The following is a 144,179-nucleotide window of genomic DNA, read 5'->3' as shown; positions in this document are numbered from 1 at the left end:
CGTTTCGAAGACATGATGAGTCTGGATATTTTGGACACAGTACTCAACGAAATAAGATGAAGTCATTTCTTTGCACCACAGTTAGATGAATCGACATATGTTGCAGCTTGTTCCTGGTTGCCAGTCTACATTCGATGCGTAAAAGATGACGGCCTCAAAGAAGAATATCTGTTCTCAAAATTAATACATGCGGTGAAGATTTTTCGGGTTAGTGAAGAATTTCGTTGAGCAAAAGAAATCCATAGGTCGAAGTTGGTTGTGTATATACAGATGGCCTACCTTCCATGTTGCGTGTTCGCATTATTCTCTTGCAACATAATTGGGTTGGGTTGTTTGGAGGTGGAGACTAGACAGCAAGGTCATCGGTCTCATTGGATTTGGCAAGGACGGGGAAGGAAGTCGGCCGTGCCCTTTCAAAGGAACCATCCCAGCATTTGCCAGGAGCGATTTAGGGAAATCACAGAAAATGTAAATCAGGATTGCCGTACGCGGGTGCAGCATAATGCCTGCCCACATGTTGCCGAGAAGTTTCGACTACGGGTCAGAAGTTTCACTTGAAATCCCTCATACATCTTCCATACAGTTCCAGTCTTCCCGCATGCGATTTAGATATTTTTGGAGCCTTGGTGAAAGGCTTTCGCGGCCGTCGATTTACTTCAGACGAAGAGACGCGCGTCACGATACAATCATGGTTCCATAATCAACCACAAACATTTTTTCGTGAAGGGAATGGCCGTTTTGCTTCACAGTGGGATAAAAGTATTAAAAGTTTTGCCGATTACTCTTCAAATAATAAACAGTTTATGTACTTTTGAAATGAGGTAACATGGGCAATGTTCGTATTTGCTGCGAGAGTGTAGATTAACAACCACGCAAACCCTTAGGTATCAGTGCTCATTCTGCAAACTATTATAATAATAAACACCTAATTCTGACCAACAATCTATATCTTGGTATCCATTCCAAAATAATCTGTCACGGGTTGAGGGTGCTGATGACTGTTTCTCGCATCCCACCGATACTAACATGCTGTGTGTGAACTATAGTGCTGTATTCCAGAAGGTCAATAAGAAGTCGGCCGTTACAGACCGAGGAAAATCATCATGGCTTTCCCAGAGATGATGTAACTCCTGCTTGCAGAAGTTTCACTGGGAAATCCTTACACATCTCATCATTCAGTCCCGATTTCTCCTCATGTGATTCCATATTCTTGACCCTTGAAGAAAGACATTCACAGCCTGCGAGTTGCTTAGGACGTATGGGTGCGCGCTTGGGTTCAATCATAGTTCCATTGGCAACCCGAAACATTTTTCCAATACAGGCATTGACCATCTTGTCTCACAGTGGGATAAATGTATTAATAATATGGCCTATTACTTTTGAAATGATAAACTGTTTACTAATTTTTTTCAACTGTCTCCTTTTCATTTGCCTGACCCTTTAGTTACACAGGATCTAAAACTAACGGACAAATAAATAAATGGTTTGGCATGGAAATACGCTGCGAACATTAAATGCTGTGAATGGATAAAAATCGCGTACCAAAACCAGCTCTGCGCTACTGTTCCTTTTAAAAATGTAGTATGGGATGTCCCTGGAGAAGGTGGTTTGTTAAACTGGAACAGGTCAGATAGCGTAGACTGTAACGTAAAGGATGCTATGAATTAGAGTGTCTCTCCGTTGAATAAAATTCCTGGTAAATGCTGAAATTCTGTGTTTAAGATCCGTTCTACAAGTTGATCAATTTGGGCGACATACATAAATATTGATTCTCGAAATCCCTATATGAGCGCTTCTGTGTTTTTATTTACATCTCCAATCAACTGTATTTTTCTTTCTTTAGATGTCATCAATGCTGGTAAGGCAAATAATTAAACTACTTTTTTCAGAAAATGATAACTCAGCGAAACCTACAGAGCCTCTGCTATTCTTGGGGAGTTTGAGTAGTGCATATGGTCTGATTCTTCGCTGAGTGCAGCTTGTGTGTTATATTCAAGGACAGGGTCCCTGTGGTTGCCTAAGAATGTGCCTGCACAGGTGATGTGAATTGCGCGCCTGTTTTGATACATATTGTGCGAGGTTTTCTCTCTTTCACTTCCTTGTGTGACGCCCCATTACAGGTAACGACAGAACAAACTTTGTCTCGTCATAAATATCTGTTTTACTTGCAAACCTACAGGTGAAAGCGAGCTACTTGCCTCTTACGGATTGCAGATTCCCCAAAAATGAATTCATCGTTCCCTTTGTCCCCTACTACAAACAATCGATGGTCGTTTACGGTATATTGATAATTCTTACTTTTTGGACCGTCTGAATGCAACTGAATCAAACACAATTTCCGTGCCACACGCGTTTCGCCTTTATTCGCTGTAAAGCATCTTCGGTGGCAATGAATATATACGTATTGTCACTATTTAGTTTACATTTTTGGGCACTGTACCGTAATATTACACCCAACTGAGGAAGACAGGACTTCAAAAGTTGAACAATCGATGGTCATTTTCATAGAACGTTTGTTGTGCTTATAAGCAGCGATTACCAACAGCAGCGAAACATAAACCGATATGTTATTGAAAAAAGATATTGCCGGATAGTCTTGTCAGGTAGTATCACTAGCAATACCGATAAAGCTCGTATGGATAGGAAACTGAAGCTAAACCACCAAATTGTCAAGGGTTTCCAAAAGATGACGTCCATCTCAACAACAGTGGAGGAAAATCTCATTTTACCTCTCTGAAAAAAAGTCAGAAAACCACAGCAATTAGACCAAATGTGATATATTTGGCATAAATGACGATAAAAATCAATGTAAAAGTCCCGTCGGGTAGACTGTTCGCCGGCTGCAAGTCTTTCGATTTGACGCCACTTCGGCGACTTGCACGTCGATGGGGATGAAATGGTGATGATTAGGACAATACAACACTCAGACCCTAAGCGGAGAAAATCTCCGACCAGCCGGGAATCGAACCCTGGCCCTTAGGATTGACATTCTGTCGCGCTGACCACTTTCTTTAAAAAAAATTGAACAATAATAAAATGTTTCCTGAAATTACATTGCGGTTAATTTCCTGTTCAAATAAAAAACGCAAAAGATTGAAACAAAAATTTGGCATTCAATGTGTAATTCTGATTTATAGAAGCCTGCAATTCCTTCCAATCAATTCCTTGCGGAATTTTTTTGATTAATTACAAATTAAAACATTTGAAAAATAAAAGGAAACCAAAGTAGCATAGAAGGATCTCGAACAAGGGTCACCCGGACGGGAGTCTCGCTCGCTCGCCACTTTTTTTTTTCCTTTGTTAAACAATTATATAAGCACATACGCACAAAAACAAAATAATGAAGTACTGGAACTGTTTCAAAACAAATTGTTTCCTACCATAGACTGACTAACAGTGCCATTTTTAATCTTACAAAACACAACAAAAATTTTAAACTGACAATACCACCTCCAGTCCAGAGACATAGAACCAAAACACAATCATATTAAAGATAATTACAAAATATACATATAAACGATTGTCTTAACTATAATTGCAGTTCATTTGATCCACAACCGTCCAAACTCTTCACAGAAAGTCATTTGGAGCATACAAACGAATAACAAAGACATGCACAGGCAACATAAATTAAACGTCAAATGAAGTTAATAACACCGTTGAGAAGTCGGTAGCAGTCCTGAGAACAGGTGTAACCCCTTATTCGTTGTGTATTTGGTCCGCTACATCGTCGTGCATGTGATTTGTGTTCTTACCGGCGTCAACAATTACCCTACGCCTTGTTTTTCAAAAATTACGTCTAACATGTTACCAAACATCGGCCTGAAGTTTGGGTAAGGTTTCATCTTCCAACGTGCCGTTCTCATATAAGACTCGAAACTAATGATAGTATCTTCACTATTGTGGATGATGGTATGTGTCACACACTGTCCTAACAGCCACATCGTGGTGTTGTTCTTGGTTGCAGGAAGATGTTATCGTGTCCGGCCAGAGCAGGATGTCGGTGCAGTGGCTGTCTGGGGTGCTGCGGGTAATCAGGCCCAGCCTGTACTGCACCCATTTCCAGTTAATGAGATGACCACCACAAGTGAAGCGATGCGTAATGTGTCGACCAGACCACAGCGGACGCATTTGTCACTGTCACATAAGCCGATTCTATGCAACCTTTCATTAGTGGGTATAACATCATTTACCACTTTATACCATGTGGACGCCACCTCAGCAGTGTGGACGGTTAAACTTACGTTGTCCCAAACTGCCTTCCAATGAACACTTGGGTGTTTAAATTCAATGGGATTCCGGACTATTGGAGATGTCCTTCTTTTTAATAACAGGTGTGTCGTCGGTAAATCCTGCGTGAGATAGTTTCCATCTGTATAGCTTACTTCAAGAAAAAACTGTTTGACATGTCGTAGTTTGTAATGCATTTTACCTACATCAATGGGTGGGGGCATATCAGTGGGTTGTATGGTTCGGAAGAGTCAACTGGTTACGCTGAGAGTTTCCCTGTCCAATAACTGGGTGATTCGTTTAATATATAACGCAGTACACTTTCTGTTGATATCAGGCATATTGAGTCCGCCGCCCTGTCTGGAAGACGTCAGCGTGGTGAATTTCACTTTAAACATGCCCTTGCAGATAAATCTATTAGAGAGTTTCATCACGTGTTTGGCCTGCGTCTTGGGGACTGGAAATATTTGGGCTGTATAGTACGCTTTACTGAATATACAACTGCTGAGCAATCGTATGCGTTGGAAAATGTCAACAGGCCGCCAATTGTTTTCATAGATGGCACTTTGCATTTTGTTGGTGATCTGCTTCCAATTTTTTGCATTCATTTTTGGCGGGCATTTGTCGATAATCATCCCCAGAGTGGTGTGGGCTTCGACACGCTTCACCCAAGGTACAATAACGGCGTTGAATCCTCAAATATTGACAAAGGTGCATTTATCGGCGTTGATTTTAGCACCGGCAGCACGACAGTACTCGTCTACCGCGGTATGGAGGGTTGATGAGAGCGGCTCGAGTGATAAAACAAACCATGGAGAGAGGGCTCCCCTGCGGCACTCCTCTTTGGACCTCGATGGTCTGAGTAAGTTGTCCATTTACGCTGACTATGGTTGCAACGCCGGTGACGAAATGTTGATCAAAACCACACCACTGCAGTAGCTGTAGGAGGTACTCGTGGTGGACGCGATCAAATGCCTCGCAAAAGTCGAAAAACACCAATTCGAGATTCACGTTAGTGACTGACGCTATGGCTATTACATCTCTATATTCCAAAAGGGGAGTCATAATAGTGCGACCAGGGAAACATGATTGATGGTTGTGAATCACTTGCTTCATTAATGGAGACAATCTGCTGTTGAGTGCTCTGTCAAAGGTTTTGTGATCAAAATTGAGTAAAGTAATCGGTCGGAAGTTATCTAAGGTTTTTCGGTTATTTCCTTCAGGTATCAATATAATTCGACCTTCCTTAATTTCGGCCGGTACGTCACTCCTTCCCATCACTTCATTGAGAACATCTGTAAGAGCGTGTCCGATTTTGGGCCAAAAACGCACATAAAATTCCCGTGGCAGACCATCATGGCCAGGGGATTTATCCGATGGCGAGCCAGAAATCAGTTCAAGGACTTCGTCTGGAGCAAAGTCGTGTACGACCGCCGAGTTCTCCGCAGGCGTGACCACGGTGGGCAGAGGACGCACGATATCGCCGCCGTCATCACCATATGTATCGCATTGCGAGTACAGATCCGTGAAGTACCGGTAATCTGCAGTAAGAATATCACTCTGTCGGGTCAAACGGAGTCCATCATCTGTGTCCAGCTCCCCGATAAAAGCTCACTTGCGATGGGCACGATGTTTTATGAGATGATACAGCGATGCAAGTTCGTCCTCTTGAAGCGATTTTGCTTTAGATCTGATCTTCAGGCCTTCAAGCTGCGTTCGATTTATGCCTATAAGCTTCGCCTTTATTTATTTGATGGTCGTCAGCTGCGTGTTGATTGGTGACGTAGTCGCATGCAAATCTCGCAGCACTGTCTGGTAAAAATCAATCGTGCGTTTGACATCTTGCGCACGTTGCCAACTGTAGTTTTTTTAAGGCTAATCGCATTTTCCGTTTGACCACAACATTCCACCAGGCTATGTTGCTCGGATATATGCAACATTGCCTGAGGCAATCCGCCTATGTCGTGGAGATGACATCTTGTAGCGCGGCTTCGGCGAGAATAGAAACATTTAGGCTCCAAGGAATCCTATGCCATTTAGTATGCTGTTTGGCCAAATTTATCGTGACACAGAGGTCGCAGTGATCGGAGAAACTAGCCGGAATGACATCGGCGTCCAGAACATGTTAGCAAATGTTCTCAGAGATATACAAACGGTCTAGACGGCTACATGTGGTGGAGGTCAGGTACGCGTACTTTACCAGGGTAGGAAATTTTAGTTCACACGCATCCTTCAGTTGCAGGTGACGCACCAGATCATGTAGTTCCCCTACAGTATTTAAAGTTTGGTGATTAATCTTTCCTGTGGATCACAAAGTTAAAATCATCACTAATTATCAACTAGGTGGCGTTGTGGCGTAACAAGTAGATGATATCTTGTTTAAAGAAGGTCGGCCTTTCTGATTTTAGAGTCATTCCAGATGGAGCATAGATATTGACGAGGGTGACGTCCAAAATTTCGCAAGCTATGCCTCTACCGGAGTCGAAAATTTCGATATTGCTCACTGGGATTCCGTCTCGTGATAGAATGACCGTACCTGTACACCCGTCCGCGACGGTGTTTACAATTGTTGCAAATCCTGATACATGAAAACTTAAGATAGACACTTCCTGTAACAGAACTGTATCAGCTTCGGACTCATAGATAAACTGCCGTAGCATTGCTACTTTCAGATCTGTCCTAACTTTATTCATGTTCAGGGTCATAAACTTATAAGCTCGACTCATGATCATCAGAGACGTGTGGGTGTTGGGAAGCGTAGGAAGCCCAGTCCATCTCACCGTCGGACTTCGAGCCTACATCCGCAGGTTTCGTAGCATGTTGTGTGCTGACTTTACTCTTTGACTTACTTCCAGCAACGGAGTTATTTGGTTCCAATTTATTCTGCTGTTGCACAGTCGTCCGAAGTGTCATAGAAGACGGCGCAGTCGGAGAGTCATAGCTGTAAGCACTATGTGAAAGTCCTTGCTTCGGAACGGGTGACGGCAAGACCGAAGACGCGGCTTCATTCGGCTCACTGTGTTTCTTTTGAGCCGCACTGGCTGTTTGTATACAGCTTTCAGGTTCCTCGCGTTGTTTGGTAGCAGTTCCGAGGTGGCGAGTGTTAATGTTATGCTCTACACCGAGTGGATCATCCTCTGTGTATACGATGTGCAGTTGCCTGGTTCATGGTGTGGGTTCCTGTAGTCATGTCCTAGTTCATGAACCACGGGCAACGTATGAGTGGCCACGTAAGTGGTCCCGACAGTCGGGATACCAGTTACTTTGGATTAAGGCTGGGCATCTCGGACATAATCTGAGTCGTGGTCGCCTTTGTGCTCATACGGCAAAGACTACCAAATCCACCGGTTAGTCCCTCAACCGTTAGGGGTAAAACTCAATGGGACTCGGGGCAAGTAAGGCTAGCAACCTGCTTCCCTGGTACTTTAAATATGATGCTGGCAACAATCAGAGCAAAATGCCTCGGACCTTTGGAGGTGACGGAGTCCCACCTCTAACTGACAAACCAGGGACTCCTAAGATACGACTTGGCAAACAAATGGTAATGAGATGGGAAGCTATTAATATCGATGGGGGCTACTCTGGGAAGAAGGTAGAGCTGGCAGAGGCTGCAAGTAAGATGGGGCTGGACGTTTTAGCTGTTAGTGACATTCGGGTAAGGGGTGAGAAAGAAGAGGAAGTGGGAGAATACAAGGTCTACCTGTCAGGAGTCAAAGCAGGAATAGCGCAATGGGGTGTAGGGCTTTACATCAGGAAAGAAATGGAACCCAGCCTAATTGCAATAAGGTATGTAAACGAACGACTGATGTGGATAGATTTGACAGTGTCTAGCAAGAAACTTAGGATTGTGTCAGTATATTCTCATTGTGAAGGGACAGATCAAGATAAGATGGATAGTTTTTATGAAGCACTCAGTGATGTAGTTGTTAGAGTAAAGGACAAGGACAGTGTTCTGCTCATGGGTGATTTTATTGCCAGGATTGGAAATCGAACAGAAGGGTATGAAAAGGTTATTGGTAAATATGGAGAGGATATGGAGACCAACAGGAACGGGAAACAACTCTTGGATTTCTGTGCCAGTATGGGCATAGTAATCACAAACTCCTTTTTTAAACATAAGAACATTCACCGGTGTGCTTGGGAAGGCTGGGGAATCAGATCTGTCATTGACTATATAATAACAGATAAGGAATTCAGGAAGGCTGTGAGGGACACACGTGTATTCAGGGGATTCTTTGATGACACTGATCATTATTTAATCTGCAGTGATATTGGTATTGTGAGGCCGAAAGTGCAGGAGGTCAGGTCCATATGTAGGAGGATAAGAGTGGAGAAAATTCAGGATAAAGAAATCAGGCACAAGTACATAACAGTGATCTCAGAAAGGTACCAGTTAGTTGAATGTGGTCATTTACAGTCATTGGAAAAGGAATGGACAAGGTACAGGGACACAGTACTAGAAGTGGCTAAAGAATGTCTTGGAACAGTAGTGTGTAGAGGTAGGATGAAGCAAACAGCTTGGTGGAATGACACAGTCAAGGCAGCCTGTAAAAGGAAAAAGAAGGCGTATCAAAAATGGCTACATGCTAGAACTCAGGTAGACAGAGAAAGTTATGTTGAAGAAAGATACAAAGCCAAACAGATAATTGCAGCATCCAAGAAGTAATCTTGGGAAGACTTTGGAAACAGGTTGCAGACTTTGGGTCAAGCTGCTGGAAAACCATTCTGGAGTGTAATTAGCAGTCGTCGAAAGGGAGGTAAGAAGGAAATGACAAGTATTTTGGACAGGTCAGGAAAACTGCTGGTGAATCCTGTGGGTTCCTTGGGCAGATGGAGGGAATATTTTGAAGAGTTGCTCAATGTAGGTAAAAATACGATCAGTAATGTTTCAGATTTCGATGTACAATGAGATAGGAATGATGATGGAAATAGGATCACATTTGAGGAAGTGGAGAAAATGGTCAATAGATTGCAGTGCAATAAAGCAGCTGGGGTGGATGAAATTAAGTCGGAACTCATCAAATACAGTGGAATGTCAGGTCTTAAATGGCTACACAGGATAATTGAAATGGCCTGGGAGTCGGGACAGGTTCCATCTGACTGGACAAAAGCATTAATCACACCAATCTTTAAACATGGAAACAGAAAAGATTGTAATAACTACAGAGGTATCTCTTTAATCAGCGTTGTGGGTAAAATCTTCTCAGGTATTGTTGAAAGGAAAGTGCGAGTATTAGTTGAGGACCAATTGGATGAAAATCAGTGTGGGTTTAGTCCTCTTAGAGGTTGTCAGGACCAGATCTTTAGCTTACGGCAAATAATGGAGAAGTGTTATGAGTGGAACAGTTAATTGTATTTATGCTTTATAGATCTAGAAAAGGCATATGACCGGGTTCCTAGGAGGATGTTATTGTCTGTTCTACGAGATTATGGAATAGGAGGCAAACTTTTGCAAGCAATTAAAGGTCTTTACATGGATAGTCAGGCAGCAGTTAGAGTTGACCGTAAATTGAGTTCATGGTTTAGAGTAGTGTCAGGGGTGAGACAAGGCTGCAACCTGTCTCCACTGTTGTTCATATTATTTATGGATCATATGTTGAAAACAATAGACTGGCTGGGTGAGATTAAGATGTGTGAACACAAAATAAGCAGTCTTGCATATGCGGATGACTTAGTTGGGATGGCAGATTCGATTGAAAGTTTGCAAAGTAATATTTCAAAGCTCGATCAGAAATGTAAGGACTATGGTATGAAGATTAGCATCTCCATAACGAAAGTAATGTCAGTGGAAAAGAGATATAAACGGATTGAGTGCCAAATAGGAGGAACAAAGTTAGAACAGGTGGACAGTTTCAAGTACTTAGGATGCATATTCTCACAGGATGACAACATAGTGAAAGAACTGGAAGCGAGGTGTAGCAAAGCTAATGCAGTGAGTGCTCAGATACGAACTACTCTCTTCTGCAAGAAGGAAGTCAGTACCAAGACTAAGTTATCTGTGCACCGTTCAATCTTTCGACCAACTTTGTTGTATGGGAGTGAAAGCTGGGTGGATTCAGGTTACCTTATCAATAAGGTTACGGATATGAAAGTAGCTAGGATGATTGCAGGTACTAGCAGATGGAAACAATGGCAGGAGGGTGTCCACAATGAGGAAATCAAAGGAAAACTGGGAATGAACTCTATAGATGTAGCAGTCAGGTCGAACAGGCTTAGATAGTGGGGTCATGTTACACGCATGAGAGAAGCAAGGTTATCCAAGAGACTCATGGGTTCAGCAGTAGAGGGTAGGAGGAGTCGGGGCAGACCAAGGAGAAGGTACCTGGATTCGGTTAAGAACGATTTTGAAGTAATAGGCTTAACATCAGAAGAGGCACCAATGTTAGCACTGAATAGGGGATCATGGAGGAATTTTATAAGGGGGACTATGCTCCAGACTGAACGCTGAAAGGCATAATCAGTCTTAAATGATAATGATGATGATGATGAGTTGACTGACTTCCGCCTCTTGTGTGTTGACCACCTGTGGCGAGTCGAGAAGCGGCATCGGAACGGATTGCTGTAAACACTCGACTGCACTCGTATTGACAGTTTCTGCGTCGGGAGCTTCAATGTGAAGTTGGCAGATTGTAACTGAGCCATCCGACATATGCGTGTCCTGTGTGGAGGCCCGTGACTCCGCGTCATCGGTTTGATTTTTTACGACGTGGTTACCGGAGCCACTACCGTCACTAGTACGGCGTCGTTTGTTGCCGACAGATAATGCAACACCGGCGGCTAAGGGATGGATGGCCACAGGTTTCTGAGGTAGGGGTGGGAAGGTGCCGTTACCGAGGTCGTTGTCCTCTGACACAGATGAACTGGGTTGGGAGTCAATCACAGAAGGCGTCTAATTTTCAGTTAGAACATCAGCCAATGTTAATCTCTGTCGTTGTTGCAAATTGTTTCGATGTAAGACAACGCGCCGTGGGCAATCATCTCGTAAATGGCAACTAGTGTTACAGATAAAACAAGTGCCTACTTGTCCATCGTAAATGACATTAGCCTTATAACCACAAACCATTATATAGGATAGGATATTGACTTTAACGGCCATGCCAACTGAACGAACCCCACTATAACATGGGAGTTTGTGACGGCTCGAACATTTTTCGTTTCTAATCTGTCAGATGTCACCGTATTTTGCGAGGACATCTCTAAGAAAACAATTCTCAACCTTAGGTGGCAAATTGAACTCTCACACTTGTTTGTATTCTATGTCAGCGTTAGTAATTGAAACTGAACTCACCGACTGATCACGATGTCGGAACTCTGCATTCCCACCAGTATTCACCAAATTTTTCTCCAGTTGTATCTGATCTAAAAACTTCACAAAGAAACAGTATTTCGCTTTGTCATATGCTGTGTGGACCTGGTCGGACGTGATTCCAATAATATCTACTATCCAGTCATGGATTTCTAGAGAACTCGGTTGCACATTCCTGGAAGATTTCTCAAATGCAAAACACAGGGTATTCTTACGAGGTACACTGGGAGCCATAACTGCACTATACGAGCAGCCGAGACCGCTGTGAGTTAACTAAGAAGCGTGTGTACGACAGTAGTGAAGAAGCGCAGAGAATATCACAGGTCACAATCCAAGAATTTCTATAAACACGGCTAGCGACGCTACGACCACGCGGAAGTACCGGCACGTCCGGTCGCTGTCGCGTCCCAAGCGGAACTGCAGCTACCGGGGGTGGACATAAATGACGATTGATATGTAAGTTCTTCATTTTCCCAGACATTACAACTGCTACTGGCAACAATCTCAGTATATAATATCTGAATCCCTTTACTATAAGAAATCAAACAAATAGAGTTATTGCAAGCTAGCCTACGGTGTCGGCAGTTCTCCGTCTGCCAAACGACTAAAAAGTTAAGGCACTGCAGTCATGGACTGCGCGGCTGATCCCGGCGGAGGTTCGAGACCTCCCTCCGGCATGGGTGTGTGTGTTTGTCCTTAGGATAATTTAGGTTAAGTAGTGTGTAAGCTTAGGGACTGATGACCTTAGCAGTTAAGTCCCATAAGATTTCACACACATTTCAACATTTTTTTGACTAAAAAGTCGTAGCCACCATACCCAAGAGGTGCCATATTTAACAATAGCTCAAGGAAATCTGACATTAAATAGTGACCCCTGTGTGGATTACCCTGAGTTGGCTAACTAGACATAAAATTTATTTAATTACTTTAAACTCACAACAAAATAAATTACATCGTAGAGAAGGAGAATGTGTGTCGTTGAAAAATTAATAACAAGTACCTATGGTATCACAAAAAAGATTTATTAAGTAGTATCAGGGTCAAGAGAGAACAAACACATAAACAGAAACTTCAGCTGTGTAACATTTCTTTGAAAAACAGTTCTGATTGGTTGGCAATAAGCTTGGGGAAGCTAACTGGAATTTACGTGTAAATGAGACTAGCTACTGTATCGATCGTTCCACTGATTTGTCTCTCTCACCAAGATACAATTTAGCGTGCAATGGACACTCCGAGTGACTACTGCAAGCACAAGGCAACCATGAAGAAAGATGGTCGTGAAAACGACTGATATGTTTCTGAATTTGCCGAAGCTACGCTACGTCACTAATATAGCTGGTAAAAGACGAGATGCTGTCGTCTGCGAGCAGGCACTGCCGAAGTGTCGTTCTGGGGGAGATGATACCACGTCTGCCGGTGATCGTCTCATGTCTGCACAAATATAAAGTTTCGCCCGGGTGTCTGGACGTCTTTACAATTAACTGCTCTCCTTAGAAACAGAAGAGCTCTCACGACTGTACTCCGCGACGGTCGAGAAGCAAGTCCTCCCCTCTCCCCTTTGCTCAAAACTTTCAGAAAAACAGCCATTTCCCCCAATGTTCTAGAATAAACCTATCATGGCCCAGTACGTGGTTACTGTGCCAATCCTGTTTTCTAGCAAGGAGATCCGATCTTCCTCTACCAATCACTGTAGTGCTGTACACATTCTGTTCTCCGAAAAAACAGCACACAATGCCTGGAGGTTCTGCAGCCAAACCACCGGAGCATTTCACAATATGAGGGAAGCTTCCAAGCTGTCTCGCCCATAAAACGATTTAGTGGGTGCCGTTTTGACGGGGCGCTGCGGCATCTAAGAAAAGCGACATCCGGAGAAATCCATCATCCCGTCTCGCAGGGTACGCTGTTCTTGAAATAAACACATTAGCCGGGCGCCAGCCTGATGCCGCTTTACCTGGACCCGCACACAGGATAAGAGACCAGGCTCCCAAATCACGTCCACTCACTAATATAGCAGTTAGGCCGGCACCAGGATGCCCGACGCGGCCAGTTTCTAAAGAAGTGACATTTCGCATTCAGCCACGGCGTTCCAACCCTCTTGCTTGACCACTAGTGGAACAAGGCCGGCTGCCAGAATGGCGGCCCATAAACTCCTAGCCTACCAGGCCAACAACCAATTTCGGTGACTCCAAACGAATCTACAAACTGGCTTGCTACTCGGGGAAAGTGCTAAAGTTGCCTCTCACACAATGGTCACCTCCAGCGTCCAAAAATCTATCTCTATAGCCGAGTTTAATTTTACTACTCCTACTCAAGTCATGCAGGTACTGTGAGGTCAGTCAGTGGTTTACACTAACCCTAATAGTCCATCAGATTAATATCAGTCAGGGAAAATTTCGGTACACCAAATATGAATGAAATTGTATCATAATCATCGAAACAAAATGAAAGGGGAGCTGCCTGCTGGGAATTACCACGGTAGTGGCCTGCCCGCAAGACACTGCCATCGTTCATTGTTACAGGTTGTCGTTTAGTTATGTACGTATCAATGTCTTGTAACAGAGTATTAGTACAGTCATACTGGTATCACCGTTGTTACATTAGTCTAACAAGATAGCCGGCCGGTGTGCCGAGCGGTTCTAGGCGCATCAGTCTGGAACAGTGCGACCGCTATGGTCACAGGTTCGAATCCTGCCTCGGGCATGGATGCGTATGATGTCCTTAGGTTAGTTAGGTTTAAGTAGTTCTAAATTCTAGGGGACTGATGACCTCAGATGTTAACTCCCATAGTGCTCAGAGCCATTTGAACCATTTCTAACAAGATAGACCAGAACCTTGGTAATGTTGTTCATAGAAAGGTAGCGTTAACTAATTTATAACATCGATTTTGTCAGTTTGTTAACCTACTTAGATAAGGTGTTCATGTTTGTTACGTAACACGTTTGTGGCTAAAATCAGTCATAGTTCCAGAAATAATAATGCAAAAATCACAGTCAAATGTAATATATAATTTGTTAAATGTTATGTTGCAATTAATACTGTTTATGCATTGATTGAAGGTAAATTCACTACGTGTGTGTAAGAAAAAGTTAATGTAATAACCTTGTCCACCCTGAATCTAACAGCGCCCTTTACAAAGAAGTGACAAATGAAGAAAGATACAATTGGTCGTTTACTTCAGCCATTATGCAAATAGTCCATACACATCCATATCTCTGATGCACTGAGGTTTAAAACCCACAAAGCCATTACACGCTAAGTGATATGAACTTAAGAATTACATATTTCTCATTTATAGTTGATTTTACCAACTGAGCGTCTTATTCTGTTGATATCACACCTACAGTACTACAATTAATATAATTGCTCTGGAACTTCTAAAAGTTGTCACTTTAACAATAGGCCACGCGGAAGTGAGGCAAACGAAGTTTAAAATTTTCAGTCCTTAGTGAGCATACTATTAAAATATGCCGGAATTACATTTTCTACAGTGGATCCCCCACTTTCTACAACACTGGGTAGTATTCAGATTTCTCTTCTACATTTTTATGGGAATGGAAGGGACAAATTGAGTTTTGCAAGAAGAATTTAGTTTTCAGACGATTTCTCAAAATTAAACGTGAAATATTTATGGGATCATAAAAAAAGGCATCCAACTTTATCACACATGTCTAGTGGCTATGAAGTTTATTAAATCCACTACAGATATTGAAACCATGTAAGGATATTTGATTTCATTCACAATGAATATGAGGTTATGGTTGTTAAAACCAATGTTCAGACCTATTTACAATGCGAGAAACACTCATCTTTACTCGTTTCGAAGGTCAAGTCTTCATGATCAAAACTGTTATACAAGAACGTCTGAAACAGTTCGAGATGAAATATAAATAACAACGGTAAAATGAGATGGCTATTTACAATAAAACCGTGTCCTCTTAAAATGTGCATTCTCATCACCATCAGCTGATGAAACAGACTGTAATGAATGACGTACATGTCCTGCATATTGGAAGCATCATAGAAACAGGTATTCGTATGTACATCAGAAAGAGAATCACAAATGTAATGTGAGTGAGCACTTAGTGATTGAAAACACGAGTTCAAAGACATATAAAAAAAGCAAAGGTGACACATAAGCCGCATTTACAACCAACACGCTACAGTTTAAATTAAGAAATTCACTGGAAAACGATGTTGACAAATATGGTAGAGCTGATATCTATATATTCCTGTGTAGCACTTGCATCGTCACTTCATCCACCAGAGACAAGTCATTAAAGTTGAGGTAAAAGGAATAAAGGGATGCTTTCGAATTGATAATTTCGAAGAGTAGCATTGTACATTAATGAAAATTGGCACTCTATATTGGGAATTGATGAGGATCTCACAATTATGCATATACAACTGAAACGTAGGAAACTTAATCTACTACAATAATTGGAGGGTGCAAAAAATCAGAAGTACATTAAATGAACCACTTATACATGACACAAACAACTTCTGCAAAAGGTTTGTACAGCCATTTTAATATTCTCCTGATAAGGAGGCCCTGAAGATCCCTAAATTATCATCGATAAAACAATTTGGAGAATGACTCGCTCCACTGATCCTGAATATGGGTATTCATCAGTCGTTATCTTCCTGTTGTAAGTAGGCTGTTTATGTTCTCTTATTGGCAACGTTACGTATGTTTTCTTATTGGCAACGGTACGTAGCGCACTGTATGAAAATCACTGGCTGTGCTGTGTGCAGTCTGTGGCTAGTTTGCATTGTTGTCTGCCATTGTAGTGTGGGGCAGCGGCAGCTGGATGTGAACAGGGCGTAGCGTTGCGCAGTTGGAGGTGAACCGCCAGCAGTGGTGGATGTGGGGAGAGAGATGGCGGAGTTTGGAAATTTGTAAGACTGGATGTCATGATCTGTTATGTATATTATGATTTTTCAACACTATTAAGGTAAATACATCGTCTGTTCTCTACTAAAATCTTTCATTTCCTAACTATTGCCTATCAGTAGTTAGTGCCTTCCATAGTTTGAATCTTTTATTTAGCTGGCAGTAGTGACGCTCGCTGTTTTGCAGTAGTTCGAGTAACGAAGATTTTTGGTGAGGTAAGTGATTTGTGAAAGGTATAGGTTAATGTTAGTCAGGGCCATTATTTTGCACGGATTTTTGAAAGTCAGATTGCGTTGCGCTAAAAATATTGTATGTCAGGTTAAGCACAGTCATGTATAATTTTTCTAAGGGGACGTTTCATATGTCGACCCTTAGCCGAGGATACCTCACTGGAATCTTCTGATTTTTTTCTTGTAGTTTGTGCAATTAGTGCAGCCTTTGTTTATTGCTAGCGCGTAATTGTAGAGAGAATTTCCTTTGTAGTTATAGTTTTTCGTTCTTGTACAGTAAAACAGTTGTGGCATGAATGCAGATTTGCACCAAGTATTTCGCAGCTGCGCTTGCATTAACGAGATATTATTTTCAGTGCAATGTTAATGTGTTCTCTTATTTTTGCTCTTCAAATTGTGCTTTTCTTTGTTATCGTGTGAAATATTGTGATAATAATGGCGTGTGAAAAACGTAACACTAGGCTCCAAAGTAAACTGAGAAATAATAGTGGCGACGAGCGTAGCTTATCAGCACCACTGCGTAATGAAGTAATAGACATTCAACGTAGTAATTTGGTAATAGTGCATAGAGAAATGGAGCGGGCGGCAAACAATGGTGTAGCCAGTGAAACAATTAGTGAACGGGAAAGCATTATCGATCGATCGCTCGGCAACCGCTCGCCTCAGGAATCCGAAACAAATGGGACAAAATCTTCAAAAGTTAGACACAATGGAACAACACCAGAGACAAACACAGCAACAGTTAGACACAATAGAACAAAATCTTTAAAAATTAGACACAGTGAAACAAAATCTTAAAAAGTTAGACACAGTGGAACAAAATCTTAAAAAGTTAGACACAATGGAACAAAATCTTCAAAAGTTAGACACCACGCTTGAACAAACACGTGAAGATTTAACTACTGAGTTACATACCATCGAATCGAAATGTCAAAAAGTCTGTAATGACGTAAAAACACAAAGTTGTGAGCATTTCCAACCTATTTTTTCGCGTCATGAAAATGCATTACAGAATCACGAAGCAGCCATAAAAGAACTACAAACTATTGCTCATGAAAATCACGACACCTTGCAAGCTAAAATTGACTCAGTTGCATCTACCGATTCGGTTACGCAACTTGCTAAAACTCAAGAAAACTTAAAGGACACAGTAGATACGATTTCAACACAAATTGACACTCTGAAACTTGGTTCAGAAAAACACACTGAGGAAATAAGTACACTATTGGAGAAAGTAGCCGAACTTTCGGATCAGTTCACTAACTTATCTGCAAAGGTAGATGATGATCTGAATGACACAAGACCTGTAGCCATCACTGACACAGAAGAGTGTGAACAAATTAAGAAATTCAAACAAAATCAGAATCAAATTAAAACGCAATACAAAAGAGAAATCCGGGAAGTACAAGATCAGTTGGCACAAGTAATACAAAAATTTCATATTTCAGAGGACACTTGCGCTCCAACACGGGAAGAGGAACTTAGAAATACGGAAAAGCCACAAAATAATAACACAGGGCATTTCGGAAATTATGAAAGAAATTGTCAAGGTGCACCGAATTTTGAGATGGAACCGCCGACACGACGTAACAATGACCGATATGCTACTCGCCGACACGATGATTTTCACTATAAGCTGTTCATTACTACACGTAAATTCAAAACGTTTAAGAATTCTGCCAACGACATTCATCCACAAGCGTGTCTCTTCAATTCTCTCATTGTTTTCCTCCCAACTGGTCATTGGAGCACAGGTTAGAATTTATGTGTGGCTACTTGGAGAATGAACCAGCTGTAAGAATGCGATCGGTCATTCACGATTGTCACAGTGAAGGAGATTTTTATCATGCCTTCCTCTCAGCATATTAGTCTCAAGCTACACAAGACCGAGTAAAACATAGCGTCATAATGATGAAACATTTCGAACAATCTGAATTTTCCAGTCTTGTGAAATATTTTGAAGACATGTTGCACAAGAATCAGTACCTGTCAAACCCATGCAGCCCCTCAGAACTCATCCGCATTTGCTTAATCAAACTGCCTGAACATTTACGACATATTATTTTAGCAGGACGTTGCAAAGAAGACATTGAAGCTTTTCAGGGACTGTTACAAGAACTGTAAATTGACACTGACAATCGGGGAACGCGAAAACAGGAGCACAACAATTACAGATCACATCCGTCACAATTCCGCGATGACAGAAATAATTATTATCAAGGGAGACAGAATAACTTCAGATGCAATGGTCCAGCGCGCAGTTACGATTCAGGGAGAAATTCTCCACCATGTGACCGACAAGAAAGAAACTATGGAATCTACCGACATGACGACAGACGATATGATCGTAATGACAGACCTGAATTGCATCAGAACTGGTGAGATTCAAACAGAGCAGAGCCCTCTCGACAAGGTGAATTTGTAGAAGTTAGGTCTCCAAATCCCAATAACGACGCGCGCCAACAAAGACACAATAGACAATGACTCATACCGCTGGCAGCCACAAAACGTACTTATGAAACGTCCCCTTAGAAAAATTATATGTGACTGTGCTTAACCTGACATACAATATTTTTAGCGCAACGCAATCTGACTTTCAAAAATCCGTGCAAAATAATGGCCCTGACTAACATTAACCTATACCTTTCACAAATCACTTACCTCACCAAAAATCTTCGTTACTCGAACTACTGCAAAACAGCGAGCGTCACTACTGCCAGCTAAATAAAAGATTCAAACTATGGAAGGCACTAACTACTGATAGGCAATAGTTAGGAAATGAAAGATTTTAGTAGAGAACAGACAATGTATTTACCTTAATAGTGTTGAAAAATCATAATATACATAACAGATCATGACATCTAGTCTTACAAATTTCCAAACTCCGCCATCTCTCTCCCCACATCCACCACTGCTGGCAGTTCACCTCCAACTGCGCAACGCTACGCGCTGTTCACATCCAGCTGCCGCTGCCCCACACTACAATGGCAGACAACAATGCAAACTAGCCACAGACTGCACACAGCACAGCCAGTGATTTTCATACAGTGCGCTACGTAACGTTGCCAATAAGAAAACATACGTAATGTTGCCAATAAGAATCCATAAACAGCCTATTTACATAAACACCTGAGGGTATAATTACATTAATCCTCAGGTGGGTACACACTTGCTTTGTGTATCATGTGTTTGGCAAGCACAAGGAGCCCTAGCTAATATGGTATTTGCTTACACAACTTTACACATCAGTACCATATTTCTCTAACACATAATTACACAGCTATCTGACCATTTAACTGAGAGAGACAAACTTTTTTACTACGGCAGTGACAGATGTTTACGTAATTACACCGCTGGATAACTTCACACTTACGAAATTGTATTTTGTCTGTACTTTGTGAACTGTTCATATTTTTTTGGACCCATTGTGATATTATGAGAGCTTTGAATGATATATTTGGTATGGGATCACGATTTTTAAAGGATGTTTGACGCAGATGACACTTTTGACATGAGCAGAGAATTTTTTATAGGTTTTGAAATTATTGGAGGAAGCTACGACGATTTTCAGAGTTGACTGAGGTGTTATGATGTTATTATTACGATGACTATGTGTATTATGCTGTTGCGGTCTGTTTATGATCAATAAGCTGATGTTATATGAGTTATTTGATTATGCTACATGTGTTATGATGAAATATTGAAGAAGTGTCGACGAATAAGGTAAGGAATAATGAGTAGTGGTTAGAGACTCTGGTTTGTGAAAAAGGCTGTTGGAAACCAAGAATCGTACTTTAAGAGTTATGAAATGTATGTAAATGCGTGAATGTATTACAATGCCGCCGAAAATTTTTTGGACACTGTTATATCAATAGGATTTTGTTTCTACAGATTTGTAACCCAAATTCTTGACCTGTGAAATATTTTTATATGAGACTGTCACTGTAGCGGAAACTGCTGTCGTAAATATTTCAGCAAGAAAGGTAACTGACCTTGGCGTGATGCGTTTTGGGCTCCCAGCTGAGAGGTAGACGTCTGACAAAAGAAAGCCATTAGGTGCAAAAAAAAAAAAGAAAGAGGCCATTATCCTCGCTATTGACATTCCTTTGTAGAAAGCATCGCAAATAGACATGCTCGAACTTGAAAACATATGATTACACTGTGGAGCTCTTAATTTATGATATTTACTAAAATGCCTAATGAAATGATGAGAAACATTTTACATCCATTGTCTTTCTAGTTGAGAGATTGCTCATTTTGTCTAATATCTAGTTTCTAGCGGCACTGCAACATTGGTTAAAATAAAATTTTATAGATGTACTAATATTAATATTTTCTGTCTACAGATCGAGTAAATAATAATTTTTTTCAAAAAAATGAGGGAGCACAAAAAGACATTTACCTTCACAGGAACTGCATTCATAATTTTCTTTTCAACTACTTGCTAATATTTTTCGTAGAATAAGTTGTGGTGCACCACTTTAATGACATAGATATTAAGATGTGAATATACATTTCCCTTAGCTGCGCTGTTGTCTTTAGTGTACTATTTTTTCTGCTTGAGCTATGTCATGTTTAGATATAAGTTATTGCATTTACTGCTGCTGTTTGCCAGGCATAGTGCTACTGTATTTGACTTTGTATTACTCTGTCAAGCCAGTTTTACTACGGATCTATTTTTCTTATTTGCTGCACATTGCCTTATATTAGTTGTAATGTTGCATTTGCTAATTTATGCTGCTTGCTTTGCCATTTGTATTTTTTGTCATTGCTGTTTGTGTTAATTGTTTTGTGCTGCTGCATTGCCTCGTCCCTTAGTTTAGCATCTGAGCTCAGTAGATTTAAGTTAGACTATTGTTGCTGTTGTGGTCTTCAGTCCTGAGACTGGTTTGATGCAGCTCTCCATGCTACTCTATCCTGTGCAAGCTTCTTCATCTCCCAGTAGTTATACTATAGTTAGACTATATAGTTATAGTCTATAGTATATAGACTATATAGCTATAGTTAGACTATATAGTTATACTATAGTTAGACTATATAAGAACCTAACTATGGAGAATAGGGAAAGAATGCATTGAGAAGTTATATGAAAACGATTTGGGCCAACATGAGTATTGTACAATGAGCCATAATTATTTTGAAAGAAATATGGTTAGAATACAGAAAAGAGGTATAGATAGGACTTTTTGGGAATAATGATGAACGAAGGGACATCTCGAAGAACAAAAAAGGTTTTGTTCACAAAATACTGCAGTACCAAATGTTACACTGAAAACTATCCCTGTCCTTTCCATTGTGTTATCCCCCTATGTGTTTGTGTACCCTTGCGTATTTGTTTTCTTCCTGTCTCTGTGTACTGTTTCATAGAATTTTTTTCTCTTCTAATACTAAGCTACATTTTATCCTCAAATATAATTGGCATTAATAATATGTTATTTACTTTGTAAAGATGTTTAGACATTATTTATTCTGTTTTGTTTTAATGCTCATGTGTGAAGTTGATGTTTCAAAAGTTATTCGGATCTTTTATGTATGTACTTATGTCATTATTTTTGTAACACTGATGTATATATTTTTATTCTTTTGTAAAGCCTGTATTACTACAAATGTTATCTGTATTGTTATGTTCTTTAATGATGTATTTTGTACCTTTGTTATTGTATTCTCATGTTATAATATTGTAATTGACACCAGTTCTTCATATTAAGCATCATTTCACTGCACACATCTCTGTTGGTCATAGTATATGGACAATATGTGAGAAGTAGGGACTGTTAGTGTTTGCACGTGTGTTAATCATTCAGCAAGGGACTGGATAACAGCATTGCTGGTTCTAAGGACAATTAGAAAAAAACTTTGTGAGTGCACTAGTGGTGGTTTATGGACTTGCTATATTCTCTGCAAGACTCTTCGATGGTGATTGTGCACCTGCACAGTCGCAACGGATGGCTGCTAGCCGTCTCTACAAGGACTACATTGGGGCTGCATCTTTGATGGCCCAACAATACCATTATCTCTACAAGGACTACAGTGGGTCTGCACCTCTGGTGGCCCACCAATACCGTAATCTCTACCAGGACTGCAATGGGTCTGCTCTGTGACGACCTACCTACCAATATTCTTCAAAACTTTGCCGGCCGCGGTGGTCTCGCGGTTCTAGGCGCGCAGTCCGGAACCGTGCGACTGCTACGGTCGCAGGTTCGAATCCTGCCTCGGGCATGGCTGTGTGTGATGTCCTTAGGTTAGTTAGGTTTAAGTAGTTCTAAGTTCTAGGGGACTAATGACCACAGCAGTTGAGTCCCATAGTGCTCAGAGCCATTTGAACCATTTTTCAAAACTTCGACTGACTCTGTGGTGGGTTTGCTCTGTTGCGGACCATTACCTGTCTGCATGACAAGAGTCAGCACTGTCTTTCCGTTGGAAGGGCAACAATACTTCTTCAAGACTGCATGGAAATCCACTACTTCCGTGTGCATTTTCTTTCACTGCTCAGAATTTGAGAAAAAAAAACTGCAATTTTACTGTGATGAATGATCAGGACAGTCTTTATGGACTGTGAGAAAATTTTAGCTTTTGACCAACATTGTATCAATGAGAGTGTGTATTTGATATATTTGTTATTGTAATTATGAAAAATTTTATCAAATCGTTATTGGCCACTGCCCAAAACAATTTGTAAAATTTTTTGTGGGGAGCATGGGGGCTATGTCAGTAGGCTGTTTATGTTTCCTTATTGGCAACGTTATGTATGTTTTCTTATTGGCAACGGTATGTAGCGCACTGTATGAAAATCACTGGCTGTGCTGTGTGCAGTCTGTGGCTAGTTTGCATTGTTGTCTGCCATTGTAGTGTTGAGCAGTGGCAGCTGGATGTGAACAGCGCATAGCGTTGCGCAGTTGGAGGTGAACCGCCAGCAGTGGTGGATGTGGGGAGAGAGATGGCGGAGTTTGGAAATTTGTAAGACTGGATGTCATGATCTGTTATGTATATTATGATTTTCAACACTATTAAGGTAAATACATTGATTGTCCTCTACTAAAATCTTTCATTTCCTAACTATTGCCTATCAGTAGTTAGTGCCTTCCGTAGTTTGAATCTTTTATTTAGCTGGCAGTAGTGGCGCTCGCTGTTTTGCAGTAGTTCAAGTAACGAAGATTTCTGGTGAGGTAAGTGATTTGTGAAAGGTATAGGTTAATGTTAGTCAGGGCCATTATTTTGCAGGGATTTTTGAAAGTAAGATTGCGTTGCGCTAAAAATATTGTGTGTCAGGTTAAGCACAGTCATGTATAATTTTTCTAAGGGGACGTTTCACTGTTCATGGGATGGTTTTAAATATCCCATGCTACCACAACCTCCAAGCACACCGGATTTGTTAAAACTTTGATTGAAACAGGAACATCTCAGATCATTATACTACCTTTCCAAACTGAGAGGAAGGGAAACTCCGTAAACGTTTCTACCATACTCAACAATTGTAATTTAAGTAATGCAAAAGTCTATCTTAATTCAAATTTTTATCCAGTGTATGCTACACTGGAATGAGAAGGTGTACAGTCTACCGTACAATATGTCTGCAAGGTTTCACTATTCATCCCTCGGAAATTTTGCGTCAAACATCGTGATAGATTGCTCAAAATAGAACGAAATAACTGAAGCAGGACAGACAGATGTTCACTTAGAATACGAATCTTCAAGGAATTCCTTATCTGGCACCGTAGCTTATGCTTTAGTACTGCATCGCCATGTAATTAACTGTTCACCGTTCACAAGAACTACGCAGAAAGTTGTATGAACGAACAAGTGCTGCGTACACCTAAGCATTTCATGATGACACCTCAACGTGCAAAAGTTCTTATAGGTGCTAGAATGAGATTTTCACTCTGCAGCGGAGTGTGTGCTGATATGAACTTCCTGGCAGATTAAAACTGTGTGCCCAAAAGGCAAAGGTCCCGAGTTCGAGTCTCGGTCGGGCACACAATTTTAATCTGCCAGGAAGTTTCTTATAGGTGCTTGATGACTTCTGCAACGAATGTAGGCAAACTGTATATAAGTATACCACATTTATTGCATTCGCAAACAGTTGACATGTAATAATGACATTCTTCACAAATGTCACTTCACCAAAGCCTTTCAGCGATGTGAAGTGTCTCAAAACACGACGAACCGCATTACAGTTAACACAAGTTCACGATTCAATATGATAGAAGAAACCAGGCACACCTTACAAAGATATGGCGACATCACTTCGAATATTTTATCAGACAAAGTTGATTGTCTACACCAAATGTGGCAAGAAGACCGCATGGATGTACAGTATCTACATGAATCGTGTAAGTGTCCTTCCCTCTGGCAACTGAAGAAGAACTGTGGAGAAGAAGAAAATCGTTTTATGTGTGCTTCAGAAATCGTAAAATTTCTTTTGACTGGAAAACAAATGATTTCCTAATGAAAATAACATTTGTTATTATTTGTTCAGTTCATTCTCCTCCTCGTCCCGACAGGATTGAACAAGCTGCTCTACATGTACAGGTACGATTTTAAGGTAAGAAATTTTGTACTCGTTGCATGTATACTACTATGTCCAGATACGCCGCCATTCAGGTTCTTAACATTCAGGTGACAGAATTATACTCATTTCACTGATGCACCTTTAGAATCAGCAGGAGTCACATGGCACCTCCTCCCGAGATACAACACTTGGCAGCGTGATGTGCAAAAACCCCATGGTTTGAATCGAATCCTATTCTATCTTAAACCGTAGCTCTTTGTGCTTCTTCTCTGCACACACGTTCATGACTGCTGCAAAAGCAGCGTAGTTGTTTCATAACGATCGTGGGAACTTGCATCACTAAGCAAATGCGAAAAATACATGTGAACATAGCCTGGAGACTGACGTGGGTGGCAGATAGATAGAGAGAGAGATGATGCCTACTGGTTCTAATATATCCAAAATATACACCTGCACAACCTGTCTACGTCGGTATGTGTATATCGGACATACCTAAACTGATACTAAAATGTAGACTTTCACGGCCGGAAATATCATGTCCATTATAATTATCCGGGCTGATAAGCCGTGGTCGGTTGATGAATTCTGTGTCGAACCTAAACTCCATCCTTACCAGTTTCATTATGAGGTTGCAAAAGCTCCTTTCGCAGGTCTAAAGTTAGTTCATATTGATACGGACAGCTTCATCTTTTGGGTGTAGGGTTGTGATCCAGATGAAGCAATAAGGTGCCTCCCCGACAGGTTCAACGTATCTGATTATGTGGCTGGTAATCATTATAGCATAACACGAGGGGTGTCCAGAAAGTAGGTTCCGATCGGTTGCAAAATGAAAACCACAGTGAAAATCCAATCAAGATTTGCACAGATGTGTTGGCCAGTGTCTCCAGTATGCTCGTCGATCAAATCACGTTGCTCTTTGCAGTTCTGAGTGCACAGTGAGTACATAAAGATACATAGAAAACAGTGTCTTCCGTCAAGTATGGGTGCCTGCAGAGAGATTTCGCCTGATTTCACGCAGCCCTGCAATATATAAGTGTCATGCATTTCCATCTTTACGAAAATTCTCGGTCCCACAGTGCAGGGGCAATCAAGAAGCTCTTGCAGCGTTTTCGATGGGAAGTGTTTAATCGCCCACCATACACCCCAGAGGTGGTACCCTATAACACTATTCATCTCTGTTCACATGTGCTGCTGGATACAGGGATAATATTTTGGCACACAACGAGCTGCAGAGCAGCATAGAGAATCGACAGCAAGCTGGTAAGTACATGCAGCTGCCTAATATGACGAGGGTATTTCAATTTTGGAATAACACTACTAGAAGTGTCTAAGTCGGAGCAATAACTATGTAGGGATGAAGCTGGAAGGTGGTACTAACTGTTGCAAATAAACCATTTCTGATTTCCGAAAAAAAATGGTTCAAATGGCTCTGAGCGCTATGGGACTTCACATCTGAGGTCATCAGTCCCCTAGAACTTAGAACTACTTAAACCTAACTAACCTAAGAACGTTACACACATCCATGCCCGAAGCAGGATTCGAACCTGCGACTGTAGCAGTCGCGCGGTTCCGAACTGAAGCGCCTAGAACCGCTTGACCACCGCCGCCGGCTCTGATTTCCACTGTGGTTTCCATTTCACGCCCAATCTAAATTTCTGAACAACACTAATAACTGCAAACAACTAGGTTATTAGCCTAATGAAACATGAGGCGAATGTGTCAGAGATTGTGGAATTTGTAAGCCTCATATCAAAAATTCAAAATGAAGACCCGAAACGTTATGACTACTGCCGACTGCGATGTTATATGCTGCTCGGTGGCGCTGTGTGCATGTGGCCCAGTAAGGGAACTATATTGGCGGAGAAGAGACGAAGGGAGCATCATTGTAGCGATATCAAATGGCGCAAAAGCGCAAATCCGCCTAAGCTCAGATTGTTGTGGCTCAGTTCCTGGAAGCGAGCATCTCGCAAATGATGAAGCTGGTTGGGTGTTCCCTTGGTATTGTCGTGAGTACCTGTGGAAAGTGGTTCAAGAAAGGTGAAACGACGACTAGGCGACAAGAATTCGGATGTCAATACCTCATTACAGAACATGGGGATGGGAAGCTTGCCCGCTCTCTAAAGCAGAACAGGCCGTGATCTGTGGCAAATCTGACGACAGGGTACAGTGCTGACGCAGGCACGAGTATTTCAGGGAACACCATTCAGTTTACAGTGTTGAACAAGGTGTTCAGCAGCAGAGGAACCCTATGTGTTCCCATCTTGAGCTACAAACATTGTCAATTACGGTTACAGTGGGCTTTGGATCATTTTGATTGGATCGCAGATCCATGGAATTATGTCGTATGTTGGAATGCATCCAGTTTCTTGTTTAACCATTTCGATTGTCGTGACTAGATTCGCCGTCATCAGGGCGAACGGCTGCTCAAAAGAAGCAGCGAGACACATACGGCAGCTGTAGGGAGCAGTATTATGGTAAGAGGGCCATCCATCAGTTCTTCCACGGGACCTGCGGTAATAATTGTAAGCACCATGACATCTATGGACTACGTGAACATTATTAAGGAGCACCTGTAGCCCCTTATGCTTGATTTGTCCTCAACAGCGATGTCATCTTCCATCACGATGACTGTCACTGTCACAAGGCCAGGATCGTGCTGCAATGGTTCGAGAAGCATGATAGTGACTCACGTTGATATCTTGACCACCAAATACGTCTTATCTACATATCATGAAACCCAGTTGGGACGCTATCTGGCGACAGTTGCGCGCCCACGAAGAAACCGCATGTAACTTATGTGAAGTGTGTGATCTGTGCTTGGGCATATGGTGTCACAAACCTCTGGAAACATCTCAAATACTTGTCGAATCCATAGCACGCAAAACCACTGCTTAATTGCATTCCAGCGGTGGACCAACATGCTTTTAAGTAGTCATAATATTTTGGCTCATCAATTTATATGTACCATGCAGATTTGAGTGTCACCCAAAGGCGAGAGAAGGGCTTGCGCCATGTGGAAGCAGTGGTGCTACTGATTGTTGATTACAAAGGGTTGCTGCTCAGTGCTGCTCACGCTGCCCTGAATAAGACGCACCAAGAAAGCATTCAATCATGATACTACGTGATACACACTTTATCGGAACTTAAAGCTGGTCCATGACAACAAACGGGATATTTTTGAGAATGAAATCGAGTCGCTTCCATATTCACTCTCTTCACTCAGATGATAGAGAAAGAAAGGGAGAATATATTAGTTTGATGTAAATATAGCGTACATGCGTCTGTATTTGTGAAACTGTCTGACCCATTTGCAATTGTGCAAATAGGAGCGAGTGTGTTGCTTTTACATTATGTGTGCCTGTATGTGTTTGTCATATATGCACGTAGTATGTATCTGTCCAAGTTGACTGCACATTATGTGTGCGCGCACACACTGTAACGAAACTTTTTGGCAGTGGGGAGGCTGGAATATAACAGAAAAATCATTGAGCGATTATTTGATTAAACAGAGAACTTCAAAAGTTTATTGTTATACTAGTGTTACAATGACATCAAGAACGTGTGATCATTATTCAACACTTTGGCCTCCACCACTCAAAGATAACTTTGAGGCAATTACACATGTTTACTGCTAGAACAGTTTCCAAACATTAAACTTTAGTAATTAGTTCTGCAGTGACATATAAAGTTTAGTTCATGCTTATACATATCTTAGATCGGTGTAACTTGGAGTAATCTGCTTCCTGCAGCTGCTGCTCAAGTCGTCGTCACAGTCAATTTAATCTGCGATCTGGTCTAGTTACGTGAATTCCATGAAATAATGCTGGTACCAAGTCGTTTCATAGCGGTTTATTAGTGACAATCTGCACAACTTCTTCTTTGTGGGAGCTCCATCCACGTAACAGGCAGGCTACATAGTAACAAACCCATAATACACCAATTAGATTATTACACTGACGTGCGACACAATGGTCGCGTCTGTGAACTGTCTGCAACTGAGCTTTCCTTAGCCTTCTGCTTCCCCTATTTACATGTTGTTAACAATGAAGTTAACAAAACTACAGTGCAAATTTATAAAATTAAAAATTAAAAGTTCAAAGTTATTATGAAAAACTATAGACAAAACTTTTCCTATTTAATGCCCAAACTGGCGTATACAATATAAAAGAATTTTCATAAGATATACACCACATCATACAAAATAGTGAAAAACAGCAATGCCAACTTAATTTTTCTTAATTATGGCTTAATTAGTGAATTCAAAATAATGCTAGCATATATTGGACGAACATGACATAGAAGTAAACAAATGAAATAGTAAATTTTACGAAATTTAATGTATTATACAAAATCACTTATTAGATACAATTGGAATTACGAAACTTCAAATGATTTGCCTCTTCGGGGAGTATTTCGTTAGGGTACCGAAAAATGAATGTAAAACAAGGGATTGTTCTATTTCAATAGCCCCCCAAAAGAGGTTTGGGTACCTGTGAGAGCCAAAGCTCTTCTTTAGAAATAAAAATGGAGAATAATCATAAGTGCTACAAAAAGAATAAACATTACAACTAATGTACATAAAATTCTTTAAAGACACTGAGTACAGTGACATGTTTTTAATCCTTGTGTACAGTCTTCATGGAATTGGTTTCCAAGTTTTCTTTCGCATCACCCATTTTATGGTTCTTGCATTTCACTTTCTTTGTCTCTTTGTTTCAAACAAGAATCCTTGAATTACTTTTCAGGCTTCACTTTACAGTTGACCTCAATGTTCCGATCTGCATCAGCTCACAAAACATTGATACATAAATATTATACGTAAGAAGACACGTACACATACGATCAAATTTCGTAAAAAAATATGAGAAATTACATAATTTGATTAACATTTCAACAAATTATTTTACAATATTTATATGAATAGTTTCTTTATGATGTATTGCTCATCTCCTGAGTCGCAGTCATTTTCCTCAATGTTCCAATCTGCATCAGCTCACAAAATACTGATACATAAATACCTATTCATAAGAAGACATATATAAATAAGATCAAATTTCGTAAAAATATGAGAAATTACATAATTGGATTTACATTTCAAGAAATTATTTTACTGTATTCATAAGAATAATTTCTTTATCATGTATTGCTCATTTCCTGAGTCTCAGTCATTTTCATTTGGATATAGTGTAATATTTGTCTTGGACGAAATGGCGACAAAATATTCATTTACAAATTCAAGTAAGTTTCATTAGTATTTCAACTTGTACAGTCTCAGTTGATTGTCAGTCAACATTTCATCAATGCAACGACTTTCACTGTAAGTTGTGTGCCAGATCCTTCTTTTATCTAACACAGTAGTACCAAGACCCTTCCTCTTTGACACCATTAAGAGAAAATCTGACGGCATTAGGACATCTGACAGTGTTAGGGCAAAATTGATAACCCAACGACAAACCAGACAGCTTTTTATAAAAACTGACAACACATGGGCAAATAAAGTCCAACTTAAGATAAATTTTTCATTATTATTCTTGTAACAAAACCATATTTGAGGTTCTATTACATCTCATAGAAAACTTTTGAAGCAAATGCTGGCAATTTCATGTCAGTGGAACAAAATTATGTCAATATATTTAAATATTACATATCTTGTTTCCTCTCTCTCCCATACAGAATTCTTTTTGAACTGTGTGTTACTGTTTTCCCTTCCTCACATGTGGCAATATCTTATCATTAAGTGTTGCAATCTTCTGTATCTTGTGAAAAATCTATGTAAAAGTCATATATGAGTAAAACAACAATATGCAAAGAAAACCATTCTAAAATGCTAATACTTTTTTAGTGTTTCATTCAGTTTCCTCCAAATCATTTTTACCTCAATATTTCAATCCACAAAGGCACATAACAACCTCTGTGTATAAGTCTAGAAACAAATATGTACATAACTCCCTGATAAATGCAATCTATGAGTGTTCCCTCTCTAACTTTTCTGTTTTATCTTAAATTGTGTGTAACACAAATGTACCTTTAGAAATTCTTACTCTGAGTATATCAAAACCATTAAGTGTTTGGTCACAACATTAAACATAAGACTGCATAGCAGAATTTCAAATGTTTCTTCTTGGTTCTAGAACACAGCATCTCTTGCCACAAATCTTCACCTTTCATGTGAAATATTGTTAATATGAAAATTGTGTTCTGCGTACCCTTTAAAACTTTCAAACTTCATTTCCACTTTGCTCTTGTTTGACACAGGTAGAATTTATCTTTCTCGCTATTAATTTGCTCAAATTCTCTTCATCATGGTACAGTAAAATGTATTCAAAAATCATATTCTGTAAAATCCATCACCTCACAATAAGTTTTATCCTCTACTTATTTGAAAATTAAACACAAAAAAGTGCTCAGTCATCAGGCAAATTCCTGAAAATTCTTGAGTTTGTAAACCTGAAGTTTAGTACAGAAAATTCAATGTAGTATCCAATAATCTAGCAAAATTTTAAAATACGCTTGTGTGCTCACATAATCATTTAGTTATGTTTTAAAATTACAGAAAATCTTTTCAGATCTGCTCTCATTGTTATAATGTAACATAGAATTCAGAATGTGATACTCGTGTTCAAAAAAATTTGATAGTTATCTTCAGTTACTAATAGATGTGTATTTAAGCTGTGTATGTGTAATGTGACACTGGTGTGTTTCTGTTAAGCAAATGTCACATTAGCTGGGGCACCTTGCATATGAAACACACATGGTACACAAAGTGTATGTGTACCCCCCTGATGGTTTACAGTTTTTGAATATATGGTTTCAGCTGAGTAATATTTCTCACTCCAAACAACTTCTTTGACCTAGGATACATCAAAAGGTAAGTATTAGGAAGAGGTATCTCTACAATTTCAAATGATGCAATGTAAATATCAAAAAATTCCTATATCTCCTTATTAGTAGCTTTAGATTTTTCATAATTTTTGGTTAATACCAGATTACCTACGTTATATTGAATGATTTTAAGCTCCTTATCATGTTTTTGTTTCCTTTTCTTGTGGCATAATTCCATATTTTCCCTAACAATTTTGTTTCTGTCATTTGCAGTGATTGCAGTATGAGTAGGGTAACCAACAAGTCTATTAAAAACTTTTTCAGGCTTTTTATCATACTGTTTCAAATGGTGTGAATCCTGTGGTAGTGTGTTGTTAATTATTCAGTACATCTTCAAATTGATTGTGATACTGAGACCAGGTTGTGTGATCTTTGGCACAGTATGTACCTCTGTTGGATTGCACAATGATGAATAAATAGATATTAAAATATGTTTTATCTTTTCATAGCTAGTAAATTCCTTGCATATGGCTGAAGTGAACTGACTGCCATTATCTGATAAGATTATCTGTGGCTTACCCACTTTCAAGAAATAATCTTTAGTAAAAGACTGAATAATTTTCCTACTGGTTGATTTCCTCAGTGGATACAATTCGATAAATTTCGAAAACAGATCTGCTGCAATTAAAAATAACAAGGACCATCGTTAGAGGAGGTAGTTTTCCAAATAAATTAATGCCAATTAATTCAGACTTACTTTGCCTAAAACCCTGATGCTCTTGATTGGAGACCTTAACTCTCTGACGTCACAAGTTAACAGACAATCCCTAATTCTTCTAGAGATATTATTGAAATATACATTTTCCTTCAGTTTTTGCATACATTTCATCATGCCACAGTGTCCATAGCGTTGGTGTATGTATTTAATTCATGTATCTATGTGTTGTTTGGGCCAGCATACTTTCCAGCTGTCTGAGTCGGGACTGCTTCTTTCAAATAGAAACCCTTTAAAAACCTGATAACATAATCTCACTTTTTCATACCCATCTTGATTTTGGTTATATCTAGTTGGTTACAGATATTAGTAATTATCTTTTCCCCTTTTATTCTCCGCATGTGCATGATCAGAAAATTTTTGTTGCTCTGTAAGTTTTCATTTTCCTGTTCACCCCCCACTAGTAATCAAGAGAGAGCATCAGCTATCACATATTGTCTCCATTTATGTAATGTATTGTGTAGTCAAATTGTTGTAGGAAAATAGCCCACCTAGTAATTCTGTCATGAAAAAGTTAGCATTTCTGTATGTAGCTCAAAGCTTTGTGGTTAGAGAAAACTATTGTTTTATGACCAACTAGGTACCTCTTACACATTTCAAAGCCCCAGACAATAGCTATGACTATATAATTTCTCTCATGTTTCTGTAATCCTCTGCTGGCAAAACTGATTGAAATGTGTTCTATAGCCCCATTGACTTTTTCTGCTGAAAAAGATGACCCCCAAGCCGATAATCACTTCCATAAGTTATTAGACCAAATGGTAATGCTGTGAAGGATTTTACTGTTGCAACGTTGCTTCTTAATTTCATTTAATGCCTCTTGACATATTGTCGACCATTCCCAAACTGAATTTTTCTTAAGAAGTTTTCTGAGACATGATGCATTTACTGCCTGTGTACATACATTTTTTGGTAGAAGGTTGCCAAACCATAAAGTGACCTAAGTTGCTTTTTATTTTTAGGTACCAGAAATTCCTATATGGCAATGAGTTTATCTTTGTCAGGCAGAATCCCCTTTTCACTAATAGTGTGGCCCAAAAATTTTAATTCTGTCACTCCAAATTTACATTTGGAAGTCATATCCATTGTCTAATTTTTTTCCAATTAGGCTTAAAATTTCAACATGTTCTTCCCACAGGTTACTAGTTACTAAAATATCATCCACATAAATTTCCAATTTGGACAATAATTCCCTATGTAAGACATAATCTAAAGCACGGATAAATTCAACAACTGAAATGTTAACTCCAAATGGCACCACATGATATCGATAGCTTTTTCCATTATATAGTATTGCAGAATACTGTCTTGAATTTGGATCCAAAACAATTTGATGAAATCCTGTTGTCAAATCTAGACTAGAAAAATATTTTGTGTCACTGAATTTATTTAATAATTGCTCCATGGTTACCAGATGGTCAGTTTCCTGTTCAAGGTATTTGTTCAAATGTTGAGAATCCTAAACAAGCCTAACACTTCCATCTATCTTAGAAACAACAACCAGTGGATTACTGTACTGGCTGCTACTCCTTTCCACTATCCTCCATGTTTGCATCTTCTGCAGTTCTCTCTCCACTAATTTTCTTTTGCAAATAGAGACCCCATATCGACTGACAAAAAATGGATCATGCTGTTTCATTTTTAATTTGAAAGCAAAATTTTTAACTCTTCCTGGCTTATTACCAAAAATGTCACAATATTCCCATTGAAACTGGTCTACATCTTCTCTCTCAGAGTTGGGTAAGCTATCTGCATTATTTACTTTATCACTAACTGTGAAAAACTATTACTATCAAAATTGTCCTCCTGTTCCTCCTCTCAACCTTCAATGCACATGTCATCATAAAATTCACTTTCTTTTATCTAATTACTGCAATTTCCTGTACACTTTAAATGTACTTTGGCCTCATCAGAACTACCATAATTTGATTCTGTGAAACATATTTTTAAGTTTTCCCTATCAAAAATTGCATTTTTTTTATCATCCATTTCATGCCCAACAGAATATTTTCATTTAGGTCTACCACCACAAAACATCCTCGTTTAAACATCCTTGTTCAAACAATAAATCCCCAATTAAAAATGATATCAAAGCCTGTTTGGAAATTGGTTTGCTGCATTTACCTGTAGCTCCCTTAATCTTAACACCTGTTACAGGAAATTCAATGTATGAAGCACTGTTTTTCAACCATTCTCTTAATTTACCAGATATACAACAAATAACCTGTGTCTATTAGTCATATACCTTTCCAGTTCTCAGTTGTTATTTCAAAATATGGACTACCAGATACCTCTTGTTTATTTCTCCATTAATAGATCACCTTCTGTTTCTTTAAAATCTAAACTAATGCATGACTGTTGGTTATTCACTGAAACTGTTAGTAAATTATGCAAAGACATATCATTATTATACTGAATTTCTTCTGGATCTGACAAACTATTGCTTTCTTAGGAACAGTGCTCACTAATTATACCTTACTGACTGCCTGAATTTTTACTTACCTCATCGTTTATTCGTGTGTGTTCCATGCCTCCATTATTCCCAAATTCCAAATGGTCTTCTTCACTGCTACATTTCACTTCACTGACTACTTGCTTATTTGAAACCTCTATAAATTGTAACCTATCTGCGTAGTTTGTAACTCTTATCATTACTCTTAGCTAAAATCTCACTGACATCAACAGAAGATCACTGACTTCCATGTACCTCACCATCACTCATCAAGTCATCAATACCAACTAATTGATTATTATTAACTTCATCTCCCAATACTTCTACAATAATCGTCCATCAGGCTCCTCTTTAAACTAATGTCATTGTCATCATCATCATCATCATCATCATCATCATCACCTGAGTCACATGCACAACATCAAATCTCTCTACTGCTACATCATCATCTGAATCAGTAACTAAATCATAAATATTTTTGGGTACAAGGTTATCATGTTGGCTTTCTGCTAGACCAAACGAAACAGGGTCATCATCATTAACTAATAAACTAGTAATACTATAATCATCATTATAATAATCCTGGGATACACACTTGTAGTCAAATAAATTTGTCAGGTATTCTTCACTAAGCTTATAGTTATTTTGTGTCTTTTTGTCATCTTTACTCACTTCTTTCAACATATAGTTTCCAACATTCATAGTGCTTTTTTACATTATTAACGTGACAGTTCCTATTGTTATCTGTATGATGTTGGTGGTGTGACCTTTGTCTGTTTCTCCTGCTCTTAGCCTGGTTATGAGTTTTTCACCTCACCTCAAACTGACAGGCCCACAATGAGCTAGTTACTCGTTTTCCTGTCTATACTGTCTGTTCTAATTGGAGTTGGTGTTTTGTCTATAATTGTTGCTATTTTAACCACTGTTCCTGTTACCATAGTGATTTTGTCTGTTATTGTTATGATAATTTTGATTTTGAAAGAACCCACCACTCTGCTGTTGCTACTGTCCCCTACTTAGATTGTTTGACCTGTCATGACTTTGCCATTAATAGTCTAACCTATCCATGTACTTCAAAAATTCTTCAATCTAGTGAAGTGGCTCCACTGAACCCGGTTTGGTGGACGTCGTTTCAGTGCATCAATCTGGTCTAAAGGTTTGTCTAGATGCATCAGTTTTCTTAGCTGTATTTCACAAAACTCACTCATGCTTAATTTCCGTTCTTTTCATTTGCTGCCGTTCAAAATTCAGACTTTTTCCTAGCTTGACTGCTTTTAGTCCACAATTTATTAAAAAACCATGTTTCAAACTGTTCAAAAGTCATTTCAGGGCTTACAATCTGATTTGCCCAGGATCTCAGAAAACGCTTAGCTACTTTCATTTTTTATGTTTCTGGCATACCATGTGTGAAACTGTCTTTGCATTGATATAAGAAATCTATAGGATGCAATTTGACGACTCCAGGGAAAGTTTTTAACAATACATTGTTACACTTACTCTTAAGTTGACTGTTTTAAAGTTTCGGGTTACTGACTCAACGTTTACAGATTTAACCTCTTCTGCAACTAATAAGGAGTTAAATTTCAGTTTCTCGTCTACATATTGACTTTCGGAAGTAACATATTCCTGCACAGCTTTAATTTCTGCTTTCCTGCTCTTGATCAACTGATCGATAACATTTGTTTCTGTGAATCTGACCCGTTACTCAACGACATGTATTCTATCATTTATTATATTTACTTCTGAGTCGGTATCTTTACTTAAACAATCAACTTTTGTTTCAATATTGTCGACACGAATGTAGCGTCGGCCAAATTCGTATTGGTTGTACCCAAATTCTGTTTGAATGAGTCTAACTTGCATAGACTTTCTGAAAGTTACTATCTATGTCCTGATTAACATTCTTTATGTTCTGATTGACATTCTTCTCTACTTTCTTGCAACGATCTAACAGGTTAGTATCGAAAAATTGGGATAACTGTTTAATTAAATTTATAGGTTGGACTGATTGTTCAAAGCCGTGTACAGGGGAACATGAACAGCGTGACGCATTTTCGTGATTATGAGTTTCAGAATTTAAGTTCGGAGTCGAAGCATAAATTTACCTACTCAACCTAGTGGTCATAGGTACTTGAAGATTATTATTCTCACTCTTAATGGGAGTATCAGACGTGCAACAATGCTCAAATTCAGTAAATTGTGTTCTCTACCCACGAATCGTCACATGGATAGAACCTTGTACTACAACTATTACAGATTTGTCGTAGCACTTTGTAACCATTGAACAACTGAAATTAACAATGAATTCGTTCCAAACCAATATAATTGAGAAACAGAATGCTCATCTTTTGTCCATTGGCGATGTCGCAAGTCCTTAGAGTGGAGCATCAGTTTTTGTTACTTTTCTTCCGTCCACATATAAACAAGATTCATCTTTCATTTATTCACGGCACCTGGAATTTCACGGGTATTAGCACTCCATATAGACTTACGACTATCCCAGCTCCTCCACCATTGTAAGGAAATTTTTGGCAGTGGCATGGGGGAGACTGGAACTGTCGCAGAAACAATCATTGAAAGATTATTTGATTAAACAGAGAATTTCAAAAGTTTCTTGTTATACTTGTGTTCCAATGACATCAAGAACATGTGATCTTTATTCAACACTTTGGCCTCCACCGCTCAAAGATACCTTTGAGACAATTACATATGTTTACTGCTAGAACAGTTTCCAAACATTAAACTTTAGTAATTAGTTCTGCAGTGACATATAAAGTTTAGTTCATTTCTTATACATATCTTAGGTGTAACTCGGAGTAATCTGCTTCCTGCCGCTGCTGCTGAAGTCGTCATCCCGGTCAACTTCATCTGCAATCTGGATCTTGTTACGTGAATTCCATGAAATAGACCAGGTACCAAGTCGTTTTATAGCGATTTATTAGTGACAAGCTTCACAACGTCGTCTTGGTGGGAGCTCACTCCACATAACAGGCTACATAGTCACAAAACCATAGTACAACAATTATATTATTACACTGATGTGCAACACAGTTGTCACATCTGTGAACCGTCTGCAACTGAGCTTTCTTGAACTTTCTGCTCCCCCTATTTATATGTTCTTAAAAATGAAGTTAACAAAACTATAATGCAAATTTATAAAATTAACTATTAAAAGTTCAAAGTTATTATGAATAACTATATACACAAACTTTCGTATTTTATGCCCAAACTGGAGTATAGAATACAAAAGATTCTTACATAAGATATACATCACATTATACGAAATAATGGTAAAAATGCCAACCTGCTTTTTCTTAATTGTAGCTTGATTAGTGAATGCATAAAAATGCTATTATACATTGGACAAGCATAACATACTAGTAAATACATGAAATAATAAATTTTATGAAATTTCATGTTTTATACAAAATCACTTATTAGATACAATTGGAATTACGAAACTTTCAATGAATTGCATCTTGGGAGAGTATTTCATTAGGATATCGAAAAAGGAATGTAAAACAATGGCTTGTTTTATTTCAACACACATACACATACACACACACATATCCACACAATTTGCATTGATATAAGAAATCTACAGTATGTAATTTGACGTCTCCAGGGAAAGTTTTTAACAATATATTGTTACACTTACTCTTAAGTTGTGGTTGGAAATTCCCGTTACAAACTTCTAGGGCTTGTAGTGGGGAGGGAGTGCATAATATTTTGAATAGGAACCCATGTTCAGAAACGTACCTTTTCCGTGCTGCAACCATTTGGAAACGTGTTGCTAATGCGACCATTTTTACAAGTTGTTGAGTGGGCGTGATCCAGTAAATCACTTGTTTTATAGTTATATTCTTTAATAGACAATGAGACTACTCGTGTACTTGTTGATGGGTTCTCATCAATGTGATGCACTAACGCCTCTTCCAACTCGGGCGTGTGGGGGCTCCCTGGAGCAGGACAGTCACTCCTGCTGCTGGTGAATATACCCTTTTTCGAAACTGCTGCGTGATTGTGGCGAAAAGGGTACGCGATATGGTCTGAAGTTGTGGAGAACTATCTTGATAAAGGCGACGAGCAGCTCTTACATTGCCGTGAGTTTCGCCCTTCAGAAAGATCATGTCGGTGTTTTCTGCAAACTTGTACTCAACCATGTTGCTCCAACACTGACAGACGCATGAATGAGTCTAAACCAGGTCAGTGAGGTAGGATAGGATGTCAGCCGATCTGATGTAAGCCCCCATTACTATGACTATCCTGTTGCAAACCTACGTAGTAAACATGTTTTCAAACGGCTGTAGCACGAAAACGGAACGTTTCCGGACATGTATTCATATTCAAATGGTTCGTATGGCTCTGAGCACTATGAGACTTAACTGCTGCTGAGGTCATCAGTCCCCTAGAACTTAGAACTACTTAAACCTAACTAACCTAAGGACATCACACACATCCACGTCCGAGGCAGGATTCGAACCTGCGACCGTAGCGGTCGCGTGGTTCCAGACTGTAGTGTCTAGAGCTGCTCGGCCACTCTGGCCGGCTGTATTCCTATTCAAAATATTACGTACTCACTCCCCTCTGCAAGTCCTAGAAGTTTGTAACGGGAATTTCCGACCACCCGGTATATATATACACACTGAAGAGCCAAAGAAACTGGTACATCTGCCCAATATCCTTTAGGGCACGCGCGAGCAAACAGAAGTGTCGCAACACGACGTTTCATGGACTCGACCAGGCGCGGCTCGTAATTAAAGGCTCTGAGGCGGAGCCGCCCCAAAATATATGTTAAAGTAAATTTCGCAAGAACGTGTTACATGATTTAAATTATCAGGACGAATTTCGCATATTTCCAATTCCGATTAAAATAAAGACGGTCAACGTTTTTGGAACTGTTTGTATCCATAGATGATTTCCGAACGGTTAGTAGTGTTTAGGTTGCGCCTTGGAACGTCCGTAAGCTGAATGTAGTAGCGGTTTGGGGGCATGGCTTCTACATAGTACTGCTCTTTATGGGCGACCCGAAGGCTCAGAGATTGCAGCCTAAGGGTGTCATACCAACCACCACACGTTTTTCACGTTCCACTATCTATGTAATAAAGGAATGTAGAGTGGCCGAAACTTCGCTATCCAATCTCTGTCTCTGCACATCTCTACTACGCTTCAATGCGTCATTAATCGACGTTTAGTATTACTGTTTTGATATTGTTTTAGATAGTTGTTTTGTTTCTGCCATTGGCCATTTTATCCACATTTAGAATAAGTTTGCAAATATCCCGCCAGAGTGCACTAGACTACAGTAACATATCAGTACTGCCATCTAGCGAGAGTTTCATAAGTGATTAGAGGACAAAGCGCGCGAAATTTGTCCCGTTACTTTACTTTCCGTGCTTGCTGATGCTGAATGCTTTTGTTGATACCGTGTGATCATAGCAAGTTTCGTTTTTGGAGTGTATTTTGCAAGATTTTAGTGAGTTTTACTTGCTTGTGAATATCTGCGACATACCGCGAGTGTGAAACCAGCGCAATATGAATTCAGTGTGCAATTTAATAGGTAAAAACTTGTAACACGGCCATAGGATGAAAGTGAAAGAACTTGGTGCACCCAGACCCGATCTAACGACCAGTCAAGTACAGAAACAGTGCAAATCTCGGCAGGGATACAAACGTAGTTTTAATAGAGCTATGTACGATCCAGCTGAGTGGTTGTGTGGTTGTGAAGTGAAAGATGCATTTTTCTGATTCACCTGTCTTCTTACAAAGAGTACTGATAGTGCCCGGACTGAAACTGGTATCACTGACTTAAAGAATTTTCACGCAAAGGAGAAAAAACATAATTCCAGCGAAAAACATTTAAATGGTTTCATTGAGTTTTCAGTGCTAGGGAAAGTGAACATTATGTGCCAATTAGACAGTGCTTACCGCCGTTATATAAAGCTATGTAATGAAAATGTATCAAAAAATAGGTATATTCTGGGTAAACTGATAGACTGTATTAAATTTTGCAGCAAATTCGAGCTTGCCTTAAGGGGCCACGACGAAACAGAAGATTCCAAAAGCCCAGGAATTTTTCGAGGATTAGTCAGTCTTATGGCAGAACTGGACTGCGTCTTGAAGCAGCACATTGAGAAATCAGAAAACCGTGTTTTCTTAGGCCTATCGAAGACAATTCAAAATGAACTCGTGGAATCAATTTATGGGGCATGCCTCAATCTCATCAGGAGTGAACTGTCGTAGGCAAACTTTCTCGCAATAGAAGTTGATTAAACTACTAACTGTGCAAATTTGTCACAATTGGTCCTAATAATTCGCTATGAGCTACTGGGACAAATAAATGAAAGATTTATTTCCTTTGTACGCCCAAAAAGTCACAGTGCAGACGATGTAACTGCAGCTGTTCTCTGTGAGCTAGAGAAAATGAATGTACATGAAACACCTGAAAAACTGATAACTCAGTGTTACGACGGTGCTCCTGTTAATGAGTGGCCATAAAAGTGGAGTTCAAACTAGAATTAGAGAAATGTACAGGAATGCTCACTTTATTCACTGTTACGCCCATCAGTTAAATTTGATTGTTGAACGTTGTGTGACGGGCAATAAACAAGTGCGGATCTTCTTTAGCAACTTGGAAGGAATTTCCACCTTTTTTTACCGGTCTTCTAGCCGTACAGCCATTCTTGACGAAGTAGTGAAGAAGCGTATTCCTACCTGTCCTCAGTCCATCAGATGGAATTTTAAATCACGGAGCGTAACCACTGTGTACAAATACCAAAAGGAAATTGTTGAGTGCCTAGAAAGAATTATTGATGATGATGCCAGTGATTACAATACAATAAACAAGGCCACGGGACTGAAGGGTTTCCTGCAAGACGAAGATTTCCTCTTCTGGTTACATTATTTTAATACAGTCATGCCTCATTGTGACATTCTCTTTATGAACTGCAGCATAGGAATACTGATGCAGTCTAAACTGTTGAATATGTATTGCACTTTGCAGATTCTGTCCAGCAAATTAGGGCCTCACTTGAAACTGACGATCACTGGGAACAGGTAGAACCAACTGCAAAACGGGGAAGTTTCACAGAATCAAGAATAGTGTGTTAACGAAACTTTGCGACCTCATCACAGCTGAGATCAGAGAACGATTTAGTTTCAATGATCACTTATCGATTGCACAGCTGTTTGATCCATCGTTGTTTGCAAAACATCAAACTATTTTTGCCGAAAAAGAGCTTAAAATAGCTGTTAATTTGTTCAATTTACAGTCTTCAGATCTACGTCATGAGCTGAACGTGTTGTACAGCCGAAAAGATTTTATGAAGGCGTCAGGTGCTTTGACCTTGTTGAACTTTCTTTACGATAACAATCTGGCTAAAGCTTTTCCTGAAGGTGTAAAACTTCTGCAAATAATAGTAACCTTCGTATGACGACCCGAGAGGCAGCACACTGCTTCTCTATGTTAAAGCGAGTGAAAACATTCATCCGCAACACTATGAATGAGGACAGACTTTGTGCGTTTGCAATGTGTTCCCTAGAAAAAGAATTACTGAATCCGCCAAATTTAAATGAAATGGTCGTAGGCCATTTTGCTGCGCAGAAGGGGAGACGAGCTGACTTCGTCTATAAACAAGTTCAAAATGGTTCAAATGGCTCTGAGCACTATGGGACTTAACAGCTATGGTCATCAGTCCCCTAGAACTTAGAACTACTTAAACCTAACTAACCTAAGGACAGCACACAACACCCAGCCATCACGAGGCAGAGAAAATCCCTGACCCCGCCGGGAATCGAACCCGGGAACCCGGGCGTGGGAAGCGCGAACGCTACCGCACGACCACGAGATGCGGGCTATAAACAAGTGAATTGAGGTAAGCAAAAGTGCATTCATAATTGATAAGAGGTAATTTCTTTATATTAAGTCCTATGTAGCCTATTACGTGAAGTGAGTAAAAAAGGGTAGTGTCATGTTTAGCCAGTCATAAACGTGACGACATTTTCCGAAACGAATCACTTTTGGTACCGGTACAGTGTGTTGCGCTACAGTGTCACATTTTGTGTACTTTAGCACAACAAACCGCACTAAAAATGACGTATTTTGGAGAGAACTTTAGTGCGCTATTTCGCATAAACGCATATTTTCATAATACACAATAAATACGAACTGTTCGCTTCTCAAACATATGAATCAATATGGCAGTTGTTCGGATTGCTCATGCCACCCAATCACAGCACAAGACCTGTGACATCACCAAAACATCACAGTATCGTCATGCGAACTCGTAAATTTCGAGCTTCGGAGGTAAACCACAATAAACGCCTTAAGTTTAGAACTGAAAACACCAAAAATATTAAGCAACCCAAAATTAACATTCATCGCATTAAAGATTTGCTGCAAAGTGTCAGAAAATGTAATGATGTATAAAAATACTAACCAAAGATTTTAACTCGAAGTTAGCTTCTAATGATATTTAGTACCTGATTATAAAAGATACAATACGTAAATTTATGGGTAGAGAGTGATCTGCCCACCTTCCTCCCCCTGAATTCTTAGTTGTTTATGTCAGACTAATCTGTAGCGTAACCCGAGGTCTATGTTGGCTCCGATCGATAAATGCCGCAGCCTTCCCCAGTATAGAAACCACGAGCCGCGCCTGGACTCGACTAATATCTGAAGTAATGCTAGAGGGAACTGAAACCACGAATCCTGCAGGGCTGTCCATAAATCCGTAAGAGTACTACGGGATGACACTCACTCCCATATTTCGCAATAATAAAACCGTGCTGACCTTCTATGAACAAGTCCTATCTGGTAAGGATCCCACACCGGCGTAGTGTAGGCAGTCTGCTTAGTAGACCTTGGAGATGTTGTGGCCCGTCGCTCATGCGTCTGTTATAACACCACGTGCAAACTCACTTAAATCTTGCTTATCTGCCACTGTAGCAGCAGTAACCAATCTAACAACTGCGACAGACACTTATTGTCTTGTATAGATTTTGCCGACCGAAGAGCCGTATTCTGCTTATTTACACATCTCTGTATTTGGATATATAGGGCGAGCCACGTAAGACGTAACAGACTTTTTATTTCGTGAACGATTAACATATCGAAAAGCGGTTTTAGGCAAATGTTTGATCCTCGAGGGGCACGAAGGTCTTTTTTTTTTCCTTGCTTAATGTGTTAACGATTTTAGCGCTGGTATCAACGGAGAGAACGAAACTAGTCCATTTTTTAAATGCAACTGTATACCTTTAAAGCTGCATTCGATAGCCCTTGACAAGAATTACAGTGATATAGCGTTTGTTAAAGTTGTCGTTGAACCCGGTCGTAAAAAGGTTCGAGGAATGTCGTAGCAAACACCGCCAAGTAGAACTCTCGTGCTACGCTGCGACAGAATGTCAGCACGCTTACCTGTTTCCTTGCCTGTACTGCAGGCCGCCCACTTCTGCTTCAACATTCGCTTCGTGCAGACGTCTACACTAATTAGAAGAAGTAGGATATACTACTGTATGGTGATTATAAAAGAAATGCCGTAAAAACAGTACAACGGTATAGGGGCACCTATCCGGATCGCCAGTGTCCAACGCGCCAGGAAACTGCACGAATTATTAAGACGCTAGTGCGGAAACCCTGCTTGATCGTCAAAAAAGAGGACAAGATTGCAACTGGCAGAGAACACGAAGGATCTCTTGTGGCTACGAGCTAATGACTCCGCACAGTGCTACGAGACATATTGCCAAAGAATGTGGAATCAGCCAGATCAGTGTCATTCGCATTCTGTATGGACAGATCTCCATCCCTATCATCTGTCACTAATTCAGGCGCTCGACATCCGTGATTTCGAAAGTCGTATAGATATTTGTCCGTTTGTTCTTTAGTAACCGAGAGACGACGCTAGGTATTTCCGAGGTGTGTTCTTTAGCGATAAGGTAAAGGTACTAACCACGCTAACGTAAATTTGGATAACATTCACTACAGAGCAGCCGAAATTCCACACTGGCTTCGTCAGGTTCAACATCAATGGCCATGGAGAGTAAACGTGTGTTACGGCATCATGTTGCTGTTGCGTTCTTCAGTCCAAAGACTGGTTTGATCCAGCGTTACATGCTACTCTATCCTGCGCAAGCTTCTTCATCTCCGAGCAACTACTGCAACCTACATCCTCCTGAATCTGCTTAGCGCAATTATCTATTGGCCTCCCACTAAGATTTTTACCCCCCACGCTTCCCTTCAGTAATAAATTGGTGATCCCTTGATGCTTCAGAATGTGTCCTAGCAACCGATCCCTTCCTTTAGTCAGGTTGTACCACAAATTTCTCTTCTCCCCAACTCTATTCAGTACCTCCTAATTAGTTACGTGATCTACCCATCTAATCTTCATCTTCTTGTCTAAACTGTTTATCGTCCATGTTTTACTTCCATACATGGTTACAATCCTTTCAAGACACTGTCCATTTTGTTCAGCTGCTCCTCTAAGTCCTTTGCTGCCTGTAAGATGTGGTCGAGCGGTTCTAGGCGCTTCAGTCTAGAATCGCGTGACCGCTACGGTCGCAGGTACGAATCCTGCCTCGGGCATGGATGTCTGTGATGTCCTTAGGCTAGTCAGGTTTAAATAGTTCTTAGTTCTAGGGGACTGATGACCTCAGATGTTAAGTGCCATAGTGCTAGCAGCCAATTTTTGTCTCTGACAGAATTACAATGTCATCGGCAAACCTCAAAGTTTTTATTTCTTCTCCATGGACTTTAATTCCTACTACAAATTTTTCTTTTGTTTCCTTTACTGCTTGCTCTATATACAGATTGAATAACAGCGGGGATAGGCTACAAATCTGTCTCACTCCTTTCCCTTTCTCAACCACTGCTTCCCTTTCGTGCCCTCGACTCTTATTACTGCCATCTTGTTTCTGCGCAAATTGTAAACAGCTTTCCGCTCCCTATACTTTGCCCTTTCCGCCTTTAGGATTTGAAAGAGAGTATTACAGTCAACATTTTCGTCTACAAATCTATAAACGTAGGTTTATCTTTCCTTAACCTATCTTCTATGAGAAGTTGTTGCGTCAGTACTGCCTCGCGTGTTCCTATATTTCTCCGGAATACAAATGGATCTTCCCCGACGTCGACTTTTATCAGTTTCTCGAATCTTCTGTAAAGGATTCGTGTTAGTATTTTGCAGCTGTGACTTATTAAACTGATAGTTCGGCAATTTTCACACCTGTTGTCAACTGCTTTCTTTGGAATTGGAATTACTATATTCTTCTTTAAGTCAGCAGGTATTTCACCTGCCTCATAAATCTTGCTCACCAGATGGAAGAGTTTCGTCACGGCTGGCTCTCCCAAGGCTATCAGCAGTTCTAACGGAATATTGTCTACTCCTGGTCTGTTTCTACTTAGTTCTTTAAGTCCTCTGTCAAATTCTTCAAGCAGTATCATATCTCCCATTTCCTCTATATTTACGTCTTCTTCCATTTCCATAGTATTGCCCTCAAGTACATCTCTTTTGTAGAGACCCTCTATATACTCCTTCCACTTTCTGCTTTCCCTTCTTTGCTTTGGTTTTCCATCTGAGCTCTTGTTATTCATACAACTGCTTCTCTTTTCTCCAAAGGTCTCTTTAATTTTTCTGTATGTAGCATCTATCTTACCACTAGTGATATATGCTTCCGTATCCTTACATTTGTCCACTAGCCATTCCTACTTAGCCAATTTGGACTTCCTGTCGGTCTCACTCTTTAGACGTTTGTATTCCCTTTCACCCGCCTCACTTATTGCATTTTCATATTTCCTCCTTTCGTCGATTAAACTGAATATCTCTTCTGTTACCCAAGGATTCGTGCTAGCCCTCGTCATGATCCTCTGCTGCCTTCACTATTTTGTCTGTCAAAACTACCCATTCTTGTTCTGCTGTATTCCTTTCCCCTGTTCTCGTCAGTCGTTCCCTAATTCTCCCTCTGAAACTGTCTACAACCACTCGTTCTTTCAGTTTATCCAGGTCCCGTCTACTTAAATTCCCGCCTTTTTGCAGTTTTTTTTTCAGTTTTAATCTGCAGTTCAAAACCAATTAATTGTGGCCAGGGTCCACATCTGCCTTTGGAAATGTCTTACAATTTCCTCTGAACTCTTTGTCTTACCATTGTATAATAAATCCGAAATCTTCAGGTGTCTCTAGGTCCATTCCACGTAAACAGCCTTCTTTCATGATTCTTTAACCGAATGTTAGCTGTGATTAAACTGCGCTCTGCGCAAAATTCTGCCAGGTGGCTTCCTTTTTCGTTCCTTTCCCCCAGTCCATATTCACCTACAACTTTCCGCTCTCTTCCTTTTCCTACCATCGAATTCCAGTCCCCCATGACTATTAAATTTTCGTATCCCTTGACTATCTGAATAATTTCTTTTATCTCATCACACATTTCCCCTATCTCCTCCTCATCTGCAGAGCTAGCTGGCATATAAACCTCTACTACTGTGGTAGGCGTTGGTTTCGTGTCTATCTTGGCTACGATAATGCGCTCCTGTTTTTTTATTCGTTATTAAACCTACTCTCGCATTACCCCTATTTGATTCTGTATTTATAACCCTGTATTCACATGACCAGAAGTCCTGTTCCTCCTGCCACCGGACTTCACTAATTTCCACTATACCTAGCATTAACCTATCCATTTCACTATTTAAAATTTTCTGACATACGTGCCCAAATAAGGAATCAGACATTCCACACTTCGATACGTAGAACGCCAGTTTCAGATCTCGTGATAACGACATCCTCCTGAGTAGTCCTCGGCCGGAGTTCCTAATGGAAGACTATTTTACCTCTTACCCAAGAAGATGCCATCATCATTTAACCGTACAGTAGAGCTGCATGCCCTTGGGAAAAATTACGGCTGTAGTTTCCCCTTGCTTTCAGCTATTCGCAGTACCAGCACAGCAAGGCCGCTTTGGCTGATGTTAAAAGGCCAGGTCAATCAATCGTCCGGAACGTTGCCCCTGCAACTACTGAAGAGGCTGTTGCCCTCTTCAGGAACCACACGTTCGTCTGGCTTCTCAACAGACATCTTTCCGCTGTGGTTGCACCTACGGTACGGGCTATCTGTATCGCTCAGCTGAACCAAGCACGCCTCCTCACCAACGGCAATGTTCATGGTTCATGGGGGAGGGTTGATCATAGGAAATTAAATTCTGGGACATAGTTTCATCTTAGGCGTTCTAAACGGAAATTCTGAAGGTTCTTCTAGAAGAGGTAGCACTTGATATTCGACAGCGTATGTGGCTGCAACACGACGGTTGTCCAGTTTACTCGTCCCATATTGCAAAGCAACGGCTGAATAAGACCTTTCCTGGACGTTGGATAGAACGATATACTGTTGTCAAATGGCCTGCGAGGTTTCTCGATTTTACTCGTCTACTTTCTTTGAGGAGCACTCAAAGATGCCGTGTATGACGAAGAACCGACTATGCCAGGCCATATGGGTCGTCAAATCGCCAGTGCTTGTTTTACAATATCATCCATTGTAGATACATCTGTTCATCGTTCTTTCGAAAGGCGATTGCAAATGTACCTTTCAATCCATGCCAAACGGACTGGTACACCTGCCTAATATCGTGTAGGGCCCACGCGAGCCAGCAGAAGTGCCGCAACACGACGTGACATGGACTCGACTAATGTCTGAAGTAGTGCTGGAAGGAACTGAACCATGAACCCTGCAGGGCTGTCCATAAATCCGTAAGGATACGAGGGTTGGGGATATCTTCTGAACAACACGTTGAAAGGCATCGCAGATATGATCAATAGTGTTCATGTATGGGGAGTTTGATGGCGAGCGGAAGTGTTTAAACTCAGAAGAATGCTCCTGAGGCTACTCTGTAGCAATTCTGGACGTGTAGGGTGAGACATTGTCCTACTGGAATTGCCCAAGTCCTTAGGAATGTACAATGAACGTGAATGGATGCTTACGTGCTTGTCACCTGTCAGAGTCGTATTTGGAATTATCAGTGGTCCAATATCACTCCGGCTGCACATGCCTTACACCATTACAGAGCCTCCGCCAGCTTGCACAGTCCCCTGCCGACATGCAGGGTCCGTGGACTCATCAGATTGTCTCCATAGCTCGATACAATTTGAAACGACGCGACCAGACAACATGCCTCCAGTCATCATCAGTCCAATGTTATTGTTGACGGGCGTAAAGCTTCGTGTCGTGCAGTCATCAAGGGTACACGAGTGGGCATTCGGTTCCTAAAGTCCAGCCGGCCGCTGTGGCCAAGCGGTTCTAGGCGCTTCAGTCTGGAACCGCACGACCGCTACGGTCGCAGGTTCGAATCCTGCCTCGGGCGTGGATGTGTGTGATGTCCCTAGGTTAGTTAGGTTTAAGTAGTTCTAAGTTCTTGGGGACTGATGACCTCAGATGTTAAGTCCCATAGTGCTCAGAGCCATTTGTAGATGCTGTGTCCCATCGCTCGTGCGCCGACTACAACACCACGTTCAAACTCACTTAAATCTTGATAACCTGCCATTGTAGCAGCACTAATCGATCTAACAATTGCGCCACACACTTGTCTTATATAGGAGTTGCCGACCGCAGCTCTGAATTCCGCCTGTTTACATATCTCTGTACTTGAAAAGTGGATGCCTATACCAGTTTCTTTGGCGCTTCAGTGTATGAAGCATTACGATGCCTCTTAGTCACGATGTCGTCTACTCCACATCAAATAGAAAACAAACAACATTATGTGTGCATTTTCTGACAGATCTAACATAAACAAACTTAATTTTTTTTTTTTTTTTTTTTTACATTTTCCCCAGTGTCACTCAGCAAGGAAAGATATAAGTGTTACCGCCAATATTTATAACAGACGAAACGCGTAACTAGTTTTTAATGCAGCAGCTGATACGTTGCTGTCATTGAATATTTATATGCCTCCGCTGAGTTTGGAAACAAGATGTATAACAGAGTGAAAATGGCGAACGAAAATATTATCGCCACATTTGGACTCGGAAAGTCGTTGAATGACACACGCGGCACGTTAAGGGGGTGGCATTACTTTCGTCTCAGTGGTTAGTTTGAGGAAATGCTCAGACGCCTTTGTTCCTAGTAGACAGCATTTCTGAGGCTGGTGGTGACCTCGTACAGAGGCAACATGCTTCGACATACCGAGGGTTCAGACGAGTGAGGATTTCTGAAATACAAAATCTCTTGGAAACTATCTCTACCCCTTTAGCTGTTATCTCGTGAAAATTGAAGACTGAATAAGCCAGCACATGCACCCACAACGTGCCAAGGAATGGCCGATTTCGGTTTGATGAGCTTTCCAAAAATATTCGGCATCCTAGCCATAACTCTCTCTTGCTACGAATGCAGTCGTCCTTTAGTGAAGGAGATTTCGGCTTCATACATTTGTATGAAGAAACACAAAGATTAAGAGTATTCTTAACCATAAGACATTTGTTCTGATGTGTCAGCTAGGCCGGAGAGCACGTGGTCGTAAACTGTTGGGAATGAAGAACAGACTTCGTACCCCGCAATCGCAGTGCAGACTTTCCCATTGTTCCAAGACGACAAGTCTCATCAGTCTTATGATGCCATCATATGACCTAATGGGAAACATATAAATATATTAAGAAACGGGAAGGGAGGCTACAATTAATTTCACCAATTATGTAAAATACAAAACGCATCATTTGTTAGGGAACTGCTAATGGAATTGCCATGTTACGTTACCTGAAGTCAAAACATAAAAGGCGCTCCACAGGTATACGTATCTTGATAAAAATCCAGTTGACAAAATGCACACAGTTGACAATATCCTCATACCACCCGTGCATATTGGCGGCGAACTTGATTCTCACAAGATTGCCACACAACATTGCACTACCGGCGGAGTGTGAACGTAAAGGTGGAGAACCGCTACAGTTACCGATCTCGACGCTGGATAGCGGGTGTAGTACGAATTAAGTGATGACATGCTGTGGTTAGAAGCAATGAATGTCGGTGCCCCAGAAATAAAGGCGTATTTTTTCAATGTGCCCGATACAAAAATTAGGAATGGTGTCTGACTATACATACAAAATTAGCACGGACCTACACTCCATATAAAATATTGTAGTAATGACATACTGTGTAAGAAAGCAACAGTAATCAAAAAAAATTTTAATGTAACCTGTATCTTTAATTAACAAGGCATCATGACGTAAAAAGAAAACCGCACTGGTGTGGGCGGGAATGCAAAACCGACCACACTCAGAGGGGTCCTGCGAAGTATCATTTATGGAAAACAAAAGGGTGGTGGCGGTAGACGGGCTATGAAAAACCACTCGGGGCTGAACTTACTTAAAATGTCATTTTAATTCAAATGCAAGCCTTACTGGATGCGAGGTGACTATTACAGAGTCAATCAAAATGACATATACTATAAAAATCATTGCAGACGGCTACAATAAAATTACATAGTCGAATGGGTCGTAATAGTGACTGTAGTTGTAACCGTCTACTATACTATTGGCCGGTTTAACATTCGCGTTCGCACTGGTGCTGTTTTCTTTTTACTTCTAGTTTATTTGTTAATTTAAGATATAGGTTCTATCTTTTAAACTTTTCAATTGATGTGTTTGTCACTATCAGTGAGCACACAGTATGCAATTACTACAGATCTTATATGGAGCATAAAGCCATACTAATTTTATATGTACGATCAGATGACATTCCTAATTGTTATATCGAGCGCTTTGAAAAACCCATCTTTATTTCTATGATATTGCAGTGCCTGTATTATCCCAAATTACGATGCCACGTTTCTTCGGACATGCATGTATGTCGGACATTAGCGGTGGTCACATTAATGTTACTAAGCCGTGTACATAGGTTTGCTTTTTGAGGGAGAGCGAGATGTAGTCAACCAAGGATTTGTTCCCCAAGCATTTCTTAACTTCGGACTGTTTGCTTGTGGCATTGCAGAGAAAAACTGCCTGCATTGTAGCGAGCAAGAGATTAGTTCCTCTACCACGAAGACTTTCCCAGTTACACAGCGTTCAATACCAGTCATTCTTCAGTGAATCCAAAATTTCAGTGTTTCTGCACACACTGTACCCCTCGGATGTGGACTACTGGACTACTGTCACATTTTACTGTTCCATAGGTTACGAAAGATTGCTAAAAGGGAAATATTCTTAAGACACAGTACAGAACAAACATTCACCGAACATATGGAACAGTATTTATGAAAACAAGAATCAGATTTATATGTCCCGTTATACTTTACGCAAAATACTAACATAAATTATTTGCGAGCGAACAGAACCACTGGCAAAATCCAACCTCGGGCAGTCTAGGTCTGGAGAAACGCAGGAGACAGACTGAAATTCGAAATGTAGCAGGGATAAAGCAATAGGAACGGAAGGTACCAGAAACCGGACTCCAGTCAGATGTCAGGAAAGATTTGAAAATAAAACAGTGGTTCAGGAGAGTGAAACACGGTTTTATCCTGTCATTAATGTTATCCTGTTTTAGCATTGAGCAAGCAGTGAAGGAAAGCAAAGAGAAATTTGTGAATGGAATTCAAGCTCAGACCTCAGAAACGAAAATGTTGCAGCTTGGTGATGACACAGTAATTTTGTTGGAGACGGAAAAGATATTCAAAGATCTGTTAAACAAAACAGATAGTATCTTTGACAAAGATTATGCAGTAAACACCAACATAAGGAAAACAACGATGATGGAGTATGGCCATGTGAAACAGATTATTCTGAGGGAATTAGATTAAAAACTGAAGCACTGTAAATAGTACACAACCACAGATATTTGGACAGCAATATAGTCAACAACATCCAAAGCAGAGACGATATAAAACGCACAGTGATAATAGCAAGAGTAACTTGTTAACGTCGAATATAAATTAAAGAGTTAGAATATCTTTTCCAGATGTATTTGTCTAAAAATGAAGTAGATAAACAATTGAGACAAGAAGAGAACAGAAGATTTCTAAATGCGGTGCTACAAAAGAATGCTAAAGATTAATTGTGTTGATCGAGTAAGTAATAGCCTGACGATGTAATAACACCAATTGGAGAGAAAAGATCTTTAGAGCACAACTTGACTAAAAGGAGGCATCGGTTGAAAGAACACATTGTGAGGCGTCAGGTAACAGTTAATTTGATTTGGAGGGAAGTGTGGAGAGTAAGAATTCCAGAGCGAGATCGATGCTTGATTGTAATAAACAGTTTCAAGAAGACGCAGGTTGCAGCAGTTATGCAGAGATGAAGAGAGTTCCATAGTGCAGACTGGCTTGGGCAGCTGCAACGTTACGGAATTTGAATATTCCGAGATTCACAATTCCAAGAGTGTGCCTAGAATACCACATCTGAGGCCCTACCTCTTACCAAGGACATTCACTTAACGACCGGAAGCACAGGCGCTTACGTGAAGTTGTCAGTGCTAACAGATAAGCAACTGCGTGATATATCCGCCCACATCAGTGCTAGACGTCCGATAAGCGTATCCTTTAGAACAGTATGGCGAAATTTGGTGTTAATAGGGTATGGCAGAAGAGGACCGACACGGGTGCCTTTCGTGGCAGAACGACATTGCTTGTAGCGTCTTTCCTGGACTTGTAATCTTATTGGCTGGACCATAGACGACTGGAAAACCGTGGCATGGTCAGATGTGGTTGTGTTTACATGGAGTGAAGTGGGTCCTCTAGATATTCGGCTACTTGGAAATCATTTGCAGCCGTTCATGGGTGTCTTGTTCGCAAACAAAGATGGATTTTTTGTGACTGACCATGCGCCATGTCACCGTGCACAATTGCTCGCAGTTGGTTTGAAGAACATTCTGGACAATTCGAGCGAATAATTTGACCGCCCAGATCGCCCGACATGTATCTTATCGAACATTTTCAGTTCGTGCACGAAATCCTGCATCGGCAACACCTCCGCAATTATGGACGGCTGTATAGGTAGTTTGGTTCAATATTTCTGCAACTTGTTCACTCCGTGTCACGTAAGGTTGCTGCACTACGCCGGGCAAAAGGGGGTCAGACACGACATAAGGAAGTATCCCACGACTTTTGTCTACCCAGGTTAAACCTCCATGCACGAAAATCAAGAGGAAGACCGAGAAGGCCAAACACTGCGGAGCCCCCCCTTCCGATCCAAAGCTCAGGAATCAGGAAACGTCTCATGGAGAAATGTGATAACATCCTCATGATAGTGGCAGGGGATGGGGGCATGGGGTGGGGTGGGGGACACAGTCGTGCTCGAAAAATAACGTCAGAAGGCCTCTGTGGAATTGCATAGTTCACCAACATATCGAGATATTTCTGCCCTTTAGACTCCATAAAAATGGACCAATCAGAGTTTGTTTATGTAGTCCTAACTACACGTTAACTTTTGGCATGTCTCTTCCGTACTCAGACACTTCCCCTGGAGCCTCACTTCCCCTGTTCGACAGTTATGTCGGTCAACTTTGTCACAAACGTTGAAGGTAAATCCAACAACGAAGATCACTGCACTGAGGTGCAACAGCAAAATCCCATCGTTTGCTTAATGTGAGCCAAAAAATGATGTTTGTGACCACGCAAGCAGAAGTGTTTGCGTACAATGGCGTGCACCGTCGAGCTAGGGACGCCTGGTCCCTACTGGCTTGTCTGATGTAGCTAGGTGGCTTTCTAGAGAACGTTTCGCGCAGGTGCGTTCCACCGTTTCTTCATTCACATGCCTTTTAAGACTTTTCCAACATTTGAAATCAAACTTCCCTTTCCTCGAAGAGCTCTGTCAAACTGATTTACGTGTGGGAGGATTTACGTTCTCTAGTTACCTCCCACTGAACTCGTGTAACAGATTTTACCTCTGCTATCTGTGTCCACTCACTGTCACTGCACCTTTCGTTGTGGCGTCCATATGTAGCGTGTCAGGATTAGGTCTGCCCGTTAAAAGTAAACATTTGTGCTCGTACTCTTGTAGGCACCAAATGACTCTGCGCTGTGTCTGAAATGGTGAGGATTGCATCTTGGAGAGTTTGCTCTGTTCAGTGTATGTTTACCCAAAAACATAAAATGACGAGTTCTTTCGTTATAAGCATTTGTGTACCCCTAGCCAGGACACCCTGTATTTTGTTCTCTCGTGTTTACTGAACTCGTTGGATCCATCCGATAAAGAGTAGCCCTATTATGTGCATAACATCATCTGTACGACAAGCTACAAATAGGACCTCTGTTTAGGCTACTTCCATAAAAGTCTTAAATATTGATAATTTTATTTTAAATTAAAGGCGTTTTGTGGACGAGGCCACCGCTTTGCACAACACCTGACACTTAGAATAGCAGTTACAGTCAATCTAACAAAGCTGAAAGCATCTGTTCCTAATAACACCGGCAGTGAAGTATAGCAACTGCCCAGGATAGTGCCGCCAGCGCATCAGCAGCTCCCGTGTCAGCTGCTACCTGGCAACTGAATGCACGCAGCGGATATCCTGGAGTGAGCACGTCCAGACTTCCGATATGGTTGCACAGCTGCAGCAGAACAACAACTGCTGCGTGTACAAGGTAACAGTCTCAACGTTTCTGAATTTTCGCTAGAATTGGAATGGTTCTGAGTCACGTGAGTGATGAATTACTCTAAAGATTGCGGCTCTGTGAAAGTATGGAGGCACGCTCTTCGCTATCACATCATCGGTCGTTAATTCGAAGAAGCAGATTATCTGCGCTCCGAAGTGTACTAAATGCAACAACTAAAGTTCGATAGCAAGTCAGGTGGCGCAGTGTTTAGCACACTGAACTCACAATGGGGGGAAAGAGAGTTCAAAACTGCACTTCAGTTGCCTGTGAATTCTCTATATCACTTACGGGAAATTTCAGGATGGTTTCTTTGAAACGGCACGGCCGATTTCTTTCCCCGTCCTCTCGTATTCCGAGCTTGTACTCGGTTTCTAACGAGGTCTTTGTCGACGAGACGTTACATCAGAATCTTCGTCCATTTTTAAAACTTGGTTCTAGGAGAAAATAGTGTTAAAAATCATTATTTACTATCGAATCAAAGGCGATCGCGACACCTTGGTACGAACTCTTTGACCCTAACCTAAATTTATATAAAGCGCCGGCCTGTGGCCGAGTGGTTCTAGGCGCTTCAGTCCGGAACTGCGCTGCTGCTACAGTCGCATGTTTGAATCCTACCTCGGGCTTGGATGTGTGTTATGTCCTTAGGTTAGTTAGGTTTAAGTAGTTCTAGGTCTAGGGGGCTGATGACCTCAGATGTTAAAGTCCCATAGTGCTTAGAGCCGTTTTTTTATATCAAGCGAATTCCTATTTTTTCCTTACTCATAAGGCATGTATATAGCAGCAACACAATATTGCTGACTGCTTGCTCTTTCCATAATCACGATGTAATCTTTCTGAGATGTCGCTAATGGATTTATTACTGAGGTGAAGTGCGATGACTAGTCCAGACTGGAGTCACTGAGCTGTCCTGACCCAACCATTCCGTTGCTACAGCTTCTCTAATGACAATACTCCCCGCATCCTATTATAGTGGTCCGTCTCTTTTGACATCTAGTGGTCAGCTCCACATTACATAGGAGTGTCCGGATACTTTGGAGCAGACGGTGTCTATGACGTTATGGGATGGTACGATTTCACCGCTTTGAGAGCTGTCGTTGCTCCTCCTGTCAAATGGATCAACAGAAAGTGTCGCGAGTGTATCTGTTAGTAGACTATGGCATAATGTACAACTTCGATACTTAGCGATATCTTGTTAGTCTGTTTCTCACATAGCATTTTAAGTTATCGACCAAAGGAGACACTGCAGTGGTTAAGTCCCTGGACACAAATTCGTAGCCGGCCGGAGTGGCCGAGCGGTCACTACCGCTACGGTCGCAGGTTCGAATCCTGACTCGGGCATGGATGTGTGTGATGTCCTTAGGTTAGTTAGGTTTAAGTAGTTCTAAGTTCTAGGGGAATGATGACCTAAGATGTTAATTCCCATAGTGCTCATAGCCATTTGAACCATTTTTTTGAGATTGTACCTTAAGTACACCGCTCCCAAAATTTTCTCAGCGTTCTTTGACTGAGAAATATCTGTAAAATATTCAATTGCGCAAGAAAACAGCGTTAGTAAGACACAAGAACTAAATTACAAGGAAGAAGTATATCGAAAACGCCAAAAGTATCGGTTCTGATATTTTGTAACTTATGTAACGGACCACAAGGAGAACCTGGGCCCTTACCTTGCTTCCACTACACGAACTGTTCAGGGATGTCTCGTGGATTGACAATGTTTCTCCAAAACGGGCAACACTTAAATTGTTCCATGGTCATTTTCCACCACATCCTTCTGTTGAGAGCTGCTACTGAAGCAAATAAGTTAGTCTTTCATCCAAAGATCATTTAACAATGGTATTAGATATGTCATTTAATCCATCAGAAAAACAATGTTAAAAGTTAACAAATATACATGTTTACAATTATGTAGAAATCTATTTAATTTCGAAACAAACGTTAGAGGATTTCATCTCACCACGAGCCCCCACATACACTACACATATGACGTACACACGCTCTCTGCTGACATCACGGCCATGATGCCACTCCATAGATTTCTTTGCTGTCTCAAATGTTCGTCACTGAGCCAGCATCCCTCCAGAAAGTAGGTGAAGCTGACGTCATAAAAATGAAAGTAGTTTAATATTTTACATCGCATATCTTGAGCAAACAATTTTCCACTCATTGACCTTATACTTGGGAAGAGTATTTATTCTGCGATGACAGATGTAATTTTTTACAAGTGTAACGTATTTCACAACGCTTATCTTTTATTTAGGTATATTTTTGCTACATAATATGTAGTACTCAAGGAATATACTAGAAAGTCTCTCTGTAGATCAGACACTAGCAGAGATATATTGGCAGAACGAAAGTTTGAGATGAATGGTGTGGTGCGCTTGGATAACTGGGCTAGTGAGACAACTGCTTGCGAAGACCAAGGCTGCGGATTATAGTATGGATTAGCAAAATGTTTTAATTTTTCCGTGAGTTTCACTTCAACGCACTTTCCTCTGCAGGGTCAAAGATTCATTCTTGAAACCGTATCCTGCTATAACAAATCACGGTATTCTATATATCAACGTTCAGATAATTTTAAGTCTGTAGCTGAAGTTATACCTTTGACGTAGGATATTATCCGTTCATAAACTTCTCCTATCTTATCTTTTGAAAAGAAATGAGCCACGGTAAGCCTCATTCTTGTTACCTTGTATCTCAGACTGCCATGTTGTAAGGACCTGTTGTTTATTATAAGTAATTTGGTTACAAATATTACTATTACTTGAACTTACTATGTTTTCATTTATTGAGAAATTAATACCCTTTACTAATAATGCATGAAACATGTATTTACGATATGTTTCAGCAAGCTAAATACATTGGGAGCGATTGGTTCGGTGACGTGACGATAACACGACATCAACGCGCTATCAAATGCCCTTTACCACATTCATAATTCTAACCTGTAGACCAAATTCATAATACTAAGTCCGATTGCTATTGCTGTCATAATGTAAGCCATCTAATACATTTAGTTTCATGTTATCACGGTCTGGCGACACCTAGTTTCTCCGTTCTCCAAGGACGATATGTGCGTCTAAATTTACTGGCACTTAAGTATCCAGGTAATAGGGCTGTCTTCTACTATAGACGTTTTAATTTCACTCCCCCTCAAAATTTTACTTATCTATGTAATTAATGTGCGTCTTCTGTCTTCAACGTGATATGTCCCACCTCCGGAAAAATTAACATTCAAAATTTCTCTTCCTCGTATTATTAATTTTGTGGGACACATTACACTGCACAGTAAGTCTTCACAGGCTTATACATGACAGAAATGAGCATTTGAAACCGTACGTTGAGAAATTATATTGAACAAAGTTCAATATTCCTGTATGTCCGATCGGTGCTCACAAAACTGTGTTGCAATATTTCAGTTGTAACTAACGGCTAGGCAGTTGCCCTAAACTCTGCTCTTATAGGAAGCATCAAGATAAGAATAGCTTAATTATCGCTCACTCAGAAACAAACACATGTTTCGCTCCGAAACTTCACCCACAAGTTAGTTGGGCAGAAAAGATATTATATGAAACATCGTTCTGCCACACTCTTAGGAATTATGCAACTAGCACTTTTTAGTTTCAAGTGCACAAGGCTTCTTCTCTGCTTGGTCCGCAGCTTGCGTAACGCCAAAACATGGCATCTTCTTTACTTTTACAAAATTAGCTGCAAATAGTTTATCCCTTCTTGTTTTTGCATGGATTCACGACAGGCTTGTTTCGGTATTTGTGCCATTTTCAAGAGTTCGTCTAGGTGGACGATATGCTGAGTGTAAACTGCTTTGTGCTGCTGAGGATAAATGTCTTGTTGAAGTTTGGAGATGAATTAAAAAATCAGGGCTGACGGTGCTACAGAACAGCCTCATAGTGTGAGATGAGTGAATAAGGACGGCGGTGAGACGCTAATTTCCAGTAAGGCGAACAGCTGAGTACACCAATGTGGCCTTGTGACTTACAGTTCAACCGGTTCCTTGTGGTAACTGCAAGTAACGTCACATCCATCACGTTCGTCACCACTGGTTCAAGGTCCTCCTCTGCACCTGTACTAACTTCATGACCTGACGCAACCTGTTTGCAGAAGTTACATTTGGTATCGTTGCAACATTATGCCAAAGCTGTGTTTTCAGAAGAAAAATGGTATAAAATGCGTTGATTCCGCATCAGAGTGGCACTTCTCAGCAGCAGCAGAACCAGCAGCAGCAGCATTTACCGACATGGCGTCCAAACTGATCATCTTGTTCGCTCTGGCCTCTGTGCTCCAGGTACGTGCAGTCTTCACTCTCGAGCCTACTGCAAGCTAGGAGCTTGGCTGTGGCGCCTCGGACGCTCTGTGTCTTTTTTATCTTAGGGTTTTGTGCAGTCACTCACGTATGGAATTGCCCTGAAGATCAGCCATTACCGCACATTCTGCCTATAGTGTATACCGTTGGGGTACTGAGGTCACATGTAATTACCAAACCGGTTTCCCCACCGAGTAGATCCGGTCTTCCCCAACGAAATAGCAATAAAAACACCTGCACCTACATGTTGTTGCTGTATGTGACTGTCTTACACACACTGACCCCTGAACTGCGGAAGCGGATTCTGTTTAATTCTTTTATTTTCTATTTTTTTTTTTATTTTGCGCCTCTAGTTAATTAGAACTAAACTGATGAGCAAATCTCCATGGTCATGGAACGTGTGAGTACATTAATTGCAACAGAAAAGTAATAATAGCTCGAATAAAATGTTTATGAATCCTAAAAAAACGACAAGCTATCAGTTTATACAAAAACAATCGACAATGTAACACAGGAATTAGCTAGATTTTTCAAGGAATTCTTCGACAGAATAGAAGGACTTACCCATGAGGAAACTCTTCAGTTTGGATTCGCAAATACGAGTATTACTGACGAGAGTTTTGAATTTTATTCTTTATTCAAAATGGATGCTCAAGAGTGAAGGAGGCTGGATCCAAATGCAGATTGGATTTCTGCCTAGCATGCGCTGAGTGAAAGCTGATATTGTTAACAAAAACTGACATTAAAGACTGTATACATTGAGAAATCAGTTTCAGAATACTAAGACTAATGAGCAAGAGTCGACAACATGTTCGCGAACTTACACTACTTACACTACTAACCGCTCGAACCGCCTGTGTCTGACCCAAAAATAACCTTTGAGAATAGGAAGAGTGACCCCAAAATACAGTACCATACGTCATAAGCGAATTAAAATAAGCAGATTACTTTGAGTGTCGAACTATCACATACTTGAGATACATTCTGATAGAGAAATGGTAGCATTAATTCTCTGAACAAAATCCTAAACTTGGGCATTGCACGACAGTTTACTATCAGTCTGAACACCTACAAATTTTAAATGTTGATTTTCACTAATCATACATCTATACTGTGTAATTAGGACGCCAGGTTTTGTTGAGGTGCGTGTTAGAAACTGTAAAAATTGCGTCCTATTGCGATTTAATGTTAGCTTATTTGCTACAAGCCATGAACATATGGTTTGAACTGCGCTATTTGAAACAGTACCAGCGTTGCACACAACATCCTTAACTACTAAGCTTTACCAAGATGGTTTTACGTCATCAGCAAACAGAAATACTTTTTAATCACCTGTCATCGTAATAGGCATACCATAAATAAGGAGCAGGAATGGCTGCAACACTAATTGCTGGACCCTTCCCCCCTCACCACCACCTCCCCATTTAACCGTGCTCGGCTCGGACGGCACAACATAACATTCGCAATATGTGTAGAATGACACTTTGCTGTCTGTTCACTTACGAAGTTTCACGTGATCATTACTGGACCAATATCGTTTCTTTCAGTTTCTTCTCTTAAGATACGAAACTACAATACTGAAAAGATAACTGGAGGTTGGTCTCATTATCAGCACCCTGTAATCTACACTGTAATATACAGGGTGGTCCATTGATAGTGACCGGGCCAAATATCTCACGAAATAAGCCTCAAACGAAGAAACTACAAAGAACGAAACTCGTCTACCTTGAAGGAGGAAACCAGATGGCGCTATGCTTGGCCCGCTAGATGGCGCTGCCATAGGTCAAAGAGATATCAACTCCATTTTTTAAAATAGGAACCCCAATTTTTATTACATATTCCTCTAGTACGTAAAGAAATATGAATGTTTTAGTTGGACCAGTTTTTTCGCTTTGTGATAGATGGCGCTGTAATAGTCACAAATGTATAAGTACGTGGTATCATGTAACATTCCGCCAGTGCGGACGGTATTTGCTTCGTGATACATTACCCGTGTTAAAATGGACCGTTTACCAATTGCAGAAAAAGTCGATATCGTGTTCACGTATGGCTATTGTGATCAAAATGCCCAGCGGGCGTGTGCTATGTATGCTGCTCGGTATTCTGGACGACATCATTCGTCCGGACCGTTCGCCGGATAGTTACATTATTTAAAGAAACAGGAAGTGTTCAGCCACATGTGAAACGTCAACCACAACCTGCAGCAAATGATGATGCCCAAACAGGTGTTTTAGCTGCTGTCGCGGCTAATCCGCACATCAGTAGCACACTAATTGCGCGAGAATCGGGAATCTCAAAAACGTCGGTGTTGACAATGCTACATCAACATCGATTGCACCTGTACCACATTTCTATGCACCAGGAGTTGCATGGCGACGACTTTGAACGTTGTGTACAGTTCTGCCACTGGGCACAAGAGAAATTACGGGACGATGACAGATTTTTTGCACACGTTCTATTTAGCGACGAAGCGTCATTCACCAACAGCGGTAACGTAAACCGGCATAATACGCACTGTTGGACAACGGAAAATCCACGATGGCTGCGACAAGTGGAACATCAGCGACCTTGGCGGGTTAATGTATGGTGCGGCATTATGGGAGGAAGGATGATTGCCCCCCATTTTATCGATGGCAATCTAAATGGTGCAATGTATGCTGATTTCCTACGTAATGTTCTGCCGATGTCACTACAAGATGTTTCACTGCATGACAGAATGGCGATGTACTTCCAACACGATGGATGTCCGGCACATAGCGGTGGAAGCGGTATTGAATAGCATATTTGGTCGTCGAAGCACCATACCATGGCCCGCACGTTCACTGGATCTGACGTCCCCGGATTTCTTTCTGTGGGGAAAGTTGAAGGATATTTGCAATCGTGATCCACCGACAACGCCTGACAACATGCGTCAACGCCTTGTCAGTGCATGTGCGAACATTACGGAAGGCGAACTACTCGCTGTTGAGAGGAATGTCGTTACATGTATTACCAAATGCATTGAGGCTAAACATCATTTTGAGCACTTATTGCATTAATGTGGTATTTACAAGTAACCACGCTGTAACAGTATGCGTTCTCAGAAATGATAAGTTCACAAAGTTACATGTATCACATTGGAACAATCGAAATAAAATGTTCAAACGTATCTAAGTTCTGTGTTTTAATTTAAGAAACGTACCTGTTACCAACTGTTCGTCTAAAATTGTGAGCCATATGTTTGTGACTATTACAGCGCCATCTATCACAAAGCGAAAAAAGTGGTCCAACTAAAACATTCATATTTCTTTACGTACTACACGAATATGTAATAAAAAATGGGGGTTCCTATTTTTTAAAACGCAGTTAATATCCGTTTGACCTATGGCAGCGCCATCTAGTTGACCAACCATAGTGCCATCTGGTTTCTCCCTTCAAGCTAGACAAGTTTCGTCTTTGTAGTTTTTCCGTTTGACGCTTATTTCGTGAGATATTTGGCCCGGTCACGATCAATGGACCACCCTGTATGTAGCATAGACCGTATCAGCAGTGTTTCTCGCTTTACTGGCACATTGATGAAGTAATCATCATCTTCTTCTTCTTTATCCTTTTCTTCTTCTTCTCCATCTGGCTATCCTTCTTCACTTTGTTTTCTTATGTATCTCCCCGAAGTATTCTTTTCCACTCTTCGATATCACCTCCTTGCTTTCCATGTACGAGTGCCAGAATGCTTTTTCTATGTGACTTTTCAGCCGACGTTTCATAACTTTTTTTGTTGATGTGAGTCTCTCCTCATAAGTCATATTTATGTCTCACTTTATTTCCTGTACAAATTGCATCGAAAATGCAAAGTTTAGCTGTTGCACAATGCACCACATCCAATACCAATATAAAAGTTTCGCAGTCTTTTAGCTGCATCATTTCCGAAACAAAATTATTAGAGTTTCGAGTCTTAGCTGTATCCACTTCCATAGCAGTGAAACATTTATAAGTGCCTCGAATCACATTTTCCTGTGTGTGAAGAAGTCCAGCTTATTACGGTACTTCAGTGAATATTGATAGTATAGGAAGTTATTTAATATCTAGCTGTGGAAGATATTTTCACTGTTAAAATTTGGCTGCCTAATCGGAAATAAGCAACGGTACGACCATACCGTTAACCAGACTGTGAGGTGATAGCAAATCTTTTATCAGTCTTTCACGACAGGATATCGTGAGACAAGAAAAATGGTTCAAATGGCTCTGAGCACTATGGGACTTAACTTCTGAGGTCATCAGTCCCCTAGAACTTAGAACTACTTAAACCTAACTAACCTAAGGACAACACACACATCCATGCCCGAGGCAGGATTCGAACCTGAACCTGCGACCGTAGCGGTCGCGCGGTTGCAGACTGAAGCGCCTAGAACCGCCCTGCCACCCCGGACGGCAACGTGAGACAGACAAGCTATTTAGCTACTCCTTCACTACCACCAGAAGTCTGTTGAAACAAACTTCATCTTACACTCCGGGGTTGTCCATTAACACAAGCAGCCTGGTTTCTTGCAAAGTCATCGTCCGACTAGAACACGACATTTTTTTCGGTGGTACATATCTGCTTACACTCAGCTTATCGTTCAACCGGTTAGGTGGTATCGACGTAGGAGTCGGAACCAAAGTTGAGATAAAACACACTGTTTCATGGTACAACCATCCTGATTTGTCGTTAGTCCTAATGGAGACAAAGCATTCCAGACACTCTGCATGTTATGGAGAGAGTGACTTTATTGTCTCTTGTTACTTTACAGATCGGCACATCGACCCCCACGTGGGGTCTTATCGGCGGTCTGGGAGACGTACTCGGATCGCTTGGACAGGCCGTAGGTACGATGGTCAACGCCACCCACGAAGTCGTCTCGGGTATCGAGAATACTATCAACACTGCTATCCAGACGGGAGAGGAACTTCTCGTGGACGCCCTTAACACGACTGCTAACGTCGTGTCTGACGTACAGGTGGGATTATAAACTGTGGCTGAAAGACGGTCACGATCTACAAGAGGCATTACAATAGTGAAAACATTTTCTTTCATTCTTTGCAGGAGGATGTCCAAGACCAAGTTGAGACCGCGGTAGAAGGAGTTCTGGTAAGCAATTAAGTAACAGACGTGATGTCACATTGTTGTAGTATTGCATAGTTTTTGGCAAAGGAAGATATTCAGAAACACACTTTATGTTCTTACATCATATCTTAGATACATTTTTGACAACCGGTGACAAGCGAATATTTCTTAGAAGCAACATACAACTCATAATGTGGTGTTTTGTGCCACTTTTTTCATATACATAAATAACATCCTTTTCACATACCTCTACTTCGAGGATTACATGATTTTATGTTAGTGATTTTTAACGCTTGTAGTACATCCCATGAACTCTTCGCCAAGATGATATATTTTTTATGTGAGTCGGGTAGAGGTTCAAGCAATGTTAAGAAATATGATAATACTTCAGAAGAAAACAGTGATTACATTCGTCTTCATATAAATCCCCCTAATACAGAATTGTTCAAGTTCATCTTACGACGGCGAAACTTATCCCTGTTGAACGTCACAGATTTCCGTTTGGTGTACCATTTCCACCGGAGCGAGGACTACTGAGTGTCGGGAAATTAAGAATTTTTCACTTTGTCATTTCATGACAAACCACTAAAACAATTATTTCACCAAAAATGTTCTTCAACTTTTTGTGTGTGAAGGATGAAAAGAATTATTATTTGAATGAACGAGTATTACTTCAGATTCACAGACTTTTCCCGTTTCTTGCTTTGAACTTCTAAACGTTATTTCACTACCCTTTTTCAGAATATTTGCTGTGACTGTGGCACTAGCTGCCACTTTGTTATTTCTAGGTTCCGCAGCTATTTTAAGTACTTCTTTTTCGTCTCGTGGATCTCAACTTTTGTTCTATAATTGTTCTTTGTCATTTATCTTCAGGGTTCTTCGCAATTTAACAAGTTCTCTAAGTATCTGGCTAAGATCTCACAATTTTCGTCCTTATTCCCTGACAGTTTCTCATTTTCTCTTCAAAAATTCATGATTTATGGTTGCTTCTCATTTAAGTATGGTTTGATAGTCATGTCGAAGGCTCTTCTTATATTTCCCGGAGATATGTTTCTTTTGTCTTGCTACAGGATTGTCGCTGTCGGTATGCACCCTTTTTTGTATCTGTCAAATTTGTCTTCCATTTTTCTACATATCAAGCTTTACGATTGTCTGCTCGCTTGTCAGTTGCCTGATCGCAGTCTTCAGTTCACTATCTGCGTCTGAGCGTTAGTTGTAATGATTTGACAGAATTTCCCGCATATTATCTCCGGATTCCATTTTTCTTTTCCAGTAACAGTCTGTGAAACTCACATGTGTTCTCCTGCAGCCTTTCATGGTTCGCATTCATTGCCACATTTTTTATTTAATGGAATATGTCTCAGCTTTATACGTGTGTCGAAATGATTCGAATCTAGATTAGTTTCTTTTTGAACTTCTACGTTATTAATTCCTCGGACGATTCCTACTAAGATGGGAGTATAACAGCTGATATTCACTAAGGTGTCTACGCGGCGAACACTAATTTTCTTTTTGCTGGTAAGTCTCACGTAGAAAGTGAACATGATTTTTGGGTCAAAAGTTTCACACTGTTCAGTAAGTCCGTTACCACTCCCATTTCCTTCGGATTTATTCAGTTGTATCCGTTTATGGGAGCGTGTACGGTGCATAACGTACATTTCTTGTTTGCACTTGTCAGAGTCAGAGGGGAGAATTCTAAAGGCACAACTTAAGTCCTTACGGAATGTGTTATTTGTTTACTTACACGCTGAGCCGAACTGCTAGTGATGTTTTCTGACTATCGTGGCATAAAACACTAATGATGCTAATGGATAGACGCACAGGAGGCTACTCTGTTTAAATAAGAATTGATTTTCTAAGGCCAACAGGAATAACAACTCTACCTGAAAAGTGAGTTGGTTATGTCGTCTTGGTGGTTAATCATATGACGGAAACAAGCTGATATTTATTTGAGTAGTAAGTTTTGGTGGTTAAATCTACATAAAAATGAAGAGATGCGTAAATTATTATCTAAGAAGTAGAACTCCACTCCTACAGTCACATGTGAAATGATTCACATATCAGCTGTAGTTTGATCTCCACATCTGTTCTCCTCAACATCTTAAACACACGAAATTCATATAAAGTGACGAAAATTACAACTGCAGTAGAGAAGTTGAAACTATAACATCCGACGTTGTTGCAATATTGTGTTTTCCAGCCGAGCAAAGAAATTATGCATTTCAGTGTTGTCTGAACTCCAGATAATAGTCGTCATTTTTAATTCTTTATTCAGCAAATATCGAAAAATAATCTTATGTCAGGAACTTGTATTTACACGCAGGTTTCGATAGACTTTATAACATTAATGGATGAAGTCGGTACTTGTTTCATATTATTTATTTTCTCAAACGCCGCTCCCGGGTTTCACGGTTACTGTTACTCCCCTTTGCAGGCAAAGGAATCTGTCGTCACTCATCTGTAACTGAGACGACAGACTGGTGAGATTAACCCTAACCAGTTTAGCTCTCTATAGATGCTAAGAAAATAGAAGAAGAATAAATCTATGCTTACGAAAATGCGGTTCTGCACCCCGCACATGACCGTAACAACATTACATAGACTTTGCCGGCGAATTAAGTGAAAATATTCTTGTTGAATACGTAGCCGGATAAAGCAATCATCTTTTCACGATATTTGAGCCCTTCGTTAGCGGCCATCTTCAGGTGAGAACGCTGCTTGCTAAATCAACCGCCTTACGTGAGGAACTGCAGTAAACACTCGTTTCAAATTAGATTCTATTCCGAGAAGGAAATAGAATACGTTCCGTAACTCATTACCAATCATTTAGTCGTAATCCTCGGCCCCAGTTATCCGTGTGTTCTCGTGTCTTTTTCTAGAACCTGACCGGCAGCGTCTCGTCTGGCATTCTGAACTCTGTGTCTTCGCTGGCCAACGGCATCGGCAGCGACGTGGCTCAGGTGATCGGCCTGCTCGACAACGCGGCCGAAGACAGCGTCGACGCCATCGTCCAGCTGACGACCAACGCCACCGCCTCCTTGAACCAGCTGGTGGACCTCGCACAGGCAGTGGGCAACGCGAAGCTTGACATGGTCGTGTCCTCACTCAAAGGGGTAAGAATAGCAGCCTGCTGGATTAATGGTGAATTTTGAGATGCTAATTTCGTTGTATAGAGTTGAGCAGGTGTTTATTGCAAAACATTTGCTTCTTACAGTTGACCCATTTTACTAAGGTAAGTCGACAACTGCTACTGCCTACAACTGTTTTTTCACATTTTTCTGTTCAGCAATGGCAAGTATTTTTCCGATTAATATTGCAACTTTTATTTTATTGTAAATATATATTTGTTAGCCCGCCCGGCAAGTAGTGCGGTCTAACGTACTGCTTCCCGAGCGGGAAGGCGTGACGCTTCCGGGCACGAATCGGCCCGGCGGATTAGTGGCGAGGTTGGATGTGCTGGCCAGCCTGTGGATGGTTTTTAAGGCGATTTTCCATCTGTCTCGGCGAATTCAGGATGGTTACCCTTATTCCGCCTCAGTTACACTATGTCGGTGATTGCTGCGCAAACAGTCTCCACGTACGCGTACACCAGAATTACTCTAGCACGCAATCATCGGGGTTAAACTCGTCTGGAATGAGACGTTCCCGAGGGGGGAGGGGTCGAACCGTACATTAACCCTGGGTTCGGTGTGGGGCGGCGGTGGGGTAATGCCAGCTGTTGTGACCGAGCAGTTCTAGGCGCTTTAATCCGGAACCGAGCTGCTGCTACTGTCACAGGTTCGAATTCTGCCTCGGGCATCGATGTGTGTGATGTCCTTAGGTTAGTTAGCTTTAGGTAGTTCTAAGTCCATAGTGCTTAGAGCCATTTTTTGTGGGGTGAGTGGACTGCTGCAGCCGGTTCTGGTGTTGTGTACCACTGAGGGCTAAGGCGGGGACGAAACTCCCCGTCGTTTCTAGGTCCCCAGTTCAATACATACATACATATGTTTCTACTTCTAGTAACAGGCTCTTATACGCTGACACAGTATGAGTTGCAAGACATAAAACTATTTGTGGGCGTTTTTCTCATCTAATACATGATGTCTACTCAAATTTCACGCCAGGGGCATCAAAGTGGCTCTAGGAATGCCTCTACGAGGATGCTAACCAGGTTTGCTTTAATTACACACTGTAGCGGTCGTGAAAATCACCTCTGGGATTTTACGTGGTGACTTGATGTTAGTCAAGAATGCCTTTAAGGCGACAAAGACGCCTTTGTCAACACCTCATAGGCTATGAACAGGATTATGTAACTGGGCTACGGGAAGATCGATGTTCGTTCTGCGATATTACAGAAAGACTTGGCAGGAAAGTGGCCACTGTACATGACTGCTGGCAGCAGTGGTCACGGGAATGTACGGTCGGAAGAAGAACGAATCTCAGAAGGTCACGTGGCACCACCAAGAGCCGAGATGTGTTCGGAGCATGGTCGTGCAGTTTGAGCAGCAGTTGCCTCCACAGTGACACAACCAACTTTTACAAATCGGCAGAACAGATAACCAATCCAAAGCTGCAAATTTATACGTTATTTCACTCGATGACTTGTTTTAGGCCGAGACCCCTTTTTCAAATCAGCGTAACATAGTCGAAAATGGAATTTCCGAAGATGTCGAAAATGTGCAATGAACAGTTACAATACATACGGATAACTAAATGCTGATCCACGCTACTCCAGGATGCTGGAAGTTCGTGTTAGAAATCGGTTACTTCATCTCCGAGCCAGACTCCCTGTAGTGTGCATTCCAAGACCCCAAACAACCAGTATCTGCTGCATCAGTGGAGTCAAGCGAGAACTCATTGGAGCAGAGAGGTGGAATTCTGTTGTGTTTCCCGATGAAAGCCACTTCTACCTCGGTACCAGTGAAGGCCGTGTGTTGGTTAGGAGGCCAGCTGAGAGCCTGTAACCAACCTGTCTGGACCTGCAGCTGGAATTATGGTCCGGAGTACAATTTCGTATGGCAGCTGTAGGACTCTCGTAGTTATCCCAAGCGCTCTGACTGCCAGTCTGTACGTCAGTCTGGTGGTTCGACCTGTTGTGATGCCATTCATCGGAGGAGAACACCAGTGTCAACTACAAACACCACTAACCGTCCCTGAATTCATCAAGCAAGTGCAACAGCCATGGAACTCCATCGCACAAACTGACATCCGGCACCTGTACAACACGATGCATGCACGTTTGAATGCTTGCATTAAACATTCTGGCACCTACATCGGTTATTATTGTACTAGCATTTCTTTTTTGCAGTGGCTTATATCACGCCTAGCCAACGGCCTTGCCGCAGTGGTAACACCGGTTCCCGTCAGATCACCGAAGTTAAGCGTTGTCGGGCTGGACTAGCACTTGGATAGGTGACCATCCGGTCTGCCGAGCGCTGCTGGCAAGCTGGGTGCACTCAGCCCTTGTGAGGCAAACTCAGGAGCTACTTGATTGAGCAGCAGTGGCTCCGATCTCGGAAACTGACATACGGCCGGGAGAGCGGTGTGCTGACCACATGCCCCTCCACATCCGCAACCAGTGACGCCTGTGGGCTGAGGATGACACGGCGGCCGGTCGGTACCTTTGGCCCTTCATGGTCTGTTCGATAGGAGTTTAGTTTAGTTTTAGTTATCTCACAGCTATATTAACCTTGATCTTCCAATATTTTTCCGTCAGTGCATATTAGAGCTTATATTACGCTCGACAGACATCGCTTTACATGCTACCAAGATGTTTTCGAAAATCTGCAGTAGTGGCTGTGAGAGAAAAGGCTGGCTTTTAAAAATTTCTTTTCTGAACGACTGTGTAACTCTGGATTAATAATATAGTTAATATTAGCAAATACGATCTCATGGTTACCACATGCTCTTTCGGCCGTTAATTGCAAACCGAAGCCCCCAGCTGACTTGAAGTAGTTTCAAATTTGTTGTGGCAATGTTGTGTACATCCTGTTCCTGTCTTCCTAAGAAGTAGGTCTTCAGGGACTGCCACACACGATGACATCTCGGGTACGAAAAACAAACTATACATAGTACAACTGATTTAATTTACTCATTTTCTTGGACACTAGACTACTAACGTAGTTTCAGCCAAGAAACATGTCGACAGATATCTTTAACCATAAGAATGAACAGTTTAGTCAGAGAAATGATTGTGTGACGTCAGTGGCCGGGAGTTCCCATGCGGAAAGTTCGGCCGCCAAGTGCAAGTCTTGTGGAGTGCGACGCCACATTGGGCGACTTTCGCGTCTACAATGGGGGTGAAATGATGATGATAACAGCACATTAAACAGTCCCTGAAGGGAGAAAATCTCCACCCCAGGCGAGAATCGAACCCAGGCGTGGCATTCCAACGCGCTGACCGTTCAGGTATTAGGGCGGACCTTTCTTACCTACTGCCCACCTATGCATCTCTGTTAGTAGTAACATTTTAACAGCCCAGAAGTTCACAGTAATTGATATTTGCATACTAGAGAAACTACTTTATAAAATCTATTAAGCAGTGTTACAGCAAGATGAAGAATAAGATAATAATTACTTACCAAATACTAATGTCAAAATTTTATGAAAACGTAATGAAAATATCTTTAATGCCAATCGCCTGACACCCAACATAAAAGCCGGAACACACACTAGTGAGCGGAAGGGACCAGGTTGACTGCCACTGTCTTGGAGCGATGATTCCTAACGCGTCTACGAACACTTAATATGGCGATGAGATGAAATACAGTGGAAAATTAGTGGGACAGGTAAGATTAGCAGAATATGGAGCAGAAATCGTCATGAATGAAATCAGTTTTCCGCACTGGCTGTTCTCGTTAGGATTAAACGATTTATTTTACATTAGTTAGTTGACTGATACATTGCTTCGGCTGTGTAGCGAGTCTCAATTGCAAATCTTAATCCGTTAGATACAGTACTCTCGTACTGTTGTAACTGTACTGGTAATTGTTATTTTCGTAATACCTGGTGATACGCCTGTAATTCTAAAACCCAGACAGCCACACACCTCCTTCTAAAATTGTGCGATATAGACGAGTATGCTGAATGCGGCCAAAGTATGAAAGCTTAACGGATTAAACTTTACGCTTTGGATATTGTTATACAGCCAATAGTGAACAATGAAAGGTTAGTTTAATCTCGACAATAAGAACCAGTGCGGCAAATTGTTATCATCTATGAAATTTGTCAGTGGCAGTGGACTCCATTCCAAGTGAAAAAAGTAGAGAATGTTGAGCGTAGTAGATATCCAGTTATTAAAAGATTAAGGGCGCCGTGGAATGCGATGGAGAGCAGCATCAAAGCATTTGACAGACTGCAGATTTAATTCTGTTTTTCAGGCTGTGGACACTGTGACGTCACTGGTGGATTCTCTGGTAGCCGCCAGCAGCAACAGCACAAGCAGCAGACGTTAAAAGTCGGCGCCAGCGTGGAGGAGAGATTCATCAGCTTCTTTGTCCTAACAGATGTACTGTAATGATGCGACGCCATTCGGAATTGCTGAATAAAAATGTGTAAATGAAATAACTAGCGTTTTCTTTCTGAATATTCCTTTTATAAGCTCTGCAGTCGTTGGTAACACTGAGCCAAACATTTCAGTTCTGAATCATACCTGATTTTAAAGAAGTTCTGCGCGAACGACTAAAGGCTGTTTTATTTATTTTATTTGGCACTCACCCATATAACACTATTTAGCCACGGACAGGTCCAAGAAATATGATACATCTCCTACACAGCGTTTTAGAAAACACATACATTTTAGAAAATCACTTCACTTGTAATCGATTCTCTCATATTTTCATATTACTGCTTAAAATGCACCTCGCGAGACATAGAAGCATTAGTAGGCTAATAATACTTAAAGGGAACGGAATCCCTAGATACCCTAGCTCAGAGAGGAATTTTTATCTAACTTTATCATACTTTTGGCAAGCAAAGATCAGATGATTCACGTCCCCCATATCTGAACTGTTGCGCCCGCTTCATCGTTACCACTCACTAGTCAGAAATCCACTATGTAAAGTTCCAATGCGAATATCTTCGTAGTGTCTTAATCAAAGGAAAGGAAGTCTAGTTTTAACAGACATGGTAGATTCGGGACACGGTTGTCCAGTGGACTACGTTCCTGCTCTCTCCCGTTCTTCCGCGTCAATGCTCAAGGACGTCAACACGAAATCGAGTACTTAGAAATCTTTAAGATAGAAAAACTACCAATTTCACCAAGGAATAATGCAGTCTAGTCGTTCATAGATTGCAGAAAGTTTAGATTTATTCAGTACAGCAAAATTTATAAATCATTGTAAACCAAAAATTAGTTAACAGAAGCTACTTAATTACACTATCCGATCAAAAGTTTCCGGACAACCCTATTTAATGCGGAGTTGATCACCAGATATCAAAGAGGTAGACTTGCCAGTATAAAGCGAGGTGGGGATCACTGTTTTTTCAGCAGAGAAGCGGTCAGTTGAGAGATCTCAGTGCCTTGAGACGTGGACTAGTCATAGGATGTCATCTGAGCAACATGTCCATCAGTGAAATTTAGATCCCAGTAGAGCAGCCCGCATCGACTGTTGGTGATGTAACGTTGAAGTGGAAACGAGAAGGAACGAAAACAGCTAACCCAGACCAGGCATATCTCATGGACTGTTGGGCAGCGATCGTCGAGCTTTGCGGAGGCCGGTTCGCTAAAATCGCATAGAATCAGCGGAATAAAACACTCGAGGTTTCCATAGTGCAACCAGCACTTCATCTGGCACAATGATTGTGCATAGGGAGTTGAAAAGAGTGACTTCAACGGTCGAACAGCTCCTCAAAAGCACACGTTTCTGTAGTCAGTACTATGTGACGTATAATGTGGAGTAAACAGCGATGCCACTGGACAGTCGATAACTGGACATGAGTGATTTGGAACGGCTAATCACGCTATAACTTGTGTCAATCAGATGGAAAGGAATGGGTACGCCGAATCCCTGGAGAACGACACCTACCATCATGTCCAGTACCCACAGTGAAATATGGAGGAGGTGGTGTTCCGGTATGGGGATGTCTGTCATGGTTAGATACGCTCCAGCCAACGGCCTTGCCGCTGTGATCACACCGGTTCTCAGATCACCGAAGTTAATGGCTGTCGGGCTCGGCTAGCACTTGGATGGGCGACCATTCGGTCTGCCGAGCGCTGTTGGCAAAGAGGGGTGCACTCAGCCCTTGTAATTGATTGAGAAATAGCGGCTCCGGTCTCGTAAACTGACATACAGCCGGGAGAGCGGTGTGCAGACCACATGCCCCTCCATATTCGCATCCAGTGACGCCTGTGAGCTGAGGCTGACACGGCGGCCGAGCGGTACCGTTGGGTCTTCGTGGCCTGTTCGGGCGGAGCAGATACGCTCACCTTATTGCACTTGCGAAAACTCTAATTGCAGAACAATATGAACAAGTTTTAAAGCATTGCTTATTGCGTGTAGTAGAGGAACTGTTCGTAGACGACGACTGTATCAGCATGACCATACACCCCGTCATAGGGCAACATCTGTGCGACAACGATTTGTCGACAATAAATTTCCTGACATGAACTGGCCTTCTCAGAGTCTCGATCTGAACACCTTTCGAATAAGTTAGGACGTCTCCTTCGCCCAGACCGCAGCGTCTGTCATGACTAGCTTGTTTGGTTTCGGCTCTTGAGTCAGCATAGGCTGCTATTCCCCCACAGACAATCAGACACCTCATGGAAAGTGTCCCCAACATTCAAACAGTAATAAAGGCAGAGGGTGTCCGGATACTTTTGATAGTACCCTGTAATTATACAGATGCATGTTTGCTAAGGTTCAGTGTTTTGTTGCTGTTAAAATATTTTGATAAAATAATTTATTTTAAGTCGCTGATACTACCATATTTTATTTGATGACTAGTATCAGCTCACTGACGAGCCGTCTTCAGATCAATAAAAAATTTGAGTGTTATTTGGTTCCATGTATAACAGCCCCCATGCATTACACATGGGTCAACATCTGTTCAGCTCAATCTCTCTTACTCTCGTGTACAGACTAAAGTAGGTTGTCATGGTTACATACAGTACTCTGACACTCGTCACGCAGCTACTTCCTTGTTCCTGTAGACGACAAGAATTGCGATTTAGCTCAACAGATTATGACGATTGTAATGTATGGCGATTGCTACACACCGAATCAAATAATAAAGAAAATATTTATTGACATGAAGATGGCTCGTCGATGAGCTTAAACTAGTTAACAAATAACGGAGCTTTAGTGATCCTGACCTAGGATTTTTTATCTACACATTTTAACGTAACGGAACGCATGTCTCATCTTACGGTTGTGAGTTTTGGAGAGTTCAGTGCAGCTATAGTCTATGTCGAATCTCTGTCAGTCCACGAGGCCACCCCGAATAGTTCATATAGCGAAAGCATTATCCACGAAATACAAGGGACCTGGTTATTGCCTTCCACCGTCACATAGATGCAATCTGTCAGATCAAATACACCTATGCTTTTCATACATACCCTCCTCGTAACTTAATTCATTTATGGTAATAAGGATGTTTCTTTCAGCAATTAAATATCTAAGAGATCTTTCAATTTCGAAGAAAAATGTAGAAAATTTTGGGAGTAATAGTTAAGATACCATCTCATCTGTTCATTTCAAGTTGATTGGTAAAATAACAGAAAACTTGAAACTGGTTGACTGATGGGAATTTGCATGTCCTCCATATCAATTTCAGTCCAGGAACTTAACCACTGCGCCGTCTCATTCGTTCGATGATTTAAAGTGCTTTTTCAGAAACTGATTATCAGAGAATCTCTACGCATCGTAATTGTATTGTATGTCATAGACTAACACATTGGTTCACAAACTTTCTGAAATCATTACCTCTAAATGACATCATATAGAAACCAACACACCTCAGAGAGTTTAGACTGGAAAAAAATTGTTTGAACATTCCTGTTTTTAATATTAGAAGTAAATACAAAATTTTCACAAGTTCTTGTAGTTGTTATGTTAAAACAAAAAATAACGAAAGTCATTGACATTGTCGGTTGCAACAATCTTTTTATATTGGTTTCGACAACGCACATTGCAAATCATGTTTCAAGTTCAATCGCTTCCTTGCGTTCGTTTTCATTGTCACCTTAGGTGCAAATCCACATCACACCTATAAGTTGTGGCCACTACCATCAGTATTCTGAAGACTTTTCCTGAAAATAATGGATTCTCTAAGCCAATCTTTCTTCCAGTTACTGCTAGTTTCGAGAAATCTGTTTCAGTCTGCTGTCCTCATGTAGTCCAAGAAATACTGCACCGACTTGAACTTCACTATCCTAAAATATTCCTTCATTCACTGAAAACGGTCTTAAAGCCCAGCCATGTACTTGTCGAGTCTCCAGTTCATTAAAACAGTTACTGATAGAATTTATTCCTTCTGATAAGAGCTGAATCATTTCATGTACGAATGTGCATTTTTCGCTGATGTTGTCGTGCACCTGTGAAACTTGGAAATGTCTTGAATTTCAGTCCTGTGATGGTAAATCTCTAATCCACGAAGAAAACTATCAATTTTGTCTTCTGCGGGCGAAATATTCACAATATTTCCTTGTAAGACGAGGTTAAGCCCATTTTAGATAGAAATTCGTAAGCTACATCACTTTGTAAATAAATATATTATCTGTTGTTCGGCATGTAAGTCTTCGTTCTTCTCTATCCTCGCCCTTTCCAGTGACAAAGCAATTTGCTGTCGAATATCGACCATTCTATGCAACATGTTGCCACGTGGTAGCCATCGTACTTCTGTCTGGAATAATAGCACAAAAAATTTGGTTCCAACCTCTTTGTACAACTCTTTGAGAAGTTTTTTTTTTTTTTTTTTGCACTACCTGGTATGCGGTTTACATTCTTCACTACCTGCGTGAGAAAATGCCAAAGCATAATGGTGCATAGTGCATTGGCTAGATGCTACATCTAGAGCAACTTCTGTCACTATTGCGAGATATTCAGAGCGAACGCCCATCGTGGTAGGTGCTCCCTCTGTGCAGACATAACCAGCTTCGAGCAAGACATCTCTTGTTTTTTCAACAAAATTGTTCACTGACTCAAAAATATCTTCACTGCATGTTGTAGTGTCTAGTACTTTTAGAACAAAGACTGTCATCTTTTATGTATCGAATGCAGTCAAGCAATTGGGAACAAGATGTAACATATGTCTACTCAGCTAATTGCAGTGCAAAGAAATGATTTCATCTTGTTACGTTGGGGTACAGTGTCCAAATATCCAGACTCATTCTCTCGAAATGATTTCTGGTGGAGTTGTTAGGAAGAGATATTTTGTTTATCTTTTCCACATGTTGCTCTCCGTGAACTAACTTCACCACATCTAGTAAGCCAAATTCGATGGGCTCCTCCCCTATTTAAGCGAAGTTTCTTGGTCTCAGCGATTTGGAGAGTGATTCGGTATGAACCTTCTAAATCAGTTTCTGTTGACTAGAGAAAGTAGCATGTTGTATCCTTACGTGGACTTCTCAGAGCAGCTTCTTTACGTTTGAAGAATTCAATGTCTGCCGGCCGTTGTGGCTGAGCGGTTCTAGGCGCTTCAGTCCGGAACCGCGCGACCGCTACGGTCGCAGGTTCGAATCCTGCATCGGGCATGGATGTGTGTGATGTTCTTAGGTTAGTTAGGTTTCAGTAGTTCAAAGTCTAGGGGACTGGTGACCTCAGATGTTAAGTCTCATAGTGCTTAGAGCCATTTGAACCATTTGAATTCAATGTCTCTTCCACCGAACTCTGCATAACTTCTTTCAAAAGTAGTCTTTTAATTTGCTGGGTTTTGTACTCTTTGCTGTTAGCATGTTCTGCGCAGAACACACTGCGGTTTAATTTCATCAGCTATCATGGTCGTCAACAATGTACTGCCTGGCAAAGGAAAGAGAACACCTGGCTAGGGTAGAGGGACCTTGTTTACGTACGAGAAAGAAAGAGATAGATACAGTAAAAGCATAGACTTCGGCCTGGTACACACTGGGACGCATAGCTGCAACTCTTTGTCGCAGAGCTGCGTCTGAACTGCAACTCAGTCGAGTGTCTCAGTACGTTCATATTATACCCTGGTGGTGGTGAACACATTCCTTGAGGGTGTTGTATTTTTTTCGGCAGTGTACATACTCGATCAGGGTTTCAGTAAAGGGGGTTGCAGTGACAGCATTTATGCAGGAAATACGTGTAAAAGCTTTCATTTCGATTGTTTGCATACGATGTTAGTACTAATGATATGTGTAAGAACGAGTAGGGATCGTGATGAGATACTGTTGTAGGAAATGAATTTCGTATGGGGAGGTTTAAGAAGTCTTGATCCAAGAAAGCGATGCACAGAAGCGGCTCGCACCTCACCGTTCGTTCGTCTACTCTTTTTTTTTACTTATCCTTGACTCGCTCCTACAAAAGAGAGAGCGACCCTTGTAGAAAATTCTTTTGAGAATACTTTTTGTTGCTACTCTTGTAAAATAAAATGAATATTTGTGAAACAACTGATGTAACTAATTTTAACGGTGTTCAATCTAGGAATGCGGGTACGCCTTGATGCAAAAGACTTTTATTTACATTCTTGCTCAAGCTCTGCGACAATATCACCATCATCAGTAGTTTTTTTTCTTTGTTCTAAATCATATACAGTTTGCACCGTTACAAAACATTAAAAAATGTTATTACATGTGTATTGTTTGCTTCCAGATACTGTTTTGTGTATAGTTTTTGTAATACCACCTTTTTATTCTCGAGTCACTATATGTTTTCTATGTTTGTTGCGTTTTTTAGCCATATACCATGTAGACTGTAACTGAGTGTGTGTGATATTTGTGGGTTGGTGGTTTTTATGTGTTAAGAGTTCTGAGAAAGCGAAATATGTGCTGTTACACTTCGGAGCTTGCATGTGCTCTATGTGCCTTGTTTCGAAGTTTCTTCTAGTTTGTCCTACGTACTGGTATTGACCAATGATGCCTGTGAATTGGTATATTCCCGCTTTGCTGAATTTGTCTCAAGGTTTCCTTTCCGATCTTATCCTTCGTAGTGCTGTTTGTTCTGAATGTTATTCAGAACCCTTGCATTTCCAATTTTATACGCTATTTTATTATTTGTTTCTTTTTTCTGGTATGTTCTGTGTATTATGCTTCTGTGTTTTCAGATCCTTTGGTTGTGCACTTGAGTGAGTGGCCACGATCATTATATTTTATTTTTATATTTACCTTGTTGATTTTTTATGGTGTCTGATTTGTACTCATTTTCAACAACTTCTCTGGTTATCTTCATCTCATGTGTGTAGTTTTCAGGTTTAAAATCTGTTCTATTTATCCTGTGGAGCATGCGTGTGAAACTAGTATACTTACAAGCGCTGGGTGGTTGTAGGTGCTATGGATAGCACTGCTTGTGGCTGTAGGTTTTCTGTAGGTGGAAAATTCTTGTTGATTGATGTTTCTTGCAATTGTAAGGTTTAGGAAATGTAGTTTCTTATTTTCTTCAATTATCATTGTGAAGTGTATTTTTAGATGTACTATGTTGATGTTAATGTGTAGCTCTTCTCTCCTACTTTGTGTTTCATCTATGAGACAGATTGCCGTCCGTATATCAGTACCAATGTATTACTTTGCACCCTACTGTTTCACATTGTTGTTAAACATTGTGTTCTCCATATGATCCAAGAAAATATTGCCTGAAGTGACAGTGTGTTCTGTGATTAACCTTCAGCTGGGTGAGATTCCATTTACTTGTATGTCTGGAAATAAGTTGTGAAAGTTGTTCTATAACGCTTATAGTTTCTCCCTCGGGTATATGTGAGTACATGGATGTAATAACAAAAAATAACAGTGTTGCTTTTCACAAGATGTTGATATTCTTTATTTTCCCAATTATTTCCCCTGTCTTTTTGAGACTTCTGTTGTTTGTTATTTGCACTTATTCTATAGGAATGTGAGTATGTGTGTCCTTAGTAAATAAGACAGGACTTTTCTGAAATCAGCCACTGGTCTGACTGGAGTATCAGCTTTGTGGCTTTTTAGAAGGCATGTAGAGAGTGGAGCTTTAGGATTCCTTTCAGTCATTCTTTTTCTCTCGTTTTGTGTGAGAGTGTGTATGATGCTTTCAAAGACCCTTCAGGTTGGTTTGGTACCTTAGTGTTGGTTATTTCATTTTCTTTGAAGAATTTTTCTGTTTTCTCAATGTGTTCTTTTTCTGTTATTAAAACCAAAGAGTTCCCTTTGTCTGGCTTGGTGACGAGTACCTTACGTTGGTTTCTGCGTGTACTGTTAATGGTTTTCTTGTCATACGCTTTTTATTTGTTTTTATGGATTGTTTGTTCTGATTATTTGTTTCATTTCTTCCATCACTAGTCCTTTTGTCAGACCTGGTCAACCCAGGTCTGTTAACTTTTTGATGTTGTCCTATGGTGCTTTCAGTAGTAAGATTTTGTGTGGTCCTATGTGCTGTGTGGATGGTCAACTTGTATTTGGGGCCTTTCTCAAGTTTATGCTGTACTTGTTTTGTGAGTGTTATCTGTTATCTCAGTAAAGTTAATCACGCGTTTTGTGCGCGTGTTTGTGTGTGTGTGTGTGTGTGTGTGTGTGTGTGTGTGTGTGTGTCTTAGTTTCAGATGTATTTTTGTTCATTAGTTTATTTAGTTAGTCCTGTTTCTTCCATTTTTTTCTCATTGTCGATTCTGTGTGGCGATTTATTTTTCCTATTACGTCATTCAGTATTGAGGAGAAAGTAATTTCGTTGACTAGTCCTAAGTGCAATTTGTATAATTTGACATTCAGTTCTTGCTTTTTTTTAACTCAGGGAAAAAATTTCATTTTTCAGTAGAGATCTATCAGCTGTGAGTTTGGCATGCTGTGCTGAAAATGACATGTTTTTTGTACATCAATTTTAATATAATTAGGAATGGTTTTGTTGAAGTTGATGGTCATTTTTGTTTTATGTAGTTTCACCTGTGAAGTTTATTGAACAGCTTTGCAGGGAATTAGTGTCGGAGCACAGATCAACGGAAGAGTTTCCAAAATACATTGGCTATAATGTGTTAGGTACATGATTTTTTTTGTGCTTGTGGCCCTCATGTAGTCACAGTGAGAGGTTTAAACCCTACGGTACTATAAAATTTGTACATCCCTGGTCTAGGACAAGAATTCTTGATGAAGAGAGGCAACATCATGCGTTATCCAGAGTTGTATATTAGCCTGACACTCTTCCCATTGCATGTTAATGACACGAGCTCAATTCTGCCCCACTGCCCCACTGCTGATGATCTTCATACATACTGAGTTACTGATAAATCCTTCTCGGGTTTGAGAAGAAGGCTATACAAAAATTACGAGACAGATGGAGAAATGGCACATTCCAATGGATGGTGCACCTCTCCAGGCACCCCTGACCTCAGCAGTTTGGTCCCATAAGACTTTACCACAAATTTCCAAATTTCCAAATGAACCTCACCAAGTTTCTGTTCATAATACACGTCATGGTATAGCTGTAGACAACACCACTAGTGGGGCACGCACCTTAGAACATTGGGTATAATGGAGCAATGCATACGTTTTATGTTATTTAATTCACGAACTGTTCGTCAATCATGACAGTTCAAAGAACGATTTAGTCCAAAATACCAGGTAAATTCTCCAACATACAGGGGAAACCGATGGTAGGTGCGAGCAGAGAACTGCAGGCAACGCATTCAGTTGCCTGGTGCATTCTACGCAAAAGTATGGATGGTAAAACCATACCGGCTGCACTTTTACATGTGCTGCCTCTAAGGACTAAGAACTTCGTTCTGACTTTTGCAATGACTTACAGTCTCTACTGGAGGAATACGGCTTTTCACAGAAGTTGGTTTTTATTTGTGTCTAGAAAGATGACAATTACAGCAATACAGTGGAGACTTCCTTTTACTACAGAATAATGCTTCACCAGATTTTCTTTCACATGTTCGTGTTTACCTCAATGCAGAGCTGCCCCAGTGTTGCACTGTAACTGCTTTCTCTCATGAATCTCCTCTTCTCCAGTGGTCCCCCATGGTCACTTTGACATCATTCGGTTCCTTCCTAGGGGATTATGTCAATGATCGTGTGTTTCTTCCTCCACTCCCGTTTAATTTGGAAGAGTCGCAAAGAAGGATATTTATTCAGTTGCATATATCGGCCACGTGTTTGGACGTGTATGGCAAGAGTCTGACTATCGTATTGATATTTCCCTTACTGAGCACCTGCCACGTGAGTTAAAAACTTTGAAAGATGCTCTGTCCATCGGTATGTGTCTGTTTTATGTGCGACGTGCAGTTTACACGCATTTGTTCTCTGAAACCCCGGAGCTGCTTACGAATAGCCCTACAGTTAAATAAAAAAGTTAGCTGGAATACTGCTCTCGAGAATGTCAATACTGACGTTTTGTATTATCACAGAATACAGAGTTAAAACTCAGAAGCCATCCAGAAGCTAAGCAGTCCACGTTACTCATTCTAGGACTATTAAAGTGGAATTATCATAATACATTCCATCTTTAGTCATAAACGGGGCTTACATTACTATCAAAACCTCTTCCCTGTGTACCTGAGAAAGCTAGTTGTACAAAACGCTTGTAATTTCTATTGTCAATTACGGCGATTATATCCTGCAAGTTCTATCTCAGGAAAGTTTACCATGATGAACCCGTACATACGATACATACCTATGACATTCGTCATTTTGATTATACTTTACACAATATCAAGAGCTGTATCGTATCTCTAACATTAAAACAAAATTAATGACCTGCCTCTTAAGCAACGACACTACCTGCTCATTTGTTTCTATACATTCTTTCTCCCATTACAACTGATTAACCTCCTTTCCCAGAAAATCTCTCCCATATTAAAAAGTTCTCATCTCAAACACTTAAACAGAATTTCTCTCGGTTAGAACTCACTCATCATGAGTTAATGTATCACTTTTCTACCCGCACACACTTCCTAATAATCATTGTTATTATTATTATTATTATTATTATTATTAGTATCAGTAATACTGCTACTACTAGTAGTACTGCTACTATTACTAGTAGTGCTGGCGTTGAATATATACATCTACTGTTTAATGTTATCCTTTCACTTCTGCTACCATCTTTATTATTATTATTTATAATACATTGCGTTATTTAACTGAAGTGTGATGAAAACGTTTTGTATACATAAAATCGTGTTTCGATGTAATATACGATGTAATAAAGAGTACCTGTTTTATTGTTGTGAAGAAGATTTTTGGATAATGTGCCATTTTTTTTAAAATGTTTCCTTGACTTCAGAACATTTCTGATTACACGTTTTTGTTACGTTTGTATGAATCATGTGTTGTGATACCTTTTGAGTTCCTGTCCAGGTAATATGCCTCATTTCATAAGTATTGTTAAGTTTTCGACACTAATGTAGCTACATTTTTCATGTATCAAATGCCGTACGGACAATGAAGAAGTCAATTTACAGCTGATTAAAAAATTAGTTTCATGATGATACATACTTCACGTTTTGAGACTACATTGCGTGGCAAAAGAAGTGAAGCTTCTCTATCTTTGCATCCTTCCTTTCTGACAAGAAAATCTTATACGGAATTGAGCAGCACTCACATTGCGATCGTCCAAAAACGTGTTAACTCGAAAATTCACGACGAAAACACAGGGCGGTTTCATCACACAGAAGCGTACAGCACGTAAGTTTTCGCCACATTTCACGTTTTAATAACTTTTAAAACTTTTTCATAAATGTTTTGGTAAAGGTCATAAGAGATAAATCTATCGAAAACTGTACCACATTTGTGAACAAAAACCTTTCTGTCTGTCCAGTGCAGCAATCCAGTAACCGTTACAAAACGAGGCCCCAGCAAGAAAACAAAAAAGAAAAGTGTAACAACTACCTGAAGACGGATTTGTAAAAAATCAGAAACAGGTCAAGGTATGATCCAAGTAAACCATGTTGAACCGTACTTGTGGCTAGTTGCCGTTTCAGCTATAAACCCCATCAATAATGTCAACCTCCATCGCCAGGCTGAGCTACAATAAACTTTTTTAATAAACATAAACTTAGACATTTCTCCCGCTTTCTGAATTGCACTCCAGAAAACTTGATTGGCAGCATTGAAAATCCTTCCCTACGCTATCAGGGCTATTTTAAGAATCGAGCTGACTATGACTGAGCGTTGGTCAGAGTTTGCACGTACCTTCTCGACTCTGTCTACAGTAAACACATGCCACTTTGGAGGTTGTGAGTGTTTGTGTGAGGACGTCCTGGATTTTACCGCCTCCCTCCCGATGTGAAGTGTCTCAGAACATGTTGTCTGCATCTACTACCCCCCCTTGCCCCCCCCCCCCCCCCCCCACCCGTCGGTACACCCACATCGCGCCAACCTTCCTTATTTTGGGTGACAACTGTGGAGAACTACGACCACTGGCCGCTATCAAAACTTTGCTCTCAGAGCTCGATCTTTGTCTCTTCAATAATGGTATCTCCACACATTTCAGAGTGGCATATGGATAACAGTTGCCGTTAATCTTTCCATTTTCAGCCGTCTTCTTCTCCCCTTCATCCGTGACAGTGATCATTTTCCCATCGTCCTCTCCCTTCCCCAGCATCATTCGCCTTGGCCCTCAACAATGCTGATTGGGACAGCTTTGTCTCTACTGTCGCCGTAAGCACCCAACCATGTGGATGCATCGATGCGGCTGTCCAAAACAGAACCGTGTCCATTGTATTACTAGCAGACTTCCGAAATCGCCATGGCCACTAGAAATTTCAGACAGGCTCTCCGACGCCATAAGCAACATCCAACGATGGTGCGCCTCATGACCTTTAAAATACTTCACCCCCAGGTCCAATACCCAATAAAAGGACAGAAACAAGAATGCTGTGAACAGTCTATTACTACCATTGAACCACATATTCCTCTTTCGCATTAGGTAGAGCGAATTCACATGCCTTTCACCACACATCACAAGGAGGTGTATAATGCTCGGTTCAGTGAGTGGAAATTCCCCAGTAACCTAACTCTTTGCCCTAACACGGCTCTCCTGGGACAGAACATACCCACAAGAAAATGCTCAAACAGGTTTTGGTAGATTTCCAACGTCACATTCCCATCTCAGTCATGAAAGAACCTGTAAACCCTCCCTTGAGATGGACAGCTATCATCAAGTTAGTCTCATTAATGTTCTCTGTAAGTTAGTCGAACATGTGGAGAAGCAACGGCTGTGCTAGTACCTTGATTCTTGGGGCTTTTTGGCTCTCTCCAAGGCTGTTCTACTGCCTGACAATTTTGTCTACCTGACGTCTGCTACTCAGTCAGCTTTTGCCCATTATCGCTGTCTTCTTTGACATGCAAAAGACTTGTGACACCACAAGCCATGGTCGTATCCTCGTTACCCTACATGAGAGGGATCTCTGGGATCTGCTCCCAATTTTTATCTGGAACTTCTCCAGTTTCAAGTTGGCCCTTGCCACAGTACTCACATACACAAGATGATGGGGTCTAACAGGGCTCTGTATTGAGTGTGCCTATATTCCTAGTGGCTATCAATGGTCTAGCTGCGGCTGTGGGGTCTACAGTGTCGATCCCCCTGTATCCTGATGATGTGGGCATTTAATATTGGCTCTCTTACAGTGGGTGTTGCTGAACGCCAACTGCAGATTGCCATTCAAGAGGTGCCATCGTGAGTTCTCCCATGGCTACTGGTTTTCAGACAGTGAGACTTGCATCATGCTCTTCTGTCGCCATCATACTTTCATTCTCAACTAGAACTCTACCTCGACGATCAACTACTCAGTGTGGTGGAGACTTATCACTTTCTTGGTATGATCTCAATGTCCAATTGGCGTGGCTTCTCCATCTTTGCTATCTTAAGTGAATGTGCCTCAGTAACATCAGCTGGTGTGCACGCCTCTCTACATTTTTGCTACTCTACGATGTTCTGAACCTGTCTCATCTTGATTATCGGAGTCTGACATATGACTAAGCATCACCTTCCGTATTGTTGATGTTGGACCAATAACAGCGCTGCTGGTCTTACTTGTGACAGATACTTTTCGGATGAGCACCAACAACTGCTGCTCAGCTGTGCAATAAACATGTGCTGCTCCCCTGAACATCCATACTACTGTGTCCTTTCTCCTAGCAGGGAGAGCCACCTCCCACAACAGCAGCCTAGGATTGGAGTCACGATTGCAGCTCGCATTCTCTGCTCTGAACTCCAACTTTCCCCAGTGTTGCCTCTTGTCAGGCACCAATAGTGTATGCCTTCTTGGTATGTAGCCCATTATCAGGTCTGTCTCGACCTATCCTTTGGGCCGAAATCCTCCATTGATGCCATGGTTTTTCGACGACTGTTCATGGCTGTCGTTGATGCATTTCTGAGTTAGATGTTCACTGCCAGCGCCAAGGTCAATGGACGAACCAGTTTTGTCTGCTCATATGCAAGGTGCACAGAACTATGTTCCCTGCAAATGGATGCAGTGCATTCACTACTGGTTTGGTAGTTGTGACTCAAGCTCCCAGTCATGTTCGTCCTTGCAACAGAAAATGTTCTTAATCGGCAGTGCTCGATACCCATCGGTTACAGCTATCCAGGACGTCCTTTCTGACCTCCATTAAGCTGGACGTTCCGTTGACTTTGAACCCCAGGTGACATTGGGATCCCAGGAAACAAATATGCTGACTGGTTGGCCAAGTTGGCTACCAGGCTACCGACTATGGAGATAGGAATCTTCAGTAAATTCTATGCCATCAGTTGTTTGAGGCTTGGGAGATGGATTGGTGTGTCTTGGTTGCTCTGAACAAGCTGCGAGCAATAAAGTGGTCCATGATCATGTGGCAGTCTTTCCTTCATGTTTCTCACAAGGAATCTACCATTCTCTCTTGGCTTTGCAATGACTGTGCTTGTCTAATCAATGGCAACATCCTACAACATGAGGATCTTATCCATTGTTTCTGGATCATGGGATCCTGGCTTTGATTCCTGGCTGTGTTGGAGGTTTTCTCTGCCTGCGGACTGGGTGTTTGTGTTGTCCTCGTCATTCCATCATCATCATCATCATTTATGACAAGTGGTTAGATTGGACTGTAAAAAAAATTAGGACTTTGTGTGGGCGATGATGACTGCGCAGTTGAGCGCCCCACAAACCAAACATCATCATCATTATCCACTGTCAGTGTGGTGCCCATCTCGCAGTGGCCCACTTTTTATTGGACTACCCCTATTTGGACACTTTGTGGCGAAACCTTAAACTGGTTAAAATGCTACCTGTAGTGCTAGCAGATGACGCCTAACTGGCTGATCACCAAAGTGGCTGATCTAATTTTACGTTTTACCTGTGAAGGTGTTTCTACTCCTTTCTGTGTGGTACGACACATTGGCGTCGTCGGCGGCTTGAAGGACTGCAGGGGTGCCCCGTCGCCTGTTCCGAGCCAGATGATGCATAGCTGCTGTTGCTCGGGGGTCCAGCCTGGATCGTGCCCGTCCCACCTCTTTACTTCTTCTTATTCTTTTACATCTGCTGTTCGTTTGCTGTCTCGTCGTCATCTCTTTCCCGACATTTTATCAACTCGTCTGAGCTGTTAGCTTTCTTGTGGTAATGGAAGGTGAGAAAACACTTGTCGGATGCTGAGAGTATGTCTCTTGTCACATATCATGTACCAGGGGCCTCCAGCTTCTTTCTGAGCGGAGCAACTCACCAACCTCCACCCTCTTACCACTCATTCACTTCTACTTGCTTGTGTCTCTTGATTTTATTGATTCTCGCTTACAGTAGCGTTTGTCAGGACTTGTCTTTTGCTCCCTTCTCTCTAAGGAGTCTTCCTAGCTTGGCAGATATAGAATGGGGGGACTGATTACCTCGTTTTTTTGTCTCTTTAACCTCATCAACATAATCCAATTTTTCACATCTGCGCATCATCCCAGAACAGGTGATGGACTCCCTGCTACTTTCTGTGTCATCAAAAAAAATGGCTCTGAGCACCATGGGACTTAACGTCTGAGGTCATCAGTCCCCTAGAACTTAGAACTACTTAAACCTAACTAACCTAAGGACATCACACACGTCCATGCCCGAGGCAGGATTCGAACCTGCGACCGTAGCGGTCGCGCGGTTCCAGACTGTAGCACCCAGAACCGCTCGGCCACTCCGGCCGGCTTCCGTGTCATCCCCCACCATTGTATGGATGCTAGCACCAGTTGGACTAGAGAATTACAGTCCCACGTGTAGGCTGCCGTTAACACCGCAACACAAGCGGCTGCATATGAAGTGGTTATGTGACCAGGAAGCATAGACTGTTCGTGAATAGTACTGTGTTCAGCGATGAATCATAGTCGGCGACTGTGGGGCGACATGGAGAGGTCTCATTTTTCCAATGTTTTTGAATGGCACAGTAGTGATGCTCTTTGTGGGGAGTCATCAGATGCTGAAACACCCTGTAGATAGGCAGACTGCACATAGTACACTGCCGTTTGGAAAAAATTGTACCTCTTTTAAGGATCAGCGTGATGTGCTTAGAATGGAAATGTCACAGTGAAACTTCCAGTTTTACAAAACTCATTGCTATACATTTGCCTGTGCAGAAGTGACTTCTCGACGGTCAAAGTTGTTTTTTTTTTTTTTTTTTTAAAAAAAAGTCTGCTCTCTGTGGGAGATTTTGTTTTAAAGCCGAAGTCATTCGAATAGTTCTATTATTTCGTTCAAGCTTTCCATCTCGCCCTAATCTTGTCATAACTACTTAACTACTACAGGGAGCATCCTCGTCAATGTATTTATCATATCCTAATCTTAGTCTGTTCAGTTTTTCTTTTCAACTCCTGTCGTTATCAAACTTTACTATTTCTGAACTGGATACTAATCGGTAAGCGGTTTATACAGCCTTCTTTCTTCATCTGCTCTTTGTGGTAACTGTACTTCTAACACATTTTCATAGTCTCTTATTTTTACGTCCTTCGATAGCACGACATTTAAAATGTTTTGCTGTCGTCCTTGTCTCATTGTGTTTCAGAGACACAGTTCACATACTTCTCTCTCAACTTCAGTCACGTGCGTTTTGGTGTTGCAACTGTTACTTTCTGTTGTGTTTCTGTGTCGCACAGGTGATGAATCTGCTCAGTATTTGGTAAACAGGTTTCAAATGGCTCAAATGGCTCTGAGCACTATGGGACATAACTTCTGAGGTCATCAGTCCCCTAGAACTTAGAACTACTTAGACCTAACTAACCTAAGGACATCACACACATCCATGCCAGAGGCAGGATTCGAACCTGCGACCGTAGCGGCCGCGCGGTTCCAGACTGTAGCGCCTAGATCCGCTCGGCCACTCCTGCCGGCCGCAAACAGGTTTAGAAAACGTCCTAGAGGCTGAATAAAGTCGGAGAGCGCAGATTGTTAAAAGAAAAAAAAACGAAGCCTCACAGACTTGTGTAGCGAGTCAGCGCTCAAGAGATTACAGTGTACGAAAATGTCTCGATTGAAGATATAGCTGTGATCGATTCTTCGTGAAGTAAAGAGATAGCTTCCGGCTCGGACAAAGGAGGGACTGAAGGAAGGGGAATGCAGAAAAATAGAGAAGAAAAGCTGATTGCTGAAAACTTTTAATCGATGAATACAGTGAGCGACTGAAAATCAATGGAGTGCGGCCGTTTCTACGGACACGTTTGCAGCTGCTGGACCTCACGCCGCGTTGTCGGAAGCGGCAGTGGTGGCGTCACCGCTTCCGTCGTCGCCAGAGGGCAGCAGGCCCTTCACCAGGTCCAGCACTCCCTCCACCGTCTGAAACAGAGCAGCCGTGGCTCTCAGTCCACACTCCGAAACAACAAATCAGCAGTCTACGCTTCTCAAGCATCTATACACCGGAAACAGCGCCGAGTGCAATAAAAAAAAATGCGTGTTGGGCATTTCAGGGAAAAGAAAAATGTGCCTGCTGTGACGACACACAAGTTATTGTGGAGTCTCAGCTACTGATTTTCCAACAAGATTTAGATCTACAGCAAAGTAAGTCCGGAACAAAGAAAGGCAGCGGTCACCCAGAAAGGGCTAGTCTGAGAAAATTTTCGCAAGGAAGCGACTTATTTCGTTAGCAATTGTCGAACACGAACGGAGAAAATCACGCTGAATGTTCTGGATTCATCGATGGCTTAAACAGCGAATTTCTGGCAGAGGAACACTGCACAATGCTGTCCAACGATCTGAGATACACTGTGTGATCAAAAGTGTCTGCACACCTGGCTGAAAATGGCTTACAAGTTCGTAGCGCTCTCCATCGGCAACGCTAGAATTCAATATGGTGTTGGTCCACCCTTAGCCTTGATGACAGCTTCCAGTCTCGCAGGCATACGTTCAATCAGGCACTGGAAGGTTTCTTGGAGAATGATAGCCCATTCTTCAGGGAGTGCTGCACTGAGGAGAGGTATCGATGTCGGTCGGTGAGGCCTGGCAAGAAGTCAGCGTTCCAAAACATCCCAAATGTGTTCTATATGTTTCAGGTCAGGACTCTGTGCAGACCAGTCCACTACAGGGATGTTATTGTCGTGTAACTACTCCGCCAAATTCCGTTCATGATGAACAGGTGCTCGATCGTGTTGAGAGATGCAATCGCCATCCCCGAATTGCTCTTCAACAGTGAGAAGCCATCGGATCGCCACGTTCTGTGCCGTGATTCGTCACTCCACACAACTCGTTTCCACTGTTTACACTCCTTAGACCAAGCGACGTGTCGTTTGGCATTTACCGGGGTGATGTGTGGCTTACGAGCAGCCGCTCGACCATGAAATCAAAGTTTTCTCACCTCCCGCTTGACTGTCATACTACTTGCAGTGAATCCTGATGCAGTTTGGAATTCCTATCTGATGGTCTGGATAGATGTCTGCTTATAACATACTATGACCTTTTTCAACTGTCGGCGGTCTCTGTCAGCCAACAGACGAGGTCGGCCTGTACGCTTTTGTACTGTACCTGTCCCTTCACATTTCCACTTCACTATCACGTCGGAAACAGTGGATCTAAGGATGTTTAGGAGTATGGAAATCTCGCCTACAGACGTGTGACACAAGCGACACCCAACCACCTAACCACGTTCGAAGTCCGTGAGTTCTGCGGAGCGCCCCATTCTGCTCTTTCACGATGTCTAATGACTACTGAGGTCGCTGACTACTGAGGTCGCTTATATGGAGTACCTGGCATTAGGTGGCAGCACAATGCACCTATTATGAAAAACGTATGTTTTGGGGGTGTCCGGATACTTTTGATCACATAGTGTACATGCTACTAGATGATATTCGTTATGCCTGTTGAAGTTCCATCCAATTTTCGGTTTTAAATTAAATACAGTTCAAGTGTACTGACTGTCAGTTTGTGCATGCATAATACTCATATTCTCGACGTTGCGTTCAATACCAACACTCTGAAGTTACGTCTTAGATAAAATAGATTTTAAGATCGAGATTCGTTTAATAATTTAATTCGAGCGGGAGAGAAGGTACTTTAGAAGCTGCTCACCATCATTTACAAATATATTTACCTTCAAGAAACAAAGATAAGCCAGCTCGTAAATCCAGAAATAGGTATGTATCTATTACACAGAGTTTCATAATAGCAGGAACACCCAGTGCGTAACTTGTGTTTACTTTCAGACGTAGATTGGCAGTCACGTTAAGGTTTCTTGTCACTGGGAAAACGTTCCAGCCGTTGGTCTTTGCAACCAAACTAGCAGCAAATATATTATTTATAATAAAGAACTTAGGCTTTTGAGAGAACACTTCTACTAAATGAATAAAAAACACGGCGAATCGTTTAAAGAAAGAAAGTGAAAAAATAGGAATGAACTGCACACGAACCTGCTACATTTCTCTTCACATCTTGCGAGTACACAACGCTATAATCGGCGCTGCAGCTTCGACATACCATCCAACAGTCCGTATGTGGCACAGACTGTGTAAATAATGTGTCTACAAATGGCTTTATTTGATATTTAATATGGAGATTGTAAAAAAAGAAGACGAGCTTTTGAGAGGTCATCATCGTGCCGTAGCATTCAAACGGTGTACTTTCTAGCACACACTTCACAACACTAAAAACACAAACTATAGGAAGCCCTTACCTACCGATAGGTAGTTTCCTGCCATTTTATTATAACGAATCGCAACTACAACGACTCTCCATTTGCTGGTGCTTCGAAACACCTTATGTTCATACCACGTACTTTATGTGCCTCGTGATGCCAATTGAGGAGCTACTCGACCGAACAGTAGCGGCTCCGGTCAAAGAAAAGCAGCATAATGACCGAGACGGCGGTGTGCTGACCACAAGCCACTCCTATCCGCATCGTCAGCTGAGAATGGCACGGCGGTCGGATGGTCCCGATGGGCCACTGTGGCCTGAAGACGGAGTGCTTTTTCATGTACTTTATGAGAAAAAAAACCTACCAAATACAATGCTTAACGCCGTACAATATGGCGACTCCTATGTTCTGCCTTGTAATGTAGAACGATGTCCCATCTCATTAGTCACGTTGCTCCCCGAAGCTAAAAGCTGACATGCCAGATTCTTTATTTCACGCTCTTCAGTGTAGCGGAACGTGAAATTCAACGCTGTCACGTCGCCAGCTCCTCGCCCACGTGCGATTCCACGCCTCGTGAGAACGACGGCTTTATATTCGTGGCTTCTCTGACCCCCCCCCCCCCCCCCCCTTCTCAGTTTGGTGACCCAAGCGGTGGCTTGTATCGCTTGGGACTTAAACCGACCCTGCCTCCAAGAAATGGTGAGTGTTGGATCAACCGTGGGGGGCAGTCGGGTGAAACGACGAAAGGGTTAAGATAACATGTTTACGAAAATGACGCTTTACTGAGTACCTCTGCCAATATCTAGTGACATCAGTCAGCTAGCCACGTTTGTCAATTCCGAACATTTGACCTTGCCATTCGCTTAGGTCGCCACAGACAAAACCGTGTTGTGGAGCCCAGAGCGTGTAAGATTGCTCGTCACTTCGTAAGCGACAGCGCGTGTGTAACCACTATCTCTCATTACATAATGTGGCATTCGTGATTTTGTCCTAAAATCTCATCGACTTATATATGTGTTTTACTTTTTTAATAATATCTATGATCTCCTAGAATGTTGTTTGAATTAAAAATGCAGAAGTCTTCTAACAAGGGAACCTCCCCATCGCACCCTCTTCAGATTTAGTTATAAGGTAGCACAGTGGATAGACCTTGAAAAACTGAACACAGATCAATCGAGAAAACAGGAAGAAGTTGTGTGGAACTAAGAAAAAAATTAGTAAAATATACAAACTGAGTAGTCCATGCGCAAGATAAGCAACATCAAGAACACTGGCAGTCAAAGAGCACCGTGGTCGCGTGGTTAGCGAGAACAGCTACGGAATGAGAGGTCCTAGGTTCAAGTCTTCCGTCGAGCGAAAAGTTTAATTTTTTATTTTCAGTTTATGTGACAGACTCGTATGTTTGCATCACTTTTTTGGGAGTGATTATCACATCCACAAGAAAACCTAAATCGGTCAAGGTAGAAGAATCTTTTTACCCATTCGCCAAGTGTACAAGTTAGATGGGTCAACAACATAGTCCTGTCATGTGACGCACATGCCGTCACCAGTGTCGTATAGAATATATCATACGTGTTTTCCCGTGGAGGAATCGGTTGACCTATGACCTTGCGATCAAATGTTTTCGGTTCCAATTGGAGAGGCACGTCCTTTCGTCTACTAATCGCACGGTTTTGCGGTGCGGTCGCAAAACACAGTCACTAAACTTATTGCAGTGAACAGAGACCAGAGACGTCAATGAACGAACGGACAGATCATAACTTTGCGAAAATAAAGAATGTAAAATTTTCACTTGAGGGATGACTTGAACCAAGGACCTCTCGCTCCGCAGCTACTCACGCTAACCACGGGACCATAGCGCTCCTTAGCATACATTCTCCTTGATGTTGCTTATCTTGCTCATGGACTACTCAGTTTGTATATTTTACTAATTTTTTTCACGGTTCCACACAACTTCTTCCTATTTTCTCGATTGATCTGTGTTCAGTTTTTCAAGCCCTATCCACTGTGCCAACTTATAACTAAATCTGAGGGGGGTGCGATGGGGAGGTTCCCTTGTAAGATGCATGGAGGGTAAAATGATGATTGCCGACTAGCCACTCGCCTTTTTTCGTGATTCGTCAGCTTACCCGTCAATTTATTAAACCCCTCAGAGTTTTTATAGTTAATATAGTGCCTTTTTATTGCATTACGACTGAAATTTCAAATGTCTTAATAACTGCACATAAATCAATATAATGACCAGAACATTTAATAAACCTAAGATTGAGTCCCAGTGCTCCTGTTCTACTGACTCTTTCGCTCAAACAGGGAGGTATTTCCGGTATGAGTGAAGGAGCCTTCTCTACATTGAAGTAGAAATTGTTTCTAGCGATATAATAATTTTGATATTTAACAACATTTTCAAACCTGCTAATTTACAATATTGCCGCGATCCTTTCTAGGTCATCGTAAATTAGCAAAACTGAAAATTTAATAATATTCGTTGAAGCAAGTTCTTGCCTTAGTTCGTCATCTTACACGACTGCTTTCATCAGCTTACCAGGACATTTTTTTAAACTAATAAATGGTCCCTTTCGAGGCTGTGTCTGATAATTGCGTCTTAACTGTGTATTCTGAGCGGAGGTGATTAATATGGATGTTTGTATTAGCCGAGCACGATAATATTGCACCCAGGAATGAAGGTGCTTCGGTAGGCTTATCGCGTGTCGGTAGGTAATCGGGATTCGGAGTGGAGGTTGGTTGGTTGGTTGTGTGGAGGGGACCAGACAACGAGATCATCGGTCCCATCGAATTAGGCAAGGATGTGGAAGGAAGTCGGCCGTGCCCTTTCAAAGGTACCATCCCGGCACTTGCCTGAAGCGATTTAGGGAAATCACGGAAAACCTAAATCAGAATATATATAGGAAGATAGTAACTATTCTCGAAAGAACAGATACCATTGATGACCGTGCAGCTTCTCTAGAATAAATGATACTTAATTGAAACCCTCAGCTGCCGACAGGTGTTGTTGATGTACCTCGATTATCATTTATTCTAGAGAACCTGCACGGCCATCAGTGGTATCTTTTCTTTCGAAAACAGTTACTATCTTCATATATATATATATATATATATATATATATATATATATATATATATATATATATATATATAGTTAAAGGCTCCCCGGCCATTGACCTTTGTCTGTGCGAATGCGCACAGGTTGCCCGAACGCTTACATTACGTATGTAGATTGTGGGCTGTTGGGAATGTGGGTCTCACGGGAAGCGTGCGAGGGACAAGTCCCTGCAGTCGCCTTATTCATCTGTGTCCTCGGTGGCTCAGATGGTTAGAGCGTCTGCCTTGTAAGCAAGAGATGCCGGGTTCGAGTGCCGGCCGGGGCACACCTTTTCAGCTGTCCCCATCGAGGTATGTGAACAACACCTGTCGGCAGCTGAGGGTTTCTATTAATTATCACTAAATCAGAATGGTGGGCGCGGGTTTGAACCATCGTCCTCCTGAATGAGAGTCCAGTGTGCTACCCAATGCGCCACCTCGCTCGGTGCAGAGCGAAGGATGGAGTATAAAACTGCACTGAGCTTGGTGATTAGTTATGAAGCGGATGGTCAATCACAACAGGCGTAGAGGCCAATTTCATCTGCTATATATCGCTCTCATTGTAATAGATTGCAGTTTTATCCGTTCTGTCAGTTTCCATAGCACTGTCTTCATGAAGAGCTGTACATTCGTCTCCACTCTCCAGACCAACGCTAATTATTATATTCCCTGTTGTTTATTCCATTAACCCATCTCTGCAAGGCCAAAATTTATTTACAATTGCTATTACATGTTCGCATGAATACACTTGTTGTAGTTGGGATTCACAGTCTTACAATAGGAGGCCGCCAATTGTGAAATTCAGATTCGATTCATACTGCGCATAATAAAAGCTCATGACCAGAGGTGTAATGTGGCAAAGCACCAAGATGCACTTCTCAGCCGTTGTCGAGAAAATCGACAGCTAAAAGAAGCCGTTGCGGTGAAATACTCTCTACGGTTAATGGTTTTCTACAGCGTCGTGGCGCAGCGGTAAGCGCTTCGGTTCGTAATCCGAAGGTCGCCGGATCGAATCTCGCGACATGCAACTTTTTTTTTGTAGTATTTGTTTTTTTAATTCATATATATATATATATATATATATATATATTTATATATATATATATATATATATATATATGCATATTTAATTCCCGGCAATCAGTTGCAACAATTATGCATATAATAAGTGCCGCGCAGGATTAGCCGAGCGGTCTAGGCGCTGCAGTCATGGACTGTGCGACTGATCCCGGCGGAGGCTCGAGTCCTCCGTCGGGCATGGGTGGGTGTGTTTGTCCTTAGGATAATTTAGGTTAAGTAGTGTGTAAGCTTAGGGACTGATGACCTTAGCAGTTACGTCCCATAAGATTTCACACACACACACACATATAATAAGTTGTTGAAAGTCGGTTGTCGTGGAAAAACTGGCGACTTCGAACATCATTATGTTTTCCGCAAACAAAGTTGTATTTCACAAATGTTATTAATTGTCTTCATAATGTTAACCACGTATAGTTAACGGAAGACGTAGAAACGATATTCCGAAACGAATACGTATAGCGTAAGTCAAACGTTCGAATTAGAATAGAGACCCCACGAACACAAATTTGCTGTGGCAGGTATGAAATATAAACTCCGTTACTCGCTCGTTACACTTGAAGGACAGATGTTGAATGGGCCGAAACGAGCCACCGCATAACAGCGTAGTTGCCTGCTAACTTCGAAAGAAGGTAGATGCGGTCCCTAGCGCAACTTATAACATCGTCGAAAATCAGTGCGGATGGGAAATCTTTTGGTACACCCTGTTAAAAAAAAAAAAACGGAAAAATGGAGGCGTTACAATTGGAGAGCGATCCGCCTTCACCAACATGCATAAGCAATTCATTAATAGTTTTATATATATATATATATATATATATATATATATATATATATATATATATATATTTGAATTACAAAAACTAATAATAAAAAAAAATTGCATGGCGCGAGATTCGATCCGGTGGCCTTCGGATTACGAACCCCAGCGCTTACCGCTGCGCCACGACGCTGCAGAAAAATATTAATCGTAGAGAGTATTTCACCGCAACGGTTTCTTTTAACTGTCGATTTTCTCGACAACGGCTGAAAAGTGCATCTTGGTGCTTTGCCACATTACACCTCTGGCCATGAGCTTTTATTATGCGCAGTATGAATCGAATCTGAATTTCACAATTGGCGGCCTCCCCTTGTTAAAGTTTTTTTTTTAAGGATATCATCTTTACGCCAGTGACTGTTATAAGTTTTTATTACACTATTGCAATTTCGGCCTTACATTACGTTGACATGGCTTAAAGCCGTAATATCACGTGATAATGTCCTAAGGCCGAAATTGCAATAGTGTAATAAAAACTTACAACAGTGACTGGCGTAAAGATGATGTCCTTCACATGTTCGCATGCTTTTAAGCAATCGCGTGCGGAATTCTTACACGAAGACTCTTTGGAGACTCTTTGGTTATCGTTATTAATGGAAGAAAGTTCTTTTCTACACATTTTTTTTTTCACTATATCCCAATCAGCTCTATAGGATTCTACCCCTTCCACTTTACAACTGCATGTGCTTTAAAAACAACTTTGCGCACTCTCTAAAAGCTCATTTATTGTTAAGATCGGTGTCAAACTGACTTTGTTCTAAAAGAGTCAGTCAGTTACGTCGTTGTTGCGAGTTGCAGAAGTGGGGGCTTTATTTGTCTGAACAGTATGACACGGTGCGTTCGGTGCGTTATCAAGAACAACAATGCTACCAGCCAGGACGTTAGGAATCAGTTTCTCTTCTAACCGTTCGTGATAATTATCGCCATTCATATCATAGTTATAATCTTGGGATTTAGATTTCGAATCATAAATTAAGTCTGCTCCCTGTTTGAAACCCATTGCTCCTCCAGCGCGGACAACAATAGGGCCTTCACCGCAGTTAGTAATTACATGCGGAACTTCTTTGCGACACCAACATTTTTTCATGGTATAATGCCTACGCACCCCACGAATACCAGTGCTTCATTCGGTCCACTTACATCAGTTCTGATTTCTCTCAAGTATTCTGTACGCTTAGCAGCAAAATATTCTGTTTGGTTGGTTTCACATTTTTTTGAAACTAAATCCCATCTTTTTCAATTTTCCAATGTCTCCCATCCTCCCTAAAAATGTGACTGAGTTTTTGAAAATATTAGCACGTTTCTCAACGTTGGGATTTCCTTCTTCTGCTCGTAATACACCAAAATATTTTCTTAGAATAAGTGCTTTATTGAAGTCATCTAGAGAGACTACATTTCTAGAACGCCTTCGTTTTCAAGGGGTTTAGCTTTGTCGCCGATTTCTTCTGCTTTCTTACAGCCTTTTCAAGTATATTTTACTCTTCTTTCTGAAGTCCCTATCATTTTTGCCGCCCGCTAGACTGATTTCTGTAAGGGTACCACTTACCTGATTGCGCTTTTTATCTCCTTGGGAAAATTGTACAACTTCGAATATCAATTCTTTTTCACCTGAATATGTCCACTTTCTCAACGTCTTCCTCTGTTTACCATTTTCAGGAATATCCACGATTATGAGTAACATCGCACTGCACTATCGACATTATTGACGATATTTCACGAGGAGAGGTTGAAATACTTGATAGTATTTATGCACAGCTGAACTGAAAGAAATGACGGGCGGTGCGTTTTTCTTAGTCACCACTGCACTTTCTTACTGCAATGTCACAGTGTGCTTCCAATAACGGCCGCAGGAGGCGAAGTGCAACAATATCGAAGTTAGGTTGTATAGCGCGATGTCCTGTTGTGGCCGAGTGCATCAGCCTCGGTCCCGTGATCATGGTTAAAAGTAAATCGCGTTTCAATGTCTCTGCAGTGCAGCGACGTTAATTGTCAGTCAGCAAACTGTCGTCAGCAAACCGTGCATTTGACATAGGTTATCTCTACAATGGAAGGCGCCGAGGAGATGCAAAGATTTTAATAGAGATACGAATTTGCACACGGCTGCCTATGTACACAAGTTTTCAAGACAGTCACTGGTGAGTGACGTGACAGTCACAAGCTCTCACTATCGTCAATAAGCAGAAGTGTGTTTACACCTCGCTAGTAGCCCATTCGTCTCTGTTTGGTGAAATGGAGAACAAAATGAGAACAAATTTTTCGAAGTACGAGGTGGATATACTTCTCGAATTGGTCGGTGCGAATGCATCAGTTCTTGAAAATAAAAGAACTGGGGGCTGCAGTATAGAAGAAGATATGTACAGTGTCTCGTTTCGCTCATTATTATTATTTTTTTTTTACGTTTCTTCCGTTCAGTTCGAAAACCTACGCTACTGAAATACGAAAGTCATTTAATGTATGCTACTTAATACTACTAATTATCTTTTTATGAAAAATGCATGTCTTCTTATTTCTAACTAGTATATATTGCACACAAAAATCCAGTTTTTACTGCAAACAAAATTTCTCAATTACTGTTCCTTTGTAAAAGACATAACACTCCTAGAACATGCATCTTTGATTAAAAATCTTAATGCACCTCTAATCGAACTCATCCCACCGCCCCCTTCCCACGCAGCGAGCAAGGACATTACAAAAAAAAAAGCATTTACTTCATTATAGCATATTCAAAATGGCCAAACCATTTAAAAGTCGACTTTTTTCGATAATATTTTTAGAGTTGCTTCGAACTGCGTTGGGAGAGGCAAATTTGAGTTTGATACTTCACGTACCACGAGTATAAAAAAACTACAAAACTCCTCATGTCGCGTAGTCCTCTTATTAAGAAAAACACCCAGTGTGGTTACGTGTGGAGGAACAACTTAATTCTACTCCTGGTAAATTTTATTCATAATATGAGAAACTTTGTTGGTTCATCATACATTAGAGTACAGTATATAATGTGTTGAATCTGTCTCAGTACATCGATACGTGCTGCCATCTTAATACTATATGCTTATAAAACCCTGATCATCTCGTAAAAACCGACTGTGAATCATGCTCAAATTCAACTCCCTCGATTAATTTTGATCGAGGACAGTGCACCGAAAATTTTGCGCTAAACCGGGTTAACTCGTCGAGGGAGAGGGAGAAACTTGGTGCGCCTGCTCCGACCGAATAGCCTCATGTGGAGCCACTAACAAGGAAAATTTTCAGAAACTTCGCTCAGTGGAAGAAGACTCAAAATAAGCGAATATGTGTCTCGGATAATCCGTAGATACTCTACCATTTTTTAGAAAACCACAGTCCAAATTTGTGAGGTACTTTATGTGCCGTTCAGCAGTCAGTCGCCTCAGTCGAAGCGTTGGCACATTAGGTAGTCTTGCGGTGCAGAAACCCGAGCACTGTTTTCAATTTATTTTATTTTATTTCTCTCATTTATCTACCAATGTCCGTAGACGCTTAATACACGAATGTTTCCGATCAACTCAGGGGAAGGATGTTATATTAATTTTAAAAATACGACTGGTTTCACAATACATTTATTATACGATTCTCAAGATAATTCATCTTTCATCACCTGTCACTATTCGATGGAGAAACGACATTCTTTTGTATCTGGCGAGAAGTATTTCACAAGTGGTCTTTCGATTTGCCTGCTGTCTTTCATTCGGTTCATGCGGAACTCATTTTCCCATTTTGTCCCCTTTTCTCATAGTTTTCAACTGAGAGAAACGGCTTCCTGCTTCATTTTCAATTGTTCCGCGAGTTCCTGTTGAGTTTGAGTTTCACCTTCATCCAATAAGGCCTGCAATTCGTTGTCTTGGAACTTTTTCGGTGTTTTCCAGCGCTCGTCGTTTCTCACATAAAAATCACCACTTTTTAATTGTTTGAAACACTTGAAACACTTTGTTTTCCCAAGATCATGTTTTCCGAAAGCTTCGACAAGCAGTCGATGCGATTCTGCAGCAGCTTTCTTCAAATGATAACAGAAACCAAATGCTGTCCTCATAAAACTAGACGTGTTTACGGGTTTGAAACAGATACCGGAATTTGGGTTACTGTGTGTTGACATTAGTCGTCAGCCGTTACAGGAAGCAGATGGCGCTGCAGACGTGGTCTCTCGGTCCCGACGCTAACGGCTAGAATCATCTATACGGGAATTCAGGTTTCTTTCTTCTGCACCTGGTATGGTCCACTGCTACCTGTTCACTTTGAGAACTAATTCAGGAATGATATGTTTCTGTTACTGATTACCTCAAGAGGAAAAACCCAGCTGGGCAGGTGAGAATCGATTGAATACAAGACTGCACGAGTAAACGGGTATACTTGCCGGCCGACCAAAACCCACTTCTTAGAAACAAGTACGCAACACCACCAATATTCTTAACAAGTGACTGAAAACAAGTTCAATTTTTTGTCATTTATTTATTGTTTTTCGAATACGGGACAAAAAAACCGCAATGTTAGCCACTGTGACAAAGCATCAACTTGTGTCCTCGGAGTCTTTCGCGACGGTAAATATGAATAAAACGTTCTCGGTTTTCAAGCCGCGTCAATTCAAATAAAATCCTCGAGCTTTAGATGACCATCTCCGCCATCGTCGTCAGGAGTTCACTGACTGCCGGGACTGCTACGGTTTCTCGCTTGTATAGGCATGACAACATCATCAGCAGCCAATCAGATAGACCCAATGTGGCGCGCCCACGTAAGTCGACCCGGGCAGCTAGCGGAGCTATTGCCGGGTGGCAGCACCGGGTACGTCAGGTGGCGCCAGGGGCAGACGTCACATCTGAAACTGCCGCTCCCGCGTCGCGCATCCGCTTTTGCTTTCTTTCGATGTCCAACGCTCGCCCCCATGCCCTGCTGAGTGTGTACCCCTGGTCTCTGTTGAAATTGTTGTTTAAACGAATCTCGGCCGCTTCCTTTATAACGGAGTCCCAATATGTAGATGCATGACACAACAGTTTTGTATTTTCGAACTACACTTTATGTCCGTTTTCTAGGCAGTGCTCCAATATGGCTGACTTGTCAAGCTCCCTTTGTTTTATATGGTGCTTGTGCTCAGTACAACGCTCCGCAATCGTGCAAATTGTTTGTCCGATACATATACTACCACATTCACAGGGTACACCAGACACTCGAAGAGCAATGTCGTCCTTAACAGGGCGCAACATATCTCGTATCTTGGGGGCGGGCCGGAACACTGGTCTTAGCCCATGTTTCTGTTGCAGACGTCCTAATTTGCTGCTATTTGCTCGACAGTATGACAGGAATGCAGTCCGTTTGGCATCTTCTACTGATTCACCAGATATCTTTCGTCGGCGGCCCTTGAAAGCGTTTGCGATGTCTCTTTTGCTTATCCATTTTCCCCGAAAACACATTTTAAGCTCTGAAATTCAGACTGTCGGTGGTCGTCATCACAGATAATCTTGGCTCTATGAACCAACGTGTTCAAGACCGCTTTCTTGTGTACAGGCTGGTGGAAACTATTGGCGTTCAGGTACCGATTAGTGTGTGTTGGTTTCCGGTACACTGAATGACCAAGCTGGTCTCCTGCCTTCCGCTAAACCAAAACATCCAACGATGGCAGCTTGCCGTGCTTCCCCATCTCGACAGTAAATTTAATGTTGGGATGGACACCGTGTCATCGTGCCTATATAAGCGAGAAACCGTAGCAGCCCCGGCCGTCAGTGAACTCCTGACGACGATGGCGGAGATGGTCATCTAAAGCTCGAGGATTTTATTCGAACTGACGTGACTTGAGACCCGAGAACGTTTTATTCAAGCTTCAACTTACGTGATTACGTGCTGAACGGCGTATTAAGTATCTCAAAAACTTTGACAGTCGTTTTCTCGGAAATGGTTGAGTATCTACTGACAAGCAGAGACGCGTGTCAGCTTAAATTGACCCCTCTTCCAGCGAGTGAAGTTTCTGAGACAACTGGTTGTGGCACTTGCCGTGTTCTGCTCGTAAGTTTGTCCCCATACGACGGACTGATCGCTATGAACGGTGCCAAACGCGCTCGCTTGATGTGATACAGATTCTTAATCCAGGACGTCCGGCCAGACACCTACAGTTAAAATTTGCTCCACCACCGGGATTCGAACCGGGGCCATCCAAATCGAGCGCCAGCACAAAGGCCTGTGTCAGCGACGCCTGCTTCGTACGCGGGTGCACTGCTGTTACCCGCTCATCTCTCAACTGCACCATCAACTGCTTCTCACCCCTTTGACGGTGGCGACCACGGCGTCGAGAGCGTCGGACCCGATCTCGCCGGCGACCGCCTGCAGCTCGTTGAGCAGAGTGACCACCTCGTCGGCCAGCTGGCGCACTTCGTCCAGCGTGGAGTTGGTGGCGCCGCTGGCGATGTTGAGCAGCAGCTGCACGTCGTTCTGGATGGCGTCGATCAGCTGTGTCACCTGCTCCAGCGCCTCCGACGTCAGCTCGCCGGTCAGGTTCTGCGGGACGACGAGAACAACTGTAATGGCTACAGTGAAAGCCTGCACTGATTCAGACTACGGATAATCTGAACTATTAAGGGGAGACGAAAGGCAATTTTTGCCTTTATTCTGCCTATTCTGCCAATGCTATTTTACCCTTTGAATAGGTACACTTTTCAAAAGAACTATAAGTGATAAAACAATGAAATTTTTACTGCATATATATAACATATATGCCTCAATTTACAAGTAAAATGAACATAATACCTCTTATGGTTTTGAATTTTAAACAATTATTCTTTCACTAGTAAAATTTAAGTTTTTTGTACATTAATAAATATAAAACAGTTTCTGATTGTTTGGTGGTTCTCAATTTACTTGTAATACCTTATTACCATCTGCAGTACAAATTGGCCAAATTTCATGTTTCTAACCCCATTAGTTTATCAAATAATGGTACCCGAAAGTAAAAAAATTTGAAGTTTAATATTGTAATTCTAGTACAGTTATTGATTAGAATTCTGACCACTAATAGCTTCCTGCACAATACTGAGCATCATCTGAATCATACTGATCTTCTTTTCTTCTCTTGGTCCCTCTTCTTTTCTGTCTGGCTTCTTTTGTGCATTTTAAATTAGCAATATCTGCTTTGTGGATTATCTCTTTATCTATTTGCACCAAGGATTTTGCAGTATTTCCACTAGATTTTGTGCCCAATAATTCCAAAACATCCAGTTTTATAAGTACACAATCATTGAAGCATAAAATAGCATAATAAACACCAAATTTGAGGGCTGTACGCTGAACAAATACAGTTTTCGGTAACCGGTTCCAAATGACAGAATTCACACATACATTTAAATTTTGGGTTTTCCCATGAAGACATTTCTTCATCAACGTATCTTTACAAAGATCTCTAAATATGGGTTTAATTTCATTCATTACTGATGCAGGTAAAGAATGTTTGTGGTCATATCTGGCACTTCTCCTGTACTTGCACCAAGTATCAGGATTATTCCGGCAAAGACCGTGCGTCAGAAAAACCATCTTATCTCACAAAAAATTGTCGTACTTATAGAAAATAAAAACTGTTTCACGCAAGAAAGATCAGGCATTTCAAATATGCTAAAATCTAAAAATCGAATTTTTTAAGCCCACTTGCCTTCTGTCTCCCCTTAGATACGGGTAATATGTTACGAAGTTCTAGTTCCAATCAGGTTACAGCCTCCAAAAACATATATTTAATAGGTTCCAAGAATACTGAAAGCGGAGAAATACTGCGAATTACTGTAGCATTTTCTCCGGGACTAAATTAATTTATCGTTGGATGCCTTCGCTCCACATGCTTGCAAAAGATATTCACAGTCGTTTTGAAACATAATGTTAGACCTCAAATATCTCACTGAGCAATTTAGTCACCCTCGTCTCTCGCAGAAAAATATCCCTACAAATAACTGCACTGACAAGTTGAGTGACATAAGCGAAAGTTGGTAGACATGTTTCTACATCCGAAAAATGACGTCTGTTCAACATTCGCACCAGTCGCGCCGCTATAACGATGCAAATCAGGTTTGCTTTAAATACAGTTGTAACGGTCGCGAGCGTTAGATAGCTTAGAGATTGCACATGGTGAGTTGGTGTTAGTCAAGAACGCCTTTAAGGCACCAAAGGCGCCATTATCAACATTTGAACGAGGTCACGTAACAGTGCGGCGAGAAGCTGGATGTTACTTGTGCGATAAAGCAGAAAGATATGGCAGCAATGTAGCCGCTGTACGTGATTGGTGACAACATTGGTCACGAGAATGTACTGTCGCAAGAAGACCGGCCTCCGGACGGCCACGCGACGCTACCGTGAAGGAAGCAGCAGTTTGAGCAGAAGTTTCCACCACAGTGACACGACGAAGTGTTGCAAATCGGTTACTTCAAGGACAGCTCCGAATCAGTTGCCCAGTAGCGTGCATTGCACTGACGTCCAAACCACCGTCATTAGCGATTTCAGTGATGTCAAGCGAGAGCTGATTGGAGGTTTGTTGCGTTTTCTGATGAAAGTTGGTTCTGCCTCGGTGCCACTGATGTTCGTGTGTTGGTTAGAAGGTCAATTGACGATCCGCAAGCAACCTGTGTAGACACGCTGCACCTACACCAGGAGTTATGGTCTGGCGTGCGATTTCGTATGAGAGGAGGAGCATTGCCGTGATTATGACTGCAAAACTGTATGTCAGTCTGATGACTCGACCTGTTGTGCTGCCATTCATGAATAGCATTCCAGGGAGTGCTTTCCAACAGGATAACGATCACCGACATACCGATGTTGGGACGCAATATGCTCTACGAAGTGTCGACATGTTGCGTGACTCCAATCGGGCACATACGAGACATTATCGGACGACAACTCCAGCGTCATCCACAAACAGCATTAACCGTCTCTGTATTTACCGACCAAGTGCAAAACAACCATGGGACTCCGTCCCACACATTGACATCCGGCACCTGTACAACACTATGCATGCACGTTTGCGTGGTTGCTTTCAACAATCTGACGGGTACATCGGTTGTTAATGTACCACCATATCACATTTACAATGGCTTATCTCGAGCTTACATTAATCTGTCGTCTTTCGGTGTTAATCGCTTAAATATGTTACATAGGCAAATGTATTCCCGAAGTTTCACTATTCCACGTTAGTTATTTTTTGGCGTTGGGATTATCTTCCGTCAGTGTGCTTAAATAAAACTGAATTCTTCTATTGACTCTTTTAAATTGGACTAAAAAGTATAGAATAATTTCTTCTAGTCCCATACACATTCTTAACCATTGAAAATTTGTGATTGTGAATGTTTAATACCTATGAAAGTGCTTGTAAGATTTAACAAAAATAAATGTGGCACACATGCAACAGATAACGGTGAGGAAGCGAACTACTAATGCATCAGTATCAGTAATAACAAGAAGGTGAATTATTCATGCGTCAGTTACAAATTGCGTATCCCCCACGTTATTCATTTTGAATCTTAAAAGTATTTTCATAGCTATTAAAGATTCGCAGTCACAACTTTTCAGGACTGACTGTATGGAGTTAGGTATCTATTTGGAGATGGAATAAATTATTTTATACTTTTCAGTCCGATTTAAAAGTTGTGCAGTGAAACCACTTGAGCAATTAGCAGGCATTAATGATTAGGAGGCTCAGGTCAAGAGATTTGGCAATCTGTATTACCTACAATTATAGCTTTAGCCTTAAAGATGCTGACTGCTACTTGACAATCAAAAGATTAAAGTCAAAAATGTTGGTTTAAAATATGCAAACTGAATCAGTCAATGAAACCTCTGAGAGCCAAAATGCTCACCTAATTGGAAAATTACTAACTCCTCGTTGACGAAAGACGCCAGATATCCTTTTCCTAAAATTTCGCTTAAATGTGCTTTCTCGCGAGGTGTATTTTCGCTCCACATCAAACTGCACATATTTCATTATTGCTATCGGCTTCACAAAATGTTAAGTGATAGTGTAGTCAATAGACATCGGATCTTTTCGTCTATGTATAAGAAGTACATTACTTTTGCTTTGTTGAGTGTCAGTTGCCATCCGTATCCTACGATGAAAAAAAAGAAGCTAAGCTTCAATAATATAAGATTAGTACAACGCAAATGATACCTGGATTTATTGTATAGTAACGGAACAAGTGAAATCTCCATCCACATCCCTCATTAAGAAACGTTAATGCTAGAAAGAGGTGATGCGTATTACAGAGCTTGTATTTGCTCCGGACATCCTGTCTCCCCTTACAGCCACCCCCCCCCCCCCCCCCCGCCCACTGACACCCTGCCCCTAAATCTCTCTTTTGTATGCGTGGATGCATAGGTCGACCACTCGAGTACTGTACGTGCGCACAAGTGAGGCAAAGGAGCTATAGACACCCTGCTATACATGATATAGAGAACATGATTTATTGCGGTACAAAAAATGTTTCAGAAAACTGATCAGATGGCATTTTTCTTAGGACGTAGGAATTTGATTTCTACAGTCTCAACGATCGAGCTCCATGTAGATTGGTGAACAATAATTAAAAACAAGTGTACTGGTGACTCCAAATGGTGTACTGAGTTGGTGATTTCCGAGTCCGACAACTGGATTTTACTCGTAGTTCACAGTTAATTTGAGGGCTGAAATGTTTTCAGGAAAACTGGGTTTCGTTTCACAGCGTATCGATCACTTGACTCATTTTCGCGACGTGGTTCCGACATGTTAATTGTCTAATTTTTGAGTTGTATGCTTTAGATTTGTTCATGTACATTTTCTAAAAGCAAGTGTTACAGGAATTACAAATACGTGTGGTTCTATCGCACTCTGGCCATTGCACTGTAAAGTTCCCATAGAAGTAATATGTATTTTTAAATTTGTAACACAATATATTTAGTAGGAAGTTATGCAATCATTATATTAAAACCCAAAAATATTTCTCTACTCAAGCATGTTGAAAAGTATGCGTTTGCAACTGTTTATCTGTGGTTTTCGCGCCCTCTTTAGCGGTCACTTGCTTTCTGTGCGGTAGGAGCTGTGAAACAAGTTGGGTTGTGGCTAGAAGAAATATATAATGACGAAAAAATTAAATCGGAATTTATGCTTACTTCTTAAATCTGAAATATTTGCTCAGCATGATGTTTGTGAATTTAACAAAGAACTTGAGATACCGAAATAATGCGTTCAGCAACTGGTTATAGTGAATTATCGGCAGCAACAAGATGAACCACACAGGTGAAAATCTAATTGCACTGCTTATTCTCAATTATTTCTTAGAACGTGCGTAACATTCGTAAAGTTAGAATTAAATGCACTTAGGAATTGACGACTTCTACACGGTTAGGAGAGAACGAGTATGGTTACAGAGCTGGTAGAGGCATATACATGATACTACAATTGTCAGATCATAAAAATAATAGAATTTAATACACTATCAACAACAGTCAAGCGAATCTGGTCATTATTATGATAGTCTTGTCAAATATTTAAAAATTATTACTGTAAATGTGATTCGCTTTCTTACCTGAACTCCAGACTGCACTTCCTGAATACCATCCTGAAAGGAAAAGAAAGGTTTCTTATGAATACGGCAGTTACAGAAGATAATGAACACATACACGAACAGAGACAGCATTCTGGCGTATTTGAAATTTATCCATAATTCTATTATCATTAACATTCCTTTCATGTTAACATTCCTTTCATGGTGGATATCTGTTAAAAAAATCGTCGTGTTCCGCATCATCCTGCTACGTAATCTTTCAGATATTTTCAATGTGGTTTCATTTACTTATTTCCGAAATGTTCTTTTTATCGAATCTGTAATATAAGTTTTAAGTTGCAAATATTTTGTAGGATTAGGAATTTAATCAATACTTATCAGGTTCTAAAATTATCCTCTGGAAGGAACATGACTGGCCAGAAGTCATGCAGAAGCAACAGATATGATATCACTCGTCAGCTGCTGAGGTCTCTGATGTTGTGGTCTTCAGTCCGAAGACAAGTTTGATGCAGCTCTCCATTCTGGTCTATCCTGTGCAAGCCTCTTCATCTCCGAGTAGCTACTGTAACTCACATCTTTCTAGATTTGATTATTGTACTCATCTCTTGGTCTTCCTCTACGATTTCAACCCCTTACCTCCCCTCCCCCCCCCCCCCCCCACCACCACACACACACTCCCCTACGTTAGAAAACTGGTGTACCTTGATATTCACATCTCATAATATGTCCTACCAACCGATTCCTTCTTTTAGTAAAGCTGTACCTCAAATTTCCTGTCTCCTCAAGTCTATTACCTCCTCATTAGTTACGCAATTTACCCATCCAACCTTCAATATTTTTCTGTAGCACCATATTTCAAAAGCACCTATTCTCTTCTTGCCTAACGGTTTATCGTCTATGTATCACTTCCATACGTGGATTCGTTCCAACCAAAACCTACAAAAAAAGCTTTATAACACTTAAATCCGTATTCGATATCAAAAAATTTCTCTTCCTCAGAAATGTTTTTCTTGCCATTGCCAGTCTACATTTTATACCGTTTCCACTTTCTCCATTATAAGTTATTTTGCTGCCCAACAGCGGAACTCATATACTACGTTTAGTGTGTCGTTTCCTAATCTAATTACCTCAGCATCGTCTCATTTAATTCTACTGCATTCCATTACCCTTGTTTTGCTTTTGTTAATGTTTATCTTACATCCTCCGTTCAAGACAGCGTCCATTCCGTTCAACTGCTCTTCCAAGTCCTTTACCGTCTTTCAAAGATTTACAGCGCCATCGACATATCTCAAAGTTATTATTTCTTCTTGCTGAACTTTAGTTCCTACTCCAAATTATTCTTTGATTTCCTTCACTGCTTGCTCTGTGTACAAATTGAATACTATCTGCGATAGGCTACATCCCTGTCTTTCTCCCTTCTGAACCACTGCTTCACTTTCATGCCCCTCGACTGTTATAACTGCCGTTTGGTTTCTTAACAACTTGTAAAAAGCCTTTCACTCCCTGTATTTTACCTCTGATACCTTCAATATTTCAAAGAGAGTATTCCAGTCAGCATTGTCAAAAGCCTTCTCTAAGTCTACAACATCGTAAACATAGGTTTACCTTCCTTAACCTATCTTCTAAGAGAAGTCGTAGGGTCAGCACTACCTCGCATGTTCCTACATTTTCCCGGAATCCAAACTGTTTTTCCCCGAAGTCGGCTACTACCGGCTTTCCACTCATCTATAAATAATTCGTGTTAGTATTTTCCAACGATGACTTATTAAACTGATAGTTCGGTAATATTCACACCTGTCAACACTTGCTTCCTTTGAAATTGGAGCTACTACATTCTCCTTGAAATCTCAGTGTATTTCCCCTGAGTGATACATTTTGCGCACGAGATGGAACAGTTTTGTCGCGGCTGGCTCTTTCAAGGATAGAAGTTCTGACGAATGGCATCTGCCCGCGGGAACATAGTTCTACTTAGGTCTTTCAGTGCTCTGTCAAAGTCCGCTTCAAGAATTTTAAAGCTGCAGTACACAGGGGTTGGACAAAAATATGGAATCGTTGCAAGAAATGCGTGCTTGAACATAAATACCGATGCTAGCCAAGCCCGCAATTTGCACTGTTGTACCTGAACACAAACGGCACCTGTGCGATGTCCTCAATACGTCACAAGTGTCAGTCGTGATCAGAGCAGTCTTCTGTGTAGTAGTGAGTGCAGTATGTTGGACCTAAATGGATCTGAACATGGGTAAATTGTTGGTGCTGGTATGGTGGATACGTCCATGACCAAGGCATCCAAAATGTTTGGTGCTTCAAGAGGCATCGTATTGAAGATTTGTACTGCTTACAGGAAAATCGAACAAACATCATCTACTATGTCACAACGCGGGCGGAACTGTGCCGAGTGATAGTGATACACGTCCACTGAAGAGGTTGGTGACGAAAAATAAAAGGAAAGCAACTGCTTAACTCTCTGCAGAACTGAACGTCTCACTTGCGAACCCAGTCAGCACCAAAACTACTAGAAGGGAGCTCCATAGGCTGGAAATTGTAGGGCGAGGTGGATTCACATACCAGCACGTCAATCATGCATATGCCCGGAACGAGAAATTGTCTGGCTAAAGCCATATAACCTGGACTATGGAGCAATAGAAGAAAGTCATTTGGTCGAATGACTCTTGTTTCACAATGTTTCCAACTTATGGCCGAGTTTACATCTGGCGTACTCCGAGCTAGGACTACGATATAGTCTGCTTGCTACCAACAGTGAGGCATGGCGTGGATCCGGTGATGATTTGTGCATCCAAATATTCAGCCCATTGTTCATCAGCAAAGTCACATTACTGCCAAGGATTATGTGACCATTTTGGGTGATTAGATCAGTCTCATGGTACAGTAGTTGTTCCCCAATCTGGATGTTGTGTTCCAAGGCGACAGGTCCCTGTTCTCACAACTGACATTGTCCAGGACTGGTTTTGAGAGCACGAGGATGAATTTTCGCATCTCTCCTGGACACACCAGTCACCAGATCTCATTATTATATTGGGCTTTCGTAGTTTACTTTCGAGAGAAGGGAGACTGATCGTTATCCACCTCCATCATCATTACGAGACTTGCCACTATTTTGCAGGAAGTGTTGTATGAGATTCCCCTGAAAATCGCCTCGCAGGGTAGCCGTGCGCTCTTGGGCGCCTTGCCACGGTTGGCGCTGCTGCCCCGTCGGAGGTTCGAGTCCTCCCTTGGGCATGGGTGTGTGTGTTGTCCTTAGCATAAGTTAGATTAAGTAGTCTGTAAGCCTAGGGACCGATGACCTCAGCAGTTTGGTCCCATAGGAACTTATCACAAATTTCCAAATTTCCCCTGAAAACCATACAGGACCTGTGTTCATTCAATCCGAGACAAGTGGAAGCTGTTTCGAATGCCAACCGTTTCCCTACACCGTGTTATGCATGGTAATGTGTTGTGTTTCCCGTGTTTCCATATTTTTCTCCACCCCCTGTATGTCTTAATATGGCAAAGAAAGTTCTGCGGACTTATCCTTTAAATAATGCTTTGAATCAAGGATAGGAAAGAATTATTTTCTATGTGGCGATACAGAAGGGTGTCCAAAATTAAGTGACTAATAAATAAAGCAAATGTTTTCCGCACAATCGACAAAGAATGAGATCTGTCGAAAGCATTAGCTACAAGAAGGGACAGGATTGTTGGTTGTGTGTAAGGTAACAACTTACATGGCACTCGAGAGAGCTGTAGAGGACGAACATTGAAGGGAAGCACAGAGATTTGAATTATGTTAGTCTATTCCGTGTGACATTCTCCTTATCTCCACATAATAACTGGAAACTACGTCCACTTAGACATGCTTCTTGTATTCAAGCCTCCCTCTGCGCTTCCCTTCATTACCAAATTAAATATTTCTTGATGCCTCGTGCTTTTTCCTATCAACTTATCCCTTCCTTTAATCAATTTGTGCCATAAATCTCCCCCCCACCCCCCAATTCGCTACATTGCTTCTTCTTTGGTTACTCGATCTAGCCATTTAATCTTCAGTGTTCTTCTGTAGCATCAAATTTCAAATGCTTGTATTCTCTTCTCATCAGTACTGTTACAACAAATAATTTAGGACGGTGCGTATAAATGCTGCCCAGAGGTTAAGAGACTGTCAGAGTTGAGAAAATTTTGGCTGACTGCATATTAGTCTGCAACTGGGAACAGGATATCGTTCTATACAGCAAAGAAGGAAAAAAGTTGTTTCTTTATCCTGGTATGCAAACCGATAACGATAACGAACATTTTAATACACATAGGTTTAAATAAAACCTTGTTCCGATGCCTTAAACAATTTATCAGGTATCAGTGAACACCGTAAGTGTCACACTCCATTCGTGTACACAGAAAGAACGAAACAAATGAATCCAGCTTTGGAGAATGTGTGTACTTACTAGCAATATCGAATTAAGAGAGCAGAGAGCTGGCGTACATCTTCGTCAAACGGCTCCCTTTCTAGTGTGACCAGAAGGATTGATGTAGAGCCAAGCGCAGTCGCATAAGAAGCCCCAAAAGAAGAGGAAACGTGAAAACAATTACCAGCACACCTCAGCGAAGTCAAAAGGTGTGGTATTAACAGGCGGCTTAGTTCGATCAGAGCAGAATGACATCTCTGCAGGAAACGTGTTTATCAGACTGTGATATTTCGGCTCGTATGGGACATGACGCTACGGCAGTGACATTGCTGCGGACTGTATAACTATTGTATATAACAGGTCCGTACACAACGGTTTATGGACATTGGATCACTCATTGTGGGTACAGGTTGGGATGACAGCCATCACGTCCACATGACCATACGTTACCGTGTCTACTATACAACGGTGGTCCGCAGATGGAGTACCGCAGTTAGTGTGAACCTGTCTGCGTCGACGATCCGACGCAGCCTTCTGACTACCGGACTTAATATCGCGCATACTAATGCGTCACCTTCTATAGTCGACAAACCACGAACCACTCGGGGTACACAGCTTGTGTGCTGAGTGGGAAAATACAGTGTTTTCGGAGTAGTAGCTCCAGCATCAGCCTAACCTAAAGTATTGACTGAATATGCGTACTGTATTCGTTGGCTGCAATCTGCTGGTCTCTATTGTTGGCCAGGCTGACGAGGAGGCGTCAAATGTTAGTGCCTTACGTGCCGTTTGAAACAAAATGAAATATCGGGCCTAATGGACTGACGGATCATAACTGCAATCGTTACGTGAGGCACGTGTTAGACGGCGTACTACTACCCCCTACCCCCACCTACCCATCTCCCCTCCCCATTGGACATTTCCAAATACTAAAATCAGTATGACAGCGCCTGGTCAAAAAGAGAAGTATGTACAAGACTGTCCGACACGTCCGTTGAATACATATCTATCACTATCTTACATTGATTCTTTGCGAACTCACAAACAAACTGCGTGGAGACGGACGCCGTAGCAAAATAACGTATTCCTGTATGATTTCATGTCATCACAACGTGCTGAATAGTCTGAGATGATACACAGTTCTGTGTACCTAAGCCTTCGTCTACCGTCACGGAACTAAGCTGTTCAGCAAACTCAATGTCAGTCACATATGTTTTTCTTAGTGAGCCATTTTCACAAACGGAAATATAGATGTAGATTACTCCAAATTTAGGATACGCCAGTGTCAGAGATAGACGAGTCTGCTGACGGAATGTGTGTTTTTAACCTCCACTGAAAGATTGTCCCATGAAAGTGGAGAAGGATTCATCACGGTTTAGCTCCGAAGTTCCAGCGATCTACTGACTCGTCTCAGACTTACCTGGATGTTGTCGAGAGCATCAGATGTAACGTTGACGATTCCACCGACAATTGATTCTCCAGCTCCGATTACATCATCGACAGCGTCACCGATAATTGTCTCTCCTGCATCGATCACATCGGATGTAATATTAGTAACGGTGTCGATGACGTCGCCAATGATGTCACCGATACCAAACAACGGTTCGGGAGCAGGTGCTGCGATAACACCCTGCAACATAGAGCAATCAGTGAACTATCCATTAGCCACATATCTCGAGGATCAACATACGCTTCAGCTTAAGTTGACCCGTAAATGCAGACTTCGAAGCAACATTAAGTTCAATTAAACACAAAAAATTAAACTGTTAATATAAAAATAATATTATAAGGACTGGGTGGTACAAAATAAACGAGAGGTTTTAAGAAACATGCAAAATAAAAAACAATGTAAACATTTGGTGACAGCAATTGAACTACTACAACTCTTCTTTAGTTTGTAACGGGACATCCTCCTCTAGCATTACTTTTCCTCAACAGTAGTTGTCGATAACAGTAACACACTTAAAAATTATATTATTAGTTATGCGGTCCTATACTGTTTACTACGTTAATTTCTGGATTCGTTTATGTAATAATAATCTAAATTAAAGCTAGTAGAAATTCATTTGTTAAAGAAAATTGTAAACCGTTTGGAATATTGTTATTTCCGGAGAGAGAGAGAGAGTCGTGAGCATGCCTCTGATGTGATCGGACGTAATTTTGTATTTTTGTGCCAACAATGTACGTTCGGCTTTGTTACCGTGAAAATTCAAAAGACTGTACAATATTCTAAAATGTGAGAAAATATATTTAGGTAAAACAAAATTTGTGCACCAACAATCTTCAAATTTATTTAGTTCATTCCAATCGTGAGGACCTAAAATGTGGGATTTTCAAGAATCAGACTCCTAGACAAGAAGAACTGGAGCCATGACAAGCCAAGTAAACGTGAAAGTTTATTGTAATCTTCACTTCTCTCAAATCTTCATAAGAGACTTTACTGTGGACGATAGATGGAAGTAAGAAGGACGGGGGAGATTACGATTAGAAAATTTCACGTTGTAGATAATATCCTACTATTCGGATGCATTCATGCAATATTCTTTTCCTGACCTCAGTACTGAATACCGTGAACTTCGAGGTGAAATCGTTTGATTTCATCAACCCTCCGTGGCCATGTATTACAAGGCGAGCTTTTGACTTCATCATACAAGAAATAAGGAGAAAACTGAAGAGAAAGTTTACTGATACAGTAGGTTAGGGAATGTCACGAATTCTTGATCATTTATCTGAGAATCGGGGAGTGGCTGTCACTAACCGTCCCTGAGTGTACGATGTAACGTAACCCTGTGAGAACCAGAGGTAGTGAAGGTACGTAAAATCGCTCATTGCAGCTGTAATAGAAGCCTGCAGCATCTAAGCGAATTACCCTAAGTGAAAGTCATCTCATCCGCTCCTCATTTTCGATAAAGTTAGGTCTGATGAGCCACTGTGACGAAACCATGCACCACACCATCAGTTTATGTCACGTAGTCAGTGAGATGACTATGGTCCTCATGTGCCATCGAGCGAGTCCAGATGTTCGCTGTCCTCTATTGTGATCGTCTTCATTTGTTTCCGGATGCTAATTGGAACTGTTAATTCCACTTATTCAATTATTTTACAAATCGTCTTTTATACTAATGGGAGTTTTAATCACTGTGGATAGTCCGACGACCAGTCTCTCGAATAACGTGCCAAAAGACGTTCACCCCACTATTCTTAAGATTAAAACTCATAGTTTCTCGATGTTCTGCCTAATGATCATGCCCTTATTCGTCATCCTGACGACTTTTTTTTCGATCCAATTTAGTTTGCGATTCATGTTCATACAGTTTTTAGGATAGCCGACTATGCTACTTTAACTGAAAAAACCTTGCAATTCCCCATGGGCCACTTCCACAATACTGTTCTCTTTTTAAAACATATCTGTGGAGAAAGAACGATGTTGCAGGTTACTAAATAACGTGGTCGTAGTTAACCGTCCCTGTTCCACAGTGCCGCTAATTACGTATGTCTATCACGACACATTTCAGAAGTATCGTATTTTTGTGTCACCTGTATACAGTTCTAGCAAATATCGTGCGCTTTTAGAGAAAGCTGTTGTACGGACGGGATAGCGAACGGATGAAGGTGAAAATAACAAGCTAAGGCAGGTTATACCGACTACGAAATAGTGTTAGGCGGTCTTTACGTCGTATCTTAGATTAAAGGAAACCCGCTGAACACACCTAAGAACAAAACATTTACATATCAAAGCATAGTCAGCTCTTCTGGGGTTGGAATCCATCGCTATAACTGACTGCTTGTTATATTCTGACACGAAATTCTGTTCTGTGAGACGGTTTTAATTTTGTTGAGCCCCCAGGGCCTGCGCTACGTCTAACGGAAGAATTTTAATTTGGGATTAGAATACTTTAAGTGTGAATTTATTTATTTGTCAGATTCTGCGGGATTATGCGAGCTAAAATTACCTGGTCATGTACCGTGTCCGTATATTTCTTAAAAATGCCAAATAGATAATGTACACAAAAAAGATCTAAAGAATTAAGAAAACATCAAAAAGTTCTGAGAAGGCACTCGAATCAGTACACATTAAGGTAAAAAACTTCTCAAGTACTTGAGAAATTACTGTACAGCAGAGAATGAGTGTGCACAGGGAAACCTTTCAATTCAGATTTGAAGACTTGGGTTTTATGACTTAGTTTCTTGAGGTCCGCCGGTGCCTGTTGAAAGTGAAAGTTCTTGAACAGTTCACGCACTTCCTTACAAAGCTTAAAGAAGTGGAAATCGTTTTTTGGTTTAGTGTGCAGTGAACGAATTATGAATGAGTCAATATTACCAACAACAGATCCTATGATGGTGTACTCGTGTATGTAAAGGGATAACAAGTTGGAACTTCGAGACATCTAAACAACGGTCTATGCAAAGTTCGCGATTAAACACCGCAACGACTGCTCCAGAGTACACCACTGGAGATAATAGAGTGGCAAGGAAACAAAGTAAACAAACTTTCACGTTTCGGAGACAGAGGAGAATACTGTCATGCGGTGAACATAGCGAAATTTAGTTTCTGCTCAAGGTATGGAACCTCATACTTCTCAGGAAACTTTTTAATTACCCATAATCTTGATAATTTAAAATGATCGACTTCACTGACTGTTTGACAACCATGTGACAATAAAATTTCGCTTTTAAAAGAGTCTCGAACCGGAAACTGTATGCACTGATTTTATTTGTAGCTAAATAACTCTGAATAAACAAAGTATGAGTAATATCCAAAGTTAATACATGTGACAAATTTTGCTAAGTGTATGTGGGAGTCTCTCGCTGACACAAACGACTCTCTCTCTTTCTCTGTCTCTCTCTCTGTCTCTCTGTCTCTTTCTCTGTCCCTCTCTTACTCTCTCCCCCTGTCTGGTTAAACTGAAGTAATACATAGAAACTGACTTTTTTCCCTGATAGACAGTAGACATACGTCGGTGCAGCCCTCAAGAAAGGAGAGGAATAATTTCTTGAAAGTGGAGTTTCTAAACGCCTTGGACAAAAGTATAAAAATAAAATCTTGCGAGTGCAAACAGGATGTTATTTTTGACATACTTGTATGTCTTCCCTTATTGTAAAAAGCACGTACAGTGTTTTTAACACTGATCAATAAGCCAACTTCGTCATTTACTTACGTAGTATTAAATTACGTAGAATAGACTTGATACAAAGATTCTAAGATTCTTTTTGTGCGGTACTGTTAGGCGAGTTGAGTGAGAGACAGGAAAGGGTGGTGAACTCTTTTTGTTGTCTTGCCAGTTTAATTTTCTTCGTTTGGACTTCATTCAAATGACATTAAACTCTTAAAGGCTGTAATTAGAACCACTATCATACAGAGACCAAAGTAAATTTGTTTTCACATTGGCAGTACAGATGACATATTCTGCCGTCCAAGCCATTAAAACAGTGTCATCTAATATTCCTCATTACTGCAACAAAGATTTTAACTTGCTGTACTTTTACTAGTACGGAATACACATGGATTACGCTTCAATTCGTAAGATGCGGTTCCAGATGAAGGAATGAAACTCATTTTTTGTTGTTGATGCATTTAACATATTCGAGTGGTACTTGTGGGAAATTTATTTTTGCTACCAATATTTTGGCGGAAGAGGAGAGATGGTAGCGTAAATATCATAAACAAACTTATTCAAGAACGTCCAGGCTTAAAATCTAAACCTCTTACCAGCGCCTAGTAGACTGAGAGTAAGAGACAGTTTCGATGGTGTTGCATCACTCAGATGCAAACGTAAACTCTGCGGTCCCCTAGATGCTCTTCGATAGCAGAAGGTTACGTTTAAGTACAGCTTTCAGTCCTTTTCTTGCCACTCCTATCGTCATCAACAGAAACACAGTTTAACTTAGTGGCGGATTAAGACTGTGTGCCAGACCGAGACTCGAACTCTCGACCTTTGCCTTATGCCTTAGAAACACAATATTCGCACTCATCATAGCCTCTTACAGGAATACACATGAGACATAACACTCCCACTTCGAGATGTAAATATAACCAATGGGTGTGAACAAAAGTTACCTCCTCGGTTCAGAGAGCAGAACGCCTACGCAATCAGTGCCATAAAACGCTTTTGCCGTTACCATAACGAGGAAAAGAACTGCGAAATACACTAAAATTCTAGAAAGAGTATACGACAGATATCACTCGTTTCAATCTTAATAATATATCACATAGCCTCCCTCAAAATAAAATTTATGTACATGTAGCACCAATTCTAAGACTTCAGCTGTAAAAGAAAACACCAGCTAACCTGGAAGAAAGAATGTTATTGTACACGCGAGAAGATACAAGCAGGGGATAGATCTTTTTGCTTTTAGTGTGGGAAACACTTTTAGCTTGTAAGCCCTTCAATGTAAAGATCAAGATCTGCAGGACGATCGTTCATTCATTTGTCCACGACACATCAGAAATCATCGACAGCTATAAAGTTCGGACAGAAACAAGACTAATACATTTGGAAGTAGAGTGATTACGTGATTCATTGGATCTGTTCAAATAGAGGAGATTGGGGATATATGACAAACAAAGAAGTATAATGTTTGTTTATTTCTGCCACTAGTCACATTTTTCTCTTTTTTTAACTTGATACATGGCTACGCGTTTCGAGCATGTTTTGCTCATCAGGCGTTTTCTATTGCTTGTTGTTGTTGTTGTTGTTGTTGTTGTTGCTGTTTTTGCTGTCGTCGTTGTTTTGCGTTGGGCTGCATGTTGTTGGTTGTGGCATTGTCTGTGTTGGTAGCATTACGATGTTTCTGTATCAGTTAGTAACTGGTCCCAAATACGGACGGTTCCCAAAAAACCCTCATACGTCCAAGACAGTCAGTTTCACAATCAACAAGGTACCGCGCAATATCACAACGACAATGACAGTGCATATAAAGTTTTCGCCCTCTTTCCTCTACCCTCCTAAGACACACACACACACACACACACACACACACACACACACACACACACACATGCCGGCCACGGTGGCCGTGCGGTTCTGGCGCTGCAGTCCGGAACCGCGGGACTGCTACGGTCGCAGGTTCGAATCCTGCCTCGGGCATGGGTGTGTGTGATGTCCTTAGGTTAGTTAGGTTTAAGTAGTTCTAAGTTCTAGGGGACTTATGACCTAAGATGTTGAGTCCCATAGCGCTCAGAGCCATTTGAACCATTTGAACATACACACACACACACACACACACACACACACACACACTTACCACATAACTCACCCAAAAGAAAAAAAAAAAACTGCGTTAAGATTACATTACGTATAGCAGTGAGATACCAATAGAAGTGATGTTCGGAGGGCGGGTTTTGAGTCGAAGTTTTAATCTGCCAGAGAGTTTCAAAACAGCAGACGCTATGCTACACAGCGAGAAATTCAACTTGGATATGGTAGACATAGTCTGTAAATTATGAAATAATAAATTTCAGATAATTCCAGTACCTGTTGTTTTCATATGCATACAATGAAGAATGCCTGTTTCTGAAGAAAGCGTTCTGGAATGTCTTAGTGAGGTATTAAATTCAAAAAATAAATGATGTTGCTGGCAGCAAATCAGACAATTAATTTATTTAAAAAAAAGTCACGATACCAACACTTTGACACTACGGCCCCAGTCAACAAAGAGGTATATGTGATATTATGGGTAAGAAGTGCATTACAGCGATAATAAGAAGTAAGTGTATACAGAAGACCGCTCATGTATCAATAATAGTGGAAAGTACAGTGTTCAGAGTTGTTATAGGGGGAACACCCGAAAAAATGCGATCATTTGGCATAGCAAGTTTACTTTGGCAAGAGGAGCAGGTGAACAGGCTAACTCAGGTAGGTGGTTCACGAGCGTGGTACTAGATATTGCGACATTAGGTACTCGTAGTTGGAGGTGTATGCAGTTCGGTAAGACAGTACGTGATCTACAGGATCCCTCATCACCGGATGGCAACGATTATTAGTACCATCGTGCAAATTTCTGTGTTCACATATCGGATTTTGCTGGTAGATGTCAACAACTGTCACTACCTCGCGGTATAAGCACATATTTTCATAAATAACTTCTGCAGCGGTTTGTGAACTGGACTGTGTCTGATGAATATTTCTCTACTTCCTTCACTACGTACTACACTGCGTAGCACCTTAAAGCTTCTAGTGGCTACCGAGACTAATACGTGACGAAATACCAAGTTTCCCATGATAAGGGACAGTATTGTGATTACGTTAAAAGTTTATACTATTTTTGACTACGGCTGGTTGCACCACAAGAGAGACCATTATCACCACCTATTCATGAAATACTGAATGCATTCTTTCATATATTAATAACCATTTCGTAGAAAATCCACAAATTCCAGTACTTCAAGTTCCCACCGAAACACATCAAAACTAGCTACTAGAACTGAGTGCATTACACGATTATCACGCTGAAAATGTCGCGTTTTAACTACTTCTGCAGGTTCCTGTTTCACAACTCCACCCCCCCAAAAAAAAAAGTGAAACAGCGCCCTTCAAAGCTCCACGCTGATCGAGTTTATACAATGTTGAGTGCCTTGGTCACGTGGGTGAATCCAGTACTTCATTTACATTCCGCCAAAAATCAAGATATCTCTTCCATTACATTTCTTCTAGGATCCCCATGCTCAGCTCTATATATATATATATATATATATATATATATATATATATATATATATATATATATATATATATAAATTGCCCAATCAAACACAACACTAATCTTCGGTATCCCTGGTACATTCACCCCCATTTACTCCCTTATATCCCATTATATCATGATGTAAAATTCTCCTTCCCCCTCCCCCCGCCCACCGACGTAACTCATCACTGGGTCCAGGTACCTCACTAATAGTCACAAACACATCAAGACCGTAACTGTGAATTAATAAGTTTTCGACAATCTTTAATATTCTACAATGGCGTCGAAAATTATTGACAGTTTTGGAGTAAGTATTGTATGTAAATAAGTTTACGCCTTATAGTTTATTGTCTTCCCTTCTGTTACATGAAGAGATGGTTCAAATGGTTCAAATGGCTCTGAGCACTATGGGACTTAACATCTGAGGTCATCAGCCCCCTAGAACTTAGAACTACTTAAACCTAACTAACCTAAGGACATCACACACACCCATGCCCGAGGCAGGATTCGAACCTGCGACCGTAGCGGTCGCGCGGTTGCAGACTGTAGCGCCTAGAACCGCTCGGCCACCCCGGTCGGCTGAAGAGTTGGAACTGAGGAGCAGAAAAGTATGCCAGTGAGGCACCTCTAGCACGCATGGCGGAAGGTCATGGCGTCTAGATGCACTAACAAGAAGGGAGAAAAAAGAAGCACTCCATCTGAGCCACTATTCAAGCTTCCTTATCCCGAAACTTCTCCCATCATGCTGATACGAAGTGCTTTCGCTGTAGACTCTCACTTACCTGCGACAACACTGCTAGCGCGACAAGGAACACTAGTTTTGACGCCATTTCGACAAGGCTTCGTATGTGGCCGTGCCGGCACAAGTTGAGCTTTTTATATTGTGTCGCACGTGCCAGAGCCGCTGTTTGCGAACAGTTTAAGCGATTTGCGCACCAACCTGTGATATAACCTGTAGCTTCCTGCCAGTCGAGGTCTTGATAAAGATGTCCTAATGTCAAGCACTTCTAGGAAAATTCCACAGCAGATAGCAGATGTGTAGAGCTGTTGACGAACCTCATTGTAGGAACTCCGGTAATTCTGCAGCTCTGCGGACCATCACCAACGAGTAAGCAGAAGTCGTTATGTGACACTGGCAGAAATTTCCTTTTCTTTCGTTTACTGTATTAAAACAGATCACAAAACATATTTTTTTTCCACTGCACTGCATTTCAGCCTAGACTCATGATCTGACAGCATTGTATTTTGAATGCAAATGCAGAGGCCACAACGGTTCTGAACAGGCTTTCATTTATATTTAACACCTGAAACTTCTTATTATCTGTATTTGGCGTCCAGGTGCCCATACGCTGATGGTTAGTGTTAGACTATAAACATCTTGACCGAATGATATCAAATTGATATTCCAGTATTTCTATTCCTGTGGAGAACGTCGATTAATATTTCATCTTATGCGAGTTTTTTTTGTCAACAATTTCAGTATATTTACAGGAAAACGCCATTCCCACGTATGAATGTGGTGCATGAGTATACAGGTGGTCCATTGATCGTGACCGGGCCAAGTATCTCACGAAATAAACATCAAACGAAAAAACTACAAAGAACGAAGCTTGTCTAGCTTGAAGGGGGAAACCAGATGGCACTATGGTTGACCCGCTAGATGGCGCTGCAATAGTTCAAACGGATGTCAACTGCGTTTTTTAATTACGTAAAAAATATGAATGTTTTAGTTGGACCACTTTTATCGCTTTGTGACAGATGGCGCTGTAATAGTCACAAACATATGGCTCAAAATTTTAGACGAACAGTTGGTAACAGGTAGGTTTTCCAAATTAAAATGCAGAACGTAGGAACGTTTGAACATTTTATTTCGGTTGTTCCAATGTGATACATGTACCTTTGTGAGCTTATCATTTCTGAGAACGCATGCTGTTACAGCGTGATTACCTGTAAATACCACATTCATGCAATAAATGCTCAAAATGATGTCCGTCAACCTCAATGCATTTGGCAATACGTTTAACGACATTCAGCCGGCTGGAGTGGCCGTGCGGTTCTAGGCGCTACAGTCTGGAGCCGAGAGACCGCTACGGTCGCAGGTTCGAATCCTGCCTCGGACATGGATGTGTGTGATGTCCTTAGGTTAGTTACGTTTATTTAGTTCTAAGCTCTAGGCGACTGATGACCTCAGAAGTTAAGTCGCATAGTGCTCAGAGCCATTTGAACCATTTTGTAACGACATTACTCTCAACAGCGAGTAGTTCGCCTTCCGTAATGTTCGCACATGCATTGACGATGCGCTGACGCATGTTGGCAGGCGTTGTCGGTGGATCACGATGGCAAATATCCTTCAACTTTCCCCACAGAAAGAAATCCGGGGACGTCAGATCTGGTGAACATTGTACGGTGCTTCGATGACCAGTCCACCTGTCATGAAATATGCTATTCATTACCGCTTCAACCGCACGCGAGCTATGTGCCGGACATCCATCATATTGGAAGTACATTGCCATTCTGTCATGCAGTGAAACATCTTGCAGTAACATCGGTAGAACATTACGTAGGAAATCAGCATACATTGCACCATTAGATTGCAATCGATAAAATGGGGGCCAATTATCCTTCCTCCGATAATGCCGCACCATACATTAACCCGGCAAGGTCGCTGATGTTCCACTTGTCGCAGCCGTCGTGGATTTTCCGTTGCCCAGTAGTGCATATTAAGCCGGTTTACGTTACCGCAGTTGGTGAATGACGCTTCGTCGCTAAATACAACGCGTGCAAAAAATCTGTCATCGTCCCGTAATTTCTCTTGTGCCCAGTGGCAGAACTGTACTCGACGTTCAAAGTCGTCGCCATGCAATTCCTGGTGCATAGAAATACGGTATGGGTGCGATCGATGATGATGTAGCATTCTCAAAACAGAAGTGCGGATTAGCTGCGACAGCAGCTAAAACACCTACTTGAGCATCATCATTTGTTGCAGGTCGTGGTTGACGTTTCACATGCGGCTGAACACTTCCTGTTTCCTTAAATAACGTAACTATCCGGCGAACGGTCCGGATACTTGGATGATGTCGTCCAGGACACCGAGCAGCATACATAGCACACGCCCGTTGGGCATTTTGAGGAAAGTAGCCATACATTAACACGATATCACGAAGCGAAAAAAGTGGTCCAAATAAAACATTCATATTTCTTTACGTACTACACGAATATGTAATAAAAAAATGGGTGTTCCTATTTTAAAAAACGCATTTGATATCCGTTTGACCCACGGCAGCGCCATCTAGCGGGTCAACCGTAGCGCCATCTAGTTTCCCCCTTCAAGCTAGACGAGTTTCGTTCTTTGTAGTTTTTTCGTTTGATGCTTATTTCGTGAGATATTTGACCCGGTCACTATCAATGGACCACCCCGTACACTGTCCAATCACGAGCGTGAATAACCATCTTTTCCAGCGCGGATCGCTGTGAGACGAGCAGGAAGGGAGTCACTGAGGTTCTGGAAGGTGCCGACACGTACGTGGAGCTACGCCGACTCCAGTGGCGTGACCGGCTGCGCCAGGTTTCTCAGCTGAGGATCCTTAGCGCGCACAGCCCGATCAAGGTGGTCCCACAGACCCTCGAGTGGGTCAAAGTCAGGGGTGTTTGGTGTGCGTTAACTTATTCTAGCGCTCTTACAAGGGAACCTCCCCATCGCACCCCCCTCAGATTTAGTTATAAGTTGGCACAGTGGATAGGCCTTGAAAAACGGAACACAGATCAATCGAGAAAACAGAAAGAAGTTTTGTGGAACTATGAAAAAAATTACTAAAATATACAAACTGAGTAGTCCATGCGAAGACAGGCAACATAAAGGACACTGGGCGTCAAGGAGACGAACAGTCCGCTGTTAGCAGCGGTGGGGCAAGGTCGTCGTGTCTGTGTCCCCCTGTTAGCGCACCGCGCGCGCGAGTGTTTGCTGTTTACCTTCCGCTGCGGCGAGTGTCACGCGTCCGTGTCTCGGTAGTGCCATGGCGCACTCGTATCGCAAGTCCACAATTAAGATCACATTTCAAGCGGACTACGCAAGACCTCGAGCACTTGACATTGAACGTTTCATCCGGGATGAACTCCATATTGCACCTCAAGACATCATTTGGATCCACTTTTCTATGACACAAAGTGTCATCTACATAAAAATGATCAATGAAAAGGCGTGCACTGATGATGTGTGCCGACACGCTCATGGACTTAAATTTAAGCATTCTGATGGTCACATAGGAACTGTCACGATCGAACCACGCTGGATTAGGCCTTCGCATTCTGAGGGTCTTCGAGCTGTCATTCGAAGTCCCGCCAGATGTTGTGATGACAGCTTTCAAACCGTACGGCAACGTGATAAGCCACTTGGCTGAAAAATGGCAAACGTTTGAGACATACCCCGTCTTAAATGGAGTGCGACAAATTAAGATTGAACTGACGAAGCATGTGCCATCCCATTTAGTAATTGGCGGCTGCAGAGCCATTGTCATGTACGACGGACAACCGCGTACTTGCGCCGGCTGTGGCCAGGAAGGACATGTTCGATCGGCCTGCATTCAACGCCGACTGACTCAGACAGCGGTTGGTGAAGTTCCATCCCCGGCGACGCCTACTTCACTCCCCATCACGTATGCAGCGGCTGCAACCGCAACAGCTGTTCCTGCCCAGGATCGTAACACCATATTGCAGTCAGTGGTCGATGACAGTGTGGTGGACAGCATATCCCTCTACGGCGTCATCGGCAGACTTTCCTCAAGACGGTGATCAATTGTACCACCAAAACGAGCCTATAGAGAAGATAGAAGTAGAAACTGAAATTGTCCCGACCTCTGCCTTCCTACCAATGGAGACCGCATCAGATGATTGTCGCCCGCTCTCTGACACAGCACAACATGTCCGGAAACAACGGTCCGCTCGTAAACGCAAGAAACGGCGCCATACGCCATCCGATGATTGCCTGCTTCGGATGTGTGACCCGGACGAACATCCGGCGTCGGACGACACTCAGGACTCTACCACCACAACTCACCCTTCCCATCACGATGCTACGGCGGATACAATTTCTGAGCCTCGGTCTGACAACATCACTTCTGCTACTGAACATACGCGCGAGCACTCTACTGACAGCACTAATCCACAATTACCAATTGCTGCATCTGATTCTTGGGCGGATGATGTCGAGGATGAGCCACAGCACCAGGAGGATGCCGAAGGCAGAGATGCTCCCTCGGCTGTACCCAGCACCAAGCAACAACAGTGACTACGGCTGTATCGTCAGCCTCTGTGGGGCCGCCCCTGCCGCCCACACCTGGCCTCCTACACAACCCGGTTGCCGACCTGGCTGACCAAACATACCGTCTAACGACGATTAACATCAACAACATACGTGCCCGACATAAACTAGCCATGCTACAGGATCTACTCAACGCAGCAGACATCGACATTGCGCTCCTTCAAGAGGCGTATGTCGCAAACTTCAAGGGACCCTATGGCTACAAGACTTTGGTCTCACATGCGTCTGCCAATGGCAGTGGTGTGGCGATCCTCCTCCGCGAAGGCATATCCGCAGAAGACGTCGAGTATCTGCCTGACGCCAGAGGCATGGCTCTTACTATCCAAGGAGTCTTATTAACATCTATGCACCGTCAGGATCTGGTCGGCGTCGCGAACGACCCACCTTTTTCGCTCATACAATCACGCCCCTCTTTATGGGCCATCAGGACGCCTTGATAATGGGAGGGGACTTCAACTGTAGCCAAGCACCTAAAGATCAGTTACCACATCATTCTCCCTGCGCAGAACTTACGACAATTATAAATAATCTTCAATTGGTGGACTCGTGGGAACATGTTTGTGGCGATCGGCCCGGATTTACTCACTACACCAGCCATTCCTCCAGCCGCATCGACCGGATTTACATCTTGCGCTCCATAGCTGTGGGGACAAGAGCTGCCGAAGTTTGGCCCACAGCTTTCTCTGACCACGAGGCCTACATCTGCGCTATTACCCTCGGCCGCCAGAAGGTATGGCACAGCCGTGGTCCTTGGAAGTTGAACGTCACCCACCTAGCTTCTCAGGAATGGCGCCGCCTTATAGAGAACACGTGGGACTCTTGTAGCCGCCGGCGTGGCACCTACCGGTATACACTGTCGTGGTGGTTACTCTGCGCCAAACCAGCCCTCCGGAAGACCTTGATAGGCTACGGCCGAGATGTTGCAGCATGGAAGAGACATACCATAGACTTTTACTACAGCATCTCAAGGGAATGTACAACACTGCCGTACTCACCTGCACGGCAGGTGACGGTGAACCGTGCCAAGGCACAGATCATCCGATTAACACGTTGCCACCTTGAGGGTGCGATCGTCAGAGCGCGCACTCAAGACGGAGTAGCCCAGGATGAACCGTCTATGTACCACGACATTGCAGAACGATGGCGCCGACGCAGGACACTGATCCAAGCTATCACGACGGAAGACGGACGACGCCTTGATACCCAGCGCGACATAGGAAACGCCCTTCATGCTCACTACACTAGGCTGTACTCGAAACATCGACATCCCCTAGAGGTGATCGCCGAAGTCTCTCAACTCACTTATGGCTCGATCTCTCCGACAGTGGCGGCGGATTTGACTTCAGATGTAACGGAAGAGGAAATCATTGAAGCAATACAGGCTGGGGCTGCTCATAAGTCCCCGGGACCTGATGGCCTTCCTCTGGAATTTTACGGGACGTATCAACAATTGCTGGCACCAGCATGGACTGATATTTGCCGCGATCTTATGTCTCCCACGACGCAGATACCTGGGGCCTTCCTAGAAGGACTGATTGTGCCCATACACAAACCACGAGGCGGATCCAGGATCAGTGATTATCGGCCCTTGACGTTACTCAACAGTGACTTGAAGATTTTCACCCGGCTTCTGGCGGCACGCCTAAAGCGATCAGTACGATGTGTTGTGTCGCAGGACCAGGCATCGTTAGGTGGTGACCATAATATTCGCACCGCATTGTGCCGATATAGAGATATGATCGCGCTAGCCAAAGCTCGCCAACTGCCAGGAGTTTTGACCTCACTCGACTTTAGCCAGGCCTTTGACAGAGTCGACCACACATTTTTGATGGAGGTACTGCGACACATGGGGTATCCGGTCGTCATAGTTAATGTACTGATGCGTCTCCTACGCGGCGCGACGTCCAAGGTGTTATATAATGGCCGTCTTAAGCCGACGATACAGATCCAGCGATCAGTGCGACAAGGCTGCCCTCTTTCGGCGATATTGTACGCCCTCGTCTTGGAACCACTCCTCTGCGGCCTCCGACAACGCCTGACTGGGATGTCCCTTGGTGGACACACTTTTTGCTGCACTGCCTATGCGGATTATCTGGTACTCCTTCGCAGTAATGACGATATTCGTGCAGCACTGGCGTGGGTGGCGACCTACGGCGCGGCATCGGGGAGCTATCTCAATCTCCACAAATCGCACGCCCTGTCTATAGGCAGAGGTCTACTCGACGAGAGCGTCGCACCGCTACGAATCAATGACACAATCCGCTGTCTTGGCATTGAATTTGCATCTGACATGAAGCGTTCAACAGCCCTTAACTACAGGCGTTTATTGAATCAGATGAGAGCAGGCATAAGTGACCACCGTCTTAGACATCTAGACCTCCTGCAACGGACACGATATGCTAACGTCTATTTGGCGTCACGTATCCCCCATTTTGCACAGATACTCCCGATATCACCTACCCTGGCTCACCGCATGTTGGCGGTTTTGGGATCCTTTGTTAATACGGGCATGTTATTTAAGAATCGTTACAAGTCCCTAACCCTCCCGATGAGCAGAGGGGGTTTAGGCCTTTGTCATGTTCAGAACAGATCGAAGGCCCTGTTCGTCATCTGTCACCTGCAACTGTGGCGACGAAGTCCGACGTGCCTCACAAGTCTCTTACTGGAAGCCATACGACCAATCTCACTCGCACCCCCTGTGATGATGCGGACATCCCAGCACCTTTCTTCTACATTAGCCAATTCTTCCTTGAATTAAGCTACATCCGCACCGCACTACTACCCGCACGCTTGATGATGACGAGGGCGATATATGCTGCCATGCAAATGAACAGGACGCCGAATGTGATTGAAAGCAAACACCCCACTACAAAGTGGCGCGCTGTGTGGCAGGCAGTGAATGCCACCACCCTTGATACTGACGTGCAATCTGCATGGACTTCAGGAAGGCATTTGATACGGTTCCGCACTTACATTTAGTGAAAAAAATACGAGCTTACGGAATATCGGACCAGGTTTGTGATTGGATTCAGGATTTCCTAGAAGAAAGAACACAACATGTCATTCTTAACGGTTCAAAATCTGCAGATGTAGAGGTAATTTCGGGAGTACCGCAGGGAAGCGTGATAGGACCTTTATTGTTTACAATATACATAAATGACTTAGTTGACAACATCGGTAGCTCCGTGAGGCTATTTGCAGATGACACGGTTGTCTACAAGAAAGTAGCAACATCAGAAGACTCGTACGTACTCCAGGAGGACCTGCAGAGGATTAATGCATGGTGCGACAGCTGGCAGCTTTCCCTAAACGTAGATAAATGTAATATAATGCGCATACATAGGGGCAGAAATCCATTCCAGTACGATTATGCCATAGGTGGTAAATCATTGGAAGCGGTAACGACCGTAAAATACTTAGGAGTTACTATCCGGAGCGATCTGAAGTGGAATGATCACATAAAACAAATAGTGGGAAAAGCAGGCGCCAGGTTGAGATTCATAGGAAGAATTCTAAGAAAATGTGACTCATCGACGAAAGAAGTAGCTTACAAAACGCTTGTTCGTCCGATTCTTGAGTATTGCTCATCAGTATGGGACCCTTACCAGGTTGGATTAATAGAAGAGATAGACATGATCCAGCGAAAAGCAGCGCGATTCGTCATGGGGACATTTAGTCAGCGCGAGAGCGTTACGGAGATGCTGAACAAGCTCCAGTGGCGGACACTTCAAGAAAGGCGTAACGCAATACGGAGAGGTTTATTATCGAAATTACGAGAGAGCACATTCCGGGAAGAGATGGGCAACGTATTACTACCGCCCACATATATCTCGCGTAATGATCACAACGAAAAGATCCGAGAAATTAGAGCAAATACGGAGACTTACAAGCAGTCGTTCTTCCCACGCACAATTCGTGAATGGAACAGGGAAGGGGGGATCAGATAGTGGTACAATAAGTACCCTCCGCCACACACCGTAAGGTGGCTCGCGGAGTATAGATGTAGATGTAGATGTAGATGGTCCGTAACTGTTAATGGGAAACAGTTGTGCCAGTCCCGCCTACATCACATCCACCTCGCTGATTCACTCTTGTGTGCCACATGCCAAGTGATTGACACGGATGAACATCGTTTCGAATGCGGGTCGGCAAAGGACGTTTGGTATTTGGTGCGTCAGATATTGGCTTTTCTCACACGCATGCCTCCCGACAGGATAACTACCCGATCACTTCTTTTCCCCGATAAAATTTATTTCCCAAGAGCAAAAACGAACTCTGTGACGTGGATCAGCGGCCACGCTATTCACTACCTCTTCGGTAATGGCGAGAAGACAGTACCCGATTTTTGGTATTACCTCAACGAACGACATTGTGCGATCGTCAAGAACCCTAAATATAGGCAATATTTTTCTAATTTCCTTTGGAGCGCATTCCGTAATCTGCCTCGCAGCTGGATTTTCGATGACATGAGAAGATAACCATAGCACCTCTTCCCAGTTCCTTTTTTTATGAGATTGAACAAACAACGGAAACAACACAGCAACGAGAAGACAGTCATCGAAAAATTCGCAGCGGGCTGTAGTATGGAGCATCCTTTCTCGTAACGGGACGACTTCCTATTATTCTGTTTATGTAGCCGAAGAGGAACGGCCTTCCTTTTATCCATTTGTATAAAAATAAAATAAAATAAAAATAAAAAAGCAGAAAAACAAACCTTCCAAAATCCTTTTTCCTTTTTTTCATTTTTGTTGAAAAAAGTGGCTAAGATAGCTGACTATTAAAAAAATGCCCATTTGTGTTACGTACGCATTTTGTTATTTTAAGGAGTGTAGGAAAAAAAAAATTAGACATTGGGCACAAAATCATTTTGCCAGTTAAGCAGTAAAGCAAAAAAAAAAACAAAAGAAACTAAAAAAAAACAAAAAGAATAAAAGAAATGAAAAAAGGAGCGCCGTGGTCCCGTGGTTAGCGAGAGCAGCTACGGAACGAAAGGTCCTAGGTTCAAGTCTTCCCTCGAGTGAAAAGTTTAATTTTTTATTTTCAGTTTATGTGACAAATTCTTATGTTTTCATCACTTTTTTGGGAGTGATTATCACATCCACAAGAAAACCTAAATCGGGCAAGGTAGAAGAATCTTTTTACCCATTCGCTAAGTGTACAAGTTAGGTGGGTCGACAACATATTCTTGTCACGTGGCGCACATGCCGTCACCAGCGTCGTATAGAATATATCAGACGTGTTTTCCCGTGGGGGAATCGGTTGACCTATGACCTTGCGATCAAATGTTTTCGGTTCCCGTTTCGTCTACCAATCGCACGGTTTTGCGGTGCGGTCACAAAACACAGACACTAAACTAATTGCAGTGAACAGAGACGTCAATGAACGAACGGACAGATCATAACTTTGCCAAAATAAAGAAAGTTAAATTTTCAGTCGAGGGAAGACTTGAACCAAGGACCTCTCGTTGGGTAGCTACTCACGCTAACCACGGGACCACGGCGCTCCTGAGCTCACATTCTCCTTGATGTTGCCTATCTTGCGCATGGACTACTCAGTTTGTATATTTTACTAATTTTTTTCACGGTTTCACACAACTTCTTCCTGTTTTCTCGATTGATCTATGTTCAATTTTTCAAGGCCTATCCACTGTGCCAACTTATAACTAAATCTGAGGGGGGTGCGATGGGGAGGTTCCCTTGTTAGAAACATGGACGTGCAGTGCGAGCTGTGTGAAACGTTGCGATTGTCCTGCTGATAGATACCATCGCGCCGAGGAAAAACAAACCGCATATAGGGGTGGACATTGACATTGTCCACAAGGGTAGAGGTGAACTTGTGTTGATCCCGTTTGCTTTCCAGAATGACGAGATCACCCAGTAAATCCCACGAGAACATTCCCCAGACCATAACGCTCCCTTCTCCAGCCTGTACCCGTCCGATTATTGTTGCAGCGCCGCACACACCAATGGCCATCTGCCCGATGGAGCATAAAACCTGATTCATCTGAGGAGGCCACCTGTAGCCTCTCAGTGGACGACCAGTTGCAATACTGGCGTGCAAATTCCAACCGTAGTCGCCGATGAACAGCAGTGAGCTTGCATTTGGAAACCAGGGACCTGCTGCAGAGTCCGGTACGCATCAACGTTCGCTGAAGTTTCGATGTGGAGACCATGCTGGTAGCCCATTGGTTCACCTGGGCGGTTAGTTGCTCAACAGTTGCCACCTCTATTAGCCTGTACTCGTCTCTGCAGCCGTTGTTCAGCCCTGTCATGTATGGCCCGTGCTGCATCACAGTTACGTTGGAGCCTGTTTTAGGTAGTTTCATTTTGTTACGCACGGTATACCTTAACTTATAGCGTCCCCAGTGAAATAATAAGAAAAGACTTAAAAACAGTATTTATAAAGAAGAGGCATTTAAAAATTGAATAATATGCATTTTTCTCATGTATCCGGGTTATAATAATTTCTCTGAGTTAGTTTCGAGGGCAAAGAAATATAACAAAATGATCTAAAGAGACGACAAGATACGCTCTTTTCTTAATTTTTTAGTCGTCTTCAGTTCTTCTCTTTTCTTGGTTGCGTGTAGACGGACATCTTGCGAGTGCTGGCCGATGTAAGCATATTTGTACTAATTAAGCAGATAATATATTGATTTAATATTATTGTTCACTTTTAATTTGTAAGAGGTGATCCCGATTTCATGTCTGCCTTCCTTGAATTAACCTGCATTCGAGTAATTTACAGTGCAACAATCGCAGCGGCCGATGCAGCCAACAACGCCATTACGTGGCGATATTAACTTATAAAATTTAGTGGAAGCGAAAAACTCGCCCGCTATTAACATAATATACATTTTTCTCCACAACCGCCCGACGTTGCAGAAAATACGTAGCTTTAAGATTCTTACTTTCAGTACCACAGCCGAGAGCCAGAGCCAGGATTCCGACTACAATGCAATGGTTACCGGAGGTAAGAAGAAATACTCTCGCGCGTGTGTGGGCCGTAATTGTAATTAATAACTAAAGATTTTTTTGCTTTAAAGTGAACTGACTAGCCGAGGAAATTAATATGAAAAGTTTATTCCATTGTTCAACTTATATGTTCATCCTTTAAGATTCAGTGAGTCTAACATTCATTAACGTAACAAATAATTTAAGATTAATATTGTTAAAAAGGAGAACTTCACAAAAGCATTTAATTGTAAATCAAAATTGAATGAAATATCATTTTGATTAAGGCCCACCACGTAAGTCGGCAACAATCAACATTACCAATAAATAACATAATAAATTGCGACGGCCGACGAACGCGAGAAACTATAACAGTCGCGAACAGTTTACATACTTAGCCGTCTGGGAAATGCTTGCACCCTTGGCCCGCAAACCACTGATAATGCCTTTTTCGCGGTGAGATAAATCGCTCCATTTCCGCATTACGACTGTAATGTTTTCCGCCCCCCACCTCCCACCCGATAAGCTTTATATACCCTCCACTGCAAGTGCTTGTTCAAATGTTGAAATATGTGTGAATTTCTATGGGACCACAATGCTGAGGTCATGGGTCCCTATACTTACACACTACTTAATCTAACTTACTCTAAGAACAACACACATACCCATGCCCGAGGGAGAACTCAAACCTCCTGCGGGAGGGGCCGCACAAACCGCGCAAGTGCTGCCTTCTGTCGCCTGTGATTGGTCATTGCAACATGGACGGTGGTCACATTAATGTGACTGGACCGTGTGCTACGTCTGATTGGTGTGTCTAACGTTACTGGAACTTTTAATGTGTAGATCACAGCAGCTGGAAGCTGTGGCCGAGCTGTTCTAGGCGCTTTAGTCCGGAACCGCGCTGCTATGGTTGCAGGTTCGAATCCTGCCTCGGGCATGGATATGTGTGATGTCCTTTAGTTAGTTATGTTTGAGTAATTCTAAGGCTAGAGGACTGATGACCTCAGATGTTAAGTCCCATAGTGCTTAGAGCCATTTGAACCATTTTGATTTTGATACTGTGTGATCATATCTTACACTAATATATGTCTACCAGCGCATCCGTTTTATTTTCTTTTTTTTTCGTGTTGAACAAATACGTACATCAAACTTATCCCTCGTTATTGCTCTTTATTCTTATAATGGTCCTTAATTTTCCCTTTTCCTATTCCTCCGACATTACTGCTACCGATGCTCACGCTGTTTTCTCTACTGCTCTAAATTTAGTAGCTTGTACCCGTATAGGCTTTTCCAGTTATGTTCGATCGTTTCTTATTGTTACATTTTAGTTCTTTTCTCATTTCTGTATTCCGGCTATCATTCACTGTTTGTTCCGAAAATAAAGAAAAAGTCACAAATGATACCAACCCTCTTCCAACTATTTAAATGCCCAAAAATTTATTAACTGCCATTTTCTCATTACTTCCAATATTGATATTTTTTTCGTACTTTGATAAATCTGGTTACTTCTCATTTTCCAGTCCTCTTTTGTTTCTCTTGAGTTTATTGTTTTTTTCTTATCTGTGTTTGTAACTCTACCAAGTGCACAGATTATCGCTACTTCAAACAACGATTATCGTAAACAGAGCGTTAGGCTATATTTTAGGTGTAGGGAAATTATTTCAAATATGTGTATTCCTTAAGTTTAGTCAAACAGTTTCTGCGGAAACGTGCTTTTCTGATACGCAGGCTATTCGTTTGTTTAGGTTCGATTGGTCGAGAAGTGGAAACCACAGTGAAAATCAAAAATATTTTGTTTGCAACCGTTAGACACTCCTTCCAGCTACTTCTCTATATAGTCAGCGCTCAGACAGACATTTTTCGTTGTGTTCTGCCAACATTCCAACATCCTTGTCATAGAAAGCGGCCGTCTGTGCTTTCCGCCAATTCTCTACACTGGTGTGCAGCTCATTGTCTATGGGTGTTCAAACGCTTCCCATCGAAACTCTGCAGGAGCCTCATCAGTGCGTGGCATTATTGTCTTTAAGGAGGAAATGTATGGCAGTCACATTATGAGGGCTGCAGGAAATCAAGCTAACCCTCAGCAGGGACTCATGCGTGGCAGGAGACACTATTTTCTAGGTATCTTTACGTGCTCCCTGTGTGCTCAGAACTGAAAAGAGCGACACGACGCGATCGACGAGAATACTACAGACATTGCCCAATGCATCTGTAAAAAGTTTCAGTGCTTTTTCACTGTGGTTTTAGTCGATGACTTTCTGTCATTTGCTACGAACTGTGACCTCTCTGACAATAAATCACAAATCCAGTCACATAACTTACACCAAAATACTCAAAAAATGTCCCTGAACAATCTCTGAATTTTTGCTGGTGTAATTTGGATTCAACCTGTATAAAGGATCTCGAGGACAACTTCAGACGTTCAATGAGGCTGTTTGCAGACGATTGTGTCTGCAGCAAGTTGCAGCACCAGAAGACAAGCAAAATCTACGGTGATTTGCAGAAGCTCAACTACTGGTGCAGGGACTGAGAACTCAACCTGAGAGTAAATACGTGTAATGGATTGTGCAAAATAAGCGAAGAGGTCCGGTAAGCTTCGATTATACTATTGGCGATAAATCTCTGGAAGCAGTTACAGTCGTAAAGTATTTGGAAGTAACTGTCTGAATCTATCTAAAGTTGAATGAGTGGACGACCATGTAAGACAAGCTGCCAGGACAACCTACAACTGTTTAAACCTACTTCCTGTTTTCAACTCTTGCTCTCCCTACGCAATTAAACCCCTCAGTTCCTTTCATTACCAAGTTAAAGTTTCCTTAACACCTGAGGGTACTTCCTATCAACCGATATCGTCTTTTTCTCGAGCTTTGCCATACAGTTATTTATTCCGGAATTCAATTCATTATCTATTAGTTATTCGATCGACCCATCCAGTTGGCAGTTATCTTCTGAAGCACTACATTTCTAAAGTTTCCATTGTTTTCTTGTCTGAATTACTTACCGTCCACGTTTCACTTTCGTACAAAGCTGTACTGCAGACGCATACCTTCAGAAAAGACTTCCTTACACTTAAATTTATATTCACTCTTAAGAAATTTCTCTCTTTCAGAAACGCTTTTGTTGCTATTGCTATCTGTATTTCATATCATTTTCGGCCATTGTCAGTTATTCTGGCGCCCACATAGGAAAACCATCGACTTATTTTGATGTCTCATTTCTTAATTCAATTCTATCAACTTCATTTGATCCGATTCAGCTACATTCCACTACCCTCGTTTTACTTTCGTTGATGTTCATTTTACAACTTCTTTTCGACACTGTCCATGCCGTTCAACTGCTCTTCCAAGCCCTTTGCTGTCTCTGACAGAATTACACAGCCATCGGCAAATCGTAAAGTTTTTGTTTCTTCTATCTGAATTTTTCTAAAATGCTCCTTGGTTTACTTTACTGCTTGCTCAATGAACAGATTGAACAACAATTGGGAGATACTACAACCCTGTCCCACTCCTTTATCAACTGTGACTTCCTTCTCTTGTCCTTGAATTCTTCTAACCGGTTACTGTACAAGTTGTAGGTAGATTTTTGCTCCATGCTACCTTCAGAACTTCGAAGTTGTATTGCACTCAACATTATCCAAAGCTTTCTCTGAATCTACAAATGCTGTGAACGTACGCTTGCCTTTCTACCCATCTTCTGAGATAAGTAGTAGAGTCAGTAATGTGTGTAAATATTAAGCTACCGCATATAAAAATATCCGGACTTACACACGTTACAGCCTGTATTTATGATTTTTTCAGTTTAGTACCCCGCTTAGGTTCTTTTCTTTGCAAATATCTTCACAGGAATGGAAAAGCCTGTAATATTTAATCATTCTAATATGTAATAGTCTGGTTTCTTGTCGGCACCTATGTAGATAAGCAGAGTGAACTGTTTGCCGTCGTGGAGGGAACAGCTCGGCACGGATCCGTTATGCCACTCTTTCACTGCATTCTTCTGCGCATAATTAGTGGCAGTCTTTTGTAAGCATGTGTTAGTAAACTGGTTGTTCGGTAATAATCACGCCTTTCTGCACGTGCTGCCTTGGAATTGTAATTATTACATTCTTCTTGACATCTCAGGGTTTCCTGCCTATCTCTTACACAGGGTGGAGAAAAATTGTGTCACGAAATTTTAACCTTGGATAGCTGATGCCAGTAGGACCCAAAATTACTAGTGTCGTGTAGGTCGACAACACACAATTTTTAAACAACGGAAACTTGGCGCCACGCTCTCCGATTTGCTGCGGGATTTCCTTGTTGCCGGATGCTCTGGACAACACATGACCGCGAATACTTTGCCTGCTGGAGATCGCGATGTATCCAAGGCTGGCCGCACGCTCAGTGATAGCGCGCCAGCATTCCACTCTGGGGACCTGGGGGGAGGGGGGGGGGGGGAATCCGCCAGGGCCCCGGCACGTCCATTGTAGTTTCATGATAAGACATACTGGGGACAAAGTCGTCAACAGCTGTTAGTTCGCGTACAGAAACTCTTTTACAAATTGTGTCGGCCCTGAAAAGGGCCTTTTGTAGCTAGGACATAGTTTACTTTAAGCAACTGCCCGAACTAGCGACCCTCTGACGCGACACAAGCTTGATAACCTCGAACGGTGTTTTGCCGCAATCTTTCAAAGATTCTTGGCATTGCCCTGGTGTTATTGGCGGCATGTTGATTGCGGTTCATTAATCCTTCTTCGTTTCTAGGTGGTACACGTCCAGGTGGATGAACTGGAACCTTGAAGAGTCCCCACAGGAAAAAGTCCGGTGGCGTGAGGTCTGGTGATCACGGGGGTCATGTCCTAAGAGCACCTCTGCCAATTATCCGGCTGTCGAAGAGTTCATTTAAATATCCACGTACAGAACGACTGTTTTGTGCAGGCGCCCCATCATGCTGCAACCACATGCATAGCCATATGTCCAGGTGAACATCTTCTAGCAGGCCGGGTCGAGTGAAGGTGATTTGCCCTGGTAAGTCTGTAAGTAGGCTGTTTAGGTTTTTTTATTGGTAACGCCACGTAGCGCTCTATATGAAAATCACTGGCTGTGCTGTGTGCAGTCTGTGGCTGGTTTGCATTGTTGTTGGCCACTGTAGTGTTGGGCAGTTGGCTGTTAACAGCGCGTAGCGTTGCGCAGTTGGAGGTGAGCCGCCAGCAGTGGTGGATGTGGGGAGTGAGATGGCAGAGTCTTGAGAGCGGATGATCTGGACAGAGACAGGAAATTTAGCCGGCCGAAGTGGCCGTGCGGTTCTAGGCGCTGCAGTCTGGAACCGCGAGACCGCTACGGCCGCAGGTCCGAGTCCTGCCCCGGGCATGGATGTGTGTGGTGTCCTTAGGTTAGTAAGGTTTAACTAGTTCCAAGTTCTAGGGGACTAATGACCTCAGAAGTTGAGTCCCATAGTGCTCAGAGCCATTTGAACCATCTGAACCACAGTAAATTTGTAAGACTGGATCTCATGAACTGCTATATATATTATGACTTTTGAACACTATTTAGCTGGCAGTAGTGGCGCTCGCTGTATTGTAGTAGCTTGAGTAACGAAGATTTTTGTGAGGTAAGTGATTTGTGAAAGGTAGGTTAATGTTAGTCAGGGCCATTCTTTTGTAGGGATTATTGAAAGTCAGATTGCGTTGCGCTAAAAATATTCTGTGTCAGTTTAAGCACAGTCATGTATAATTTTACTAAGGGGACGTTTCAAGTCGAGAAGGTAGACGGGCCGACACAATCAGATGGTCGTCTACAATTCCTGCGCAAAGGTTGAGCTAAAATCGTTCCTGGTGTCCGTGGACGTACGTGACATGAGGATTTCCCCTTGCCGAGGAATGCACGTTTCGAGTGTTGTAAAGGCCATCCCGATAAAGAGTGCACTCGTCGGTAAACAACACAATGGCGGGAAAGTCTGGATCTTGCTCAGCACGTCGCAGAAACCACCGGCAAAACCCTATCTTGTGTTCATAGTCCTGTACAGGGTGGAAACTAAATGGATGCTGGCCGTCATCCCTCAGAATCTCTTAGACTAACACATGAATGACCCTCATCCCGTGTGCAACCGCTCTAATACTTGTCGTAGGTGCTTCCTCGAAGCGCTCGAGAACAGTCTCTTCAAATGCAGCATCCCGTCGTGTTCGAGGTCTTCCAGCGTCTCCATGATATTCCGTTAACGAACCTGCTTCGCCAAGTCACCGCTGATTTGCTGTAAACGTTTGTGGGTGTGGGTGGCGTCTCGCAAGGTACCGTTCCTCATACAACCGTCGAGCTTCATGCACATTACCGTCGGCTAGTCCATAAACAAAAACCATATCTCGTTGATCTTCAAACGAATACTGTACCGCCATGCTTACTGTATGACTAAATCGTAGGTGACGTGTTTCTGCTCCGAAGCGAAGCTTGTGTGTGAATGCCTGTGACGTGAGGAGGAGACAAAGAACAAGACCTATTCGACACGTGTGCGTATCACATTGGGGAAGTGACGGGGCGAGGGACGTTTGTGTGTGTGAAACGACAACCACAGCGCTGCCCGTCAACCGATGAACGGCAACAGGGAAATCCCACGGCGAATCAGAGCGCGTGGTGCCAAGTTTCCGTAGTTCAAAAATTGTGATTTGTCGACCTACACAACATTAGTAATTTTGGTTCCTCTTGGCATCAGCAATCCTGCGTTAAAATTTCGTGACATAATTTTTCTCCGCCCTTTATATAGTGTAATTCAGCTGCCCCAATGGCTGTCGTTTTATGCAACCCGCAACGTTATAACTGACCAAAAATCACACGCGAGGTTCTCGTATTCTCTCGCTGGATACATGCAAACTATTAGTCATACATAAAATATTATCTGGACCTTTTTTTAATAGGAAATTTAATGAAGTTAAATTCTGTACTGGTATAGGTTTTCGCTAAGGCCGTAGCTTTCAAGTTATTCGCAGAAAAGCGTACAAAACTGACCTTCAAATGCACCATCACTCCAACATTCAGTGCCCACAGGTCATAATTCCTAGTATGTTGTTCCAGCGTTCCGTCCTAACACTGTAGCAAAAAGTTTGCGATGACACGAACTGTTTTCCACATTTGACTATTTTTGATCTTCATTGGCCGGTTTTATTAAAATTGGAAATTTGTGGTAAGGTGTTATGGGACCAAACTGCTGAGGTCATCGGTCCTTAAGCCTACACACTACATAATCTAACTTAAACTAGCTTACACTGTGGACAACACACACACGCATGCCCGAGGGAGGACTCGAACCTCCGACTTGGAGAGCCGCACAGACCGTAACAAGACGCCTCTGACCGCGCGGCGTGTTTTTATTAGCCACCCGATTAGTTGAGCACATACAAATTGTAAAACTGACGTTTGCGTCAATTTCATCTAACAATTTTGTGAATTTTAACAGCATAAAATAAATAATTACGTCGTTTTATTCGTCAGGCCTTTAAAAGGTCAAGTTTGGACTGAATTGTCAACGCAATTAGTCTTAGCGTAACCTTTGAAGTAGACGTTATTGTGTAATTACTCTCACAGGTACGTTTAAATTAGTAATGTTAACGAAACAGTTGACTATGGTGATGGCGTATTAGCGAAATCAGTAAGGACCATAAAAAGATCGATTATTAGGAATACTTCGTGTAGTTGGAAATTTTTGTACAGTGATACGGGGGAGTGACACGAACAACGTACCAAAATCTGTCTGATGAGGGATGAGTGTGAGAGTGGAAGTGCGTTTTAAGGTAACTGCTGTACGTTTTTTCTTGAATGATTCGGAACCGTCGTCTCCAGTGAAAACGTACCCCGGTACAAAATTAGATTAAATTTCCTACAAAAAAAGACCTTGTTCATTTTTTCTGTAGAGCTAACAGTTTGGGCATAGCGAGCGAGATAATTTGAAAATCTCGAGTGTGGTTTTTGAAGGGCAGATATGACACAATATTTCGGGTTGCATAAAAAGACTGCGGTAGGGGAAGCTGAATTACCCTGTAGTGCACACAAAGTGGAATAGCTTTCTCATGGCTGGCTGTAACAAAGCTCTGTCAGAGTCTTCTCGCAGCATCTCATTTTCATTTACTTCCTCTTCTCTTTCTGTATTACTGTCTCAAGTTTGTTTCTCTTGTATAGGCTCTCTACAAAACGCACAAGATACTGAATTTTGCTGACGAAAGCAGGAAATATAAAAATGAAGACGCAAATGGAGAATGCAAAAGGAATACAGATGTCTAAAAATGAGGTTGATAGGAAGTTCTAACTGGGAAAACGGGAATGGATTGAAGAGAAACACAAGGCTGTAGAAGCATGTATGACTATTTAAAAGGTAGATGCACCTTACAGAAAAATTAAAGACATCTGAGGAGAAAAGACGAGCATACGTATGAATATTAGGAGCTCAGATGACGAGCCCATACTAAGCGAAGAATGGCAGCCTGAAAGTTGGAAGGAATACGTAGAGTGTCTATATAAAGAAAATACGCAATTTTATGGAAAGAGATTATTCATACCATTATAGATTCACAAATGAATGATGTTCCTGCACACATTTCCCACATTTCACTTCACGATCCTTGACACTTAACTGTAATTCATTGAAATCGTTTCTGTCTGTTAATTGCTATCGCAAGGTCCCCTCACTCTGTCCAAGCTCTCCGAAATCTGCTCGAAGTCTCGAGCGCATTGTTGACGACAGCCGACAATATCTCCGGTTGATGCGAAGTGCAACCGTCCAAAAAATTCTACAAAACCAGAAGGCGGCCAAGACACAAGCAGCAACAGGGAAGTAACCGATTTTGTGACTTTTACGAGTTTCTGACAAGGACCGAATTATATAGCTTCATCTGTGCACTTTGGTAATTCAGTTTCTTGAGTTTCAATGTGTTAATTTAACATTTAGTAGACACAATTGTCGCGTTTTCGTTTGTGTCGGTAAGTAAACCGATTTTGTGACATATTAAAATTTTCTAATCGGAAGCGAATTATTTAGTCTCGCCTGAGTGCTTTGGTAGTTTAGTTTCTCAATCTCTGCGTAGTAATCTAATTTATTAGACACAATTCTTACGTTTTCCTCCGTGTCTACAGTAGGGTTCCTTAGCACATGTCGATTGTCCTTTGTCTCTGTACTGTAGTTTTACACCGTATTTAGTATGGAAAGGGACTGTGATTGCTGTGTGCGGATACGAGCCGAGTTGGTGACCCTTCGCTCTCAGCTCCAGGCTGTGATGGTTTTGTTTACACAACTTGAAGCTGCAGTGGATGGGCGTCACTGTTGTGGGCTGGCCGTGGGGATCCAAAGGACGTCCAGTCGGCTGAGTGCCTGTCGGTCCGCACCGGTGACCAGCCCAGCTCCTGCTCGCACTGAGGTTGACCTCTCATCCACAGTCGAGTGGGAGGTTGCCTCGGGGCGTTGCAGGCGGCGAAAGACTTCCCAGAGGGTCGCACGTAAGGCCTCCCTGGTTAGTCTCAAAAACATGTCCCAGATGCTGTCTGCGGCTGACACTGTCCCTCAGCCAGATGCAGTTGCTTGTCCTGTTTCAGAGGAAACCTCTCAGACCGCAAAGTCCAGGCAATCAAGAGGGCGGGATTAATGGCAGCTGGGAGCTCCAAGGTTAGGCGCGTTATGGCGCCCGTTAGGGACATGGCTGCCAAGGAGGGAAAGAAAGACAACGTGCGCTCCGTGTGCATACTGTAATATAGCCGCGCGGAGTGGCCGCGCGGTTTGCGGCGCCATGTCATGGATTGCGCGGCCCCTGCTGCCGGAGGTTCGAGTCCTCCCTCGGGCATGTGTGTGCGTGTGTGTGTTCTTCTTAGCATAAGTTAGTTTAAGTAGTGTTTAAGTCTAGGGACCGATGACCTCAAGAGATTGGTCCATCAGGAATTCACACACATTTGAACTGTAATATAACGTGGCGAAAATGTTTTTGTGTGGTGAAGTTTGGGATGTGTTTCATAGCTGAACACAAGAAAAGCAATATACCACGTCATATTACGGATATCCTCCACCAAATAAATGATACGTATCTTGTGTAATCCGGGGTGCACTTTCTTAATGCTGCCGT

General features: G+C 41.8%; 2 protein-coding genes, 1 non-coding gene and 1 pseudogene across 3 annotated transcripts; 3 read left to right on the top strand and 1 right to left on the bottom strand.

Annotated features, from left to right (window-relative positions):
- Positions 1–59,912: 59,912 nt before the first annotated feature.
- LOC124544618 lies at positions 59,913–72,700 on the top strand. The gene is made up of 5 exons (XM_047123218.1): positions 59,913–60,060; positions 64,845–65,051; positions 65,138–65,182; positions 68,038–68,271; positions 72,517–72,700. The coding sequence occupies exons 1-5, from the start codon at positions 60,013–60,015 to the stop codon at positions 72,589–72,591; spliced, it is 609 nt and encodes a 202-aa protein (XP_046979174.1). The 5' UTR covers positions 59,913–60,012; the 3' UTR covers positions 72,592–72,700.
- LOC124546235 lies at positions 70,464–70,581 on the top strand (annotated as a pseudogene).
- Positions 72,701–89,789: 17,089 nt separating the features above from the next.
- Positions 89,790–122,710, bottom strand: LOC124545476. The gene is made up of 5 exons (XM_047124409.1): positions 122,626–122,710; positions 114,582–114,791; positions 108,792–108,824; positions 103,528–103,761; positions 89,790–89,983 (listed from the first exon to the last, which is right to left on the bottom strand). Exons 1-5 carry the CDS (start codon positions 122,671–122,673, stop codon positions 89,885–89,887), a joined length of 624 nt encoding a protein of 207 aa, XP_046980365.1. The 5' UTR covers positions 122,674–122,710; the 3' UTR covers positions 89,790–89,884.
- Trnat-ugu lies at positions 95,583–95,656 on the top strand. The gene has a single exon. It is a non-coding gene; the product is annotated as a tRNA-Thr (tRNA).
- Positions 122,711–144,179: the final 21,469 nt, after the last annotated feature.

The sequence above is a fragment of the Schistocerca americana genome, chromosome 8 (assembly GCF_021461395.2).
Source record: "Schistocerca americana isolate TAMUIC-IGC-003095 chromosome 8, iqSchAmer2.1, whole genome shotgun sequence".
NCBI classification, from domain to species: domain Eukaryota; kingdom Metazoa; phylum Arthropoda; class Insecta; order Orthoptera; family Acrididae; genus Schistocerca; species Schistocerca americana.
The sequence above is the reverse complement of the archived record's forward strand: the minus strand, read 5'-3'. Positions and strand labels throughout refer to the sequence as shown.

Bases quoted from the DNA above. Each gene is read 5' to 3' on its own strand.
- LOC124544618 (XM_047123218.1), top strand. From the start codon at position 60,013: ATGGCGTCCAAACTGATCATCTTGTTCGCTCTGGCCTCTGTGCTCCAG. The intron at 60,061-64,844 runs GTACGTGCAGTC...GTTACTTTACAG, and splicing joins CTCTGGCCTCTGTGCTCCAG to ATCGGCACATCGACCCCCAC. The intron at 65,052-65,137 runs GTGGGATTATAA...CATTCTTTGCAG, and splicing joins ACGTCGTGTCTGACGTACAG to GAGGATGTCCAAGACCAAGT.
- LOC124545476 (XM_047124409.1), bottom strand. From the start codon at position 122,673: ATGGCGTCAAAACTAGTGTTCCTTGTCGCGCTAGCAGTGTTGTCGCAG. The intron at 103,762-108,791 runs GTAAGAAAGCGA...GTCGTCCCGCAG, and splicing joins AAGTGCAGTCTGGAGTTCAG to AACCTGACCGGCGAGCTGAC. The intron at 89,984-103,527 runs GTGAGAAGCAGT...GCTCTGTTTCAG, and splicing joins TGGTCGCCACCGTCAAAGGG to ACGGTGGAGGGAGTGCTGGA.